Source organism: Juglans microcarpa x Juglans regia, chromosome 5D, assembly GCF_004785595.1.
Source record: "Juglans microcarpa x Juglans regia isolate MS1-56 chromosome 5D, Jm3101_v1.0, whole genome shotgun sequence".
Taxonomy (NCBI): domain Eukaryota; kingdom Viridiplantae; phylum Streptophyta; class Magnoliopsida; order Fagales; family Juglandaceae; genus Juglans; species Juglans microcarpa x Juglans regia.
In genome coordinates, this window is record NC_054602.1 from 8,626,615 (window position 1) to 8,750,792 (window position 124,178).

General features: G+C 35.8%; 17 protein-coding genes, 1 long non-coding RNA gene, 1 other non-coding gene and 1 pseudogene across 28 annotated transcripts; 11 read left to right on the plus strand and 9 right to left on the minus strand.

Annotated features, from left to right (window-relative positions):
- The first annotated feature begins 1,343 nt into the window (after window positions 1–1,343).
- LOC121264209 lies at window positions 1,344–3,340 on the plus strand. 2 transcript variants are annotated; one of them, XM_041167291.1, is made up of 3 exons: window positions 1,344–1,650; window positions 1,789–1,974; window positions 2,175–3,340. In XM_041167291.1, exon 3 carries the CDS (start codon window positions 2,195–2,197, stop codon window positions 2,777–2,779), a length of 585 nt encoding a protein of 194 aa, XP_041023225.1. In that variant the 5' UTR covers window positions 1,344–1,650; window positions 1,789–1,974; window positions 2,175–2,194; the 3' UTR covers window positions 2,780–3,340. The 2 variants fall into 2 exon arrangements, with proteins under 2 accessions (XP_041023225.1, XP_041023226.1); XM_041167292.1 differs by having other exon boundaries at window positions 1,344–1,974.
- Window positions 3,341–9,745: 6,405 nt separating this feature from the next.
- Window positions 9,746–16,868, plus strand: LOC121264207 (probable beta-1,3-galactosyltransferase 4). Of its 2 annotated transcripts, none has more exons than XM_041167287.1 (11): window positions 9,746–10,131; window positions 11,157–11,250; window positions 11,659–11,693; window positions 11,816–12,027; window positions 12,152–12,215; window positions 12,483–12,555; window positions 12,707–12,827; window positions 13,946–14,033; window positions 14,120–14,245; window positions 14,410–14,519; window positions 16,338–16,868. In XM_041167287.1, the coding sequence occupies exons 1-11, from the start codon at window positions 10,013–10,015 to the stop codon at window positions 16,484–16,486; spliced, it is 1,191 nt and encodes a 396-aa protein (XP_041023221.1). In that variant the 5' UTR covers window positions 9,746–10,012; the 3' UTR covers window positions 16,487–16,868. The 2 variants fall into 2 exon arrangements, with proteins under 2 accessions (XP_041023221.1, XP_041023222.1); XM_041167288.1 differs by having other exon boundaries at window positions 15,663–16,480.
- On the minus strand, window positions 14,935–15,268 carry LOC121264210. The gene is made up of 2 exons (XR_005940475.1): window positions 15,215–15,268; window positions 14,935–15,178 (listed from the first exon to the last, which is right to left on the minus strand). It is a non-coding gene; the product is annotated as an uncharacterized LOC121264210 (long non-coding RNA).
- An 8,023-nt stretch (window positions 16,869–24,891) lies between the features above and the next one.
- Window positions 24,892–26,105, plus strand: LOC121265638. Its single transcript, XM_041169329.1, has 2 exons — window positions 24,892–25,234; window positions 26,074–26,105. Exons 1-2 carry the CDS (start codon window positions 24,892–24,894, stop codon window positions 26,103–26,105), a joined length of 375 nt encoding a protein of 124 aa, XP_041025263.1.
- A 7,238-nt stretch (window positions 26,106–33,343) lies between these two features.
- LOC121264213 (autophagy-related protein 8C-like) lies at window positions 33,344–41,008 on the plus strand. Its single transcript, XM_041167295.1, has 6 exons — window positions 33,344–33,552; window positions 33,657–33,719; window positions 38,362–38,417; window positions 38,511–38,563; window positions 40,417–40,535; window positions 40,619–41,008. Exons 2-6 carry the CDS (start codon window positions 33,683–33,685, stop codon window positions 40,753–40,755), a joined length of 402 nt encoding a protein of 133 aa, XP_041023229.1. The 5' UTR covers window positions 33,344–33,552; window positions 33,657–33,682; the 3' UTR covers window positions 40,756–41,008.
- A 908-nt stretch (window positions 41,009–41,916) lies between these two features.
- Window positions 41,917–43,054, minus strand: LOC121264212. The gene is made up of 2 exons (XM_041167294.1): window positions 42,895–43,054; window positions 41,917–42,284 (listed from the first exon to the last, which is right to left on the minus strand). Exons 1-2 carry the CDS (start codon window positions 43,042–43,044, stop codon window positions 42,015–42,017), a joined length of 420 nt encoding a protein of 139 aa, XP_041023228.1. The 5' UTR covers window positions 43,045–43,054; the 3' UTR covers window positions 41,917–42,014.
- A 1,582-nt stretch (window positions 43,055–44,636) lies between these two features.
- LOC121264211 (ankyrin repeat domain-containing protein 13C) lies at window positions 44,637–47,332 on the minus strand. The gene is made up of 2 exons (XM_041167293.1): window positions 45,821–47,332; window positions 44,637–45,296 (listed from the first exon to the last, which is right to left on the minus strand). Exons 1-2 carry the CDS (start codon window positions 47,195–47,197, stop codon window positions 44,910–44,912), a joined length of 1,764 nt encoding a protein of 587 aa, XP_041023227.1. The 5' UTR covers window positions 47,198–47,332; the 3' UTR covers window positions 44,637–44,909.
- An 8,134-nt stretch (window positions 47,333–55,466) lies between these two features.
- LOC121264217 (arogenate dehydratase/prephenate dehydratase 1, chloroplastic) lies at window positions 55,467–64,630 on the plus strand. Of its 2 annotated transcripts, none has more exons than XM_041167298.1 (11): window positions 55,467–56,197; window positions 58,961–59,028; window positions 59,100–59,192; window positions 59,275–59,475; window positions 59,851–59,931; window positions 60,026–60,121; window positions 62,753–62,830; window positions 62,907–62,996; window positions 63,081–63,148; window positions 63,946–64,027; window positions 64,144–64,630. In XM_041167298.1, the coding sequence occupies exons 1-11, from the start codon at window positions 55,906–55,908 to the stop codon at window positions 64,201–64,203; spliced, it is 1,209 nt and encodes a 402-aa protein (XP_041023232.1). In that variant the 5' UTR covers window positions 55,467–55,905; the 3' UTR covers window positions 64,204–64,630. The 2 variants fall into 2 exon arrangements, with proteins under 2 accessions (XP_041023232.1, XP_041023233.1); XM_041167299.1 differs by having other exon boundaries at window positions 55,469–56,197; window positions 64,147–64,630.
- A 1,067-nt stretch (window positions 64,631–65,697) lies between these two features.
- LOC121264218 (lactoylglutathione lyase GLX1-like) lies at window positions 65,698–69,903 on the minus strand. Of its 2 annotated transcripts, none has more exons than XM_041167302.1 (9): window positions 69,814–69,903; window positions 68,809–68,953; window positions 68,586–68,710; window positions 67,885–67,949; window positions 67,586–67,798; window positions 67,177–67,224; window positions 66,956–67,063; window positions 66,699–66,851; window positions 65,698–65,996 (listed from the first exon to the last, which is right to left on the minus strand). In XM_041167302.1, the coding sequence occupies exons 2-9, from the start codon at window positions 68,925–68,927 to the stop codon at window positions 65,952–65,954; spliced, it is 876 nt and encodes a 291-aa protein (XP_041023236.1). In that variant the 5' UTR covers window positions 68,928–68,953; window positions 69,814–69,903; the 3' UTR covers window positions 65,698–65,951. The 2 variants fall into 2 exon arrangements, with proteins under 2 accessions (XP_041023236.1, XP_041023234.1); XM_041167300.1 differs by having other exon boundaries at window positions 69,719–69,856.
- A 4,119-nt stretch (window positions 69,904–74,022) lies between these two features.
- LOC121264214 (5'-adenylylsulfate reductase 3, chloroplastic-like) lies at window positions 74,023–77,115 on the plus strand. Of its 2 annotated transcripts, none has more exons than XM_041167296.1 (5): window positions 74,023–74,211; window positions 74,407–74,568; window positions 74,682–74,817; window positions 75,570–76,383; window positions 76,471–77,115. In XM_041167296.1, the coding sequence occupies exons 1-5, from the start codon at window positions 74,115–74,117 to the stop codon at window positions 76,699–76,701; spliced, it is 1,440 nt and encodes a 479-aa protein (XP_041023230.1). In that variant the 5' UTR covers window positions 74,023–74,114; the 3' UTR covers window positions 76,702–77,115. The 2 variants fall into 2 exon arrangements, with proteins under 2 accessions (XP_041023230.1, XP_041023231.1); XM_041167297.1 differs by having other exon boundaries at window positions 74,024–74,205.
- Window positions 77,116–82,792: 5,677 nt separating this feature from the next.
- On the plus strand, window positions 82,793–85,947 carry LOC121264219 (glucan endo-1,3-beta-glucosidase 1-like). The gene is given in 5 exon segments (XM_041167303.1): window positions 82,793–83,109; window positions 83,182–84,177; window positions 84,180–84,500; window positions 85,309–85,336; window positions 85,508–85,947. Coding segments are annotated over 5 exon segments (1,602 nt in total). The 5' UTR covers window positions 82,793–83,036; the 3' UTR covers window positions 85,692–85,947.
- A 1,569-nt stretch (window positions 85,948–87,516) lies between these two features.
- LOC121264222 (tyrosyl-DNA phosphodiesterase 2) lies at window positions 87,517–90,468 on the plus strand. Its single transcript, XM_041167307.1, has 4 exons — window positions 87,517–88,078; window positions 88,579–88,724; window positions 88,839–88,949; window positions 89,728–90,468. The coding sequence occupies exons 1-4, from the start codon at window positions 87,529–87,531 to the stop codon at window positions 90,310–90,312; spliced, it is 1,392 nt and encodes a 463-aa protein (XP_041023241.1). The 5' UTR covers window positions 87,517–87,528; the 3' UTR covers window positions 90,313–90,468.
- A 317-nt stretch (window positions 90,469–90,785) lies between these two features.
- Window positions 90,786–95,799, minus strand: LOC121265639 (annotated as a pseudogene).
- On the minus strand, window positions 94,496–94,568 carry TRNAF-GAA. The gene has a single exon. It is a non-coding gene; the product is annotated as a tRNA-Phe (tRNA).
- A 2-nt stretch (window positions 95,800–95,801) lies between the features above and the next one.
- On the plus strand, window positions 95,802–110,715 carry LOC121264228 (glycine-rich protein 23-like). Its single transcript, XM_041167316.1, has 2 exons — window positions 95,802–96,264; window positions 110,251–110,715. The coding sequence occupies exons 1-2, from the start codon at window positions 95,832–95,834 to the stop codon at window positions 110,262–110,264; spliced, it is 447 nt and encodes a 148-aa protein (XP_041023250.1). The 5' UTR covers window positions 95,802–95,831; the 3' UTR covers window positions 110,265–110,715.
- Window positions 99,639–104,020, plus strand: LOC121264220 (U3 small nucleolar RNA-associated protein 6 homolog). The gene is made up of 6 exons (XM_041167304.1): window positions 99,639–100,160; window positions 101,007–101,666; window positions 101,864–102,313; window positions 102,823–102,995; window positions 103,170–103,353; window positions 103,807–104,020. Exons 1-6 carry the CDS (start codon window positions 99,756–99,758, stop codon window positions 103,897–103,899), a joined length of 1,965 nt encoding a protein of 654 aa, XP_041023238.1. The 5' UTR covers window positions 99,639–99,755; the 3' UTR covers window positions 103,900–104,020.
- LOC121264227 lies at window positions 104,238–106,945 on the minus strand. Of its 4 annotated transcripts, none has more exons than XM_041167312.1 (7): window positions 106,753–106,945; window positions 106,209–106,450; window positions 105,976–106,098; window positions 105,731–105,892; window positions 105,211–105,383; window positions 104,765–104,870; window positions 104,238–104,461 (listed from the first exon to the last, which is right to left on the minus strand). In XM_041167312.1, the coding sequence occupies exons 2-7, from the start codon at window positions 106,425–106,427 to the stop codon at window positions 104,432–104,434; spliced, it is 813 nt and encodes a 270-aa protein (XP_041023246.1). In that variant the 5' UTR covers window positions 106,428–106,450; window positions 106,753–106,945; the 3' UTR covers window positions 104,238–104,431. The 4 variants fall into 4 exon arrangements, with proteins under 4 accessions (XP_041023246.1, XP_041023245.1, XP_041023249.1 ...); XM_041167311.1 differs by having other exon boundaries at window positions 106,209–106,465; window positions 106,753–106,944; XM_041167315.1 differs by having other exon boundaries at window positions 105,731–105,889; window positions 106,753–106,943.
- LOC121264224 (aminomethyltransferase, mitochondrial) lies at window positions 109,610–112,600 on the plus strand. The gene is given in 5 exon segments (XM_041167309.1): window positions 109,610–109,820; window positions 110,637–110,988; window positions 110,991–111,214; window positions 111,437–111,555; window positions 111,978–112,600. Coding segments are annotated over 4 exon segments (1,224 nt in total). The 5' UTR covers window positions 109,610–109,820; window positions 110,637–110,654; the 3' UTR covers window positions 112,525–112,600.
- A 919-nt stretch (window positions 112,601–113,519) lies between these two features.
- Window positions 113,520–118,448, minus strand: LOC121264221 (dihydrolipoyllysine-residue succinyltransferase component of 2-oxoglutarate dehydrogenase complex 1, mitochondrial-like). Of its 2 annotated transcripts, XM_041167305.1 has the most exons (16): window positions 118,284–118,448; window positions 118,089–118,159; window positions 117,920–117,997; window positions 117,440–117,500; window positions 117,306–117,333; window positions 117,181–117,204; window positions 117,036–117,106; window positions 116,858–116,932; window positions 116,669–116,724; window positions 116,541–116,585; window positions 116,132–116,422; window positions 115,951–116,045; window positions 115,550–115,640; window positions 115,174–115,284; window positions 114,459–114,653; window positions 113,520–113,997 (listed from the first exon to the last, which is right to left on the minus strand). In XM_041167305.1, exons 2-16 carry the CDS (start codon window positions 118,137–118,139, stop codon window positions 113,806–113,808), a joined length of 1,464 nt encoding a protein of 487 aa, XP_041023239.1. In that variant the 5' UTR covers window positions 118,140–118,159; window positions 118,284–118,448; the 3' UTR covers window positions 113,520–113,805. The 2 variants fall into 2 exon arrangements, with proteins under 2 accessions (XP_041023239.1, XP_041023240.1); XM_041167306.1 differs by lacking the exon at window positions 117,181–117,204.
- Window positions 118,449–120,405: 1,957 nt separating this feature from the next.
- On the minus strand, window positions 120,406–121,482 carry LOC121264226 (probable F-box protein At4g22030). Its single transcript, XM_041167310.1, is given in 3 exon segments — window positions 120,406–121,048; window positions 121,050–121,241; window positions 121,243–121,482. Coding segments are annotated over 3 exon segments (981 nt in total). The 3' UTR covers window positions 120,406–120,499.
- Between the last annotated feature and the right edge of the window lie 2,696 nt (window positions 121,483–124,178).

A 124,178-nucleotide genomic window follows, 5' to 3' on the forward strand; every position in this document is an offset into this window, starting at 1 on the left:
ATATTTTGTTTCACTTTTAACAAAATATCTCATCTCATCTTATATTACCTGTGTAATTAAACGTGACCAATTCTCCATCATAATTAAGAATATTTATAAAAAACAATTGGATAATGTCATTTTTCTTGAAAAATTGACATGAAATGAGAATAAAGATAAAATAATAGCGTGTTAAAACTTAACTCGTAACATTTTTTGAGTTGAAATGGTTAAATCTGTTTTACTATGGTAAGAATTGTAAGGAATAATGAGTAAGCTATATATATCTCGAGTTAATCTACACACAGTTCTCATTTGGCTTAGACTGTTCATGTAATTTCATATAGTTATATTTAAAAAAAATTAAAATTATAATACTATTTTTTTAAATGATTTTTTTTCTTTTTATCTTCATTCATAAATGAGATTATATACGCAATCTCTCACTTTGACTATAAATAAAATTTCTCATATATTGCAAAAAAAAATTATATACATGTTTTAACTATTGGATTTTGAAGGCCAAGAGTGTAGAAAACGTTACGATATTGAGATCCGAAAGTTCTAATATTTTAAATAATACTGAAAAAGGAACATTTTTCCCATCCCCCAATTCAAATTAAATAATAAAAATAATAAAAATAATGAAGTAGATAAATACTCAGATGTGGTATGTCATAAGAGCTCTCTGCATGAACCCAAAAGAAGCGTTGACCCACACAGCCCTCTCGGGTCATTGTCCAACAGACGCTCACGATTTGATTTGAGTTCTGAGAAGACTCCTCACCCTCCCACTCCTCCTGACCTATATTTGCTGCACCCGATTCACAACTCTCGCTCTCTCTCTGCGCGCAATAATCCCCAAAACCCAGGAAGCATTGAAGTTAGAAGCAAGAGATATAGAAAAAGTTTCAGTCGCAGTTATATCCTCCTCTCGCCAAAGCAGCCTACCACATTTCTCAAGGCAATATCACCGATTACCCAACCAGGTGCCTTTACTCCTTAAGCACCCCCTCCTAGGCATCCTTAAAAAAAAGTTGCTTCACACTTCCACACACACACTATTACAAGAGAGAGAGAGAGCTTTTTCAGCCTCTCACACACTGCCTTTTCTCTGGTAATCCGGAGGAGAGTGAGTTGGAGATAAGGTTGCGGAAATCAGTTAGACGTTTGTACAGTAAAAATATTTCATCTCATATTACCATTTCATCTTATTATTATAATTTTTTTAAATTATCATATAAAATATAATAAATAATTTAATTTTTTAAAATTTTAAAATAATAATAATATTAAAATAATAATAATATTTTAATAAATTTTTATTTAATTTTTAATTTTTATTTAAAATCATTTGATCTTATGTTATTATCTCAATAGGCTTTGATTTATATATTCACACACGTACTCACTATTCATATCAGAAATATTTTAAAAGAAAAGGGTAAAAGAACAGAGAATATATAGGTATCAAACCATGTCAAGAAGTCTTCTCTCCATTCGACTATTTCTATATGTGGTAAAAGAAAAGCTCTGATTAGACTCGGCTCCTGTGTCTGCTCAATGCCACAACACCCTCCTTTTCCTTCTTCCTTCTGCTTGCTCTTGGCTCCTCTATTCTGTGTGCTTTTGGATTTTTGTAATAAAGCCACCTCACAGAGGCATTTCCAGGTAAGAAGTTAGAAATATGGGGGAACTGAGATTATTATCAACATAAGTCATTTTCTTTTGCTTTTCTTTCCATTTGAGATTTTATGATAGGCATCAGTACATCTGCTTTTGTTGTCTTTTTGCTCTCTGTTACTGCAGGGTACCATTCTGAGTCTGAGACCCTTGATATCTGTGATCTTCTTTGGAGGTATTCAAGCCGGGGAAAAGGGTTTCCACAGCTTCTCTTGCTGTGTCTTAGTTGGTTTTTTGGGTTGCGCACAGTAACAATTTGAGAAATCTGTGAAAAGCCCTGATTCTTTTGGAGGGTATTGAAACGAAGGCAAGGTAGATTCCTGATATTATTCTCTTCCACCTTTCTCCCTTCCTATTCCCAAGGAAAAAAAATATCAGATTTATCTCATTATCAACCAGAAATTGTTTCCTTAATATTAATAATATTGAAAGAGGTGATTCTATTGCCACGCAACTCTCTCTCTCTCTCTCTCTCTCTCGTGCTCATCTTATTAGTTACTTGAGCTTTTCAGGGATCTTAGAGCAACTGGCAATGACAGACTGGAATGGTATCATGGGTAAGACCAGTGGTTTTGGTGGGAGCACAACTAGAGACGAGGATTTTGAAGAGGAAGATGTGTGGGGTTTTATTAAGGAGAGGGAAGATTCTAGTTGCAAGATGATGAGGAAATCCAAAGACTACTCCTCTGGTTCTTCTTCTGCATGGCGCCTCCCTTCTGTCCCAAGGATGATCCCAAGGGTTAACACTCCAACAACCCATGAAGCCAAAGTGGTTCAACAATCCTCAGCTCCCATAGACATTCCTGATTGGTCCAAGATTTATGGGAAAGGTGCCAAAATGGGTTCTAGGGATGCTTCATGGGTGGATGATGGGGATGGTACTGGCAATGGTGTTGCTAATGATGATCATGTTGACTATCATGGTGTTGGTGATTACGAGGCTGATGATAATGATGATGGTGATATGGTCCCTCCACATGAATGGATTGCTAGGAAGCTTGCAAAGAGCCAGATTTCATCTTTCTCTGTGTGTGAAGGTGTTGGAAGGACACTCAAAGGAAGAGATCTTAGCAAAGTGAGGAATGCCATCTTGACAAAAACTGGTTTCCTGGAGTAGCTTGCTCACCACTACTACTACCACACGATCCATCATCATCATCATCATCATCATCATATTGTGCCATTACTTCCATCAAATTATCATCATTCTGAGCCAAGGTTCCCACATAATCTTTGTTTTTCTGTTTCTAAGTTTAATTCTTGCTAGTAATAGAGTGTGTGATGTACTGGGGCGAGTGGAAAATCCCTTGAAAAAAGTCAGATCGAGCTGCCCCTTTTAGAATGTTTTTCAGGAGGGGGGGAAAAAGCATTGGCGGCCTCTGAGATTTTGTCTGCAGGTAGTCGAGTAGAATTTGTGCTTTGGCAAACGAATGCATGATCTGCATCAGGAAAATGAAAAGTGAACGAATTAGGTACTCTTCATACGTTCCTATCTTCTTTTGCTGCTTCTGCAACATCTCTAGCCAATTTTCAATATTTATTAAGGGTTTTATAACAACACTGTCATGCATGCTTATTTGGTCTTCTTGAATTAGACATCCCCTTTTGTTTTACTGGTTGAAAGTTTCAACATTACATCATGGAATGCATCCAGACCTCACCCTCGGCGCTACATTTCTTGACTTGTCTCAGCTTTGATTTCCCAAGGTATCACGAATTTTTTATTCCTCCATTAGATGTTAATGAAGAAATAATATAATACATCACTGATTACCAGTGGGTAGGAGACAGTTTCTTCTATTCCCTCATTTGTCATTTTGGCCAAAGGAGAGGGTGAGGTCCCGACTCCCCATGCCCATTGCTTTCCTTGCAGTACTGATGACGAATCTCTTCTTTAAAAAATGTATATAACAACAACAATAATTATAATGACTACAGTGGGGTATAATCATACAATAATAAGAGACATAAACAGCAAGATTTATGTGCTCTGCAGGAAGGTGGCAAATACAAGAGGTACGTACCTGTACAAACTAAATATATATATATATATATATATATATATATATATATATAAGTTGGCTAACTCCAACCTTACTAATAGCGTCTTCTGAAACTAATGATTCTATTGGATATTGAAAGTGTTTTATTTTATTTTATTATTATAATTTTTTTAAATTATCATATAAAATATAATAAATAATTTAATTTATTTAATTTAAAAAATAATAATAATTTAAAAAATAATATTTTATTCAACTTACATCTTAACTAACTCAATATTTAATCGACACCTAAGTCACTGATCTTACCGGCCCTACAGCCGCAGGATAGTTTCAAGAGGCAATAAAAAGTAGAGGAATGGAGCATTGACATTGGTTTATTATATGCAAATGTAAACACATATTTGCATAACTAGACCATTAAATTGACTATATTAGATTATGCATATGAAAATATTTTCTTAGCTATTAACAATATCAATACATCTTTGGACATGTACTATTCTTCAAATATTATTTTATTAATTTTTTCTCTCTCATCCCCCTCTTTCTTAATCCTTTCCTCTTCTCCTTTCCTCAACAACACAACATAATTTTCACCTTCACTTTCATTTTATTATTATAATATATTATATTTTTTTTATCATTTTATTATATTTTTAATATAATATATAAAAAAAATTATAATTTTTTATTATTATATTTATACTATAATTGCCAAATGTATCTAGTGGGTGCTAATTGCATGCAAAATATATATAAAAAAAACTAATTTTAGGAAAAATAATAATAATAAATAAATATTTTATTATTATTTTTTACTCAAATATGTATAATTCAATGCGAGAGTTTTTCTTGAATGACAAAGATAATCTTCAAAATATGTGATTTTGCATTTACATATAGAGAAGTCAATGCTAATGCTCAGCCCTCGAATGGCACGGTGAGGAAATAATATTACAATCCCCCAACCCAAAAAAAAAAAAAAAAAATGTATTTTATCATTATTTAAATGACAGAATATTTGATGAAATTTAATGGCATCCGAAATTTATAAATGCAATATTCAAATGCATGTGATTCTCTGGTAACAGAAAAACACCTTGCATTCGAGTGGTACTTTGTTGTTTATCTTAAGTTAGTTAGGTCGACGTACGGCAAACAATACACTTGATTTGCTTGGCTTGCATTTGAACATGACCATCCAGCATGGTACGACGTTCTCGATCCCTCTCATGCATGCATCTTCGTTTTCAAGCCTTGTTTAGGTTACTGCATGCATTTGATTCGATGTTTTACATACACAGAGATAAATGATCGATAAAGATGAAGATTTTGTAGTTTTATGTACGTTATTCATACATGGCCCTCGATGATAATCGATCCTAACAACTTAATTAAGGCGTGAGTTCTTTCCAATACAATGAAATTCGAATTTTATTTCTCGAATGAGAGTTCCTTTGTTTAATTAAAATTATGTAGATAGTATTAATTAACATATTCATGTGATTTTTATATCAATTAAGTTAATAAAACATGTTGAAACGTGCAACTTATATATATTAATGCATGTCCAAGCCTTTCTCTGTCACCTAATAATGTACCGATCCAATTCATCTTATGCAATAAATAAACGGATAAACAAATAAGTACTACTACCTATAATATAAATATCAAAATTGATATATATATATATATATACATATTAAAGGTCCTGTATATAAATTGCTTCAAAAACATATATTCAAACGAAAAATGTGTTCGAAAATATAAAAAAAGAAATACTCAGACTTTAGGTTTTCTCTATTGATTTTGTATGTGTTTTTAATTTTTTTAATAAATCACATAACATTACATGGTGGTATATATCATGTCAAAGGGACAATTTGGACGGTAAGTTTCACATAACCAAATAATATTTTTTTTATATATTACTCAATCCATGCGAGATCTTTACACACACATATATATATGCAAGGAACGGACCTAAAAAGTTGCTACGACTGTATTTGGCTATTATTTATAAATAGTTCATTATTATTTATAAATTATTTATTATTTTTTATTATTATTTACAAATCATTTGAGTTTACCATAACGTCCAAACGTAGCCACGAAATGAATCTTCCCCAAACATATTTCGAAGAATAAAAATCTATCTCCTTCGAATAAGATGCTAGGGACCACCAATAATTAGTAAAGTTCCTAAAGAGAATCCTCATGTTGCTCTTCCATGGACAGATTCCTTATTTTTCTAGTATCTATACTATATATATACGCACACAGATTCAAAGATTCTCAGGTCCCCATGTAGCTGCTTATCCCCTTTTGCCGACACGAATATCAATCATTTTTTTTTTCCTTACTTCTTTCAATAACCACCTCTAATGTTCACAAGTTGAGCATCTGCCCTCTCCAATAATTTACAGGACCACCTAATCACTCTTTTAATTTTCTTGTATGTAAGTGATAAAATATAACAAGTCCATGTATTTTTTAGGCCCAATCCAATAGGGAGACTCATTAGGAAGAAAGAAAGAGAGAGAAAATGAGAAAATAAATGGCTGACAGAGTGCAGTGTTAGGAGAAAAAAATAATGATGTGACATAAAACAAAGAGAAATGATATAAAGCAAGGGGGCAAGAGATAAAATGGACGGACACATATGACTTCAGGAACTTTTGGTCAGGCTTCTTCGAGACTTCACATCCTTCAACCTTACCATAAAGACTCCAGGTAAAGGATAGAACTCATATCTCTATTGTACAGTGAGAACAAGAGACCATGAGAGACTGTAAACAAGTATATTATAGTAGATTATTCCCTCCCTGAACTCCCATGGATGTAGGCTCAGTGCCAAACCACATAAATTTATGTGTTTCTTTCTATTTATTTTCTCTGTATTTATTCACTGTTCACCGCCATAAATGTACGTATGGACATTGTATAGCCGTACCGGACCATCGCCAGGGGCTCATCACAACACCAATCGAGACCCAAAACAACCTCAACGGGGCCAAAAATTGATTTTTCCCCCCTTCCGAATTGTTGCACTATGTTTTGGCGTTAACAATTATCATAAGAACTCACAATAATGTCTGCTAATCGGTCATATATAAGTGATATTTAATTAATTTATTGCTTCTTCCATATATATTTAGGGTTGTGCACTCATTTTTTAACCAAACACAGTTCCTAAATTTCAAAGTTTGTTATCCTAATTAATTACTTCCTAGCTAGTTTCATCAGTACTACACATATATAGTCATTAACAAGGACAGAAATAGCTTGGATCTTATGCGTTGGAGACCTGCAATCTAGCCACCTAAACACACACACATATATATGGTATTTTAATTTGCATGTTTATAAAAGATCATATAAACAAATAATTAATTAAATATTACATTAAATTAAATAGTAAGTGGAAGGGGTTTAATTCCCTCCTCTTTTCATAAGTCCACTGGACAGCCTTCTGGGCAAACCTAGGTCAACAAGCCTTGAGTTGAGAACTCAGCCTACTAAGATAATATGATGATAATCACTCTAAAATTTCGAATAAGTTGTCATCTGTTAACCGTTCTGAAAGGCAAGTAAAGTTCATATAACTATCATGTCACTTGAATTTCAAATGAGAGATCAAGCAGTTACTATACTTAAAAGGGGGATACTGTGGGTTCTATTTATACCTGCTCAAGTATGACAATGAGATCATCTTCTACTTTTTAAAGAATCTCTATTATATTTTTTTGACCTAGGCATCAAAATCATTTTTACGCACCCCTAGCCACTTCTCTCTTTGTTTGCATGTGATTGTGTGCGTATAACAGTAAGTTATAACTATTTTCTAAATTCATTTTTTTAAAAGAGTATTTTTTTAACACAAAAACTATTCTAGTTTATAATAGACAAGAAAAAAAAAATTATCATTTTCTTCAAATTATGCTTGACGTACGATAGTTTTTGTTGGAATGATAAAATTCATCCATTATCATCTATATATATATATGTATATATATTAATAGTGAAACTTTCAACAATTATTTCTTATTATAAACAATCAAATGATCTTTCAAAAAATCATCTTCCATTTTGACTTGTCTACTTGTTTTTACAAACTACATATAAAATCTATATATTTTGGAACATAAGTTCATAATGCTATTCTTGAAATCTAATATATATATATATATATATATATATATATATTTTCTTCTTCAGTGAAATTAAATCTCAACCATTTTAATTTGTATATACGATCAATCGTTAAAAAAAAAAATACTAATTATATAATGTCTGTTTGACCCTGGAATCCATATTATAAAGAAGGTTATTATTAAAGTCCATATTACTAAATCCAATATTTTCATATAACAAATATCAAATTATAAGAATGGTGTGTGTATATATAAATTAAATTATAAATTTTATGGGGCCATCTTAATGTGGGTGGATTTCCCAGCCTGGACATTGATGGATGAAAAGGGGAAAGTACACTACACTGAAAACACGATTTTCGGATTTCAAAATGGAAAATGATTTCCCTACGATATTTTATACAATACATTATACAATAATATGTTAAATAATAAGTATTTTTATAAAATATCTTATAAAAGTAATATAATTTTATAAAAATACTCCTCATTTAACACATTGTTATACAATATATTGTATAAAATGTTGTGAATATATCATTACTCTTAAAACTTTAAATTTTAAATTTCATAATTTTTAATATACTAATAATTGACAAGTCGTCCTACTTAATGTTATGCGAGTAAAAATTATAAATATAAATAACACTTTTCATGTACCATATGCCCACTCTCTCGAGGGTATATTACCATGCACGTGAGTAATAGTGCTTCCCTTGGGCATGCACACGCTTTAATTAATTGGTCCAAGGGTCTGAAGTTTGAACTACTGAATAATGTTGCATTTATTTATTTATACGTTGCTTACACGATTTCCATCAAACCTACAAGCCGGATTTAAGAAGTTAAGGAAAAAAACGATTTCAATTATGGATAAATAATAAAATACCGAATAAGATAAGTATCTAAGTAAAATCTAGCAACAAATTTAGAATAAAAACGTTCCTAAAAATAAACATCATCATAAAATAAAAATGACTTAAAATAGAAATAGTAATTTAAAATGATGATTTAGAGGGAAAAATGACTGATTTTAAGGTTGAAACATGGAACACCAAGTATAGCGTGATGAGTCATGACCAAAACGGGCATATCGAAGAGAATTTTTCAAATCAAAATTATATACGCGATTCTAATATTCATGATCAAAATCATGGCCAAAATATTTGTGCGTGTGAGTAATATGCACATTTTGCTGTCCAGTATTTGTAATAAGAATTGGTATGTCTAAAAAGAGAAACATAAAAAAATTATTTTATAAAGAAATATAAAGTTTAGATTTATTTAAATTTATATTAATTCATGAATTATCATGATTTAAGGAGAGAGTCACGAGACTCTCAACCATTATATTTTATATAATATTTATCTTTTGTAATAAGGAGGGTTACATAAATATATTTAACAGTTTTACACCCCACATATATTTTATATATGTCACGTTGTGGTTTGTTTTCACAAAATTTGTCAATTTTTATAATCTCATCGCATTTATTTATTATAATTATTTTAAATTTTTATGTAAAATAAAATAAATAATTTAAATTTTAGAATATAAATAATATTAAAAAATATATTTTAAAAATATTTTATTTAATTTTTAACTCTCATCTCTACTATTTATAAGGCTTCGTTTATTTTTAGAAAATATTTGATCTCGTCTCATTGAATTATTATAACTTTCTCAATTTTCAATATAAAATAAAATAAATAATTTAAAATTTTTAAATCTTAAAATAAAATTAATATTAAAAAATATATTTTAATAATATTTTATTCTAACTTTTTAATTTCAATCTTATTTCATCTCGTATCATTTTATTGCGAAACGAGACCTTAATGAAAACACAGTTACCATCTTTTACATGCAACGGCGGTTGTTTTTCGTTGAACTTGCATATATAAACTATTTATTTCTACACAAAACCGTTTAGTCAAAGGAAGGACGGTTCAATAAATCGGTATCTGAAGTGCAATATAGAGGCGTCTTCCTCACTCGTATGCACCTTTGAGGCCTTTGAAGGTGGGAGAGAGTGTGCAAGGGTGAAAAAAAGACTGAAAGTTTTCACCTTTGTTGTCTGGGTTCGTCGCACTGTCTAGTCTCTACTTGAAATAAAATATAAAAAGAAAGAGAAAAAATCGTTTTGTTGCTGGAGTCGGTGAGCTAAGTGAGTGTAGAGAATCAATAGAATGTCTGTGAAGAGTAGAGGAATGGGTGGAGGAGAGTTAGCTAAGAATGTTATGCCTCGGAACTGGGTTCTTTTGCTGTGCTTAGGCAGCTTCTGTGCTGGAATGCTCTTCACCGACAGGTATTTTTTTCTCAAATGGGTTTCGGTTTCTCACAATTTTCCACTTTTTAGCCACTGAAGCGGTTGCTTTTAGCTGGATTATGAAATTCACCGAGTGGGTATCAGTAAAGGGTGGAAAGCGTGGATTTTGTGAAATAAATACGAAGAATATATCTTGATTGTATGTCTTTAACTTGCTTTAGTGGCCGCTCTTGTGAATCGGGTAATTTTTGCATTTAATTGAGGAGTGACGTTGTAGTGAACTAATGTTATCTGTGTAGTCTAGTATGTGTGGTTTGTGAATGTGGGTGTTTTGGAATCACATAATAACCGATTCTGTCCCTTTGCATTTTTTTCCTTTACACAGTACTTCGTTTTCTTCCCAATTTTCTGTGCTTGTTAAACTGTGACATATCCCGGTATCTATATCATTAGCTGTTGAGAGTGTTGCCTGCATGAAATGTAGCGAAATTGCAAAGAGTTCGAAATATCTGCTTCATATCGTTTTAATTACTGAAAATAAATTCAACTCGTTCAGACCAAGTTGTTGGAGTAGGGTGAACTGATGGAGGTGCTTGTTATTTTAGGTCCATTATGGAAACATCTGATATTAAAAATTCAACTCCTTCAGACCAAGTTGTTGGAGTAGGGTGAACTGATGGAGGTGCTTGTCATTTTAGGTCCATTATGGAAACATCTGATATTCAAAATTCCGTTATTTTCCCCCTTATATCTGGACTAAAAATTATATTTAATACTGCTTCTCAGGCTTATTAATTTATTTCTTCTTCTTTTTTTTATGGGATTAATTTATTTTTTCTTATTGTTACCTTTTTCGGTCCTATAATTGTATGCTTTATGACCAGGTTCCACCTTAATAGATAAAAGTTTATTATTATTTCAAATAGGGGAAAAAAACCTAGTTGCTAAGAGGATCTATCTTTTTATTTCCTTTTTTCAGGTAACTTACATATAAAAAAGGCAGCTGTTTTTTATGCATTTTTTATGCACATGCAAGTGATATTGATCAAAAGGTTTTGCATCAGGATGTGGACGGTGCCTGAGACTAAAGATATGGCAAGGACATCAAGACTTGAAGATGCCCGAATAAACATAAAATCTGATGGTGATCCACAATTTGTGAGTTCATTCAGCAACTTCTAATAATGAACCATGTCATGCATCAATAGAAGTCTTACTATTCCATGGCTTTTATATTGACGAATCACTTTATAACGAGACCATAGTGCTTGGAAATGTTGTTTCTAGTACAGAATGCTTTTGGAAGTCCAGATAACTTCATTTTTAGTTTTGGGAGAAGAGGATTGGGTGGTGGGTTACTGAAAATGCCATTTGATTCCTTATCCTTGAAAATTTGGTTACCAAGACGATTGAAACTCTCTCTAGTTGCTTCTGGGATCATTCTTTCTTACATACTTAGCATTATGTATGATTTGTTTATCTTAAGAGTTAATTTTGCTTCTTAATATTAATCACCTGCATTTGATATTTGTAACAATATTTTCTCTAACTTTCTTGCCTCATCAGAACGTTATACATCGAAGCAGCGATGACAGTATAGGGTAAGTGTTAAGGACACAGCATGTTATTAACAAGCTACTGTGTTGCTTGTTTAGCCTCAATTTCCCTTATATGCGTCTGCATTGACCTACATGGAAACTTTATTGCTGTATTCGAAATGCAGGAAACTGGACAAGACAATTCCAAAATTGGAGCTGAAATCAACAGCTGCTAGGGCAGCACATGGATCTGCAAGGGATGGCTTTTCCATATCAGGAAGCTTGAAAAATATTGAAACAAATTTGAAAAGAAAATACTTTATGGTTATAGGAATCAACACAGCTTTTAGTAGCCGCAAACGAAGAGATTCTATTCGTGCTACTTGGATGCCACAAGGTGCATTAACTTGGCTCCATATCTCTCTTTTTCTCTCTAAATTGAGAACCTGTTATATGCTATTCTATTTTCTTGTCATATCTCATCTGTGATCAATGGGTTTTCATGGATTAAACATTACCAGGTGAGAAGAGAAAGAAGCTGGAGGAAGAGAAGGGCATAGTGATACGCTTTGTCATAGGTCACAGGTGATCTTCATACAGCTTCATACCTATTGCCAGTTAGTGCCACATATACTTGTTCCCATTTATTCATGTTCCCAAAATTCTTTAAGTTACCTACTCATGCTGCTGAGCCTGGCTAGTTCTTTTACAATAATAAGACACAAAGTTTGTGGCCTCAGTAGAGCAGTGCTCTGCATTTTCTTTAATTGGCCAATTTTACTTTAAGGTGGTGCTATGCATGAACTAGAGTAAATTACATGGATTTCTTATTAATTGTCCTTTTTTCATTAGTTTGACCTCTGGTGGTATCCTCGATAAAGCAATCAAGGCAGAGGAGATGTTGCATGCCGACTTCTTGCAGCTGGTGAGCTTATTGTTGTACCTTTTTTAAGCTGTTGGACAAGTTTTAACTGCTACTGAAACTGCCAGTTATTTGAAATTTGGTTAGTATGGTAATAGACCAATCAGAAATATTAATAGGCCTTCAAATTTGTTTGCTAATTATATGAAACCAGGACCATGTAGAGGGCTACATGGAATTATCAGCCAAGACAAAGACTTATTTTTCAACTGCTGTTGCCTTGTGGGATGCAGAATTTTACATTAAAGTTGATGATGATGTACATGTAAATTTAGGTGAGAAAGTTCAGTTTTCCCTTATATTTTCATTCATCTTGGATTTGTGATTTGTAGATACTAAAAACTCCTTTGCTATATATCTTAGTTTTCTATTCAAAATAAGAATTATAGGATCTACGTTTCTTGAGATGAGTATTCTGATTTTTATAGAAGTGGTGTAGCTATCGTTCTTATTTCTTCAAAACACAGCCACAGAAAAATTATTGAGAAAAAAGAAGAAGAAGATAAACCAGTTGAAAATGAAGGATGATTCTTTTTCTGTGAATGAAAGGTGATAAGTCTCATAAACAATGCACTACAAATTTTTTGTTTTCCCTTCAAAAGATGCAGAAAGTGTGACATAGAAACTAGGCTGCTTATTAAACAACTAAAAATAGAAGTCTATTGCTAAAAAAAGGTATAGAAAGTGTATCAACACTTTATTCATAAAAATCACATATAGAAATAGTTGGGTTAACATGTTGTTTTTGGTTTTGCTGCTATCAACGCCGGAGAAGATTTTCATGGTCCTCTAACATTGATGTTTTGATTCCTATGTACTAAGTATTTTATCTGCTGGTAATTGTCATAATTGATTGATAGCAACAATAGTGGCGCTCAAAGTATTTATAATCATGTAAGAATCAATTTCTCCACTAAGTGGGTTGTCGGAGAAACTCACTTCAGATTAATCGAACTGGTTAGATCATCACTAGGGATTACTGGTTTAATGGATAGTTCATTTTGATGAGAATAATGTCCATGTAGCAAAATTGTTTTGTTGATATACCTACTCCTTTCAAATTTATTATCCATATTAAAAACATTTCCAATATTAACCATAAGGGAAACTAGATTCTGATTATTAAGCATTTTTGCATGAACCACACAAAATTTGCTCACAGAGGCTACTATTGAAATACACGATTGACTCTATCTGGAGTTTACTTTTTTTTTTGATACGTAGCTCTATCTGGAGTTTACTAATAAGGAGAAATTTATTTGAGTGCATAATATCACTCTTTTTAATACGTTAGGTCCTTTACCTCATTTGAGTTTATTTACTTTTATTCTATATATATATATATATATATATATATAAACCTCATTTGAGTTTATTTACTTTTATACTGCAGCTACGCTTGGAACGATTCTAGCTAGACACCGTATAAAACCTCGAGTTTATATTGGCTGCATGAAGTCTGGTCCTGTTCTTGCTCGGAAGTAAGCTGATTTTTCTGTTTTTGAACTAGCTGAATATATAGTAAAGGATAAAAATCTGGTTTCTTCATCGTCCTTTTTTGCAACAGGGGAGTGAGATACCATGAACCAGAGTATTGGAAATTTGGCGGGGTGGGAAACCGCTATTTCCGTCATGCGACAGGACAATTATATGGTATCTCAAAAGATTTGGCTACATATATATCAATAAACCAGTAAGCTTTCAGTGTTTTTACTTTTTGTGTTAAAAGAAAATTCGAAGTTGTTATGATTGAATGAGCTGACAGCCAACAGGTGGTTACGATGCCACAGAGCTTGTTATAGTTGAATGAGCTGATCTTTAATCTTCAGATGATAATGTTGTTTGGAATAATCTCAGGAATGTACTGCACAAATATGCCAACGAAGATGTTGCATTAGGATCTTGGTTAATTGGTTTAGATGTGGAGCATGTGGACGATAGGAGACTTTGTTGTGGTACACCTCCAGGTAATGTAAAGTTTCATTTTGTCGCTTAATTACTTTTTCCTTTTCCTTTTTGAGGAATAGCGACCACTTTCTACCATTTGAATAGCATTTCTTTTAATAAAGCAACTTGTCAATATCTTTCCACAAATGAAAAATCTGTCTAAATATGTTAGGGGTGCGCAACCGATCCGGATATCCAGCCATAACCGGATCCGGATTCTAAAAACCGGGCGGTTATCCGCCCGGATTAATCCGGAAATAATCCAGGCAGATAACAAGATTCAATCCGGATATCCAGATTTTTTTTCCCTTTTTGGCTATAAATCCGGATATCCGGATTGTAACTTGATTTAACCCGGTTTTATTAATATTTAAAAAAAAAAACTGTTTAAACTTTAAAAAATACTTTTATAGCACTTTTTTTTAAAAAATAAATAAATAAATAAATAAATAATATTGTTGTTATATCACAATGCAAAATATTAATTTACAAAGAACAAAATAAATAATAATACATCATGACTAATTATACTAATACAATGCTGCTACTCTTCACATCATAACTAATTGGAAGCATGAATTTTTTTTTTTTTTTTTTTTTTTTAAAAAAGGGACCCGGTTACGGATAACCGGGTGATAAAACCGGATCTGTAACCGGATTCGGGTTTCTCTCAACTGCCCTGGTGTAATCCGAGCGGATAACCGCCCGTATACACTTGGATTCCGGGTTTCGGACCGGACTGGGAAAAAATCCGGCCCAGTTCTACACCCTTAAAATATGTGCATACTGGATGTGAAAACTCTTATCTTTTTTTGGCAAAGGAATTTATCACGATGTCAGTGTTCTAAAACCTAGACACACTCGGAATTTTATTTCTAAAACTCATAGCCACTCGGTGTATATAAACTTATGAAGAAATAAAACACTGGTTAGGAAATGGACAACGTTGCATGCATTATAAAAAATCTAAACAGAATTTATTTTATAATTATATATCGTAATTTTATTTAGTCCCGTACCTTATCTATAACTCAAAGTTATTCTAAATATTTATTGAATACATATTAATTTTATTTTGAATAGAAATTTAGATTTTCTGTCAGGTAATCTTACTATATATTTATTGAATACATGTTCATTTGTTCATCTATTGTAATTACTAGGTACCCATTAAGTCTGTGAAATGACAGGCTCCGGGTTAGAAAATTGATTCTCTCTGATTTGTCTAGCTTTTAGTTCTGCTCAACATCCTGAATTGCCAAGTCTAATCTGTGGCTGCTGTGTGGCTTAAAATAGTTTTGTTGCTTTCAATGAAATCTGAGTTACACTTTTTCTTCACAAATATCATGCTTTTCTTTAGTCTCTATTGTCACCAACTGGTACCAATTATGGATCATTTTCTATGCTTTCTTACTGTCTCTCCATTTTAAATAAAAACTTGAGTAGGTTGGAGCAGGTATTAGTTTTCAGTATAAGGAAGAAACAATTATGTGAAGTTTGGCATTTGGCCTACCAGTTCATCAACTCTGTTATAATCTACCAATTCATTGGTCCAAAATTCAAACATGCTCAAGAATTGATCCTGGTTCACTAGAAATCATGGACTCTCGGTCCCTTCCATTATTGCTAATTTTATTCCATAAGGTTAAACTTAAGATTACCTGATTAGTACGCATATGCTCTATGGAATGTTCTTACGATGGAAACACTGCACCAAGCTCTATGGTGCTAAAATTTCAATTTTTTCAGAAGGGCGAAGATAGATTTTAAAAAATGAACTGCTGCTTGCATGGATTTTCCGGTAAGAGTCAGTGTATCCTGATGATGTGTTCCTGCAGACTGTGAGTGGAAGGCGCAGGCCGGAAACATCTGTGCTGCTTCATTTGATTGGAAGTGCAGTGGGATTTGCAAGCCTGTTGAAAGAATCTCGGACATTCACCAGCGGTGTGGTGAGGATGAGAGTGCTCTGTTGACTGCAAGCTTCTGAGAGACAGGTAGCTGTTCCTCCAAACTCAGGAAGGATATACATATACATGAAGAGAAAATCATATAAATGGTCATTATATATCCTAGACAATTTCTTCATATTTTGTAAGTATAGACTACAGTGGAAGTTTTCACTACCAGCATAAGAGATCACAATTAAGGAGAAGAGAGGTCTTGCTGCCTACGAGGCTGCAATTTAGTAGAGGAGGACAACCTCTATAGCGGCAAGAGAGAATGGACAGAATTACAATCTATATTCTTTATATGGTGGGAGGGCTTTATTGTTAGTTTTCCGCCATCACCATTGAGCTCAATAATGTGGTAGTAATATTTGTGAACAACTTTTGCTACTTTTGCTTCATATATAATATAATTTTTGTTAATGTCTAGCTCTTCCCCCTTCAAAGCAACAAGTTCAGCTTCCCTGCTGAGGGCATTTCAATGAGAGAAGATCTTCATCTTTAAATACTCTGCCGCAGCTTCAAAGTTTCCTCTTTCTCTAGCCTCCTCAAGATCTGAAGTTGCTATTGAAATCTCTCGAATCCTGGGAGTTCATTAGTTGCTCTCTGGGTGCTCTGCTAAGACCCCCAGGTTGCATTTATATGACAACATTAATGTCAAAAAAAGGTGCTGAACCTTTCCGTAAAAGTAAACAGAAATGCTTTGGGATCCGAATTTGGGTCATGAAGAAGTGTCTGAATGGTTTTTTTTTTTTTTTTTTTTTTTTTTTTTTTTCTCTTGGTGATTAAGGAAATATTTTTTTAATGATGTTGTGAATTTTTTATTTTTTTAAAAAATGTTTATGATGATTAAAAAAATACATGAAAAAAAGAAAAGAAAAATAAAAAAATGAAATATAACGTTCAGGACATTTTTTGGGGATAAAAATTTGGGATCCGTAGCATTACTCAAAAGTAAACTATACAAAAAGAATTTCCGCTAAACCCAGGCTCACTAAGTACGTACCTAGCTACCAGCCTACGCCACACGTACAACTTAAAACTCACATGCATCAAAGAGTACTACAGATAGTAACCCCTTTTTCTATTATTATTGTTGTTGTTGTTGATGATGATGTTGTTTCTGAGCTTCGATCATCCTTTATTTATACGCAAAAGATAATGGAATTCAAAGAATGACCAATATATTATATACAAAGTTATATGGTGTTACTTAAAACCTAGCAAAAAGACAATGCTGCTAATTAATAAGGTAGAGAGGATGATGTTTTTTCTCTCATCTGTTGGAGCTTCCAAAACCTGCAAGAGAAGCTGAAATCCAGATGAACTACAGTACTTGTTCCTAACCTTACCTTGTCATGAAGCTGTCCACACTGCCGAATCTGGTAAAACGAAATGCCTTGAATGAGAGAGAGAGAGAGAGAGAGAGAGAGAGATTAACAAAACAAGAGAAGCAGTTGTGATGCACAGATCAAGCTAGGATTACATGTGATATTGGCACGGCTCAATCAAATTAACAGAGCTCTAGCCTGAGAGTGCTGTTTTCTGATTGAACCGCGCCAACATCTCACGTTATTTTACTGAGTGATAGCGTAACCAGCTCCTTGAACAGACTCATCATGCAGATTCTGCTGTAATTGTCTAGGAGAAGAATAAACGTAGTTGTGAAAACAAGAGTCAAGAGATGCTCCTGGACGCCCACACACACACACACACACACAAAAATATCCTGCAAGCATATGTACAAAGAGAACTTCAAGAGGCTGAAATGAATAGCTTCAAGGACACAGAAGAAACAAGCTAGAGATCGGCAAAGAAGGTGTGATGTGTTTGTTTGTGGGATGCGTTGCGAGAATCTCATATATTAATGTGGAGAGTGAGAGAGAGAGGCCGGGTCGCATTGAATTTGCCAACAACCCCACAACGTAAGGTGGTGGGTGCATTGAATTCAAACTAAGCTCGCTGAGGGCAAAACCTTGATCATTCAATTTTTGTATTATGGGATTAAAAGAGGGCATGTTGGTATTGTGTCACCAACATTTGAAATTCAAGAGGCTAAGAAAATAGGTCCTTACCTGGTTGGTGAACTTAATGATCTTTAGGTGCCACCAAACCAACTTTTGAATTCCAGTCAAATTAAATTAGTTTTCAAACAAAGATTACCAATTTCTTCCCGGCCCCTACACAAAAATGCATATATTGGGAAATGGAAAAGAAAATTTCTACTCAACTGATATATATGTTAACAAAACCCGTAGAAATCCATGCATATATATATATAGCTAAGAAACTTCGGTCGACAGACAATATATTTTGGGCATCTTCGTTTTGTTTCTCTTGTAACAGCCGACACTGCAGAAAGTAATCCCTTAACCACATGCACTGTTTGGTTTAGTGTTCTGACAGCTTCTGACCATGCCTTTGCCGCGGTAACTAATTATATTCTGACCCATGCATGTCACCAGAAGCTTCGGTCAACAATCAACGCTCAGCAATTACAAAAGTTTTAGGCCTGTTTAAACATTGAGTTTTTTGTAAATAGTAGTGAGTTTAAATGATAAAGTGAGTTTTGTAGATATCATCTAATATGAGTTTATATGTGTTTTAATGTTAAAATGAGTTTAGATCTATATATGAGAAGTTGAAAAATATAGATTCCGCGTATAAAGAGATGTTGAGTTGAAAAGGGTTATGAGTCCCACGTGTAAAGAGATTTTGAGTTGAGATGAGTTTAATAATTTGAGAGTTGAGTATTTTAGATGTTAGACTCAACTTAAAATTAAACTGAAATATTGAATTTATCTTAATTCAATCAAAGTTTCAAATGGGACCCACTTTCAACCTACATCAAGAGAGGCATACATATATATAGTACTAATTATATATATATGTATATATAGTTATATATCTCTTTAACATTAAAAAATGTGAGTGGACTTGCATTTCATCAATAACTTGATCAATTTGTTAGTGCCCCTTAATTAATCTGTTCTTTTTAAGTTGCATTTGAATTGTAGCCCGGCCTAGCTAATGGATGCAACGCGAAGACTGGCCTTGCACGTGACACCACAACCACAGTCTCTAAATTAGTTCGGTCGACTTTCCTAGTTCACCTAAGATATCAAGAGCTAAAAAGCAAAGTTACAGCAAAACCATGTCTTTTTCCTCTACCAAATTAAAGCCAAATTATGGCAAACCGCGCGACCACCTTCTAAGTTAGAAGATTGGTCAAGCCTGAGCCATTCACATGCCCAAATGTGTTTGATCTTCCATGATTTACCATAGCTAATATTTACATGTACGACGCCAGTATAAATTTGACATGCATGCATGTGTATATAATATAATCGGAGTTTCCTCGATCGTTATACGTACAGCTTGTACGCACGTAGATAATTATTCAGTTCCCAGGGATTTATAAACCTTTGTTTGTTTAATTTTGAAGTTCACCTGATCTAGCAATATATATATTAGCTCCTGTAGTTTATCTCATCTTAGGTTACCCCCCGATCAACTATCAATTTTAGATCACAAGCAAGGGCCGGGGCATAAAACTGATGGGTGGAAAAGCTAAAAAGGTATAATAGCTAGCTAGGGTTTCACCTCACATGCATGCGCGCGGCCCCGACGCTGTCTTCATGTTTACTATATATATATATATATATATATATAGTTAGGGAGAATTAATTATCATAAAACAACTGATGCAACATTAATATAAATTGGCTGACATAAAAGTAAGGGAATTAGGAGATCGAAACCAAGTAAAACCACAAATTAACTAATTAATGTTGGAAGCGCGGGGCCTAGAAATTTGAATCATTCATGGGACCCTAGCTAGAATGGCCTCGCCTTATGGCAATGCTTGGACACATTCATTATTGTTGTCAGAATCCACGTCTAACTCATGTTATTGGTTGAAGCGTACTGTTCCTGATCATAAAGGTGTTGTCCATAGACAGAACAAAGATGAATCAAATCTTGGAGTAAATACCAAGTGAAATCAATGTCCTGCGTTTTTGTCTGTGTGTGTGAGAGAGAGAGAGAGATCAGAGCTGGAATTCGAAATCAGCGCATGAATTTATGTGATGGAAGATTCTCTAATAAATATTTGCTCGTCCTTACATTAGTTTTTGTTTCATAAATGATCATATATATAAGAAGTAGTAATATCTAAGGGAGAAAACTTGAAAGAAAGCAATGCTAGCTGTTAGACCTATTGATTTGTATTTACAGTACCAGGCGGATCGAATAAGATCACTATATATCTTGAGACCTGGTTAATGTACTTTAGAGAAAAAGCATATATATATATATATAATCCCATGCATGCATGTTGATTCAAAGAATGGTACCAAGTAATTGGAGGAAATAAAAAAGATCATGAATTAATAAGAAACCTCTTAAGTTTTTTATTGAACCAAAGTCGATCGATCGAGCAACTAATTAATTAATTATAAATTTGTAGAAATCTCTTATATTAATTAAGCTGGAAATTAATCCTAGCCTAAGTAAACTTTGATTTAACGCTAGCGGCCTTGGAATTAGTAACAGATTGAGAAAAGAAGCAAATTAAAGCTGCTAGCTAGCCGTAGTACTACCGTGGATTATCACCTTTCCAAAGAAAATTGACATCTTAACCAATATTTCAATTATTCCAAGTAATTTACTACTGTCACTCGTGCTATTATTTTCTCTTTTTTAGGTTCCATCCATGGATGGCTTAGCTAAATTATATTATGATCTTCTTTTGATTGAAAAGTACGTACAAAATGATCAAATTCTAATTATTAAATTCGGTGAAAAAAATCAGAAAACCACAGTTTGGTCTCAAGTACTATTCAAGGACTGTTTAAATCTTGCTATATATATATATATATGATCAATCAAACTCTTTAATCTTCAAAGAAAATTAATCGATCTACGGTTTAAAGTCGAAGTATATATATATATGATAGATATGGGTACATGCAAGATTTGTGTGGGTTATAGGATTCTTCCTTTTCTTATCATAAAAGAACCATATATCAAAGGAAGAATAATTAGGCAGTCTCGTTTATTTTTACAAATCAGATGAGATAAAATGAATTGAAATTAAAATTAAAAGTTGAATAAAATATTATTAGAATATATTTTTTTAATATTATTTTTATTTTGATATTTGAAAAAGTTAAATTCTTTATTTTATTTTATGTAAAAATTAAAAAAAATATATAATAATTAAATAAAATGATTTGAGCATAGTTACGAGAACAACCCTTCGTACTCTAAGATGACAGAAGCAAGTAATTAGGATATTATTGCCAAACCTTAATTTCGATCCCAAGCCGGCAAGCCCTCCCAAACAATGTATCTTGCTCGCCGTGGTGTCCTTTCCGGCCTCACGTGAATTAAGGCTGGACGTCATGTCTGTTTCCCATCTTCTTTTGAGAACAATTTCACTTTTAATGGCTCTTTTCACGTGTAAACTCTGCAATGCATTAATTACCTCGCAACTCATTCCGCCATCCTTTATATTATCATCGATACCAAACCCTGGTCTCTTGTTATCTTTTCGTTTATTTTTTTTTTGTCTAGCTAGGGTTCTCATTGTTTAGATCCTGTACAGCTGTGCGATATTGATGTCCGATCTAAGGCAACCTTAATTTGGAGAAGTAAATGTAAATCTGAAGTAGTGCAATTAATAAGGTATAACTTCACCGCTAAAGTTGATGATGTTCTCTTGCAGTTTTGACCATAAAGCCATCAAAGCACAAAAAGCAGACTGAAGGGGTCTGCGATTCATAAGTACGGCTGCAAAATGGTTTTTGGTATAAGTTATTTATAACAGCAAAACAGACGGTGAGAATTGAAGCACAAAAATTTAAACACCTCCTTATAAAGATGTAAAACCTGGACCGTTGTTCTTTGGCCTTTGCCAGACATCTTTTCTTGAAGGATGAAATCTCCGCACACGGGCATCCTAGTTCTGTTGGTGGCGCAGAATAACACTGACCCGTCTTCTGATTCTCTAGCTACTATGCTAAGTTGTATCTAGAGACCATGCACAACCAACTACGCGAACTCCAATAAATGAAATCAGTACTAACTACTGAGACTCACTAGTAGAAAGTAACCCTATTGCCTCCCAAAAACAACCGAAGCTAAACTAATTTGCTAAACATTGATTAACTGACCAACAAAGCGAAGTTGGTTGTTCAGGCTAAAAATCTGCATAAATAACGTGACAATTAAGGGAACCACATCTAGCACTTACTTCGCTGATGAATCACCTTCTACAGATCTGCTACCCTAGCCTGCAAATTAACACCAAGACATACATATCACAAACTGCATCCCCTGGGCTCCATCTAAAAACGTTAAAACGATGGTGGATAAACACAATAATTTAAAGAAAGTTTTTTAAAAAGAAAAATACTATAGACATAAAGAAATTTCACAAAAGGGATTCTACACACTAATGTATCACACTACTAGTGTGCCACATCTCTCCCTATTTTTTTCTCTTTCTTTCTCCCCCTCCCCCCTTGCCAGCCACCCCTGCCCTCTCCCGGTGCCCTTTCTCTGTGCTGGCCATAGTGGTCAAGAGCCACCTCAGGGTGGACAGAAGAAGCCGGTGGTCCAAGCGGCACCGTTGGCATGGAGCTCACGACAGCTAGCCATGCACGTTGGTGCACATTTCACACACTGTGTGCGTGGTTGACCGCTACGTGGCCGTCACTAGGTGGTCGGGGTGGTCGATCGGGATCTAAGCCAACGACTTGCATGGTAGACAGTCGTCATCCTTTGGCCGTCTGTGGTGGTCGGGAACCACCTCGAGAGGGAGAAAGAGAGATGGAAAGGGAGAGGAGGGAAGATGGGGGAGAAAGAGAGAGAAAAAAATAAAATAAAGAAAGAATTGAGACGTGGCACACTAGTAGTGTGTCACATCAATATATAGGATCCCTTTGTGTCTCTAGCAACCCTCTTTTAAAAAATCAATCTTTCAATTAAATTGGACCCATCACCACCTTCTGACCCAAATGAATCAAGTGTCTTCGATTTCTTGGGATCCAGAACTGGAAGTATATATCAAATACAAAAGAGCATCAACCCACACTAGTTTAGGAATTACAAAGATAACGAATAAGAGAAAGAGAACAAAATCATATTGAATCACTGAGCTCAAGGCCACCCTTGATAACTTCTCTACCACTCCGTGAAACGACAGTGACCTTCATCTTTGAAAGCAAAAGAGAGAAGACCCACTTCACAAATACCACAAGCCACAACAATTCTTGTGCTCAAAAGGCGTCGTAGCACAAGCTGGAAGGAAGCTAGCTAGTAGCTACCGATTATTGGTGTAGAATAAACACAAAGGGTTGTTGTTTGGTCCTTCAACCAAGCCAACGAAAGGACAATGGCTGGACGGAGAGAGAAAGGGACAACAAAACTGGAAAAAAAAAAAAAAAAAAAAAAAGAAGAAGAAGAAGAAGAAGAAGAAGAAGAAGAGAAACCTATTGTTGGATGAAGCTTTACAAGAGAAAGGGAGAGGAAGTTACCGTCGGGCTCGAGAGAAATAGAGAGAAAAGGTGTCAGGCTCGAGAGGAAGGGAGGGAAAGGGAGAGATCAGAAGAGAAGAAAAAAATAGAGAGAGAGAGAGAAAAAGGAAAGAGAAAAAGTGGGAAATAGTTTTATCGTTGATGATTATTTGTGAATAAAATATGGGTTGATGGATGAACAGTGCCTCTCCATGTTTGGATACGTCTTTGAAATTACTGTAGCTTAAAATCTAAGTTAAATGTTTTTTACCAGTCCAATGTAAGTTCCAAGTGTTGGGGTATATGTGGAGACTGATTTTGGAGCTGAAAAAGTGTTTGTTGAAAGTTGGCTCGACAGTTGGCTCGAGCCAAGTTCGCTCGACGTCGCTCGACAGACCGCTCGAGCAAAGGCAAGTCAGAGAAGTTCGCTCGAGTCGCGCTCGACACTCCGCTCGAGCAAGACGCAAACCCTAGTGTTCGTTTGACCATCGCCTGACACTCCACTCGAGCCAATGTTCATTTGGCTATTCGCTCGAGTCGCGCTCGACACTCCGCTCGAGCGAAGTACGCAGATTTTGCCAGATTAGGTTTCCAGCACCACTCACTATATATTCATCATATTAGACTTGTGTTGGACGACCTTAAGCATATTTTGATAGAGAACAATTGTCTAGTGAGTGTATATTGTGTGAGAGAGCAAAAAACCCTAGAAAGTGTGAGTTGAGATTGAGTGATTGTAATTTCCTCTAGTTAATAAGATTTCTGCAGCTCCTGTGGACGTAGGCAATTTACCGAACCACATATATTGTGTGTCGTGTTCTTGATTGTGTTACTTTTACTTTATTTGCCATCGTTGGTGTGTGTGCTTTGTATAGTATTTCACAACAACTGGTATCAAGAGCCAATGTCAGATCTGAATGAGAATGATGACTGGAGATAAAGTGAATGCACCCGAGATTGAGAAGTTTGACGGCACTGATTTTGGATACTGGAAGATGCAGATTGAGGATTATCTCTATGGGAAGAGGCTCCATCTTCCACTATTGGGAAAGAAGCCGGAGAGCATGACTGATGCTGAGTGGACCCTATTAGATCGACAGGTTCTAGGTCTTGTTCAGCTGACTTTGTCTAGAATAGTGGCACACAATGTCAGTAAGGAGAGAACCACAGTGGATCTCATGGAAACTTTGTCAGGAATGTATGAAAAACCGTCGGCGAACAATAAGGTGCACTTGATGAAGAAATTGTTCAATCTAGAGATGTCTGAAGGTATGTCTATAGCCCAACACTTGAATGAATTCAATAAGATCACAAATCAATTGTCTTCTGTAGAGATTGAGTTTGATGATGAGATTAGAGCATTGATTCTGTTGGCATCGTTGCCAAATAGTTGGGAGGCCATGAGGATGGCTGTGAGTAGTTCAACCGGCAAGGCAAAACTGAACTACGATGACATACGTGACATGGTACTTGCTGAAGAAGTACGTAGAAAAGACTTTGGTGAGTCATCGGGTTCAGGATCTGCCCTGATTGTTGACAATAGAGGCAGAGGACATGGCAGGTCAAGCTCCAAGAGTAGGGGAAATAGTAAGATGAGATCTGGGCAGCAGATCACGTGCTGGAGTTGTGGCAAGCCGGGCCACATCAAGAGAAACTGCAGGAATCAAGAAAGTTCTGATGATGATGCTGTGAATGTAGTGGCAGAAGAAATTCATGATGCCTTACTTCTTGCAGTGCACAGTCCGATTGATGATTAGGTGTTAGATTCAGGGTCTTCATTCTATAGCACTTCACATCGAGAAATCATATAAAATTATGTTGCTGGTGATTTTGGCAAGATGTATGCTGCTGATGGAGAGGCATTGGATGTAGTGGGAGTGGGTGATGTGCATATCACACTTCCAAACAGGAGCGTGTGGACTTTACAACAAGTCAGACATGTTCCAAATCTGAAGAAAAACCTTATCTCTGTGGGACAGCTTGATGACAACGGTTTTGCAGTAGCGTTCTCTGGAGGAGCTTGAAAGATCACTAAGGGTGCGCTGGTCTTAGCGCATGGTAAGCGATCTAATTCTTTGTATTTGACATTAGGATCCAGTGATATGCAGGGAAATACAAGAGTGCAAAAAGGCAGGCTTGATCGCGCGAAACATGTGAGGAAGCCAAAGGGAGTCAGCTTTGTCGTTCCTCATGAAAGCCTGGGAAAGTTGGCTAAAGTTGCCAAGATCGGTTCGAGATCGGATACTCCTAGTGCAGTGGGAGTTGTGAGTAGCCCTAAGGGCAATGTATGTGGAAGACTGAAGTCGGGCTTGACTTTAGTGCGTCTTCTAGCTTGAAGACGGGAGCTGTGAGCTGTAGAGATGATAGGGCTTGGCTGGAAACAGTGGCTGGTATGTGGAGACCCAGTCTCCAAGTGGGAGATTGTTGGGGTATATGTAGAGACTGATTTTGGAGCTGAAAAAGTGTTTGCTGAAAGTTGGCTCGACAATTGGCTCGAGCCAAGTTCGCTCGACGTCGCTCGACATACCGCTCGAGCAAATGCAAGTCAGAGAAGTTCGCTCGAGTCGCGCTCGACACTCCGCTCGAGCGAGACGCAAACCCTAGTGTTCGTTTGACCATCGTCCGACACTCCACTCGAGCCAATCTTCATTTGGCTATTCGCTCGAGTCGTGCTCGACACTCCGCTCGAGCGAAGTACGCAGATTTTGCCAGATTAGGTTTCCAGCGCCATTCACTATATATTCATCATATTAGACTTGTGTTGGATGGCCTTAAGCATATTTTGATAGAGAACAATTGTCTAGTGAGTGCATATTGTGTGAGAGAGCAAAAAGTCCTAGAGAGTGTGAGTTGAGATTGAGTGATTGTAATCTCCTCCAGTTAATAAGATTTCTGCAGCTCTTGTGGACGTAGGCAATTTGCCGAACCACGTATATTGTGTGTTGTGTTCTTGATTGTGTTGCTTTTACTTTATTTGTCATCGTTGGTATGTGTGCTTTGTATAGTATTTCACAACAACAAGTCTAAAATTTATCTATATTTTGGATTTTACTGATGTGTTTTAATTAGTGGTAAATCTTTCAAATAATCATTTAGGATTTTATAAAACATTGTTGGTTCCTAAAAAGAGATTTGTTGTGTATGTTTCTATTAATCATTGAGAGAAAGACGTACAATCTTTAGACCTTTGTTGGAGTTCTTTGTCTCCATTATGTATTTTTTTCCAGGGCCACTACTCATTAGATGAAACAAATCAAATCAACTTTTTATTTGTTGATTCTGAAAAAGTATTTTATTCGTTTTATTTCAATTTGTTAGATAATTGAGGATTTTATTATTCATTGATGTATCATGCACAGTTTTATATAATTGGAAGGGAAGGTAATCAATTGTCTTATTTGATGTGCACATGTTTTAAATATCGTGGCCTTATGATTACATGTGCATTCTAAACTGTGAATGTTCACAATTAAATTTCTGTTGCTTGTCATTGGCATATTTGAGATCAGTTCATGTGGTTGAAAATTTGAGTATTTTAAAGACTTTATGAATTTATCTTGTTGATTTTATTGTTTTGAGTATGGTCTGTTCTACAAAGTTCTGAAATGCAATTCCTATGTAACGTGCTTGTAATGATCCGCTTCTATCAGGTTAACTGGTTGTGCCAATTCCTCGGACTTTTTCTTACTGCTTGTGTTTAATTCTCTCCACTTTCACTCTTTTTGGGCTAATTCCCAACTAAATGTACGTTTTACTTTTCTTTTGTGTGAGTGCATTATGTTTTGTTCGTTTCTCAATGGTGGTGTTGTTGGTTGTGATGATAGTGTTGTTTTGTTGGGGAAAAATTAGGAAATGTTTCAGTGTTGTGTATGTAATGTTGTGTGTGTTCAAGTATTGAAAGAACCACACATTGCAAGGATAGCATAAATTGAGACGGGGTTACTATTGGACAGGTGATCTTCGACTCTTCTTTTTTTTTTAAAAAAAAAAAAGATTGCATAAATTGAACCTATGATAATTTGTCATTATAAAATAAAAAAGAAATACTTTGTATATTCCTTTCTAGCTACATGAATCCATCATTTAATGTTCGATATCCACATAATTATTGAAATTATCAAAAATATTTACACCGATAAAATGGCATTCCATCTATGCATGCATCACACATTCAAACTATGGATTTCTGTCTGATATTTACAACCCATCATTTTAGACATTTTTGACGCCCTTTTAATGATCGAAGTTGAAGATAAAAGCTGTTATAGTTACTCCTTTCTGTACAAATATTATTTATTCTATTCTATAAATTTAATCATATATGATACAAATGGACTACATATATAACAATCCACCAGTACTCATAATTATTTGTGGAAAAAAAAATATTTTTCTGTGTTGATTCAATAATTTTCTCCTTTCTCATCAATCCAACATACGAATCATTTACAAGTTCAAATTCTTTAATCTAAAAATCCCACATTTAGTTATTCAATTGTTTTTTTTTCCTGATCTTATCAAACTTCTTGTGTTTGAATAGTTCCAGCTCATATTAACATTTTTTCTATATTGGAACAATAATTTCTAGTGAAACAATTCGTAAACACATATGTCCAACCATGTGGAGATTTCCTTTTATAAACCTTGCGTCAATCTCTAAACTGGTTTATATTTTGTGTAATTCGTCGTCCCTACTTTTCGAAATTTTTTTCCTTAAGAAAAATCAAAGCGTTGCCAACATGAGAATCATGTATACTAACATATATGTTTACCAAAACTGCACCTTAGCTATTCCGTTTAATTATTTCATACAAAGTTAATTACTTTTTACCAGTTGATGCTCCAAATTCATTTCTTGTAAGACCATCTATCTTATTTCTTAAATATTGCAGAACAAGTTTCAAATGGATCCTCCACCTTGGCGCAGAAGTAGAGTAGATCGACTTTGACAATAACATCATAGGAGATTTAATGTCTTGTCCATCACCTCTGTGAACCAAATATGACTCCCACCAAACTGCAAAGTGTTCTATTTTAATGAATGAATGACACATTGGTATGGTATCTACTGTTGGCTGCAAAGACTGTAATTTAAATTGTCATGGTTGCTTATTCACTAAACTTGCATCAATTTCCGATCTGTTTTAACTTTGTATTCCTCCACTTCGTACTTTATGAACAGGTTTTAACTACTTCGTATATTTACTTTGCCATATCCTATATAATATGTCCAGTTTAAACATCCACATATTCCTTACCCGCATGGTGAATTTGAATAAATCCGTACCATTATTAAGATTGATGTTTCTGTCTATTATACAGTCAATCATATACTATTACCTATTGCTTGTGATATTCATATTTCTTAGTCGATTTTTAGCAATAATTTGCCTTTACAAAGAATATTTAATTCTAGGAAGAACTTTCCTATTCTTCCAATTGGGCAAACGTGCATTGAACGTTGTGCCCTTACTAATATATATACATATATATATATATATATAAAGAAAAACGTATACATACTTCAAAACGTCATCGCTTTGTTTAATGCATAAATCTCTCCCCCTCCTTCTTGACTCTTCCAGTTCCATCTCTCTATCAAATCTCTCATCTTTCTCTCTCACACCCACATACACAGACCTCTATCTCTCACGTTAGCTGTCGCCGAGTCCGTGTGTCTCTTACCTACATTCTATAAGTATCCCGAGAGCTTTAAATTAATTTTGAGTTTTACAATGGATGTTTCAGATTGGATTATGGAGGATAAGATTCGTGAATAGATTTGGAGGATAGGGTTATGATTTGTGTGATGTAGAGAGATTTGTGTGAAAGGGTTTTAATCCATAACCCTTAATTAATTTAGAGGTTTCAATATTGAAACCCCAATCTGTTTTGAGGTTTAAAACTAAAATTCCTAAATTAAATCTGAGGTTTCAAAACTGAAATTCCAAAACTGTTTCAATATTCATGACTATGATTCTTGTTGTTATGTGATTTTTGCATCATACCATCATGTCAGATTTTTGTAATGTCACTGTCACTTGCCCAATCATAATCCAATGATCTCATCTTGATCTCATGATTTGTACTTTTAATTTTTAAACTTTTTCACATATCAATATAATCTTTGTATTTATGATTTTTTTTTTTCTTATTTTGTTTTTCAAATTTTATAGTCTCACTTGGCCACCACCCCCAAATCCCAATCTCAAGACTAATCAAAGTCAATGCCAAAGTCGTCTTTATCTTGCTACAATTTTAGTCTTTAAATGTCACTGAAATATTATTATTCACTTAAACTATTTGATAATTTGTAATAGTTTTAAATTAATTTGTATTATTATAATAGCTTATAATTATTAGTTAAAACTTAGAAGTTAATAGTTAGAAGTTAGATTTTTATGGTTTATGTTTTAACCTTTGTTTCATTTTTTGTAATTTGTATAAGATAGTTTTTATTTTTATTTTTATTTATTTTTTTTTTTTGGCATTTTACTTTAGACAAAATTTTTAATATATGGGCCCAAAATGGCCCATAAAGAAATAGGTTCTTAGCTATTTTTTTAGACCAAAAACAAGTTCTGGACTAGTAGACCATGAGCCTATATGGGTTAGATGGGGTCCAAATCCGTCCCCTGGCACTCGAACAAGGGACTCCACCCCGGAGTATGGGGCTAGCCCCCCACCCCACCCCACCCCACCCCAAATGCGGGGTGCGGGAACGCCCCCTAGGAGGGTTGCGAGTAGCACCCATACTTGTTAGGCTATGGTGGATTTTGATGAACCTTTTGGCGGAAAATTATGAGGACACAATTATTTTATAATTTATATATATAATATTATTATTATCTTTTAATCTCAACCCATTAAAATCAAATAACTTACATGCATATAAATACAAAATATAATAATATTTTTTAAACAATTTATAAAATAATGGAAAATGCTACTATGTTCCCTACTTTATACCACTCATTTTGTCTCTTGATGTGACACCACAATATGGCGTCACGCGACTTTTTAGTCTTTATCATTTTGTATTTTTTGGAGTCGTTTTGTTTTGAATATATATTTTTTTAATTTTTTAAAAAGTCACATGACACCATATTATTGTACCACATCAAAAGAGCAAAATGGGTAGTATAAATTAGGGACATAATAATATTACTCTTAAATAATTGTGTCTAGGTGATTTTTTATCTTTTAACACTAGATGAACTCTGGAGGAGATCTTTTTTTTTTTTTTTTTTTTTCTAAGCAAGCAAACTTCATGAAAATAAAAGATGATACATGCCAGGGGGTAGGGTTCCCCAACAAATACCCCAATACAACAACTAAGTGCAAAGGTGATGATAAAAAAAAAATTAAAACGGGTTTTGAGATCAATTTCTTAGTCACTATCCAAGCCCTACAAAGAGGGTACCGTCTTAAAAGACGTTCAGAAGGTAAGCTACCATTAGAAACGGTGTAAGCAGGTGCACTGTAGTCCGTTGTCTTGAGATATTTTTTGAAGAGATCCTTAGTCCCTTTTACAAGATCACCGATTAGGAAAAGCGGTAACCCGGATAGACCAGCATCGGAAGAGCAAATCTACGATAGGACAGTAAACCCGCACCTCTAGAGTGGTGCGTGAGGGCCACGCACCGGTGGTATGGAAGTGGGGTCGGATCGATCTAAAGGATCGAAGGGTGGGGAATCTGCTAGTACCGCACATGTAGCCATAAGAGCTTTTGGAGTGCGGCGGCACTTGAAGACCACGTGCGGAAACAAGCCACGCGTGAGAGCCACACGTAGATAGGACTGTAAATGAATCAGTCTGTTCGATAACCCGCTCGGTACTCGCTTGGCTAAACTCGAATCGAACTCGAAAAATAAAAAAAACTCGTTCATGAAAGTAGATACCCACTTGATTTGTAAATGACACATACCCAACAAAACTCGACTCGACTCGACTAAGGCTCGTTAAGGCCCGTTTGTTTATGCTCGAGTCAACTCGTTAACTCAACTCGATTAAAACTCATTCATATATTGATAAATATATATACACCTATGTATATATACATATATATATGTATTAGCTAATAATATAAGCATACCACTTTTATAATTAAATATATAATATATAATCTAATTACTTATGTCTATATAGTGAATATACTTCATAGGTATATTTTATAATTTGTATAATAATTAGTCGATAAAATTTAATAATTTCATATACTAGTATGTGGGAACTATATATGAAATAGATATATACTATCATATTAAGTGTATATATTAATAATATATACACGCATATAATATATTATTATTTTGGATAAATATCAACTAGTTAGATATTAGTTATTTATAATTTTTTTAAAATTTTATAATTCAATAGAAGTTCTACTTGTTAGTTGTAAAAATTTAATATTAGATTTTTTATTTTATTTATTTTATTAATTATTAAATCTTATTCAAAAAATAAAAAATAAACAATTTGAGCTCGAGTTCGGCTCGACTCGAACTCGTTTGTGAGAAGAGCTCAAGCTCGAGTTGAGAGTTAAGCTTATCGAGTTGAACTCGAATAAAAAATAAAAAAAAAATCTCAAGCTTTTGAGTCGAGCCGAGCTTGGCAAGTCAAAGCCTGGCTCGATTCGGCTCGGCTCGATTACAACCCTACATATAGATATTTTGGGCGCAATTCTGCGTCATCCCAACAAATCGACAGCAAGATAACTTCATGGTGGGGTGTGTGTTGACTTTCCATGGTCGGAGTGTAGCAAATCTAAGAAAATCTGAACCGGTAGAGAAAAACTAGCATATAAACATATTTACATATAAGTAGTGGAAAAGAATAGAAAAAATAGAAGGAGATGGAGAGGAAGGTAGAGCCGATGCTCTATCCGGCAACACTAAACGAAAAGATGGATTTTTTTTCTAGAGAGAAGTTAGAGAGAGAGAGAAGTAATAGTTTTCTTAACTTTGGAGGAGATCAATGAGTTAAGACTTGTAGTTGGGAGTTACCTGTGCTAGTTTGCCGGCTTGCATGCTCCCTTCCCTCCAAAGTCCAAGCATTCTGTTCCATTATATTTTGGCATTTTTTCTTTAATAAATGTTATAAGTATAGAAAAACTATAGAGTAATCAGTTTGTAAAATTATTTTTATATAATTTTTTTATGATTAAAATATTTTTCTTTTTCTTTTTGGTGTGGTTAAAAAAATAAAAAAAATTGACCCGCCGGTGATTACTCTATAGTCTCTAGGGATTTTAAGCCCAACTATACATTCTCCAAACGACACCGTTCTTTTAGTTGAGAGAGTACAGGACAACGTCGATTTTGCTTGTGATGGAGGTAATCGAATCCATGTACGGGACAGACTGCCAAGGCATATTTGTTTCCCATATGTTTATGTTCCGTGTAGGAATCAGAAACAAACCCTCTGAAGTTTCTTCTCCGAACCAAAAACCCTTATTTTTATTATCATATTCATATTCTCTTTCTCCTTTTTATTTTCGGAGCGTCTTCTCTTTTCCCGTCTTTTTAGTCACTCGATCAATAATTCAATTAGTTTCTGCAACACTGATTGATCCCTTTCGTGTTCGGTATGTTAAAGTCTGGTGCTTTCATAGACGTTATTGTTTTCTCAATTCTTTTTGGATTTTTTGGTATGTGGGGTTTGTAATGTTTCGATATTTGGTTTTTTCAGGGAGCAATCGTACTGCTGGTTTCGCCATGGCCAAAACCTCGTTCAAGCTCGAACATCCATTGGGTTCGTCCGCCCTTTGTTTTTTTCCGCCTTTCTATAGCAAGTTTTGATTTTTGGTGATAGTCTTGTATTTTCTTTCTTAAGTTTTGTGAGTGAATGTTTCGAGTTTTGAGTATGTGAGAAATTGGTGAAAGGGGCGTTAGGATTTGTTCTCTTTTTCCTTTGCTCCTATGAAAAGTTTGGATTTTCAGTGATAACCGTAATTTCTGTGATGGATTCTGTTGGTGATTGTTCGAAGTTCTAAAAATAGGTGATTGATATGAAGAGGTAGTTTCCTGCTTTCTAGTGTTTTGAAGACGAAAAGCGTTCTTCTGAAGATCTTCGTTATTTTTTCTTTTCTACTTTGAGTTTGTGGGCTAGGATTTTGTAAAGGAATGATGATAATGTACTGAATCTGTTTCTGTCGTAGTTTCCTGCATTCTAGTGTGTAGTAGGTATTTCCTTTATATACTTCATGTGTGCCTATTCTTGGTAATAAAATTCTTATTAATTATTAAAAAAGAAAAAAGATATGAAGAGGTGGTTTATTTTTTGAATGGTTTTCATTAATTGAAATTTATACTCCATTCGGTTGTTTGTGTTAGAATCTTTAGGACTTTTCCTATTAGTCAGACGGTAGGCTTGGGATGAGCTGTAGACTCGGACATCTTGGGCTCAATTGGAGTTCCCCTGGATACCTGATATACAGTTCTAACAGATTGGGTGGTGTATCCAATATTTAACTCCCTAGAATGGGCCTGAAGGGCCTTATGTTGGTGAGGTTCCATGTTGTAATAAATAAATAAAGAAATGGATTTTGGGGTGACTTTTATTGAAGCTATTCTTTTAGTTGAACTTAATTAATGTGTCTTTTGTTTAAAGAAGGTGACACACAGTTGAAGCAATTGGGATAAGTTATAGATGTGGGAGTCCACTGAATTTTTTGTATGGGCACATAATAAACCTCTAAATGGTGAGTCTTTATGGTGGTTTGTGGCAACATTTTGGTAACAAATTTTACAACTTTTTGTTTTTGTAGTTAGTTGTAACTCAATCATGCACTTGTCAATAGAAAAGATAAAGTGAGTTGGTAGACAAGCAAAGGGTGAAGAAGTGACTCCCTTTTTGGTGGAATTGCATTTGCAAATTTTTATGAAACCGAATTTTATTAATAGAAAAAGGCATAGCCTAAGTACACATGGAATATACACAGTATATGCCCAAGTACCACTAAGTACTAGTGATGGATACAAGCAAATTACAAAAGCTGTCCTCATTACAATTAATGACTGAAGCCCAAGAAATAATGTATTACAAAAGAATCTCTTCAGCTCATCCAAGGAACGTTCCCGGTTTTTAAAACACCTATTATTTCTCTCCAACCACAAGTTCCACATAATACAATATCATTTTCCACATAGCGGCAATGTGAACATTTCCCCTAATACCAGTCCAGCACTTAAAAATGTCCATAACTCTTCCGGGCATAACCCATGCCACACCAGTCCGGTTAAGGATCTCATTCCACAAAAACCGAGCCACCTCACAATGTAACAATAGATGATCCATGGATTCATCATTTTTCTTACATAAGAAACATCAATCCATGATGAGACCACGTTTTCTCAAAATTTCGGTGCTAAGGATTCTCTCAAGGGATGCAGTCCATATAAAGAAAACAATCTTAGGAGGAACCTTATAATTCCATATACTCTTCCAAGGGAAACAATGATCATTAGATAATCCCAAGAGGGCTTATAATAGGAATGCACCGAGACCACGTTTTATCAAATTGTCAATGGTGAGGATTCTTCCAAGGGATGCAGTCCATATAAAGAAAGCAATCTTAGGGGAAACCTTATAATTCCATATACTCTTCCAAGGAAAACAATGATCATTAGAGAATCCCGAGAGGGCCTTATAATAGGAATGCACCGATAACCTTTTACTCCCACCAGGAGTCCAAATCCCAAGTGGACCTGACATTTTAAGGCCGAACACCAACGTATAACTGACACAATATCAACAAAGATTTGTGACCCCTCTTTTTTTTTTTTTTGGGGGGGGGGGGGGGATTCGTGCTGTTTTCTTCAACTAGGGCTTCAAAGGTGACCTTGTAATTTTGGTTGTCTTATTCCTCCAATAGAAGTTACCAAATCCAAAGGGATGAATTGAATGTGAGAAACCCTAGTCGTTAACGTGCGATAGAAAAATTTACAGAGAGAGAAGAACCGCCGCCTTCGTGCTACCACCTTAGACCGGCGAGTGACCCCTCACCACTGGCACAGACAAGATTGACGGAATCCGGCAACCCCGTTGAGGGTTGTCCGGCGTAGGTCCTAGCGTTGGCGACCTGGTTTTCTTTTTTCGACGACGTTGACCACAGACGAGTGTATCCTAACCACCGTCCCAGACAAGGTCAACGGGCCCCAAAGATAGTGTTGAGGGTCGTCTGGTGTAGGTCCTGGCGTCGGCGACCTGCTTTTTTTTGCTAGACTCTTTCTCGGAGCCGTCCGACGTCGCGCCCCGCGCCCTTGATCACTAGCGAGTGACTTCTCACCACCGGCCCAGACAAGGTCGACGGGCTCCTGTGATTCTTTTGAGGGCCTTCCGACGTCAATTCCCCTCTGGCGACCAGGTTTTTTGAGTTGCATTGAGTCGGCACAGTATTGGTTTTTTGACTTGCATTGAGCCTTTCCCTGCGACCTACTTTTGACTTGATCGACGGAATCCGATTACCGAGAGTCCATTCTGTGGGCACAAATCTATTTTTTACCTTAAGAGGATGAAGCAGGGCCAGTAGGGAGCAGTGGGCACAAATTTGCAGTGGGATTTGACGATGAAGACACGCGAGGTGGTTTCGTCTCAGTTGGAAGATGAGAGGTGGTTGAAAGTGGAATAAAAAACTTTCGTTTTTACGAAAGAGGGATCATGCTAACGCAAGGGACAACTTTCTGCAACTCTTAGAATTCTGGAATGGAAGGAGGAAATGTTTGTTGGTGATTTCTTAAGAGTGCAAATGGCATTGGGTGGAAAGGCTTTCTACAGTCCATTCGAAGTGTTACTGAGTCCAAAACCACTATTCGAAGTAGGGAGTTTGTTGATGGAAAAACCGTGGGAAGACCTTCCTTAATCAAAGGTGCTTCATATGCTGCGGTGTTGATGTCAATGGCGGGTAGTCCAGCTGAGATCAGCTTAGCGGCAGAAGGAAAGAGTAAGGCACTTGTAGGAGATAAAGGCCATCAGGTGACATTGGGAGAGGTGGAGGGGGTCTTGTGGGATGTCAAAGCTCAATTGAAGGGAGTTTTGGAGTATGTGAAAGATCTGATGATTAAAGTGGATAAGGGGTTGGACCTAGTCGTGGGTTTTGGTGGTGGGTTGAGTATGGATGAGGGAGGGCGGGGGTAGATCTTACGGGTTTGAAGGCCACAAGTGTGCCGGCAAAGGGCGTTTCAACGCCGTCACAGATAGGATCATTGGATGCTGGCATCTTTGTCCATGCCAGTGTCACTATGCCTCTTGAGGGAGTTGTAGGGCCTTAGGCACAAGATGCATATGGGGTTGGTACTTCTGTCCAGGGCTCATCTTTAGTTGAAGACGGGGGTCCCTCTAGGGTCTCAAGTACTTTGGAAGAAACAGTCAAGCTTCTTTTAGAAGATGCAAACGGGGTTTCAAAAGATAGTGCTTCTCCTACCTGATCTACGGAGGGAGCAGTAGGGTCAAACAAAGTGACATGGCAAGGATTTTCGGGGGGTGATGCAAAGTCAAGCAATGTTGATGGAGGGGAGGAATCTGTAATGGTGACAGAAGCAATGGACAATAACCATATAGCTATCAAGCAACCATATGGCGGGAAGGAAAGTAGCGGTTTGTCGTTGGTGCCTCGTGTGGGGGAAGGTTTAGAATCGGTAGTGCAATTGGGTACTATGGCTGGGGATAATGTCGTTCCCCTGGTTTCTCTTCCTCCGTTAAACGATATAGAGGTTTCACCATCGGATTGAGTTCTGAACAAAGTTAACGGGCTTCAACAAATCCTGGGGCTTTCATATGGAGAACATGGAGATTATGAAGACCAATTTAAAGCTCTACTCACTGCGATTAAGGTGAGTCACGCGCTTGAAATCAAATCACATTTTAAGAAAAGCAGGGAGTTAAAGCGCCTTTCATGGACAATCAACTACAATACTAAGAGAGGTAGCTCAAGTCGAGGGAAGACTAAAGGAAGGGCATTGTGAAGACAATCTCGTAGTGGGATGTTCGGGTAGAGGATTAGTTTTATGGAAAAAAGGGGTTGGGGTTGGGGAGGTGTGTTACATTCCAATTCGGGCTTGGTGTATTTTGGGTCATTAGGGGCTCTCTTGTATGGGCTAGGTGTTTTCTTGTATACGTCCAGTGTACTTGGTTACTTCTATTGATATATATATATAATATTATTACTTATAAAAAAAAAAAAGGTGACCTTGTACATTTAGGAACGAAGTCATGACTACAAATGTTGCCATTTCCCATTGGAGAGTGCAATTTTTTATTCGTTTTTGGATGCGGAAAAGCAATTTTTATCATCCTCTTATATCATTGATTTGATTTTGGTATCTTCATGCATTTTTTCATCATATGCATGTTTATGACCATTTTTTTCCAAATTTTATGGTTTTTTACATCTCAGAAAGGAGGCTAGCGGAAGCTGCTCGAATCAGAGAAAAATATCCAGATAGAGTACCTGTGAGGACTCACATCAATGACAACCCTTTTCTTTTCATGCATTCCTTCAGTATACTTGCTGGCCTAATCTGAGTATGCTGTGCTGCTGTGTAGGTGATTGTGGAGAAGGCTGAAAGAAGTGACATTCCTGACATTGATAAGAAGAAGTTAGTCGCATCTTCCCGTTTCTTGTTTTTAATGTGCTTACTTTATTGTTCTTGTGATTTATATCCAATTTTGGTGATCATTTTGCAATTCTTGGCTCCTCTTAGATTTTGGGGTTCAATCTGCGGAGTCTCTTTTTTGCTTGTGATTCGCAATTCACCACATGTACGCCAATTATAATGCTGAACTTTCTTCTTGCTTTGTGGTTCATTTGGAGTTTAAATGAAAATAAATGTTCTGATGCGAGACAATAAATGTTGCAAGGATTAGAAGGTATTTATTTTGGTTTTGGTTTCATAAAGGTGGTCTTCATGGTATAATGTGGTTAGGTGGTCTTCATGGTATAGCGTGTGTGTGTGTGTGTTTTTTTTTTTTTTTTTTTTTTTTTTTTTTTTTTTTTTTTTTATAAGTAAGAAAAACTTTATTTAATGAAACTAGGTGAAGCCCATGTACACAAAAAGTATACAAAAGAAGCACCTAATTACATTCTAGAAACTTGAAAAGAAAACAAAAACTCTTGAACATTTCCTCCCTTAAGGACAATAGCCGATAACCACTGCAGCAAAGAAAACACAAAACAATTTCCAGATATCCTCAACAGTTCGCTCCTTGTCGTTGAAGCACTGCTCATTCCTTTCTATCCATAAACACCCCATAATACACAAAGGTATTATCCTCCATGCCGCTGCCAACTGAGAGCTTCTGTGCCGCCTATTCCAACATGCTAGTAGATCCACCACTCTCATTGGCATAACCCAACTCAACCCAGCTCTACTAAGAACCCCAACCCATATCTCCCTGGCCACCTCACAGTGTAATAACGTGTGTTAAGGAAAGGCTGTTTGGCTGAAATGGTGATCTAGGGTGGTGGATTCCATAGACTGGATGATGGAGGTACCGTTGTTTGGATTGTGGAGTTGGTATTATGGAAGGATTGTGATTGTAGTTGCTGCAAACCTGAGATATGGTAAGACTGATCGTGTTTTCACCTTCGCCATATTGTTTGCAACAATGCAGTACTTGCAACAACTAGTGGTGGTGTTACTATATTAAGAGTCTGGAGAGAGGTACATAAGCTAAGTTTCTTCTTTGAAATAAATGCTAGGAGATTTTTATTTGTGGTTATATACTTACTATGGCTGTCTTGCCTAATTTGAAGAGTGTGTGGAATGTTGTTTGAGAGGATGATAAATCTTTTCATGGATATGGTGCGGGGTAGGTGAGTTGGAAGGCCATTACCCGGAGTGGGATCAGAAAAGGCCATTACCCTAGCCACTGATCTTCCTAATGAGTCCAGAATCGTCGCATTTGATTAGTGCATGGGGCTCACATGCTACCCAAGCCAGGTATGAGTTCCACTTGATGCCATGCCATCACAACTTCAACGACCGCACATGTGTTATTGACGACTTCCTCAACTTTAACTCTTCAAGATTTGAGCCTCTCCACCCCTTTCTAACAAGTGCATGAGCCCCATGTGTTGGTATAGCCGCATGTATTCTCTGAGTGCAGCCAAAGTTCTAGACCGCTCAATCTTGACTGTCTTGTTGTCTGGCAGCTTTTCCTGAATGAGGAACCAGAGGTATTGGAAGTGAATATTTTCACCAAGTACATTCAAGAAGCCAATCGGAGTGCTCCTTTTTGGTTCCAACTGCAACTATTTGGTCCCCCATTTGGACCACCACTAGTCACCTCCTTGGTTTTTGCAAAGGAACATGGGCCCTGATCTTTGGTCGCCCACAATTTTTTTTTCTAGCATTACCTTCACTGTAATGGTTCTTTTGTTTGGAGCATTTATCCTCTACTCTTGTATTGCTGATGCTGTATCACACATACTTCTTGTTTGTTGCTGCAGATACCTTGTTCCAGCTGACTTGACTGTTGGGCAGTTTGTTTATGTTGTGCGGAAAAGGATCAAGCTCAGTGCTGAGAAGGCTATATTCGTCTTTGTGAAGAACACTCTACCTCCGACTGGTGACTGTCGATGTGCTAAATTTTAAGTGATTTTGAGTAACATTTTTAAAGTTAAGTTTTCAATCTGTCATTTGTTGTTACAGCTTCCCTGATATCTGCAATTTATGAGGAAAACAAGGATGAAGATGGTTTTCTTTACTTGACTTACAGTGGAGAAAATACTTTTGGATCCCTCTTAGAGCCTGGAGCCTGGAGCCTGGATTCCACTTTGTGTAAATAAAGCTTGGAAGGTGTAAATTCTCAGCGGTGTCTCTCAAGCAGCTTGACTTACCTGCTTGCCTATTGTTTAGCTTGGTCTTGATTTGGATTAATTCATGCTGGAAGTGGTTTGAATACATATAGTATCTTTACCATGTATTTGAAAATAGGGAATCAAATGTATGGTAATTTCCCAGTTGTGTTGGTTGGTGATGTTCCTTTTTTTTTTTTTTTTGAACAAGTTAGAACGGTCCTTGTTAAAGATGCACAGGTTAGCATGCTACGGTTCCACTTGGTATTTACCTTCGTTGTCGCTTGAATATCGCCTGCACTGGTGCTCTCCCCAAATCCAGAGAAACCCTTGGATGATATTATCACTCTCATTTGCAATTATATGAGGCGAATAATACACGAAAACTATGTGCATCAACAGCTTTGGTACAGTGCTCACAACTGTGAATCCTTACAACCAAAGCGTCGACCAACTCCTTAAAAAATAATGATAGGGTTATCACTATACTACTATTTATCTATTACTCTTTTTATATTTAATTTTTAATTTTACTTAATGATTAAGAAAGTGAGTATTAGTAAATGTATATATTTTTTTAATTTTTTCTTAATGATTAAAGATGTTAAAAAAATATATAAAAAAATGATAAAAAAATAAAAAAAACTTAAAATACATTTAGGTTGTAAGCCTATCACTACTCCCTCCTAAAATGCAAACGATGTTGCTGTGGGACTGCATTACCCTTGAGATGTCAAATCTGCAATAGTAGCACAGGCCTTGGACTATTTACGAAAGTAATTTCTGTTTGTTTTGTTCTGAAGTTCAAAGGTCATGAAGAATGGGCATTAACAGTGTCTTTTGTTGCTGAAATGAGCATGGTTTTACCATTTACATGGGTGAATTATGAAATTAACGCAACTATTCATCTCAGTGCATGTACAGCTTGTTCTTGATGATACTTTTTGAACCCTATTCGGTTCAAATAAAGCAATTCAAAAGGCGCCCCTGGTGGGACTCATGGGCAAGAATTAAATTTACTCGATTCATTTCGTGAACTGAACGTTCTATTGTATTTCGATAGTGATAGGGTAAATTAATGGATGTGCCTTTTTCATTAGAAGAGAAAAGGAATAATGATAAAAGAAATCATGAGAAGTCTGTGCATGTGGCTGCATAAAACCATGGGCTTGCATTCAAATTCAAAAGTAATTGCAAACATTCCTTTGATTCTACTTTTTTTCAATACAACGGGAGTTGAGAGAACAATTTCATTTAGGCGAGCCCTTTTTCTGACATTGATTCTTGACCCATTTGATGCCGGCTGATGCTCCGCTCTTGATCTTTAGTGCGCCAACCATGGCGGTTGCTTTGGCTTTATTCAATCCAGCTTTTGCATTCCCCTTCTTGTTGCCGCTGCTTTCTTTCTTGGTATTAGAGCTGTCATCTTCCTCCATGGCACCGATTCCTCCAGCACCCCATTGATCTGCCCAGCTTGGTGCTTCAGTGGCCATATTATCGTCTTGTATGTCTATGCAAATCTATTTCTCAAACGAATATGGCCAATTAATTCAAAGATGCAAGAACATCAAAGAAATAACATTATCAATAAAAATCTTAGAAAATTACAGTTTGTTTTACCCAATTGGGTTATTTCTTTGTGCTTTCTTTGTAACATTCTAAAGTTTTCATTCAAGAAGTAGAAATTCTACAACTGCAACTCCATTTCCAGGAACATGATAAGGTTTTCAAGGGATTCATTTTCACTTACATTTTCATAGGGATTGTCCAGTCTGGGTTTCCGTTTCCACACCTAGCAATGCTAACATGATTTTTCAAGGAAAAATTACCGAAAAAGCAGCTGTAGCAGCCATATCTAAATGGCATGCAGTCTGCAGAGACGAAAATCTTTCTTCTCCTCATTTTTTTTTCGGAGGTGATAAAAAGAAAATGGATCTGATAGGAACATATCAAAGTATTTTCAGTTGTACAAAACCACTTCACCCTCAAAGAAACATGGAGCAAGATCTAAACAATATACAATATAACACTCTTAACCTTTCACAATCTCTTAATCCCCAGAAAACACAAAGATTAAACCTTTCAAAGAACACGAATCGCGTGAGAGAGAGAGAGAGAGAGAGAGTATACCTTGTAAATGGATAAGCAAGGAGGAGTAGAATGAGAAAGTTGGGAGTTAATGGTGGTGGGGGAAGGAAGGAAGGAAGAGTTGAAAGACCTTATACCCAGGCGAGACAAACCAAAGGTCACATGTGGGTGGGGATTATCTTGTACGCACATCTTACACTATAGATAAAAAAAAGGGACTTGACACCTCAGTAGTTATAGTTTCCATCTAACGAAGCAAACTATGTTTGGCATCTTTTCTTTTCTTTTCTTTTCTTTATTAAAAGTCTTTCAATTATAATCCTAATCATATCGGTATGATCTTTTGCATATTAAATTAGTAGGCCAACCATGTTTCTTTCTCATCCTCGAATAATTGGACTAGTTTTTATAGCTGATCATGTCTGTCTCCAGTTTGCTTTGTCCCACCACCCTCTCAAGCACATTGATTTGCCTCCACTACTACTAGATCCATTGTTTCACCGGTGCTCTGCCCAATTATCAAAACGCTTTTGCCTACTGTTTCACATTCAAGTAAATTTCTCGGTATGTGATAGTCATCTTTTGCATTATCTGTATCATTTAAATTTATTCGATGTCCTCATATAGATGACACCGCCATAAATATGTTGGATTTTCAGTTCAAATGAAACAACGTTTTCATCTTGAGGTTAGACTGAATAATGCCGAATTCATACCCCTATATAGGAGAGCATATAGTTGTGAAGTGCGTAAGCGCCACGCAGTCGCTTTGAAAATAGTGAGGTCCACTATTAAAAAAATAATTTCTTTTTTTTTAATGTGAATCTCGTATTTGTTCACATTTTTCAAAGTAATTATACAATATTTACGCACTCACGACTGCAACTATCATTTCTCTGTATAAGAAGGCTTGACCGTCAGGCACATCTCACTCCATACAACTTATTTAAGTGCGACGACCTTTTGGGCATGAGGTATTTTCTATCTCAATGCTTGTTACTATATTAAAAACAAAGGCCCAAAAAAATCTGGCAAGTACTAAATTGAAAGAAGAATGCTAGTCAAAATAAATTTTACAAATTGAGATGTGAGAACATAAAAATAGTTATAAAATATTAGCATCAAACTACAATCATTATATAATTAAATTTATCTTCTATAATTCTCCAAACATTTCTCCTAATATTAGAAGTGAAAACACTTTCTTTTTTTTTTTTTTTTTTTTTTATCTCCTGCTGTGTAGGGAGTATTTTATTGCATGTTTACACCCACCCTTTAGTGAATGAAGTATAAAACATCTACTGCGGTACTGTCAGGTGGTTTGTAGATTGTTTCATAGTTTCCATTAATTGAATGGAAAGAGAGGAAGATTAGTGTTCCACTTATAATAATGCGGCCGGCATCTGAGGACACGCGGTCTTGGAACATCAATAATGTCAGAAAATCTACATTTATTGTGATTTAAGGACATACATCAGGCAACTCGAGTTCTTCATTCTTAAATGCCCTCCTTAAACCTTTGGTTTCCACACTACGTTTCATTCAAGACACAACTTCTACTCAATCTATTTCCTTTGAATCTATTTACAATATTTTATAATTATATGATAATTTTATATGCGCGGGTATCAAAATATACCACAATTTGTTCAATGCATGAACTGATGCCTATTATATATAGTTTCTCTAAAAGGAAAGGGAGGCAAAAACATTACACAATAATTACCTTACCCAACGAGTATCAAAATAGGAGTAACTTAATTCTCCCCCAGCGAAAATATAGATTAAAAACAAAAACAAAGCAAAATTGGGAGCATCTCTTTCGATGAAAACTTCTAATTTGGTTCAAAAGTACTGTTGCCGAGTCTTTCTATAAACATAGCACAACGCCTAAATGGGATGGTTAAAAATCAAGTCACGAATCAAATTCACCAACTAATTAACCAAACATGCCAACCCCATGTATGTAAACCATTTTCTTCTAATGATTTGGGTTTTGTCCTTTTCATTTTTCTCTCCATCTGTCTTTTTGTTTACCATTTCTCAGGAGGACGCAATTACTTGGATTTCCTCGTGGACTTGGATTTCTTCATTTTGCGTGACTTATCGTCCACGCTTGTCCACGTGTATCCACTAGGTATGGCAAAAGGATCCGACTCTTGCGCCCCCGCCGCCGAACTTCTCTGTTGTTGTTGTTGCTGCTTGCTCGCCGATACCGAGTGGCTATTGTTTCGCCGCAACCACGTTGAAGACGACGATGACGACGGTAATGAAGAGTAGTGGGTATCTGATTTATGATCCTCTTCCGAGTGGCCTCCTCGTCCTCCATGAAACAAGTGTCTGGGACTTGAGAACGGCGTGTAGAATTGTTCGGTTGGTTGGAGCTCCACGAACTTTGTGAACGTTATCACCACCCTCACTGTAGGAACTACTGGAATTGCCACCTGTCGCACCAAACAAAACAAAGTCAAACTAAGCAATCACCGTTTGATTAATATTTGACATACCGAACCGCGCCTATTATAAAAACAATTATCCACGATGCATGTCCCACAGTGATCTCGCCACGTCATTACCTGCATTTGGTGGTCCAGATCACGTGGCAAAATCACGGTCAAAACTATTTTATATATTTTAACATGGGGCCCTACGGTGTCGGAAGGGAAAAAAAAACCTCGGATGATATGAGGGTCCCACCCTCTATCACCGTCGGATCAAATTCAAACTATAATCTAAAAGTTCCACGTCAATTCACCGACCACCATTGGCCCCCACAAAAGCTTCTCCACTAATCAGTAATCAGAGGACCTCGCGGTCGAGGTCCGCAAGGAAGACCGTTACTAGTTGTCTTTGCCCCATCAAAAGAACCGAAAACTAAAAACTAAAGCAAAGCGCGAAGGGTCCACGAAAAAAAAAAAAAATAAAATCCGTGGACCCCCGAAATATCCTCTTCCCAGAAAGCCCTTACCTTTACCGGGAACGTTCCCGGAGGAAACTTGGTCGTGAGCAACTCTCTCATCCTCCTCACGGCTTTCACTTTGTTCGCCAAAATGTCTAGTAACGGCAACAACTCCTCCGTTTTCAACGGGAATTGCTCAGTCAACCAGACGGACGGCCGCAAGCTCCGAACGTACTCCTTCTCCTTAGTCTGCGGCGCAGTCACAGCCGAAGCAGCTCTCCTCGACACCAGCGGCGCCGAGGGAAGGACATCAACGCTCTTCCTCGGCATCATCACCCATTCCCTCTCCTCCCTAACAAAGCTACTGTGTCTCCGCTGATCCGGGGCAAATCCGAAATTCGGATTCTCAGCCACCAAAAAACCGTCGTCGTCCTCGTCAAGCTCTAGAGGAAGGACCTGCTCACTCCCAGCCACGTCAGAGTCTCCACCGGCGACCTTACGTGACCGGAAGCTGAAGACCACGTTGTGAATCTCGTAGACCTTGGCTTTCCACTCTCCCACATTCTCCGTTTTCTCCTGACGCCTCCAGTTGGTCCTTCCTACGAGTTCGGCTTTGGTAACGTCCATACCGGGTCGGTACACGCTTGTTTGGGAGCAGAAGCCAGCAATGTCGGACTCGCTCATCGGAGCTCCAGCGTTCTCGAAGGCGTCGAAGATTTTGCGATCGTCGCGATTGAGAACCAAGAGAGCGCCGGAGGGAATGTCGTGGCTCTGATCGCCATCTCCGAGGAAGAGGAAGCTCTGATCGGCGCGCTGTATCTTCAAGCCGTCGAAACCGGCCAAGGATGTGTCGGCACGTAGGTTACCGTCGCGCTTCCAGATTTTATAAGTGTCGGATGGAGCAATTTTACCGACGAAGGGGATGACGGAACTCTCGAAGTGGAAGGAGATCTCCATGTAAAAGTCTCGCATCCTGCGGAGGACGGCGATGACACGCGGCAAGCGGCGACGCCACTTGGCCCAGGCTGAACGGTGGTGCTGGCGGAGGAGGATGAGAGAAATTTCGGAGCAACGGCGAACGAGAGCCTCCTGGAGGGGGTTCCATCCCGCAGAGTTCTGGAGGGACACATCAGCACCGGCAAGGGCGAGAGCGCGAGCGGAGACGGCGTCATTTAGGCGCACGGCGAGGTGGAGAGGGGTCTCGCGGAAGGGCACGTCACGGCGGTCGAGCAAGGCGGATATCTGGTCGCTGAGTCGTTCCTGAGATAGAGAGTCTGACTCGGAGTGGATCTGAGCAGGGTCGGCGAGTTTGGGGAGGGTGGAAACGAGACGAGACAGGGTGGTGTGATCACCGACTGCGACGGCGTAGTGTACAGGGCTATGAGTGTAGTCCTCCGGTTTGATCTGCGGGAACGACGTCGTTGTGGCCGCGGAGTGTTTCGCCATTCTTAGGGAAATGGAGTGAGCGCTCTACTCTGCTCTGGTTGTGGACTATGATGACGAAAGAAAAAGGGAATGTTATGGAAAAACGGGAGGGAGGGGGTAGTATCGTCATACAGCAGGTTCTTTATTGATAAACGTGATGAGAGGAGAGGAGAGAGGAGGCTGAAGACACGCAATCGGCGCGACTTTTGGTAATTCTAGCAGTGATATTAGTTTTTCTTGTTGAGATTTTTTTTTTCCTTTCATGTCAGTAGACTCAGGTACTTTAGCTTCGGTTCTTTTGTCTTTTCCATGTCTGTCCTCTACTTCCTCGTCTTTTTCTTTCTTCTCTTCCCTAATATTTTGACCCTTTAGTGCGAAAATATGCCCTTTCAACATTTATGAACTTTACCATTTCTTATTATCTTAACAAAATTGATGTCATTTTGAGCAAACATTTAAGGATTATTCGATGAATGAACATCAACATCGTCTAGACATCTAAACTATTGGCTTCGACAATATATAGTAGTTAGTACTACCCTACAATCATTACCTTTGTTCAGGAGTTTGAGATCAAATTATAAACTGACCTGATTCATCTCTTAATTATTGCATCGATCCTGTTGATGACTTAATAGTGTTAATGTGGAGAAAGTAGTTTAGGAAGGAAAAAAACAAGAAAATGCAAACAAACTTGAGTACAAAAAAAAGGTACGACAAAATGGGAAATACCGGCCGGTTAAAAATCAACTCCAGTTGATATTAAAAGAAAAATTTGTATTTATAAGTTTTACTTATATAACAAATTATTGATATATTAAAAATTATAACAATTGCTGTTAAATTTTAAATTTTAAATTTATAAAGAAAACTAAGAAAATAGATCTTATATGTAAAATTATAAGTAAAATTATAAATATACATAGCACTACTATTTGTTAAAAATTGTTTGGATAAAATCAACTCTAGGTGATATCTCCTTATACTTAAAAGCGCCTGTCGCTAATGAACAGTATGAATAGTAAATTTCGTTTTACATTTTCTTCTTCTTCTTGCATCCCTCTCTACTTCCTCGCAGCAAATTCGCAGCCACAAAATGGCCACAAAATCACGACACAAGATGTACAAAAATGACAACAAAATAAGAACAGACTATGATTTTTTACATTTTCTTCTTCTCCCTCTACTTCCTCACAGCAAAATCGCAGCCACAAAATCACCAGACAAGATGTACAAAAATGACAACAAAAAAAAAAGAAAAAATAATAAGAACAGGCTACGGGCTTCGGCCTGTTGCGGGGGAGAGAGAGAGAGAGAGAGAGAGAGAGAGAGAGAGGTCTGTGAGGAGGAGATCGGCGTGGAGAAGGTTGCCGGTGACTGGGCTTGGTGGTGGCTCGATAACGGCGGGCAGCGGCGCTGAAATAAGTCGAGGAGAAGAGAGATTGAGAGAGAGAAGAGCGTGCGGCTAGAGTGAGGGAGGGAGGAGAGAGAGGGAAGAGGGAAAAGTAAGAAAAAAGTTAGGGTTTGGGGCCGCCGATGACTGGGCTTGGTGGTGGCCCAGTAACGACGGCCAGCGGTGCTGGGAGGAGCCGAGGAGAAGAGGGATCGAGAAAGGGGGGCGTGCGGCTGGAGAGAGGGAGGAGAAAGAGGGAAGAGAGAAAAGTGAGAGAAAAAGTAAGGATTTGGGATTTAAATCCTGACCTTTCATCTTGAGTCTCCAAATATATATGTTAAATTAAATAACTTAATTAACTAAATTAGGCAAACGCCCTCAGACATTACCTACTACTAGTTAAAAGAAAAATTTGCATTTATAAGTTTTACTTATATAACAAGTTATTGATATATGAAAAATTATAACATTTGCTTTTAAATTTTAAATCTATAGAGAAAACTAAGAAAATAGATCTTATACATAAAATTATAAGTAAAATTATATATTATACATAGCACTACTATTTTTTAAAAATTGTTTGGTTGAAGTGTCGTGAGCATATAATTTCTTGAAAGAATTCTCAAAGTGAAAATGTTTTATAAATAATAATGTTATATACAGTTGTAAAGTGTACAAATATCACATAATTATTTAAAAAAAAGAATATTTTTTTAATATAAATCTTATATTTACTATTTTTTAAAAAAAATACGTTTACTTATTACACATCTATAATGTCAATAGAAAGAAAAAAAACTAACGCATTTATTAAAGTTATTTTTATAGGAAGTTATTTTTAAATAGTCTTTTTTTTTTACGCAGCACCTCTCTAATTAAAAAATATTAAATCCATGAATTCCAATCCAACGATAACATATCAAATTGGCCTACAATGTTCCGGCCGGCGCCAAGCTAACAGTTGGCTGAGAAAAAAAAAAATGTATGGGAATGATTGGAGCGTGGGATTGGTGTACAGTAATCTTGGGGTTGATGATAGAGGATGATTCAGAAGCTGAGTGGTCAGCGTCTCTCTCTCCCTCTCACTCACTCTGTAGTCTGTGGTGACCACATTTGCAACTGAGAGAACAGAGGACATGTCTGCTTTAACACAGACAAAACTCCGTACGGGAATTTCTGAATGGCTGTCCCTCTACCTCTGTCGTTTGAAAAGTAAAAGCAACTATTTCAGAATTCAGAAATGTGTTGTCATGTTGACAAGGCCGCCCAGCCCAGAACCCCTTTTTTCCCTACTACATCTTGGGTCTTCCTTTTAGCCGTTTGGGTCAGGAAGATTAATAGCAGCGTGCATGGGCTCTGGGCTCTGGGCTCGCATTCAAGCAAATTAATAGCGCTGTTCATGGGCTTTCTTCGGGCTCAAGCTACAGATAACATGTCACCTATAAAGAGCAAGCAACAAGAACAGTGAAAATGGTCCGGACCAAAACTACAAAGGTGGTGTTTATCGACAAGGTTTGCTACTTAGAGAGTTCTCAATAGTTCCTTCATCTTATCATTTAAAATATATTACTAAAATTTATTTCTTTTATTTTACATACCGATTTTTACAATATATCATATATCAGTTTATCTATTTTTTCTTTATAATATTTAAATATTATAACTTTTAATATATTTTATTCATTTCAAATAAAATAGAAAGTATAAAGCATAAAGAGAAATGAATAAAAAGTACTTCTTACAGTAAAAAAAAAGTAGAAAGTAGAGAGATAAATGAATTAAATATTTATACAAATGCGTATAGTGTCCCATAGATGTAGAGGTGGTACTTCAACAAATTGGATATTAGTGATAAAATACATAATCCGTTGGATGGGCTATTTTAAGCTATTTTTTTCAAATTTTACAAAAACATGAGTTTTACATAACCTATTGGAAATGCTTTAAAGAGCTAAAACTTTAGAATTGGTGTAGTCAAATATAAATGCAAATCAAAATTTAGCTAATAATCTCATAAAATTGTCTACATTAGAAGAGGCAAAGGCAAATTTTTTTTCTTACAAGCTACAGTAATTCTACATATTTGTATAATTATTGTTTCCAATCCATTAAATAATTTATGTTAATTTACCTCTCCTCCCACTCATCTCTCTCGACAAAGGCAAATTCTTGCTTACAAGTCAAATTTATATTAATTTAATTATAAATTTTTTATTTTATAATTTAATTTGATTATTAATTAACATATAATAAGTAGAATTGCAAAATATAAAAAATTAAATTAGAAAAAATATTATTATTATTAAATTAATAATATTTATTATTATTTTGACTAATCGATAGATAATCCAATGTATGAATCTCTTTTAAAGAGAATAGACAAAAGGAAAAATATGTTATTTTAGCCAAAATATAGGCTATTCCAATACTAATGATCTAAGCCTAGTGTGCCAGTTGTTGTGATACTTATTAGTTATAAAAAAGGTTAAAATATCAATGTTTTTTTTAATCATATTTAATAGTGTGCTGATCAGTGTATCGAAAAGGGTTCTACAAATAAATATTTCTTAAGAAAACATACAACAATGGTTGGCAGAAAAAAAAAAATATATATATATATATATATATCATTTAAAAGAAATAGTCTATTTTTGTTATGTAGCTGAATTTAAAAATATGAGTAAGATAATTAGCCAGGTGAAGTCAAGATCAACGGGACTGGCCGAGTCGTAGGTCTTTGGTTCATTGCAATTCTAAATAATCACGTTTATGGTACGGTCAATGTCATGACACTTGCCGTACTCGATCGATTAAACCCATGACCGTGACAAATTTTGAAAATCGACCGTCCGAAGTAGTTGGCCTTTGTGCTGAGTCAGTGCACAATTTGACTCGGTAAAGAAATGTGACCAATCGTACATGCACAGATTGCGTCGCTTTAAAAAATCCCGTTTCCCCGAAGGCACCTCCAATGCCAGATGTCCCCCGTCCTGTGAGCAGGGGTCCGGACTCCATTAATTTACCCAAAGTTGTCAACATAAATTCAGCTTTCCCAGATACTTCTTGGAACTGCAAGATCAGGATGTTCTCTTTGGCACTCTTTCTATTATATATAGGAGAGGGGGAAGAGGATCGAAGAGATCTAGTATGTTAAAGCTCAACAACACGAACAAATAAGACCACCCGGCCATCTTCTTTAGCTGCTTTTCTGTTTTTGAAGAATTCAATCTGAGTACTCTTATCTGCGGCAACAAAAAAAGAAATCAATGGCTTTCTTGTTGTCAAGCTTCTTTGGTTGCTTTACTGATTCTGACAGCAGCCGCAGGGTTGCATGCAGTGACGATCGAGCAGGAGAGGAAAGGACACATGGGAAAGCGAGCAACGAAACCAAGGTCCTCAAGAGAGCGAAGTCTAAGAACAAGTCCTCCAAGAGATCAAGCCCCACCCCTCCAATTCCCGTGTCTTACTTTCCCGTTGGAACGAGACTTTCTCACTTATGAGTACGTACTCTCGGTCGATCGGAAATAAAAAGGTTCCAAAGTAGCTAGCGAAGCCCAATACAACTGCATGAACAAAAAAGAAATATTTAGTGAATATTTCCATTTGCTCCTAAATATTAATTTGGCAGAGATGTATAATTGTTATAAGTTCATGTACGTTTATTCTTTAAATTAGGAGGAAATATTAAGGATTTAATTAAGCTGGCATAGGATTGCTCAGCTCGTTATTTGGGAATTATATATATATATATATATATATATATATATATATATATTCCATTATTGATGGATGTAGTTATATGATATTGGTTTAATGCATTAATTTATAAGTTAACTTGATTTTGGCATCGATGGATCATGTGTCGCGGCCTTTGCTTGGCGGGCTAAAGAAATTAGATCTTATAACATGGAGGTCGATCGATCAAAAATAGGAAGGAACATATGCATGAGATCCAATGCTTGGATGGTACAAACACCGGCCGGGAATTAAAGCCACGGCTAGGGTTGACATCATGATCATATATGGTTGGTTTGCGACCAAATTCATGTCATAATTAATATATTCACATGAACAATTCATGGTGAAAATTTGGGCGCAGCCGGCGTATGTGAACCCCATCTATTTAATTTCCTTCCTTTGTCACAATCATTTTGGTTTGATCTATTAGTCTTGTGGGGCCTTTCATTTCCAGTACCATCTTATTCTATATATTAATTCTATATATGATAAAAGTTTTAAAAATTAATCTTATATAATTTATATTTACAATTTTAAATTTAAATATTCTTATAAAATATTTAAAATTACTTCTCAACACTCAAACATAAGGTATATCGCTTAAATATTCACAAATCCAATAACATAATAGTTTTGATTTAGCATACTAATTAAAAAGTTTAACTCACATGTGACATTATGTACTTTTAGCTTTCACCATTTGAGAGTATATCACTGACAGAGCCAAACAAATTTGAGAGTAGCACTGACACGACATGCTAATAAACAAAGTGATGATTTAGGTTATTGAGCTTACCAAATTAGTTAGGTGATGGGGAATTTTTTTCTCTCTCTTTTGTTTTCACCAATAAAATAAATCTAGCTCCACCAGACTTTCTATTTTGCTTAGTTTGGATGTCAATGCATTTTCAGATATTCTGATAATACTTCACTTTTATTTATTATTTTATTATTATTTTTTACTTATTTTTTATTACTATTTACTACTATTTAATATTCTATTATTATTTTTTTACTACTATTCTCAAAATACCTGTTCACTCAACTTAAAACGAGTGGATAATTTTTCCTATTTCTATGACATTTGAATTCATTTATGAGATAATTAAGATAACAACAATTATATTTTAAGATGGTCTTTACCCAATTCATTAGGAAGATGCCGATGCCAGTTTTTATTGATATCACTCCAATTAAAGTAATTACAGCCTAACATTTGAATAAACAATTAAGTTGTATGTTGAACTCATACTTGGAATGCTTTTTTTTTTTTTGTAAATTCCTTGTTTTTGGACATTCTAATTTAACGTTGAATATTATTTTAAATTAAATTGTTAGTGGAAGTACGAGATTATGCATGTAAACTAGCCCACATAATGTGACCCAAATGAGTTAGCCGGCCTCCTGAACCAAATGAACCTTGAGCCCACAAGCGAGACCGAATAAAGTCTATGTGACCAAAAAAGGTAGGAGGGACTAATTGTCGTTGAATCATATTAACTCAAAATTCAATAAATTTTTAAGCGTCCAATATCAATAGTTTAAGGTAGATTTATATTCAAATTTGAACCGAAAATCTAGTACATGCCAAGCTACTTGAAAATAACTTGATGACCATTGGACCACCATCCTTGATGGCCATTCTAATCAAAGTCACTATTCTTTCATTTCATAGCTCTCGTTATCGGTCCTTCTATCTTCTCAACTCGATAGCACTATAAGTTAGCATTTCCAAATATCAATTTTGTCATCTTAGAAGATTCCTTAATGTTTTTACTTCATCTATTGTATTTTATTATAGGGTTAATTACAATTTATCCACTTGAACTTTCACTCAATTTATAATATACTTCCGAAACTAATAATTATATCAAAGTAAACCCGCTTACTTTTAAAACAGATCAATTCTCCCCTTCCGTCTACCAGCAGCGTCAAATGTAACGGAAAGTACCTCCATGTACTACTCACGTGCATAACATTCACTGTAAATATATAATTTTCATCTAATTTATTATTATTGATCATATAAAATATAAAATAATATATGTTATCAATTTAATAATAAATCATACATAAATAACCATATATAAAATTATTTAATACTTAAGTTACAAGCAAGTGCAAATAATCTATGTCCACAATGAAATTATTTGATATTCATTAACCATATATAAAATGTATGATATTATTAATAATTATATATACTAAAGAGTAAAGTCTAAGTTAGTAAGTAGTAACTATCTATCATTTTCTCCAGACCGATTTCATTCCGGTCTGATCCGATCAGTTCGTTCTGATCTAATTATTTTATTATTTTTTTCATCTTTTATTTTTCAAATAAATTAATAAATTAAAATTAAGTAAATTATTAATATAAATTATGTAACTAACTCATTAAAAAAATATTTTACTATAATTATATTTATAATGTTGATAGTTACTACTTACTAATTTAGACCTTACTCTTTAGTATGCATAATTATTAATAATATCATACATTTTATGTATGGTTAATTATTATCAAATAATTTCATTATGTACATAGATTATTCATATTTGCTTGCAACTTATGTATAAAAAAAAATTTATATATGGTTATTCATGTATGATGTATTAACTATTTACATATAATGACATAAATTATCACATAAATTATTATTAATTGATAACATATATTATTTTATATTTTATATAGTCGATGATAATAAATTAGATAAAAATTACATATTTGCAGTGAATATTATGCACATAAACAGAACGTGGATGTACTTTCCGTTATATTTGATGCTCTGGTAGACGAAAATGAGAGATTGGTAAGTTTTGAAAGTAAGCGATTTTATTTTGATATAATTATTAGTTTTAAAAATACATTATAAATTTAGTAAAAATCTGAGGAGGTAAAGTGTAATTAAACATTTATTATATATTGAAACGATACAAATTTAAATGATTTCATTTTTCTAAAGTTGGATTTCCAGCTACGTTGTTTCCGTAAATTATAAACATGTACCAAAAGTAGAAAAGTGGAAGTTTTTCATGGTAGGTGGGCCGGAATTGGGAAAGCAGTCTGATTTTATCTCCAAAAATGGCAATGCTTCTAATAAGATAGTACTTTTTTGTCTATAGCAAACTTCTGTTGGTTGGGCAAAGCCGCAAAGGTTTCACTTGTTCAAAGTATTACATAAGTAGAGCGGTTATATGATGCTGATCGCTCTCGTCTATCTGTCTGTCTAATGCAATCCGAGAAAACGCGTGGCCAACATTTTTGCTCACCTACCTCTTTCTCCCCGTCTTTCTTCCTCTAAAAGTCTCCATTCTAATTTCTTTAATAAGTAGGACGCTTTTACTTCTCTCTCTCTCTCTCTCAAATCTATTCATCCAGAAGTTCCATTCTCACTGCAACACAGCGCGAAATACAGACCGAATATAACGTTTTTGTGGGGTCCAAACAAGCCCCACTACCATTCTCGTCCACCTCCTTGACAATGCCGTACTGGGTTTCACCAAAACTCGCCAACAAACCCCTCCTCACCAACCACAACCTTTTGCATTTGGCCGAGACTTCGTGTTCTGGGTTCCAAGATTGGCTTCGTTGTGAATGGCTCTTAAATGTGCATCCCTCTGGATTTGCGCCAGAAATCCTTGTTCTAATCTCGGGGCCTCAGATTGTGGGTCTAGGAATTCTGGGGCCGCTTTGATCAGTTTTAAGCTCGATTTGGAAAAGTTCCGCAAATGGGAATGTTGTCGTTTTGGTGCTTTGACTCAGCAAGCTATCACTCCTGTGGAAGATGAGAAGCCGCATGTGCCTGGGGTTGAGTCTTCTGGGGCCATTGAGCGGACTCGGGGTAATGAGCCCAGGGGGTTTCACAAGGATTTGAATCTTCTTCCCAGTGAGTTAACTCAAAATCTCACATTTGTAACTGTGTTTTTGTGTTAAGATTTATTTATTTCTTCATTCTTTCTAGTTGGAATAATATGTTTTACCTGATACTTATGTTTAATATGTCATAATATGGTATTAAGCAATGTAGGTTGGTATGCCATGTTGCGATAATGCTTGTAGGCAGTGGCGAAGCAGGAATTGATCTTTGGGAGGTCGACTAATTTTTAATAATTAACCTTGCTTTCTTAGATACTATATATTTTGCAATATATAGTTATACAAAAAAATTACAAACGTAATTCGATAAAAAAAAAAAAAAAAAAAAAAAAATCCGCATGTATCAACCTACGTGGCAAACGGAGAGTAAGGTGAGATTGACTGAGCTAAAGAGAGGATTGAGAAAGCTTGTTATGAATTTAAAAAATATATATTTTGTGGCTTTCAAATTTATTTTCAGCCAAAGCTTTAAGGCTAGATATTTTTAAGGCTAAATTTTAAGTTTTGGCAAGAACGTGAGTTAGTTTACCTTTTGGATGTATGAAACATAAATTATGCATTAGTATAAGTGGTTGTTTCAATATTTTAGAGGGGACCGGAGATTTTTCCTTTTTATTATTTTTTTTAGTGGAGAATAAAGAGGGAAGAGTATTTAAAAAAAAAAAAAAAAACTTCGGGGTGTGGTTAGGCTCTCTCCCTCAGCACTGCTTGTAGGTCTTGAGTTTTTGTAGTTATAGATATAGGTCTAATGATATGTCATTTGGTGTGTGTGAGAGAGAAGCACAATATGTGGACCCAACGGTATTAAGGCTGCGTTTGGATGTTGAGATGAATTGTGAATAGTAGTATTTTGTGGGTCCCACTAAGATGAGTTTAACTTTGTTAGGTTGAGATGAGTTTAACTTTTTAGGTTGAAATGTATGAAGTAGGTTTAAAAGAGTTTAACTTTTTTATGAAAAATTGAAAAAGTAGTTGGTCCCATCAATGATTGGTTTGAGATGAGTTGAATTTGCAGTGTAGAGCTCTGCATTAAATATTTGTATCCATCTCTCATTGAATTGTAAAAAGTGTTTAGCATAGATATATAGGGTATCTAGATTCGTTTCCTAAAAGGTTGAGTTGAATTGCTTTAAATAGCAAGGTTGGGAGTATTTAGTTCGATTACTTTTGGCAAACATTTATTCATCGATCACGGATAAGGCATTTTTTGGAATTTGTGAATTCCATACTGGTGCTGTCGAGTTGGAAGGCGGCTCTTTCCATGCATGCAACAAGTCAACAACTTCTAGATGCTTGAGTATGATCACGTTTTGCATGTTTTCAGATTAGGTGGCATATGATTGGGGCAATGCTTGCTCTAATAGAAGTATTATGCAACCTCCCTGGTCACTAGATATCAACACTGAAATTAAAATGGTTTAGTTATTTATTTCTGTGTATACTTCCCAAGTACTTGGGCTATGCCTTTTCCTATTAATAAAGTTTTAATTTTACTCATAAAAAAAGGGTTTTAGTTATTTAAAAGTGTCTTCTTTTTATAAGTTAGAATGCATCTTTTTCCAGTTGACTAATAATAATTATAAAAATTTCTTTCATATTTTGTAAGTTTGCTATACATATTTTTATACGTATACAATTTTGTGTTTGGACTTTAGTGGTATTAAATGTTTCCTGTGGCTGGTGTAGACTTCAGCATTAAATATTGTTTGGGATCCGCATGATATATCTATCTTTTTTTGAATTGTAGAGTGTTTAGGATAGAATTGTCGGGTAGCTTGATTTGTTTCCTAAAACGTTGAGTTGAATTGCTTTAAATAGCAAGGTTGGGAGTATTTAGTTTGATTACTTCTGGTAAACATTTAGTCATCGATCATGGGTAAGGCATTTTTTGGAATTTGTGAATTCCATCGATGCTGTCTAGTTGGAAGGCAGCTCTTTTCATGCATGCAACAAGTCAGCAGCTTCTAGATGTTTGAGTATAATCACGTTTTGCATGTTTTCAGATTAGGTGGCATATGATTGGGGCAATGCTTGTTCTAATACAAGTATTATGCAACCTCCCTAGTTACTAGATATCAACACTGAAATTAAAATGGTTTACTTATTTAGAAGTGTCTTTTTTTTCATAAGTTAGAATGCATTTTTTTTCCAGTTGACTAATAATAATTATAAAGATTTCTTTCATATTTTGTAATTTTGCTGTACATGTTTTTATACGTATACAAGTTTTTTGTTTGGACCCAACGGTATCTTTTTGAATTGTAGTGTGTTTAGTATAGAATTGTAGGGTATCTTGATTCGTTTCCTAAAAGGCTGAGCTGAATTGCTCTAAATACCAAGGTTGTGAGTATATAGTTTGATTACTTCTGGTAAGCAAGTCATCAATCATGGATAAGGCATTTTTTTGGAATTTGTGAATTTTATGTCAATGCTGTCCAGTTGGAAAATGGCTCTTTTCATGCATGCAACAAGTCAATAACCTATAGATGCTCGAGTATGATCACGTTTTGCATGTTTTCAGATTAGGTGGCATATGATCGGGACAACGCTTGTTAGATATCAACTCTGAAATTAAAATGGTTTTAGTTATTTAGAATGAGTCAGTTTTTGTAAGTTAGAATGCATCTTTTTTAAGTTACTAATAATAACTATAAAGATTTCTTTCATATTTAATAATACTTGAGCATTTGGTAAAATGTATAGCTTACATTTTTTTATTTATTTATGTTTTTCGGTTGCAATCTCATGGCTTGAATATATAAATAAATTGCAGAACCATTGACTGCAAATGACCTATCTTCTTCTCCAAGTGATGGTTCAAAAGTACGGGTGGCCTATCAGGTATAGCACTTTATCATTCTTATCCCAATGGAATTTTTAGTATTCTCATATCAGGTGTATTGTAATAATAGGGGTTACCAGGAGCATATAGTGAGGCTGCAGCCCTAAAAGCATACCCTAAATGTGAGACCGTTCCATGTGATCAGTTTGAAGAAGTACTCAAGGTTCAAATAATTGTTATTTACATGCTTTTATTGGTTGTCAATGTATTGTTTTTTATGTGTTTATTGATGTGAAATTTGACAGGCTGTTGAACTGTGGTTAGTGGATAAAGCAGTTCTTCCCATCGAGAATTCTGTTGGTGGGAGTATCCACCGTAATTATGACCTGCTGCTTCGGCATAGGCTCCACATAGTCTGGGAGGTGCAGTTGCAAGTTAACCATTGCCTTTTAGGATTGCCTGGCACTAGAAAAGAGGAGATAAAAAGTGTTTTGAGCCATCCTATGGTCAGTCATCTTGCTTCTCTTTCATTCTTCTGGTCTTGTTGTGAAGGGGAAATCTGATGCATTCTTTGACCTAATTCTGCACAAATGACATGGGCACTTGATATGATTGTCAAAATATTAGTTAATTTTGTTTATCCTAATAGCTTTAGGATGTCCCAATCAGTCAATCTCAACTGTTACAAAACACTGAAACAGTTAAAAGGTTAGTCAACAAGGTCTTGATACAATTCTTTCGCCATCTAATACTTGGGTTTACAAACCCAAAATATTTTTTCGAATAGAGCTGACCGTGTTACTAGTAAATCCTATTTGAGATGAAAGGCACGGGTTCGCTTTGTTCTTAAGTTGCCGTCTCAAAAATATTTTCACTTGCAGGCTCTTGCTCAATGTGACATGATGCTATGTGATTTAGGTGTTCTCAGGATTAGTGCTTATGATACTGCTGGAGCTGCTCAGGTTATATGTTCAACGTTGGTGAACTCAACATGTTTTTTTCCTCTGAATTACATTAGACGCTGTATATATTAATTGTTTTGAGCATTTTGGACAGATGGTGGCATCAACTGGCCTAAGAGAGACCGGGGCCATTGCAAGCGCCAAAGCTGCAGAAATTTATGGGCTTGACATTCTTGCTGAAAAGATCCAGGTAAGACTTCCCTTTCAGTCTCATATGACTTAGGCATATATCACGTGAAATAAAAGGGTTGTTCCAGTAAATACTTTTAGTTAATGTTCATAGCATAGGTTTAAGATAAACCACAGATTTTGCGTTATTTTCCTTTATTCGATATCAATACCGTAGACTGGGAACATTCTGCTTATGGGGATCATTGGGTCAGCCCTAACCAACCAACTTGACTACACTTACTCAAATCATCAATGTTCAGTTGGTGTTTTCTCCTCTCAGTGGTAGGACTCTAACTAAACGGGGGTACCGACATGGTTAACCCAACCCAACCAATTATGATATGCAAAGCTGATCTCTCTCTCTCTCTCTCTAGACACACACACAGATATATATATATATATATTTATATGTTTTTCCCAAGGAGTTTTTGACAAATCTATTCTCCTCAATTCTTTTTCTTGCCATGACAAGATGCAGATAATGAAAATGCAATCAAAGAAGGCTATTAATTATTACAAAATCTCAGGCTTTCTCTACAACAACCTGAAGCCAAGTAGTGGACTCCAAATTCACAAAAAGCAATATCCATCCAAAACCGTTTCCATCTGAAAAGAAAAAACTCACTGTTTTATAAATTTCTTAAACGAAAAATGGCTTGGGAGAATATAAGGAATACTTTTAAGGAATATTTCAGTATGTATTTACAAGGAAGAGGGCTATGATTTTTTTTTTCTTGGGGGGGGGGGGGGGGGGGGGTGTGGTTTGGAGAATTGTGAACTAGAAGGGATCAAATTAAAATGATAGTATTTTTTTGATTGGATCAAATTAAAATTAAAATGATTTCCCAGGAAAGCAGAATGCAGGAAAGGGAAAGAAAGTAATGGAAAGCTTGGGATGTAGAGTGAGAGGAGAGGGGTAGACAGGGCACCAATTCTCTTCTAGTGTAGCTTGTTATGTTATTTTATGCCTTTTTCTTTTCAATATGCTCAGTTTCTTTTCGATGTATTTGTCTCTGGCTCCAAAATCTTTGTTTTTTGTATTTTTAATACATTTTGTACCCAAAATTTCCATTGTTATTTCAATTTGTACCCTAAACCACCAAAGTTTTGCAATTTGTAGAGAGTCCAGATTTGACTGTTTAGACTGATGAAAAATAGGACACCCAGCACGATCATAACAGTCAGATCTGGACCAAGGCTGCAAATTGCCAAACTTTGGTATTTACAGTCTTGCCAAATTCTCCCTTTTTAATTTTGTATGGTTGATGAGTGGGAATCTCATGTATTGTTGGTCAGGGACTCATCATGTAAAATTATTTTTCTTTTTTTTTTGTTTGGGAGGTGATATCTCTCTGTCAATTAGTTTTCCTTGTATGCTTTGTTTCAAAATTTACATTTGTTTTTTTTTTTTGGGTTATGTGATCATTGAACTAGTTTTATGTTTAATTTTATCTTTTATATCAGAATAATAATATTTTTGCAGTATATAGTAATTCATTGCTACGTGGTAAGTGGATAGCATGTTTAGTTCTAGGGGAACATCTGTCTAATCTTCTTTCTTTACATTAAGGACAGAATTGCTAAGATGCGAAAAGTTTTGAATACCATTCTTTCAATATTTTCCCTAGCACAATTAAAGGACTAAAGGATCATATAGTGACATATACAGAGCTATTGAGAGTTGAATAAGACAAACTGATTTAATTGTCTTGCATCATTTTGTATTTGCTTCTATAATTTGGGAAACAAGGGCAGTCTTCAAACAAAATTAGATAGGCATGTCTATATATATATATATATATAGATATATTTACGAGATGACACCATTAAATCTTTCTTCCTAAGATTTTCAGGGAAATACTTTAGATACAAAGGGATTACACAAAAGTAAATCCACAAATTGATATGGTACATCAGATTGTAAAGTTACTTTTATTGTAAAGTAGATCTAACGGATCCCATGAAACCACATCAGTTTGTAGGTTTGTTTTTGTGTAATCTCTGTGTTTGTAACAGTTTTTTATTTTCATGCATTTTTTTGGGTTGGTGATGCATGCAGAGTCTATACGCCATCTTCAATGAAAAATATTAGGTTAAACTCTAACTTTCTATCCCTGAAATTTAGGGAAATTTTCAATTTGTCTGCAAATTTTAAGAGCTCCAATCTCATCCTTAAAATTCTTAATTAAAAGCAATTTATCCATTTCACCCAAAATGAAGATCTTGATGTCGCAAAAATTGATAGTGTCCCATTTCAGTGTTTTCCACATCAATTGGAGCCTAGCATATAATTCAGAGACCCAACAGCATAGTATGACTATAAATCTTACCCAATTTTTAAATGTGCCGATGTCAAATGTAATAGTGAAGCTGCAGAATTGCTCACCCTGTCATACATACACATAATCTTTGTAATGCTGTTCTGTTATTGGAAAACTATTCCTCGACACGTGATACATGCAACTACTTGCTAGTTTGTACATGAATGCTTTTTTACATGTAATAGCTGCAAATATTGACATCTTTGAGGCTTTGTTTAGTATTCTTATTTGATTTGTCTCTTCCATTTTTCTTGTTCATTATCAATAGCTTTATGTCATGAATCATGCAAGTGCAGCTTAACCAGATTGTTCCCACCTTGTAATGACAGGATGATAATGATAATATCACTCGTTTCCTGATACTTGCAAGAGAACCTATAATTCCCGGAACTGATAGGCCATATAAGGTATAATTTTTCCTGGGCATTGTGTCCTTGCTGTCAATATGGTGATGAAATATTTATCTGTTGATTCTGTTCCTAGACAAGCATTGTGTTTACTCTAGAAGAAGGTCCTGGTGTACTATTCAAAGCTTTATCGGTCTTTGCTCTGAGGAGCATTAATTTGTCTAAGGTAATCTCCAATAATAATTAAGTTTTTAAATTTCAATGTATCGATAGGCTTTGATTGTTTTCATCTATTTTGGATAAATTTTAGATTGAGAGTCGACCATGGAAACAGCACCCTTTGAGTGTTGTTGATAATTCCAATGAAGGGAGTGCCAAGTGAGTGCTATTATCTTTTCAATTCAGATTTGCAACAGTAGAATTTAATGTTTGAGCTATCCTGGAGTTAATATGCATATTCACTGGTGTTAAATGTAATGGATGGGGCTTTCTTTTTAGTAATTGTTATGAAAATTAGACCAGGTGGAATTAAATATTTTTTTTTATAAGTAAAAATATTATATATATATATATATATATATATATCAATAGAAGTAACCAAGTACACTGGACGTATACAAAAAAACACCTAGCTCATACTAGAGAGCTCCTAAAGACCCAAAAAGTCCGTGAAAAACTACCCAAAATACACTAAGCCTGAATTGAATAAAAAACACACCTACCCAACCCCAACCCAACCCCTTGTTTCCCATAAGACTAATACTCCCCCGAAACTCCCTCTACAAGAATGTCTTCATGATGCCCTCCCTTTAGTCTTCTCTCGACTTGAGCTACCATCCGTAGCGTCGTAGTTGATTGCCCAAGAAAGACGCTTAAATAATATTTCTCCAGCAAAAGAATTCATAGAAATAGAAAGGAGAACAAATGATAGGACTCAATTCTATCAACTTGATGTATTTGTTGTCACATAAAAGCTATTTAAGAAGTTTATTGTTAAGTTGTAGAGAGATTTCCCAAAAAAATAAAGAAGAGTTTTGCAAATTTTTAGATGAAAAGAGAAGGAAAAAAGGTGATTATACGTGACTTATTGAAAAATGGCCATGGGATTTTAGAATGGTAGTCGTCTCCTGAAATCCTCCATGCTGCAGTTAATACTCAATGTTTTTTGGTGGCAGGCATTTTGACTACCTATTCTTCATCGACTTTGAAGCTTCAATGGCAGAGCCTCGCGCCCAATATGCTTTAGGACATCTGCAGGTCAGTCTATTGTCCTGATTGCAAGAGAAAATCCAGCATTGTTATCCTATTGAGTTGAAAATTTTTCTTATGGATCGATGAGTATATAAGGATATGTTACCTTTTTTCTCTTGTAGCAGGAATTCGCAAGATTTCTTCGTGTCCTTGGCAGCTATCCGATAGATACAGTTCTATAGAAGCAGGTCACTGCAGTGAGTTTGACTTGGATGGCCAAACCTGCAAGCAGAAGCTTGACCTTGTATTGTTGTACATAGATATGATCCTACAGAAGCCAGTGCTGGAAGAGGTTTTACTTGGATTGTGGCCAAGTTTATGCATGGAAGGAGATTTCCATTCACCATTCTATTTTACCTGCAAATGTTCATACCAAAATTACAGGTCTTTGTAATCTTTTGTTCTTTTTGAGCAAGATTGCATTGAGTTCAAAAGAAAGATACAAAAGGAGGGGGTGGAGAGTCCCAATAAATACTATATTATTCTATTTGCATAGAGATTAAAAAAAAAAAGGTAATTGGAGGCAATAAATTTGTTTGGGCTCATGTTTCTTTACCGAGTTAAGGAAATAACCACCATAGAGAAAAGGAATGAAATAACTCGTTATCGGCAATTACATTTGTTTTTTGGGGAAATAATTAGTATTTACATGGAAAATAAGTATTATCACACAAAATTGCCAAAATAAAGTGCCATGTCTACAAACAGAGAACTGACATTCCTTCTATTTTCGTTTGGATCTCGTTCTTCTGTCTAACAAATATTCATCATTGAAAATTGTAAAGATTTTTGAGATAAAAACATTTGTTATAATCCTGAGAGTTAAAAATTTAATCAAATTAATAACTAACAATTTTAAGACTTTTAGATCAATTGTTGGGATTTTAACAATTAGTATCAGAACAAGGATCACTTTATGAGTTTAAGTCATGGAGGGGGTGACATATAGACCGGATTAAAATGTCTTAGTACTTTATATGGGCATAGTGCTAAAGTCATTGAATACTGATAAATGAGTAAAGCTGCCAATAGGAAATGGCTACCATCAAATCAAATTAATTGATCCTGAGGGTTAAATGTTTAATAAAATTAGTATCCAACAGTTCTAAGTATCCAACAGTTCTAAAACTTTTGGATCAATGGTTGGGTCTTTAACATTTTTTTTTTTATAAGTTCTTTAACAACATTTTTCATAGAGTAATACTAAATGCAACCGTTTTAAAAAATAGTAAAATTCACTATTAAAAAATTCATTTTTTATGTGAGTCCCATATATATTCACTTTATTCAAAATAATTACATAACGCTTCTGCACTCACGAGTCCACGACTACAACTATCATTTTTCTTTTCCATATTGTGGCCGAGATTTTTTTTTTTTCCCTACGAGTACGTAGTTTTAAAGCCTTCAAGTTTTCCTCTTCTCATGCTCAAATATATTCTAGACCTTTTACTTCCGTAAATAGGCGTGAAAAGCAAAACAAAATGAAAGGTACCATACCATCCTATAATGAGTCATTTTTACAAACATATATGATGTGACGCATTACGTCGAACCAATAATAAACAGATTTTGACAATTTGATGCACAAGTTTGTAAACTTGTTTTTCATAATTTTCTTTTTGGGCTTAAGATTTTCATAACGCATAATACATACATACATACATAAACTTACATACATACATAAACTTGGCTCCACACTCCATATACCAACAATTGATGCAACATATACAAGTACCTCAAATATGATTCTGAGTCGCACAGAGAACCATACATACTAAACTAACATACTGGTTAAGTGGACAAACACATTCAAAACAAGCATACACTATCGGTATCAATCAATGCTAGACAGCCAATTTATTCTAAGTGGAGTATCAGGACGAAAGTGCTCAATCATTCATAGTCTTCCCCATTAAGCAGTTACTCTTCACTGGTGCAGCTCCTTCAGGAAATCTTCATTGTCGACCAGGACCTACGAGTACGAAGCAAAAGAGCAATATCGTGCAGTTAACAAAGAAAGCAATAGGTTAAATTGAATGATATTGAACAAACACCAATATACACAACAGCATCCGCATCCAATTGGATTTTGATTAGAACATACACCATGAAATCTTTCAGCTATAGAAAACATCATGCATCTACAACTAAAGTCTTTTATCCCAGTTCAAATGAGCCTATTCCATCAAACGTCAGTTCATTTCATTCATTATCAATCCTAAAGAGTATACTGTTAATACAGCCCAAAGAAGCCAATTATACTCTTTTCTCGCTCTTTACTCATTAACCACAAATGAGAGCTTTGATTTTGAAAACCTAGTGTCTTTTGTTGTCTATTTTACATAAATAATTAAAGCTCAAATGCATACAATTTGAATAGATTCGACCACTTCATTCTATATTCCACTTGGATTGAATGCCCATTTCACTTTCTATCAAAATATAGTTATATATACCCAATTACTAACCAGCAAACCCTTTCCGGCCAATATTAAATTCTGTCCACAAAACAATAGTAACATCATATGCATAGCAGTCTCTTGCATTAATTTAGAAAGACCAAATGCCACATCTCAGAGACAATGGAATAACTTCCAACCCTAAAGGCAACACTGCTTATAAAATCGATACAACTAAAAAGGCATCACAGTAATCACTACTAAAAAGCACTTACAGTTTTCCAGCCATCTGGATCTAGGAAAGAGGTAATCTTGGTATTGAGACCTGGAATTGGCCCAGCTGGTCGAGTAATCTTTCCTCCAAGCTCTTGAGTGACCAGGCTGACAACCTCAGCACTTTTGTATACATCATCAGTGCCAATAGCAACCTGGAGAGAATACCAGAGTGACAAAAAAAAAAAAAAATTGGTGGCAGAAGTTTCCATAAGGAAGAAAACTAGTCCAAGAGGAAATAATAATATAATAAATTGACCTGTGCATATGCATTTCCCTTGGTATATTCGGTCACACCATAATTGTAAGTCAATTCTAGAACAGTTGTCTCATGTTCTTCTGCATATCCCAACATGGCTATGGTGTACTGTCACATACATGCAACAAAGATTAAGGAATTCTATAAGCCCTTTGGTGGCTTAAAGAAGACTAATCAGCTTCTGCTAAGATTGCTGTGTAAAATCATATGAGAAAACAAACCTTGTATTCAGGTCTATCAACCTTCTTCACCACCCTCATTCCCAAGGCCTGCATAGAAGGGAAACCAAAAAGATCAGGAAGATCATATTGGAAGAACATAGACGAATTTTATGTATATTATTATATCAATCATGGCAAGCTTTAATGTGCTTATGTGGTACAAGAATCAAAGGCTAATAGCTACAAAAAAGTTCCAGGCTTCCTCCTGTAAACTGAGACCGGTCTTCAATCTCTTCTAATTGATCATACAAGAAAATAATTCTCTGACACTTCAAATGCATAAATTATGCACTTATAAGAATATGCTGCGTGACTTTTGATATACATGCACACTATATATATATGTATATATATTAATCAAACCATCAAATTTATAACATATGCACTTAAAAGTGTCATTGCTTATTACCTTTTCATAGAACTTGATGGATCGATCCAAATCACCAACACGAAGCATTACTTGACAGAGTGGCTCAGGAGTTGGACCTCTTTGGATAAGTTCAAAAACATAACCATCGGGGTCCTTAACAAAGGCAATGACACTTTTCCCACCTTTAACAGGACCAGGCTCTCTAGTGATAACCCCACCCTTAGCCCGGATGTCTTCAACCAATTTGTAAACCTACAAGTTCAGGCGATGCATAACAAGTGTCAGCAGTAAAACAGAAATCAGATCAAAGTCACTCTACAATGGAGAATGATACTTACATCTTGAGATGCAATAGCAAAATGACCAAAACCAGATCCAATATCATATGACGTCACACCATAATCTGTAAACAATATCAAACTAATTTCTCAGAGATCATATATTTTTTTGGGGATAAGTGAATAGCATTTCGTGAGTCGGAGATCATAAAGTTGACAAAAACTTAAGGCATAATCATGCACTCAGTAAGAATCTCACCCACTTAGTAGAAGTATCAACTGTCACAAAATGCTCTCTATACCTTTTCCATTTTTATAATTTGGAATCATTTTATTAAGCTACTTCTACCAACAAATTGAGTATTGAAAAATGATATTCATCCCTAGATATACAAGTGTAGAGGTAACAAAGGGGAACATGACCAAGTATTTGATATAGTACTCTCTTTACCATATCTATAAATCACATCCTAGGCATTGAGCAACATGCCAATAAATTCAAATATCAGGGCCAAAACAATCTTTTTTACTTTTTGATAAGTAGCAACAAAACAATCTTAGTAATAGAAAAACAAACCTTAAAGCATTCTAAACAAGGAATCCCTAAAACAGACCATTATCTTGTTGTGGTTCAAAATAAAGTAATAATGCTTCAACAGAGGGCACTAACAGACCAGATCAAGGCGCCGATAACAAGTTTAACCACTACTCAGTGTACCATGAGAAAAAAAAGTTCGAGGTAACAAGTCTAAGCAACTCACTGTACGTCAATTCCACAACAAAATTAGACTCTTCTGAGCCAAACCCAAGAAAAGCATTAGAGTATTTCTCTTCAGGAATGTCCCTTTTCCTCAGCAGCTTCATCCCAAAACATTCAGTATAAAACCTGAAACACCACCCCCCCGGGGGGAAAAAAAAAATTCTAGCATAGCCAATTCACAAAACTCATTAAAAACTTCAACAGCAATGCCTTTAACAACATACTTGATTGCACGGTCAAGATCACCAACACGATAGACCGCATGGAGGAATCGGCGCTTATCCTTCTTAGGCCATTCAAGCAACTCAGCGTTAGGAACAGTTACAGGTTCAGCCTCAGCCATTACAAAACCGAATCAATGCGATTTATCTGTGTCAATCCATCATGAAATGAATTCAGGAGAAATATTCTTTTGCCCCAAATTATCAAGTTTCATCCATATATTGTATTATAACACACATCAAAAATAAATATTTCATTATAAGTACAAACCACAAGCAGCGAAAAACCCATAATAGTGGTTACTGTTCATTCTTCCCCCACCACAATTACATGGACAAATATTGGGTCAAAATAGCTAAAGTAAGGAGAAATTGCCTCCATTAATAGTTAACTATGATCAGGATCCTCGGTAGCTCTACAGTGGAGCTTCTAAATCCTAGCGGATAACAATATACAATTATTAAATCCTAAGAAACTTGACCTATTTAATTAAAAACACCAGTTCAGAACTCTGCCACAATCCGACCCCCAAATAATGTTCTCTTTCATACGCGTCGCAAACAAAGTTGTAAGGAAAAATAACATAAGATCAAGCCAAACAATCCCATCCCTAGCCCAAGAGAAAAATGGTTGAATAATTTCGTCTTCTTTATCTTTCAATTGAAGAAATAGGAATTTCAAATTAACGGAATGCTTCCAGTTCCATAAGACTTCAATATAATATTTCTATGATTTTTTTTTTTTTAAGAAAATGCCTGCGACTCTAGGAAATCAAAGGCAACATTTTGAACAAACAAGTAACAATCTTTTGACGATTTCGTTCAAATGGTGTTTTTGAAGTCCAGCCAAACACATGAAACAATCATCGTATTCACAAGCATAAACAAAGTTTCTGAAAGAGAAGCACTTTACAGATCAATCAGGAACGTAAACAATCAAAACCGGTACTAATTTACCCTACAATAATCTCCATCCCAAATTCATAGAGAGAGAGAGAGAGAGCTTACAGAGTGTCAGACAGTGAAGAGAAGAGTGAAAGTTTGAAAAGCCCTGACGCGACAGATCACCAACTATATTACAATTTAACTACTATTATATAGTTAAAATATAAATATTTTTTACTTTAATTCAAAATATCTGTATTTGCAACACTTAAAAGTAAATAAAATAATAATTTTTTTATAATTAGTTGTAAATAATATGTTCTTATATGATTTTTGCAAATTTACAGCGTCTCCTAGTCCTTTTGCGCTTGTTGGTTTTTAATATATGACGAGAAGAGTTGAAATGAAAATGAAAATTAAAATAAAATATATTTTTTAATATTATTTTTATATATAAATTAAAAAAATTAAAATTTTTATTTTATTTTATATGAAAATCTAAAAAAATTATAATAATTAAATAAATTAAATTAAAAATTTTATAAAAACAAACGACGCGGATCACAGTACAAGAATGCATACGCGTGATGCATGCTAGTACTAGAAAAGGTGTGGTCACGAGGGAGCCACTTTTCGCTACCATTTTTGCTCGTCTGTTTATGTTTGACCGTTCCGAGAGCATCTTTGTTAGCTTGCTTAAATTTATTTTTAAAATTTAGTTAATATTATTTTTTTTTATATTTATCTATTTTATTTAAATTCAACTTCATATTAGATTATTTATTCATTTTCTATATAATAATAAAATATTATTAATTTAATAATTTTTTAATTTAATTTATATTTACCATATTTTATATCTCTACCAATTAAATGTTAATAATAATTATATTATAATTAAATTAATATTAAAAAAATCATATTTTCAAAAGTCATTTAATGTTAATAATAAAAAATATTTGATTAAACTTATTTAAAATTGTATCTAAATTTCTTAATTACAAACTAAATAGTATTTTTGCTTGGAGTGAGAAACTAATATTTTAATATTTGTTTGGAGTGAGAAATTAGTATTTTAATGTTTGTTGAATCAATTGTGGTTCTCTATATTTGGCCAACCACTATAGCAAAAGTCTAAATTATTTTAGATTTGTCCAATTCAATGTGGGATATTTTTGACATTAATTATGTAAATTTTAGCCAATCTCTTCATTTGGCCAAGCCAATGAGGATGCTCTGACGATGGGTTTGGATTGCATTTGCTTTCTACTTTGGTGAAAAATGCTCACTACGTTTTCTTATGAACAGTTATCTCAAATTCTCGTTTATTTTTAAGAAAAATCGGATTTTCTTTTGGGCTTATTAAATCTATAAATGATTTTAGACTACTATAAACATTTATTTTATGTGAAGAACCCTTTGAGTTGATTGTTAATCTCTTCCTGTTGCATGACACTGTATTCGAATTAAAACTCTTTACTTGAAAGTCTGTAGATGACACAAGCTCATCAGGCACTTTTTGATACCATGGGTTTTTATTAATTGTAAAAGTTTAAGAATTTAACTTTTATTACAAATAAAATCTTTTCGTATAAGCAAATACACCCTTCCCAACAATTTATAAATCTACTTTTTCTTTAAAATTTCGTAATCTTAAACTTCTTAATTATGAATATAAATACCCACACGACACATATAAGGCTAATCTATTTGAAAGGGAAAAAAACTATTTACAATATCTTTTATACCACTCAACACACCATTAAAATAGGTCCTACCAAGATGGAGTGTGAGTAATGGTACAAGTATCCATATCTTCAAGGATCCTTGGATTCCTGGCTTTCCAGAACTAAGTAAAGAAGCATCTGTTAATTGCAATCGGTACAATAATGCTCTAGCTGAATTGGATGATCAAGTTTCTTTTTTAATTGAGTGCAATACACATCGGTGGAATATATCTAAGACTGAGACTCTCTTCAATCCAAAAATTGTCGAGACAGTGTTGAGAATTCATCTCAATTTTTCTAATGAGCCAGACAAGTGAATTTGAGAGCATGAAAGGAGTGGTGTTTTCAGTGTTCGAAGTGCATATAGGTTTTTCAAGGGTTAGTTACCACAAATACAGGGAAGACATCATCTAGGGCCTCTAATAAAATGTTTTTAAAGGCTTTATGGAAACTGAAAATTCCCCACAAAGTCAGAATTTTTGTATGGAGGGCATGCAAAGATATTTTTCCCACAAAGTCTAACCTTCTAAGAAAAAGGATAATGGTGGATGACTCTTGTTGTTTCTATGATCAAACAATGGAAAATTTAGCCCATGCTCTATTTTTTTTGTCCAGCTATACATCAAATTTGGATGAACAAATTTGTTGCTTTACAAAAAGTGGAATCCTTCATATCTTTTATGCTTACTGCTATGGAGATTAATTCTACAGAGTCTGTTGAAAGTTTAACAGATTTCATCCTCATGGCATGGAGGTTCTGGTATAGAAGGAATAAGATGATTCATGAAAGTATTAATCTGCCTTCTAAACAAGTTTTAAGCTATGTTCTTTCCTTGAAGGGTATTCTGCCTACAGGTCTTCAACAGCAAGCTACTGTCAAGAATCTGAAATATAGGTGGAGTCCACCTCTACAAACTGGTTTAAGTTAAATGTAGACGGGGCACTCTTCTTTGATGCAATAAAACTGGAATTGGAGCTATACTTCGTAATGCTTGTGGTGATGTAATAACGACTCTTAACAAAGTAGAAGAGAAATTCTTAAAACCAAAATATGTGGAGGCTATGGCAGTTTTGAGAGATTTGCAATTTTGTCTTCAGTCTAGTATTCAAAATCTACTTATTGAAAGTGATTGCTTTCATTTAGTGGAGGAGATAAATAGTGATGGCGAGTCTTGTTCAACTATGAAAACTGTGATTGTTGAAATTAGAAGATTTATGCTCAGATTCATGCAATGTAAGATCCAACATGGTTTTCGTATAGCTAATGCAGTAGCTCACCACCTAGCAAGGCATGCTTGGTCCATTTCAGATATGCAATTGTGGTGACATGGAGTTCCTTATTTTATTGATAATGTTGTTGACAACATTGATGCTCTTTCTTGTAAGCACTCTTAAGGCCTTTTGTGCCTATTTGCAATGGAGTTATTTTCCTATAAAAAAAATGTCCTACCAAAAAAAATATTAAGGTTTTAACTTTATTTATAACCGTAACAAATCCCACAATAAGTAGTTATTCAATAAATATCACAATAAATAGTGCGTTAATATATCAAATTTATAACTAACACCTTGGTTTCTTGTATGCGGTCGCCATTGCATGTACCTTTCAACATAGCCCGTACGTTGTTCCTCTTTCCCGGCCGCTGCCATGATAAACAAATGGCCTGCCTACTGATGTGTCGTATGTATTAAAAGTTGTATTCTTATATTCTTATTCATCGGGGTCCAGAGATAAAATTGCATCCCTTTAGATGAACCCAATACTCATTGCTCATTACGTACCTCTCCAATTTCAGCCACTCCCATAGGAATTGGCTCTAATTTCACAAGTGCTTTTGTGTCAATTATTGCAACGATCCCTTGCAAGCGAAGTGTGCTGGTGGGAACATCGTCTCGTTTGTTTTTACAAATAATATAAGATAAATTAACAGAAAAGTTAAAAATTAAATAAAATATTATTATAAAATATTTTTTTAATATTATTTTTATTTTGAGATTTAAAAAAGTTACATTATTTATTTTATTTTATATAAAAATTTAAAAAAATTATAATAATTTAATGAGTTGACAAGTTTTGAAAAAAAGACAATTTCAGTGACCAAAACGATTTATTTGCCTATACTTCCTGATCACTCTCCTTTTTTTTTTTTTTTTTTTTTTTTTTTTACTTACCTTATTTAGACTATTTTGTTGGCTATTTTTTTCTCACGTCTCATCCAGACTGATCTTAGTTTAAGTAATTTAATAAATAAAATAATTATTTCAATAAAAAAATAATTAAAATTACCATATATCAAATTATGTAAAGGACGATAAAACTCTGAAAAAACATTTATCATCCACTTTCTCCGGTACACAGCAAAATAAAATGGGAGGCTATAAGAACCAAGTCCAGGGGGAAAAGTGTGAGGATCGTAATTTTCAGGGAAAACTGGAAGGGACCCAGAAGGATCCGCGAAATCGAACATCCACAGAGAGAGCGACGCGATCGGGATTTCACCCAATCAGAGTCGCCCGCGTAAGCAAGGCGACAGAGCTTGCAAGCGGTACAGAATATCGTCCAGATTCAATGAACCTGAGAACGGTGCTCTTTTTATCTTATTTTAGACGACTGGTCTGACGAACAATCGGAACAAGAGACTGAAGAAAACTTCTAATTTATTGGATTGGAGAGACGAGTTCAGAACAATTTCCCCAATGGCGCTCTATGTTGCTTCTTCTTCCTCTCCTTCCACCTCAATTTCTAGTTCTACCTTTCCATTTTCCACTTCTTCGTCTGAGCTTGGCGGTAAATGTAATTTCGTTTTGAGCTACTTCAATTATCCTGAATTTTTAGCCCCTTAGATTTTGTTCAACGAAATTTGTTCTATCTTTAGTAGCAGAATCTTATTCTTGCCCTCCGTTTTCTTCTCAATCGAACGGTGTTTTTTTCTTGCTTATTATGTTGTTCTGATAATGATGACGATGATGTGTGTGTTTGGGTTTTCAGCTCCACAAATCGGTTCGCTTCGGCTATCGGACTGGAACCGGCCTCATGTTCTATCCCAAGGTGTGAATTTTTCTCGAAGAAATTGCTCGGTCAAGCCGGTCAACGCCGAGCCTAAACGGAACGGTTCGATTGTCCCTCTTGCGGCAACTATCGTTGCCCCCGGTAAGTTTGTGCCCCGTCATTGATTATTTCAGGATTAAAGTAATCCCGACGATGATTTGAATGGAAATCTCCAATTCGTTCGATTGCGTTAAATTTATATTTGAATTGTGCTGAAGTTGTAGAAGTGGTGGAGAAAGTAGAGGTGGAGGACTATAATCAATTGGCTAAAGAGCTTGAATGTGCCTCCCCTCTTGAAATCATCGATAAGGCCCTAGAGAAGTTTGGCAACGACATTGCAATTGCTTTTAGGTAGTCTTTCTCTTTATTCGCTTCTTGTGACCAAATTCATTTTATTTATGTACCGGTTTATCGTTTACAGTTGCATTGTTTGATTACTATATCCAGTTGAATTTTTATTGCTGGATAAGCCAGAGTATAACGAATATTTATTTGATGCATAATTTTGAGGTTGAATGTAAGATTTCAAATGAACTACTATCTTAGCAAATATCCCTTGTTTTGAGAATCTGTATACAACGATTAGTATCCTCTGGATCTCAACGATAGAGTTTTAAAATACTAGTAATGATTTTTGCAGAAAAAATATTGATATTTCTTCTGAAACTTTCATTAGTTTATTGTATATCACTGACTTGATACCAAGTGGAACAAAACTATTTCATCCAAAATTCAGGGTAAGATTCTAAGAAATGTACTGTTGAGTTTTGTGGGAAAGAGCTCCAAGATTTTCAACTCTCCCTACAGGTTTATGGGGAACTAGTAAAACGCCGATAAGAAAATGGGATCTAGTAAAAAGGAAATAATCATTATAAATTGGCTAATGAAAGTTTGCTGTTGCGTCCATGTTGAAAAGTGTAGAGATTCTACTAAACTTTTTGCCAATTTGATGGCTTGCCCTTGTTATTTGGACCTGTATCCAGAATCCCTTGTATTTATAAGACCATTTTCTGGGTATAATTTCTGAATTGCACTTTTTGCAAAGCTGTGAGTGTTATCTACCGAGGCAATCTGCTTAGTAACAAATACATATTTTTCTGCAGTGGTGCTGAAGACGTTGCTCTGATTGAGTACGCACATTTAACTGGTCGACCATTTAGGGTCTTCAGCCTGGATACCGGGAGGCTAAATCCAGAAACCTATCGATTATTTGACACAGTGGAGAAGCATTATGGCATCCACATTGAATACACGTTTCCTGATGCTGTTGAAGTTCAGGCATTAGTAAGGAACAAGGGTTTGTTTTCTTTCTATGAAGATGGACACCAGGAGTGCTGCCGTATAAGAAAGGTGAGACCGTTGAGGAGGGCCCTTAAGGGGCTTCGTGCTTGGATCACTGGCCAAAGGAAAGATCAATCTCCGGGTACTAGGTCTGAGATTCCTGTTGTCCAGGTGGACCCAGTTTTTGAAGGAATGGATGGTGGGATTGGCAGCCTGGTGAAGTGGAATCCAGTTTCAAATGTCCAGGGTCAAGACATATGGAACTTCCTCCGCACCATGAATGTGCCTATAAATTCATTGCATTCACAAGGATATATCTCAATTGGTTGTGAGCCATGCACAAGGCCGGTCTTACCAGGGCAGCATGAGAGGGAGGGAAGATGGTGGTGGGAGGATGCCAAGGCCAAGGAGTGCGGCCTCCACAAAGGAAATATCAAGGAGGAAAACACTGGTCAACTGAATGGTAATGGAAATGCGGCAGCCCAAGCAAATGGAACTGCCACTGTTCCTGACATTTTCAACAACCAGAATCTAGTTACTTTGGGCAGGACCGGGATAGAGAATTTGGCAAGATTGGAGAATCGGAAAGAACCATGGATTGTTGTGCTCTATGCACCATGGTGCACCTTCTGCCAGGTAACTATTGTTACATACATTTCTGAATTCTGTTACTCATGTTTTCCGAATGATTGCATGAACGGAGTTTGTTTCAATTTTGAATAGGCAATGGAAGCCTCGTACGTTGAATTGGCGGATAAAATGGAAGGGACGGGGGTGAAGGTGGGAAAGTTCAGGGCAGACGGTGAGCACAAGGAGTATGCGAAGCGAGAACTGCAACTAGGAAGCTTCCCCACAATACTTTGCTTCCCTAAAGGCTCTTGTCGGCCGATAAAGTATCCTTCCGAGAAGAGGGACGCTGAATCCTTAATGGCTTTTGTGAACGCCCTCCGGTGATAGGAAATGAAGAAAATCATTAATAGAAGGTGTTAAAACTCATTCCAGGTGAAAGTCCGAGATTGCAGTTCATTTTGACGGAATACGGTACTTTTAGGGGAAGCTAGATGACGTTGCTGGTTACAGCCCAGCAAAATTATGCACATAAATGTGCCAATGACATTAAGATAGCTTGTTTTTGGTTTTTTTTTTTTTTTTTTTTTTTTGTTCTTCCAATTTTTACGTTGGTGGTATTCTTTTTCACTTTCTATTATTAGTGTTAGAGTGAAAGTTTTCACTTTCGATTTCCTGAATTTATCGTGCCGGAACGGTAACCGGCATGGCTTAGGTGGGTATTAACTATTAATTATTTCGTTCGGGATTAAATTCTGGCCATTTCAGCATATTCCTGTTCATTCCAGCCGGATTTTGGTATTTTCGCCGGAATGTTTGTTTCCGTCAGAAACAATGCTTCAGAAAGATAACTTTATCCTCACCACTTTGATGAGCGCCATCCATCCTTTGTCAACCCAGCAGATAAAAATAACTAAATAAAAGTAAAACAACGAAATAATATTCTGTTTGTTTGTCGAGAAAATGGTGGAAAATAGGAGAAAGAAAACCCAATAGCTTTTAACTTTCATCACGAAAAGCTCCAGCTCAACATATTATAGTAGACCCGATTGACTTTAGTTACAAGTATTTGTTCTTTCAGATAAAAGCAACGGAAAATGAAATCTGCAACTTCTTTTTGGTCTATTTGTTAACTGGGCAAACAATGGACAAGCCAAGAAAGAAAATTGGAGAAAATGAAAAACAACGGAAATCACCCGAAAAAAGAGAGTAAGGAAATACGAAATAGGGTTAGGGTATTTTTATTTTTAGATTAAAAATGATATAATTGTAATTTTGAATAAAAAATTTAATAGATCACTAACGGGTTGAGCATGTTGACCTGTTAGTGACAATTAATGATTCATGTCTTAACGGGATAATCTGTTTTGACCCGAATTCGTTAATATCAAATTAAAATTCGTTAATTTCGTATCGTGTTCGTATTGGATTAACGAGTAGTATCACATATTGCCATCCATAAGAGCAGTTGTAGTGGCCTAGGCATTCTTTGGACAAAATTTGATTAGGAAATTCACTTTTTCAAATTTAGTAAACCATTTTTCAATAACACTAAATAACAAACTCTATAAATCTATGATATCTATAACTATTTTATTAAAATATTGATTTTGAGATTTTCATTTATTTTAATTCTAATGATAATTGAAATATTTATTTGTTATTAAAAAAGTACATATTAATTTTCTAATGATAATATTATTTCAACATATATAATTTTTTAACGGTATTTTTTTACAACGGTCATAAGATGCTTACTGAAAAATATGGACACAATTTCGGAAGGAAGAAATTGAAATGAAGCTAGGACAAAGTACGAACATTGAAAGAGGGAAAAATATTTGTTTATGTGGTCTCTAACACTACCTAGCTAGAGACTTTGCAATAAAACTTGTTATTCAAATACACAGAAGCAACCATTGAAGCAATACACAAACCATTTAACTGTTAATACTATATATAATGATTGATTTAGAAGCTTCAGGGATTACAAAAATAAAAGTTGCCAATAGGGAGTATTTAATGGATGAAAGATTCAAAAGTGTAGATGATGGTCATGTGTTGGCTCTAAAAGCAACAATGGTTGTCACATAAAATAGATTATTTTATTGAGAAAAAAAAAAAAAAAAAAGAGAAGAAGATTATTTTATGGTCAAAAAATAATTTGGCTAAAATAATTTTAGTCAACCAAGAATACGATGGACAAAATTACTGTAGATTTAATGAATTTGATGGAGATGCATTTTAAGCAAATTAGCTAAATCTTAACAAATTTTAACTCTACGTCGCTGACTACTAGTGCTCTAGTGTTGGCCAAGAAAACCAATCAGCAATTTCAAAAACTCCATGAGCTTGGGCCTCTCGAGTTAGCATCAAAAAATTCAATTTATTCGGATACAATCAAGCAATCCAGAACAATTTTTCCTTTTTTTTTTTTTGAAAAATGATGGATACAATCGCCTAATGCAACCGGCTTGAAACCGTTGGACCTCTCCCTCTCCCTCTCTATTTTATTTTCTCCTCCCTCGTATTCTCCATATCGTAACCTTAAATCCTTCCCCCTCCTAACTTTCAACCGTCTCCCCTCCCTCCTTTCGTCTTCAGGTGTTCCACAAAATTGAATCCCCATCATCGTCGTCTTCATCTTCATCATTGTGGTCATCGTCATCATCAAAGAAAAAAGAATAAGAATAATATCATTTAAGACGGTAAGAGAGAGTATCCAAAATTTTTATTGATAGGAGGATCCTGAATTTCAAATCAAATAGTTATTTCTCTGATGCAGCACACGAGATGTCAAGGATGGACCAAAAAATTCAGCCATAAATGGTGGAAGGTTGCAGTAGCTTTCCAAAAGAGTTCAAGATAGCCGAGTCTTCATTTTTTGCAGATTTTATTTCCATTCGAATAAAGTTTTTTTAGCTGTTAATTTTACGGCAAGCTTTTTTCCATTCTGAATAAGTTTCCTTAAATGTTCAGCTATGCCACTCTCTCTCTCAAACCTGCAAGAAAATGAAGAACATGATGACGATTAACTTGGTTCTTTTTTAATCAAAATTCCTCTCTTTCTTTTTGTCCTTAGCTGTGATGTATGGATACCAGTTGCCTACTCAAAAAGGCATAAAAAAAATCGTAATATGATGTATTATTCTCTTGTTTGTCGATAACAAAATCGATCGGTTTGGTGCCCAGTAGTTTACTTTTGCTCGGCAACCCAGATTTTAGAAGCGATTATGCTTTTACTTAACCTGCTTTTGTAGAAGCAAGTATGAAATCTGCGATTATTTCTTAACCTCCAAGTGTGAAATCTACAAAAGTTGCCGGATACCTTTCCAATACTCTTTTTCATTTTCATTTTTTCTTGGGTCGTGAGTGATGGGTTTTCATTGTTGAAAGATTTTCTTTTTTTATAAGTGTGTTGAAACTTGAAAGAAGCTTTTGGAATCTATTACATTTTATTGGGAGTTCAAATTTATTTCCAGTAGAGGGCTGTTTTGAAAAAGGGAAAGAAGAGAGAGACAAAATTTTCAATAGAGGGATGTGTTGAAAGAAGACGAAATTTCTTCCCTTTTTATGTTTCAATCGATTTTTTTTTTAATCACGCTAACGTGGCATAATGCCACATCATCCAATTCTCTCCGAGTTACTCATTCCGATTGTCTATAGTAGAATTGTTTTTTTTAAGAGTAATGTTAGAGAGAAGTTACTGTAGTAGTACACACTTTACACTCATTACATGGCTACTTTTAATTCTCTACATTTTTATTTTAGACTTAAAAAATGTGCAGTCATGATAATACCATATCATATGTGTAAAATGGTTGTTCTTAACAGTAACTTTTATCTATATTTATTTATTTTTAATACATTCTTACGATGGTTTAGCGTTATGAGTAAGCGTAAGGGCCCAACCCAACAAAACCAACAGTATTTTTTTTTATATACCCATAGGCCAGCCCAATTTTAGCTTGGATTTATTTTTACCTGTAATAAATATAGAAGAAAATTAAGTGCTTAAGCAAATTTAGAAGCTAACATTTTAATTTTACGTCTATTTATTTTTTATTTATATGATTTTTTAATGGACGCTGTTGGGAAAGGGAAACCTATTAAGTATTATAGGATCCGGTACCCTGTCAAATCTCTTAAAAGTTTGCAACGGTGTTACAAAGGGAAGCTGCCATTAATGGTGGGTCAACTCTGGTCTTTTTCTATTTTACATTTTTTTAATGAGTACAATTATTGTACCGCCTCATTCTTACTGTTCAATGTGATTGCTGGTTTTTTTTTTTTTTTTTTTTTTTTTTTATCTAATGATTAAGAAAATAATTTTAAATTTATTAATATATATTTTTTTTAAAAAATTTAAATATATTAAAAAAATATGAAAATCTATTAGACAATACACTCAATAATAAGAATGATTGTAAACCCACTCTTTTTTAATTCACCGTATAACTTACTATGTTAAGATTCCGCTCATATGAGAAGAGCCCCCTGTGCAATGATGCCTTCAGCTTGAAAAGTTGCTCATAGCCTTATATGCCTCACATGTGCTATTTCCCTACTTAAATTGCTCAATACATACGTCGGGTCAAAATACTCTGCATTGCATAAAATTTTATAAATTGATATAGCTTAATGTAATTTATTAGATTATAAAATTATTTTTATTATAAAATAAATTTAATATATCACATAAAATCATATCAATTTATAAGATTACTTTTATATAACTTTTTTTGTAACTGTAGCACTCCTTATTCTATTTTTATTTTTGATTAGAGAGTGGGAACTTCGGATATTTAAGTCGAAAAATGACAGATTGGTGGAGTCAACAAGAAGCACAAGTTGTTCAAGTAGAAGATTAATTATGAAAGTGTGACATGAAAATACAAATTTTCGGATGCTAAACATTAACACTGTATTAAAGTAAAGTAAAAGGACCACAATTTCAGATGCTAAAAGACATGATCTTTCTCTCTTTGTTTAAACGACAAAATAAACATGTGCATTTCTTGGGTATCACTCACTGCAGTTGAGCAGCCTAGTGTTTGTTGAACCGCCTATTACACATTCCATTCATACCAGTCATGCACCTACCCTTCTCATTCTCAGTAGAGAGAGCATTTTTTACCCATGGATTCCGGGATCTCATTCCTCGCTCCTGTCTTTTTTCTTTTGGCTGACATATATGCACTATCTAAATTCTTCCCAGCAACCATAACTACTCCTATATTATCTTAAACTACTATCTTATTGAGAAAGATACATGATTGATTATTGTTCCTTTGTCCAAAAACTGTCCTCCAATCAAGTTTCATCTAATTCATGACTGCTGGTTGAGTAATGATGGCAGATAAAGTCATGGAGTATTCAAATATTGTACAATTTTTTTGAAATAAGAGTTACGTCTATTATTAAAAAAATTAATTTTTTAACATAAATTCTGTATAATACCATTTCTTTTTCGAATTTTGGATACTGTGTTTGTGCACTTGACTTCAAATCTCTCTCACAAATTTGTTGTAGTTTACACCATTGCAGGATGGCTTTGAGGCTTGGAGTTTCCTGTATTGTTGCAAAAAAGTGTGGAAAAAGCACCAATGGCCCACTTGAGTAAAGTTTACTTAGAGCAAAGTTATATTAAAAATGTACAGCTTTGCTTTTCAAATTTGTAGCCCTTCAGCCACAGGCAATCTGCAATCATATAATGAGCTGTGCTTAGCATTACTTTTATGCTTGACCACTGTTTCTTCTTGTATTGTCAAAATGGCTACTGTTGAATGGGTTGTGATTGTTTAGCGACTCTAATTATATATATATATTTCCTCGAGCTCATTAGTAATAGAGAGGTACGAGAGAGGCCTTTCCACTCTTTAAAAGAAAAGTTAATTTAGCACAATGTCCAAACCACAACAAAGCAACAATAAAGACGAGACGGCTACAGAAACCTCTCTCTGCAGAAGCCAGGCTGTAGTATAAATTCAAGAACCATCTCAAAGGTTCACAAACAACCACGTGTTATTTTCTTTTACGTTGGTCTATTATACCTGGAGTTGGAGTAAATAAATATAATTATATATATAAGTTTAACTGTCATATTAAACTTATTTAATCATTTAATCATTTTTGTCACACCAGTCAATTTAACTGTCATATATTTTAGATAATTTTATAAGTTAATTACATAAATAAAAATTATTTATTTATTAATTAGTGTTGTTGGAAATAATAAAGTCCAAGACGACAGTTGTTTTCTACTATATATATTAGGACTTTTTTTTTTAAATTTATCATCTTCAAAATTAAAGACAGTGATGTCACCTCATGACAAATATGTAAATTAATAAGAGGAGGAGCTAAATAAAATGACCTTTCCTGACCCAAGTTCATTTGAATTCTTCCCTTCTCCGTGGCTGTCGGCTCAAAGATCACAAGGTTATTTCAGTGAATTCATTAAAAACAAAGTACAGAAACCCCAAACCACACGGGCTCCTTAGTCCTTTGGTTAATGTCTTCTCTTTCCTTTCACAGTAGATCTCTCGGGTTATGTCAGACCCGAACCTAGACATCGAACTCCCACACCCCCACGAAACAAAACCACAAATAAAAGAATCCAAAAAGGAAAAGGAAGGAGAAATCTTGGAAGATAATGCAAGGATCTGTAGCTGAACCAGAAGTAGAGGGTGAGGAAGTAAAGCTCGAGCCCATCTTCGATAATGGCAGCCTCTAAGCTCACTCTTCTTCTCACCCTTTTGTCCTTATTCAATGTACTTTCTTCAGTCTCACAAGGTAAATAAAGCAAAACCGAGAACAACCAATTTTGCTCATTTATCTTCAATTCTTTTTGTTCTCTGTTTGCAGCTAAATCGCCGTCGGTACTATCGCTGGGACTGGCACAAATCAAGCAGCAGCAGAAGGAAGACACCGAACCCTTCGTGGGTGTGAACATTGGTACCGATGTTTCAAGTCTACTATCACCCTCAGCTTTAGTCTCTTTCCTCCAAGTCCAAAAGATTACTCACATCCGCCTCTACGATGCCGACCCTGACCTCCTCAAGGCTCTGGCTCGCACCAAGATCCGCGTCATCATCAGCGTCCCCAACAACCAGCTCATCGCCATTGGCTCCTCCAATTCCACTGCCGCAGCTTGGGTTGGCCGAAATGTCGTCGGTTTCTACCCCGAAACCCTCATCTCCGCCATTGCTGTCGGCGATGAGGTCTTAACCACCGTGCCCTCCTCAGCTCCTCTTCTTCTCTCAGCCATTGAGTCCCTCTATAGCGCTTTAGTCGCAGCAAACCTTCACACCCAGATCAAGATTTCGACCCCACATGCCGCCTCGATAGTTCTCGATCCTTTCCCACCTTCTCAAGCTTTCTTTAATCAAAGCTTGAGTTCTGTTGTACTTCCGTTGCTTCAGTTCCTTTCGAGAACTGGATCCCCTTTAATGATGAACCTTTATCCTTACTACGTATTTATGCAAAACAAAGGTGTGGTTCCTTTGGACAATTCTTTGTTTAAGCCCTTGACACCCTCTAAAGAAATGGTCGATCCAAACACTTTGCTTCACTATACCAACGTACTCGATGCCATGATTGATGCGGCCTATTTCTCGATGAAGAACCTCAATGTCACCGACGTTCCGGTCCTTGTCACCGAGAGTGGTTGGCCTTCAAAGGGCGATTCGAAAGAGCCTTATGCCACAATTGACAATGCGGATACGTATAATTCGAACCTGATCAAGCATATTCTTGACCGTAGCGGAACCCCTTTGCACCCGGAGGTGACGTCCAGTGTGTATATATACGAATTGTTCAACGAGGACCTGAGGTCCCCGCCGGTATCGGAGGCTAATTGGGGTTGTTTTATGGAAATTCGACGGCGGTGTACTTGCTTCACGTCTCGGGAAGTGGGACTTTTCTGGCCAACGACACGACGAACCAGACGTACTGTGTGGCCATGGATGGGGTGGACTCGAAGACGTTGCAGGCTGCGTTGGATTGGGCATGTGGTCCGGGGCGGGCTAATTGCTCGGAGGTTCAGCCAGGGGAGAGTTGTTACCAGCCTAACAACGTGAAGAGCCACGCTTCTTATGCGTTTGATAGCTATTACCAGAAGGAAGGGAGGTCTGCTGGTTCTTGCGACTTCAAGGGTGTGGCCACGATCACCACCAGTGACCCAAGTAAGTTTTTAATTATATTATGAATTTCAAAGAACTTGGGTGTTTGAGATTTTAGTCTTTGAATTCAATGCAATGCAAGCAACTAGTTCTATCTATACCTCTGGATTTGCTGCTACAATTTGGCTGGGAGAATACCCAATGAGAGAACTAGCTGTTTCTTCTGTTCCCTGGTGTCATTTGTGGCTAAATTGCGTCTCATGGCTTTGTTTAGTGAAAAAGAGACTAAAAAACTCTAGTTTTGGTTGCTTTCTAGGCTAATTCCATTCCACTGTGTTAAAGTAAAACAGACAACACACGCTCCGCGGCTTCTGTCACGGAGAACTCATACTCTCATGGGTCACAAGTCATCACTCTGATGACTTAAGAGAGTGAAAAGATTTGTGGCTCCCCACCTGGCAGCACACTATCTCTTATGTGATTGTAATGTGGTCTGAAAGGGCTGGTAATTTGAAATGATACCCACACAACATATTTCACAACACAACACATTTCCTAATTGGAAGTATGATTTTCCTTTTGGAAATTGGTTCCTCTGTGAATCTCGTAATGCCCTGCCACTCCAAAAGATTCTAGAAATTTTGTCCTGGTCAAGGTTGCATTTCTTCAGAGTGAGAATGCTTTCTTACGACATCCCTGCAAGCAAACTTCCATTATATTAAGCATACAATGTTGCCTTGTATCTACTAGAGATTCCCTCCCTTAGGCAAAAGGGCTCCACATTGTTTGTAGTTTGTACGTTTTTCTATGTCCTCCATGGATAAATCTAATCTTTTGATTTCCCACTCCCTTGTGGGGAATTTTTTTGTAGGTTACGGGAGCTGTATATTTCCTGGAAGGTGAGAAAAGCTGGCTTTTTTTAGTACCATACCCTTATTGCTCCTCTCTTCTACGTGTAACATGCAAATTTTAGGCAGCATTTTGCTGTTACCCCTGCAATTATTAAGAGCATTATTTTTATGGAAACTTGCGTTGTATTCTGAGCAAACTGTATTTAAATTTGTGTACAGTAAGAAGGTAACCAACACGACAAAGCAGGCAGTGAACTCGACGCATGCAAGTAGTGCAGCGGACAGTCTAAGATTTGTCACCTTCTGCAGCTGGCGAACGAGTGCAATCAACAAGGGGTTGCACGTTTTGTTGTTTGTAGGTTTCAATATTTTGTTTTTCATTCCTCTAGTAACTCCATTATGAGGTAAAAAAATAAAGCAAAATTTTGAAATGTAGTATTAGCTTGTAATAAGCTCGGCTATGGATCTCGTGCCTTTTGTTTGGGTGGGGGGAGGTGAAGTGTACATGGGCGGGAAAGCAAGATATATGTCGGCGGTAAGGGAAAGAAAATGTGAAGTGTCTTTGAAAGCTTTTCTTTTGCTATTTTGAATAGGAAGTTGAAAAAAAGGAATTCTCCTATGTAATCATTGCGAAGAGGAAAGAGGAAGTTGTGTATTCATTGTTCTTGGTTGCTTGTCTACTGCATCAGGATTGGCTAGACATATAGCCAGCTATCATCTTGTTAATTAGTAGTACGAAGGCAATGCTCTGTTTTTTAAGAGAAGTTGGGGAGATTGACTCAGATTCGCAGCGCCTACTGTTGATTTGGTGTTGAAGTACTACGTATCCAATGCAAGTTACTGATCATAGTCATCCCAGTTTGTCATTAATTAATAGGCGTGGGGTGCTCATGGAAAGAGATTGTGAATGCGTCCTCCTTCATCACACTACCCAGAAAGGAATTTTTGTACTGTCTTTAGCGACTTGAACATTGAACATCTGCATTTTGAACTAGAACTTCGTGTGGGCATGAGCCACCCTCCCTTGTACCAGTACCAGTACCACCATAAGAATAGGGGCTTAAACTGCACTCCATTTTTGTGGTTGACTAATGAGGGGAGGGACCAATGGTCTAACCTCTATCACATCCAATGATGACTCCATGGTTTTGGAAAGTATGTTTTCTTAATGAAGTCATAAGAATTCACATGGTAGCATGAAAACTGTTTGTCAAAGACATGGCCCCTCACCAGCAGCTTGCCTTCAGATCCATTGAATGGTCGGTCCTCTTAATACATATACTACTCAGCCACAACTCCAAAAGAATGAAGAATGTGTTACAATTATTGTTTCTGCTCCGCATCTAAATAATCACAACTATTTTATAATGCATTACAGTGCAGAACAGAACAAACAACATTATGCTCTCTCTCTCTCGCTCTCTGCGCTTTTGTCTCTGTAATGGTTAGCTTGCCTGTTTTTGCCGCTATTCCTCGTCAAGATAATTTCCTCACCGAAAGAAAGAAAACAGGACATGACAGGGTGAGGTAGTTATCATTATTCCAAAAGAGTAATTATATGCAATGCAAAACATGAAAAAGTCCGAGGAATCGTATTAAATAATTGACAGCTGAAAAAGCGGTTGCTAAGAGCATTCATTAGTTGGATTGCTTCGAATCATTTATTCCAAAGTGAACTCCCAATTTTAATACATCTAATTTTTATTTCTATGTATTTTTGAACAACATATGTTAACAAAAGTTACTTCTCGCCAGAAAAAGAAATACCAAAGTGCTCTAAAAAAGTGGAAGAAGAGTTGTCTAAACCAAAAAGTAAAGGATTTTGCAGCAATTAGCTGAACAAGTTTGATTTATTGGAAATGCTTCGCTCCATTTTTGTAGAATTCTCAATTGGATTGCTTGCTAGATATGAAATATGTATTAAGAATCATAAAAAAATAAACCAATTGGTGCTATATGTGCTCAAAAGTTTAAATGAAATCCTAAATGCATTTTAGCAATTGGTGATACATGTGCTCAAAGGTGCTCGCGCCTTGGAAATTTTGCACGAAAAAGAAACACGATTAAAAAAAAATATATATATATATATATATAATGTATAGTTCACGCATTTCTATGTAATAAAAAAATACTAATTAATATTGTTGTCATTTACCATCTCAATATATTTGATATGGAATTCTCTATAAAATCAATGTAAGTCCACCTTTGAGCGTGAACCACATGTCGTGTGTCGTTTAATGACAACGACATGTATAATCAGAGCAAAAGCGGCAAGCAATTTGAAAATGGCATCCTCGTGTTTTGCGTTGATAAAGGGTGTAGCTTTTTCACCTCATTTCCAGAGTCACGGTAGCAGAATAAACCCTAAAAAACCCTCTCGTCTTCTTTCATTTTCAATGTCTTCTTGGACTTGCAAAAAATGCACCTTCATCAACCCACCTTTTCAAAAATCCACCTGCCAAATCTGCTTAACTTCTTTTTCTTCTTCTTCTGCTTCTCCGTCTTCTTCTCCTTCAGCTCCAAAATGGGCATGCAAGGCCTGCACTTTCTTGAACCCATACAGGAACACGAACTGCGAGGTCTGCGGCACGAGGGCCTCAGTGTCGAGATTCGAGGATTTGAACGATACCGATCTTGATGATGATGAGTCTGGGGTGGGCTCCGTTTTCTTGCCATTGCAGCGTTGCAAGAGGAAGCTGCGGGACCCAGTTGCGGATGACGAAGATTGCGTTGAATTGGGTGGATTTAGAGGAGCTAAGGCTTCGAGTAAGGCGGTGGCCGTGTTGGGTGAGTTTTGAGTTTTGGTCAAGTTTGCATTTTTGCATTTTTGGATGTTAGTTTGCTTAGTTTTCCTTCTTATTATTGCTAGCAGGGTCTGCAATTTTTATTAGGGCAGGGTTTTTTTTGGGATAATATATTGCTGGACATCGTAAACGAATGTGAGTGGTCTAATGGTAGTTTCACTTTCTTCTTTGTCTTTTTTCTTCCTACAAGATGATTGATTCTTTAGCAAGCCATGCTTTGTCCCTTTTGTGGCAATGTCTTGATTGGTAATTATGGGAATTGTTAATGGTTGTCTACACAGAGCAATCAGAAAGCATATTGGACCTCAGAAATTATTCTTTGGATATAGTTGGTTTCCAATGCACGATTAGTTTTCCATGACTTGGACTTTAGATCAACTGTGATGGACTTTTCTCTTTCTTATTTTGGTTTTATTGTTTATACAATGGAAGATTAGGTGTTTTTGGTTTCACGTGACTAAAGACAAATTAAATGTGTGACAGAGGACTCAGGTTCGGGCACAGTATCTAGTTCATTGAAGGTTTTAAGCTATAATGTTTGGTTTCGAGAAGACCTGGAAATGCATAATAGGATGAAAGCCCTTGGTGACCTTATCAAACTGCATTCCCCAGAAATTATCTGTTTTCAGGTTCTCTCTCTCTCTCTCTTCTCTCTCTCTCTCTCTCTCTGTGTGTGTGTGTGTGTGTGTGTGGATTAGCTCTATGTATAAATACATCTTGCTTATGGTCACTTTCCTCTGCAGGAAGTTACTCCTAATATATATGACATTTTTCGCCAGTCCAGCTGGTGGAAGGTATATAGTTGCTCAGTTTCATGTGAGGTTGCAAATTCAAGAGCTTACTTTTGCATGCTGGTAAGTTTTGGATCACCTCTAGAGTAAAGCTCATTTTGCTTTTTGATTATTGTGCTATTAGTCGTGTGGGATGGGTTTAAGGAGATCCTTTTTCAGCTTTGTCGTGACAAAATTTAGTGTTGACAAGAGATGTTTATTTGTAAGTCCTCCATGTTATACATTAAAGAACTGTATTCATTCACTATTCTGGGCACTGACATCTGTATTGTAGTTCATTTTTTTCACTTAAGTTGCTGTGTGTGACTTATGAAATTTTGTTATCGTGTCTGATATGAAGGTTCTTAGGGATTAGCTGAGTCAGATGGTACAATTTTTCCTAACTGATATGGTCACGTTGGGAAATGGTAGTAGAAAAGTGGGACAAAGTTGGATTTTGTCCAAGGCTGGGAATATGTTACTCATTCACATTAGGAGTAATCTTTCATATATTGTAGTCATCCCATCATCTGTGCTCACTCAATTTTTCGAATTCCAATGCTTGATTGTGTTTGGCTTTACGCTCCGGATGAGTACATCTTTCTTGATATATTTTCTGCTGCCAGAACCAATGGCATGGTCAACCTCTTTTCTAGGGCTTCTGGTGGCATGCTTTATAGCTATATATGACTTGGCTATGTATGTGCACTCTATTTTATATTTTAATGGTGTGAAATAAAGGATTGTTGATTAACCAAATTGCTCGATTTGTTTAATTGATGATCATGTGGTACTAATATGGGTGTGCTTATTGCATGATCTTGTGGTTCTAATATGGACGTGCCTATTACATGGCATGCAGCTAAGCAAAGTGACTGTGAAATCCTTCAACTGTATACCCTTCAGAAATTCTACAATGGGGAGAGAACTATGTGTTGCTGAGGTTGAAGTTCAGAAGGGCAAGACTCTAGTGGTTGCTACTAGCCATTTTGAGAGCCCCTGCCCAGCACCCCCAAAATGGAATCAGATGTATAGCAAGGAACGTGTTGAGCAAGCAAATGAGGCAGTCAACCTTCTAAAAAAGAATCCGAATGTGGTTTTTGGCGGTGACATGAACTGGGATGACAAATTAGACGGTCAATTTCCTTTACCTGATGGATGGGTTGATGCATGGCGAGAGTTGAGGCCAGGGGAAAATGGATGGACATATGATACCAAATCCAACCCGATGTTGGCCGGTAATCGTACATTGCAAAAGCGACTAGATCGAATTATTTGTAATCTTCGTGATTTCAAAATAAATGAAATTGACATGGTTGGGATGGATGCGATACCAGGTCTATCATATAACAAAGAAAAGAAAGTGAAGAAAGAGAAGAAGCAGCTGGAGCTTCCTGTTCTGCCTAGTGATCATTATGGCTTGCTTTTGACAATCTCTAGCCAGTAATATGTTTCTGGTGACTAGTTGCGGTGCTTCTGTGCGTGCTTTTGCATGCAGTTTTGTATAGGTAGCAGATGGAAGGATGTAAATGAAGGGCATCTTGTTTTGAGTTATGTATGGAACTTGCTTTAAAAAATGATACATTTTCAGATATACTGCTAATTACTGGAGTGTTGATTAACTATTCTATCTTGTCATATTGTGGTTACCTTAAAGAAGTCGAGAGTGAGAGAGAGTCGAACATGATAATAAATAACACTCCAATGAGTCGTATTATGGTTGCTTGCTAACTGGTCACAACATAGCGTTTTGCTATCAAGAAGTGTAGCAGCCATAATATTGTCCCAGTGAATCTTGTGCTAGGCAGGCACTGGAAGAGCAACAAATGGGAAATATTCTCTGTTGAAGTTCTTATGTTGCTTTGGAAGAAAACGCTTATGCATACGGATCATGTTTGCATCAGGCTTTACCTCCTGCTTTTATTGATTCAACCCTTCAGATCTCTCAGAAGCTGCAGGACCTTCTAGTCTAAGATAGTCGTAGAGGATTCCGCAGAGTGCATCTCCTCCCCTGGCCAGCGTCAGAAATATGTTGTTAACTTGTTATCTCCCTTGACCAGCAACGATGAGGAAATGTCGATGCAAAACAGCCGGTACAGTCCACGAGTTCCATGTCTACAAACCGTGTTATCTGTCCCTAAGTTCATAATTTGGAAGACCAGTTGTTCTTTATCCATGTTATTGACATATGGGCCTGCAACACAATATCAAAGGCAAAAACTAGTAGAAGTTTGCTACGAGTTAGGAATGCGTACGAAATAGATCGTTATTAACTTTCACGAGATTTCGAGTGCTTACCAAATATACTCGGGTGCAACACTTCACACAAAAAACCGAGCGATAGACAGGTCATGTTGCTGTACTGGTCTTTTTTGCCCCAAATTACATGTGTAAGTGCTCTAGTAGTTTGAAGGATTTATCACAATTTCCGATGTTTTACTTACCTGAAGATCAGTGCGGGTAGCTGATGCAATGGCCAATCGCAGCTTGTAAATTCCACTCGTTAGGGAATCAAGCTTGAACTGTATTTTCCATGTTGTTTGAAGATACTTGCTGTCTGCTCCTCTCCTGTAAAAGTTCACTCTTCTTGTCAAGGCACAACGTTTTACTTTTGAGAGAGAGAGAGAGAGAGAGAGAGAGAGCTTTGACTCTCATTTTCATATAGGTGAAGGGTTTTTACATTAGCTCCTAAAGAAATAGTAAAAGAGAGAAGGAAACACCTGCCTACATGGGCAAAGAACCAGTCTTTCTTTGGATCACTGATACCTATAGTGAAAACCTGATCAAATTCCGGATGTGTGTCAGTGTATCTGTCCCACAAGCCGTATTGCCTGAACCTATATTTTGGTACACAGGAAGGTTGAGTATAAATCATGTTTAATTCTCTCCACCAACTTAAAGCAATACATAGGACTATCAGAGAGGCAAGTCAACAGCTTCTTACTTCTCAGGGCTATTAAGAAATAACTTGTTGACATACATCAGATTCACATCAGGAACGAAGTAACCAATAGCTATACGATCAGGGAAGCCAAATTCCCATATGGTAGGAACATCTCTGAGGGGAACAAAGGTCAAATTGCCAAGTTGTGTTTGTGACCCTGAGCGAGTGAGAACATTAAATTTCTTCATGTGATTTGTTACATGGTCCTCAATCAGCCAGCGGAAAACCAAACTTTTTTTCAGTAAATTTACAAGTGGATGGGATCAATGAGCTTGAGCAACTTCTCATTCAAGGAAGAACACAGGAGTTATGTGAACAGTACCTGCAGAGATGCTAACCTGTGCTTTATCAAAGTAGTCACCGATGAAACCAGGAACCCAGCCATGGAGTCCATAGACACCAGGGATTACATTCTTGATTATGAAACTTGCATTTGAATCTGTTTGAACCCAAAACTGATAATCCTACACGCAAGAGAAACATTTAACTTTCAAATTTACCATATAAATGTAACCAAATTAGAAATTTATAACAATGAAAGATCAGTCGTGCCAAAAGAAAGAGTTCAGTTAGTTATTTATTACCTTGCTTTGTGTCTGCCAGGCTCCTTCAGTGCTTGCAACCGATAGACCAACGTAAGCGTACTTGGCAGGGATAAGAGAGGTAGAAACGTATCTGGGATGAATGTTTACAATGTGAATGAGCTGCAGTCAGCCTAAGGACCATCGATGCTATGAATTGGATTATCATGCAGCAAGACATTCCCATGGTCAAGAATTCACTACCTGTCTTCAACAAGCAGTCTTCCTGAAGCTGAGCCGCGTTCTTTAGCTTTGAGATAATAAGGTGATGAGACAAAATCATATGGCCAGGCCATCTCTTCACGCAGTCTCTAAGATGACAAAATCATGAGAACAACCCCATTATTAAATGTTCAATTTTGAGGTTTTAGCACACAGAATAACTCCACAGAAAAACCTCGATGTAACACAATATATTTCATGGTCTAGTGAATTTATGCCGTCACAATCTTTTTAGACCATTTAACTAACTAAGGTGGAAGTCTAAGGAAAACAAGGCTGAGTTTAATCACAAGAGGGCCACGATATATTGTTTTGCACTTGAAAGCCAGATATGGACGAATAAAATGTATTGATGATGATGATGATACAATGACAAGGTACCTGCTTTTTTGCGTCCGTTTGGAGATTGATGTCATATTTCAATATATCATGGTACTTCTCTTGTTCGAGGATTTTTGAAAGATATCTATTGGCAACTTGGAGCCATCCCACAAATTCTTAACAATACTGTTTCAAATAATTTGAGATGATCTGCTTCTCCTTTTCCTGAAAAAAAAAAAGAAACAAAAAGATGATCTGTAACTTCTTGCAATTTTAGAGTGACAAATTTACAGCAAGACAAGCTGGACCCGTGTGGACAGCGAGGTTTTGCTTGGTAGGACCGCCGTTTCGAAACTCATGGCTGGGAAAGATGACCCAGAATCCTACATTCATGGGACCAGAACTTATCCATCCATGGACTCCACCATCTTTGTTGTCCATTGAATATTGGTACTTATCATCAACCTGCTGCATGCATCAACACACAAGATAATCTATTTCTATCTATTTCATTTTGGTTATTGGAAACGAGTGCATCCATCCAAGCACAAAAACTCACAACAGACACTTTAGTTATATGCACCTCGCCTTTGAGATCTGGATTAATGGGATTTATCAGCAAAACTGACTCTGGTACAATTAGTTATATGCCTCTACCTGACAGTAGATCTTCTGGCATTGGCATTATCCTTTGCTTCTCATCAGAAATTGCCATATAATGAAACCTACTCCAGTTTCATGAGGGACTCGGTTAACGTATATAAAAACAAGCACCAGACTTAGAAGCCCAAATAGATAAGATGTAAATTGTACTTTTCTCTTCGCAACTAAACACCATCCTTGTCTGAGCAAGATCAATGGCTTGACATCCAGGAGGATGCTCATAAATTGCATAGCAGTGGAAGCCTGAAACGCCACTTTTTAACATGTACCTAAAGAGTGTATTGTATATTAAAAACTTGAAAAACTTTAGTAGAAATCCTGAAGGAATTTTTTTTTTGTATGAATATACAAACCTTGTGTCCACAATTAGCGGCAACTTGGTTCCTGGAGTTGATGGATCATATGTACTCTTGAATGAAACCTCTAAATGGTCATTTCTCATATGGATGACACTATACTCTGCCCCACGTAGTCTGTGTTACAGAAAAGAACAAGCTCACGTTTTTCTTTGCCATAAGAGAAATGGATGCTTCTTCCCTTCTATGTTTGCTCTCTATGCTCTACACTCAATGAAGAGATCAATGCATTGATTGAAGATCTGATGAACTATGGGAATTAGTATATACCTCAAGTATCAGTATCCATAGTTTTAACCTTTTCTTATGTTACAAAAATGGATAGGCATCTTGTTAGTTTCACTTTTATATTAGTTCTTATATTTAGAGAGTTCTATGCCGAAAAAGTTTCTTAAAGAGCATTAGCTGTCAATGATTTCTTGGTCCTTTCTTGGAAGTGACAATGACAAAAAAATAAAAGATCTGCTGAAATGTCGTTTTTTGTTGGAGCGACGGGAGCAGACAAAGCAGTGGAATGGAAAGTTAGAAAGCAATTTAAAAAAATGCGGTGAGCGTGGATCGAACACGCGACCTTCAGATCTTCAGTCTGACGCTCTCCCAACTGAGCTATCCCCGCCTTTTGGAGTCGAATTTTAGGCTACATTTTACTAATCTCAATCTCAAAATATGCTTCCTCCTGAGATTTGATCCAAAAACCACTAAAACCAACGCAACGTTCAACCCTGAAGAAAATATTGTATATAAAATTTCAATCTAAATGGACTCTGCCCATTATGGCCAAAAGAACAAATGTTTTTTCCAATGACTGTAATTCACAGGCCAACCTCTGAATTTTCATAGACAATCAACATAAAAAGGGCTCTACAGTACTGCTTGAATTGGAGAAAATTATGAAGAGCAGTGGGACAAAAAGTTTTTTTTTATTCATTTTTTTTATACCCTTAAAGATTTTTTTTTTAAATTTACAACATTATTAAAAAATACCTCTTTAATCACTAAATAAATAAAAAATTGCCTGAACCAATCGAGACCCAACTATCGGTAAGAGTAGTATTTTTCAATTATGAATGTTTCTTCTCGGAGAATAGTACAAATAATGTGTCAATAAAAGTCATCAAATTAATAATGGATCCACGCCTAATATAATATGTACTAGCATGACAAAAACCGCTGAAAAACTCAAAAAAAAAAAAAAAAAAAAAAAAAAAAAAAAACAAAAACAAAAACAAAAACAAAACAAAGTTACTATGTTCATGTACCCTTACATGACCTACAGACCTTTCGCAGCGATTTTCTTGGTTGAGGGAAGTTTTACATTTTTCTATATAATAAAACTACGATCATGTAATGCATATTTAGAGTTTAGGGCGTGACATGATAGCTATTGCCTAACACGTTTTAGAATTATATGCAAGTTTCGTATATGATCATTATGATAACAGAATTCTCACTTGTCATCCTTTACATCAATTAGGTATAAACATGTAGGAAGTTCCAATCTAACAACAAAAGGACGAGTAAGTTAGGAAAGGGAGGACTAGGAAGGGAGTGAGAAAGAGAGTTGGGCGAGTGAATATCAATTATGTTGAACATGAAAAGGGAACTATTTAGAAAGAAAGAAGGGGTGGAAAAAGGCGAAAGAATATGATCAACAGATCCATCCAGGTTGCTCATCAACATGGGATGGGTCTATTTTTCACTACTGGCAGTTGGCTTCGATCCATTTACTGTAGAAACACGGATTATAGATGACAGACAACAAGTACAAATTTAAGACCTTCACAACCGCCATCTGTCCTCTTTTTCAGTTCTTAATCTTCTATATATTCTCTCCTTCTCAACTTCATTTCTCATTATCTTTGTTAGTATCTCAGAAAAGATGGATTCTAAGCTTCTTTTGGTGGTGCTTCTCGGTGCACTTATTTGCACTCATGCTAGAGAGCTTGTCAGTCAAAAAGCCGGTACATTTAAAGAGGAGAAGACATTCTTCCACCACTTCCCTGGTTGTGGTGGTGGGCTAGGTGGTGGTTCTGGTGGTCAGGGAGGCTTGGGTGGTGGAGTTGGACTTGGTGGAGGTTCTGGCTTGGGTAGTGGAGTTGGGCTTGGCGGGGGTTCTGGCTTGGGTGGAGGTGGAGGTGGAGGTGGAGGGTTTGGTGGTGGTGGTGGCGGGACTGGAGTAGGTGGTGGCTCAGGTTTTGGAGGTGGAGCTGGAGGTGGCTTTGGGTCTGGAGCTGGAGGGCTAGGAGGTGGCAGTGGAGGGTTTGGAGGCGGTGGTGGCAGTGACTCACTTGGTGGTGGGGCTGGTGGTGGAGGTATCGGAGGTGGATTGCCTTGAGTTCAGAATCTGTCACCAATGCCATTACTAGTTACTTAGTGCTAATGTTTGGTTAATGTTCACAATTATTGATGTACGAGTCATTCTCCAGTTTCATTATCTAATATGATGAGGAATAATTAGGAAACAAGCTGATGTTTTTCTTATTTCCCTACTTATTTTCTTTATATTCGATAAATTAACCCAATAAGTTGGTGTTAAATAATATATGATTTGATTGAATGCTTAATTGTATCCCACGTTGTGAAGAAGAAACAACTCGACCTATTTAAATTGGAAATTAACATGGAATTATGATAAGAAACCAAATGGTGATAGGCAGTTTATGCCATGAAGGCATGAAATGGTGAGACAAATGTTAATGGTGTGGCCAAAGTAATGGGAGCAAGCAAACTTCTGAAATTTGGGATTTGATGCCTAATCCAATGCAATTATCAAGCCTCCATGCAATGCCAATGCGGATTTACATTCTGGGTGGCAGAAGACAAAACCAACCCCTACAAGATGTGTAATCAACCAACTCTTATCTTCTGTCTCACACATACTGCATGTATGAACTACTAGTTGTTGATTGGGTCACAAGTATATATGCATGTCTGGTGTAGTTGAAACTTGAAAGCAAAGTTTTAAATACCGTTTTATACTTACTGGTATGATTGAAATTTATCGTGCATGAACAGTACCTGGCACGGTGGAGATGGGTGCTTCGTATTAGGTTAAATATCGGCCATTTTGGTTAATACCGGCCGGTTTTCGGTATTTCGCCCGTATACAAAATCCGTCTGGAATGAAATTAAAAGTGAATGGCAATATTGTAATTAACAGTGAACTCAAAGAACTTTTTGGTAAATAAGTTTTTCCGAAACTCAAATCCCAAAGGGCTTTTTCGGTTTTTCAATTGTTCCTTAAACCCTTTACGTCAACTCTCTCTCCCAGTTCTTCTCAGTCGGTCAGTCCCCCCTTGCATTTCTCTTAAAATTTACGGTGGAGAACTTTTTCTAAAACTGACAAGGCTCGCCAGTGAAGCCCATCAAACTAACTGCGGGTATCTGGAACTAGGCCCATGAAGGTTTGTCATTCCTATCACAGCCGCCATTGCCAATGCTCGGCGGAGCAGGAGCTGCCCTCCCAAGTCTCCAAGATCACCACAATCAGCAATACATAGATGAAGACGTTATGCAATGCCCTCTCTCTCTTCCCCGACTCTCAGGCTCCCCCGAGAAACATTTCACACCCGACCCAACAAGAAACATCCGGTCTCCAATACTCCCTGCGTTGTCCAATCCCTCCTCAGCCTCGCCTCGGAAGGGAACTCGTGTTTGTCACCCTGATACAGATCGAAAAAGTTCTCAATTGTTTCAGTTCTTCTCAAAGCAATGACATTCGATTGATCAAAGTTATTTTTTAAATTTGATAAAAAATATATGTTTTTTATAATTCTAAAATTTCTTTATTTATAATTTTATATTAAATTAGTCATTAGATTCATTAAAATAATAATATCATATTAAATTTTTAATAATAATATTTAATTTTTTTTTCATATTTTATAATTACACTATCCAAAAAAACCCATTAATTAATAATTAAAGATTAAACTAAAGGTATCCCAGATAGTATGGATAACTTTTTTGCTGTTTAGGAATTAGATGGGAACATTGGGTTTTTTAGTTAATAATATTATATTATATTATTATAACAAATAAAAATTATTGTAACTATAACCCTATAGTATTAATCCTATACCAATTTAATTGGGTTATTATTTAAAGAATAAACTATTATATTACTGCACATTGTTTACGCAGGAAAGAAGTTAGTTTTAGTTTTTATACTAAAATATTATTTTTGATGATGAATAGGTACTTAAAATCATTGTAGCTGAAAGTTCAAACTTTTACATTTTGACGAAGCCAATATAGATGATTTTATCTATATTTTTTCAAATTTTGAAGATGTATTGACTTTTGATGAAGCCAATGTCAATACTTTAATATTCTAACTTTTTCCATTTTTCTGATCTACTTTTTCTCCCAATCTTTTGAAAAGTATAATTGAGGTTTTTTTAATATATATACGTTTTCAAGATTTATATTGTTGTAAATTTGGAATATAATTTATATATATAATTAATTTATATATATATATTATTCTGAAACGGTACATCGAAACAATATCGATATTAAAATATTTTGTTTTAGTGTCTCGATTGAAACAGTCACGAGAAAATTTCAAAACTTTGCTCGAAAGCCCTCCTCTCAATGAATTAGAAATTTCAGTGTTGATTGTTTTGGACGAGGATACTTTATGTCACAAACACATGATACGTTCATTAACAAATGGGAGGAAAGGATATCATAAATTGCAATTATTGGTGGTGAAATTGAATTTGGCTCAAACTCAACACTATGTATTACTTGAATATATTAAGAAATTCTTTAAGATTGAGAGGTACACTTGATTAATCAGTTGGCATCTGTTTTTATCTGAGTTTGGTATTCCAAAAATATAATTTAAGACTGCATTTAAATGTTAAATTGAATTGAGTTGAGTGAAGTCGAATTGAGATGATAAATATTGTTAGAATATTATTTTTTAATATTATTATTATTATTTTAAGATTTGAAAAAGTTAAATTGTTTATTATATTTTATATTGAAATTTGAAAAAGTTATAATGATGGGCTGAGATGGATTTAGGAAGCAAACGAAGTAATATTTTTGTGAAATATGAAGTATTTTGTTTTTATCATTTTACTTGTGAATCTCATTTCTTTTAATATGGTAATGTTATTCTTCAATTTAAATTTGTTAAAGTTGTTTTATTATCAAGTCGGTGTGTAGAACACACATTCACATCACTTAAATGGTAAGATTTGATTTGTAAGATTTAAGTTAAATTTATATTTCCAATCAAATTATACTATAAAAGAACTTTACTATGTATGCTCACACATGAGTTTGAGAATATAATTTTTTAATTTATTATTTTTAGTCACATTAATTGATAATACTGTAATAGAATTTATATGATAATCATTTAAATGTATGGTTATATAAAATATAGCATCAAGTTAATATTGAAAAAAATGATAAACTCAGTATGAAAAGAAATTCTTAAAAACATGATGCAAAAAAAAAAAAAATCATATTTTGGACTAAAGTGTTTTTTTTTTTTTTTTAATATTATTTTGGACTAGAGTTTTGTAAGATAATACAGGAGTACACTTCTTTTTGCTATTCTGGTCCTAGCGCATATTGGACCGGAGCCATCTTGGCCCACTAATTACCAAAAACGAAATTGGTCCAAACCAGGCCCATGACAAGCGAAAACAACCTTCTTCTTTCTCAACCGCCCTAGAATGCCGTTTCACATACTCAAGAGCTCTCCTCTCCTCTTCTCCTCTCCTTCCTCTCACACCGTTCCGAAGCCCCCACAGAGTCCACTTACTGAACCCCAGAAGGAAAAATGGCTGACGTGGTGCAGTACCGGCTCGAGCGCATGGTGGACGAGCTCGACGACCTCGAGATACGAGGCCTCTTTTCGCGCCGGGAGATATCCGAGATCGTTAAGCAGCGCCGCAAGTACGAGTACAGGCTCAAGCGCCCTAGCCCGCTCAAGCAGGACTACCTGGCCTACATCGATTACGAGACTCAGCTGGACTCGCTCCGCCGCCTCAGGAAGAAGTCGGTGGCTCGTGAACTCAAGGCCAAAGGCAACAAGAAGATGAAGCAGTCCATTTCGGACTTCGCCGGCGTCTCCAGGATCGTAGATATTTACCGGCTCGCCGTTATGCGCTTCAAGGGCGATATCGATTTGTGGTTTCGGTATCTTGAGTTTTGCAGGCAGCGAAGGAATGGGAGAATGAAGAAGGTACATAAATTTATTCTCAAACTTTGTTTTTGACACTATTTTGTTGCTGAGAAAGTGAAGGAAAGTAATGCTTTTGATTGTAAAATGAGAAGCTTGAGTTAAATTGAGCTGAAATTTTTAAAATTGGGTCTGTTGTAACGAGCTTTTGTACTTGTTAGCATACTTAATGTTTCTTTCGCTGAGAAAATTAGAGGAGAAGGACACAACGGTTTACGTTTTATCTCTTTATTTTGCATTGGTTGTTAGTTATTGGAAGCTCAAGGGTTCAGCTAATTTGGAAAATTAGACTAAGTGATGACCAGATTTTTGCTCTATTGTGTATAAAAAATTCAAACCTTTGATGCCCCTATTTGGTTTCTGATAAATTGGAGTTAGAGAGACTGAATGTGAAACTGTATGCGATATATACGTTAGTAATTTTTTTGATGGGAACCTGAGGGGTAGCTCAGCTGGTCCGGCCTTGGGTTTGCTCTCCAATGGTCACCAATTTGAGTCCCCTTAGGGCCACTGGAAGTTTACCTGATCCTTAACTTCAAGGCCCGTGGGATTAGTTGGGGTGCGTGCAAGCTGGCCTAGACATCCTCGGTTATAAAAAAAAAAAAAAAAAAAAAAAGTAATTTTTCTGATGGGTAAAATCATGGATAAACTAAAAAGAAAAATGGCGGCGATCGTAGTGGCATTCGTATTAATCCCATTGAGTTTATGAATTGATTTACAACCAATCCATTTGGCAGCATTATGTTTAGTCAAGTGTAACTCAGAGTTTGTGCCAATCATAACAGTTGAGGAAGAGTTCTCTTACTCCATGTTCTGACGAAATATTACTCCTCTCGAGAACTTTTGCAGGTCTTGGCCCAGGTAATTAGGTTTCATCCAAAGGTCCCCGGAGTTTGGATTTATGCTGCAGCATGGGAATTTGACCATAACTTAAATGTTGCAGCTGCTCGTGCTCTCATGCAGAGCGGTTTGAGAGTCTGCCCAACTTCAGAAGAACTGTGGGTCGAATATCTTCGGATGGAACTCACTTACCTTAATAAGTTAAAAGCCCGGAAGGTTGCACTTGGAGAGGATAAGGGAACTCTGGTCCATGATGATAGACTTGCTGATGAAAAACAGTGGAGAGACGAAAACAAGGATTTGTTTATGTCCCTTAAAGATGAAGAAATAAATAACGATAAGAATGTTGACGAGGAGGAGTCAAAGATGAAATTAGATTTGTTTCGACAACAAGGTTTGAGTGTTCTAAGAACTATCTATAATGCCGCAGTCAAAGCTCTCCCTTCTAGTTTTAGCCTGAGAAAGCAGTTGTTTGAAATATTGGAAGCAATGGACCTATCACAGTCAGAAGATATATGTAAGGAGATGCTAAATGACCTGAAGAGAGACTTTTCGACAGATCCAGAATATTGGGATTGGCTTGCAAGCCTTAGATTTGCTGATGCTAAAAGTGCACCAGGGATGAACGAAGAAGAAATTGTTCTTTCCCAGGCACAAAAAGCAATTGAGGTACAAAGGCTTGTGAACTGCTGAAATCATGAACCAATAAAATTTTCATATGTTGTATGAATAATAGCTCCTGCTTTATTGATAAATGTACAAACACCTGAGGTACCATACAATGAAATTGAAATGGACATATATACATCTTCTGATTTATTCCTATATAAATTTAATGGTCACCTTTGATGCTTTGCCATGTGCAGGTTTACGAGGAGGCTTTAAAATTCGTACCTTCAGCCAAAATGTTTAATCTGTATGCAAAGTTTTTGATGGGTATAATTGATCCCCAAAAAGAAGAAAACCAACATTCTGAGCTATCCATTCATACTGTAGACTATAGTTCACATCTCTTGATGGTATATGAGAAGGTTGAAACAATGGGTTGTATTACTGAGGATCTTGCTTGCCAACATATTTCATTTTCTTTGCAATTGGGAAGATTGGATGAAGCCAGAAAACTGGCAGAAAAGTATTGCAGTGGAAATTTGTCAGATTCAGTGCAGTTATGGGTATTAAGGGTCTCGATAGAGATTAGATGCGTAACAAAGGATTCTCCTTCTCTAAGTAAAGCTGATCTGCTATCCATTTATGAACTCCTAACAAAAATCTTGAAAAAAGTGCCTGTTTCAAAAGCTGAAAGCTTATGGCTAATGGTATGTATTATTTACCCACGTACTTTGGCCTTATGTTCTGTTGAAATTCAATTATTATAAGTATGAGACAGCATTTGTTTCGTTGTGTGACTTAAATCTTCAGAATTTTGACTTGGTCAGCTCTAAACCTTTGGCACAAAGCTGTTATTAATGAAATTGACATTTGGTCAACTCAATGGCTTAACCAGCTACTGCCTGATATAAATATCTTTGAACTAATTATAAGAAGTGATTTGTCTTAGCTCTTAGTAATTTGTAGCACTGGTTTCATGAGACCTCAAATAAAATATTTTCTGATGTTTTCAGATCAGTATCTTAAATGTGAACAGCTTGGGGCTTGAGTCCTAGTTGTAAACAATTGTGTTAATTGTTCATGTTGTACCAAATCAACTTGGACTGGATCTTTTATATATACTAATTCATATAATTTTGATTGGAAGATACTTACCAAAAAAATCATTTTGATTGGAAGATGTAATATGTTTCTCTCACATCATCTCATATTGCAGGCCCTGAAGTTCTTTGCGAATCACAAGCATATTTTTGACAAGCTGGTAGAGATGTCTCTTGTTTCATTAGCTAGAGATGGTGGCAGCGAAGATGGATTTTCCCTCTCCGCTGCTATTGTAAATTATGTTCTTCCTAAGGATGGGATTCAGTGTGCAAGAGAGATGTATAAGCAGTATGTCGAGAGATCATGAGCTCCCTAGCTTTTATTTTAAGAATTAAATCGAAATATAAATTATCTGACTGTGCTAAATTACACTCCATGTATTGGTGCATCCTTTTAGTAATCTTACTTCATGCAGTTGCTATAAATTTAAAGTTTCTGAACTTTACTCTGTTTCAACTGCAGATTTCTTGCTTTACGGCGTCCTGGTCTTGCTTTATACAGAAACTGCATCGAATTAGAATCAAATCTTGCATCTGTCGGCGATAAAGATGGCCTTGTAAATGCCCGGAAATTATATGAATCCGCACTTGCAACTTTCGACCAAAATGCGAGCTTGTGGCAAGGTTACTATTCACTGGAGACTAAGGTAAACTTTTCTCTACTATCTTTGATGGGTGGGGAGTGCAATTTATTTATTCTAGAAGCTGAGCTATATGCCATACAATGAGCTTGAGAAGTACAACAGCATCCTTAATTGCGGCTCACTAGCTTAGCATAACAATCTTACATTTCGACCTCTGCAATTTTCACTTTCAAATATCAAAGCTCGAGAATTACCTTTTAAAAAGTCTTTTGGTCGAGTGAATTATTGCTTGAAAATTCAGATAGGTGCACCCTCCAGTACTGAGCTCATCAGTAAAGTTTCTGCGGTACTTGTATCCCAATGGGAAGAGAGTTTCTAGTTTATTTATATATTGTTATAGGCACCATTCAAATTTATCGATATTTAAATGATTTTTTTTTTTTTTACAAGAAAGAACTGTTTTATGTCGTAGAATATAGTCACGAGTTTGTTCTTTGTTTCCCTACTTCTAAACAGATGGGAACATCAGAAACAGCAAGTGCTGTTCATTGGCGTGCACTGAAGACTCTAAAAGACACAACTGCACTCGTTACATCTGCGGACTTATGATAATTTCTCAATTTTGATCTCTTTTCTATTATTTGATTGTATTTTCAGACGCAGATAAATGAGACTAATGGCCGGTTTACACCCTCTAGCATCAAAAGTGAGCAAATTATATTTTCTTTTCCATCTGTGAGTTATGTACGCGTGTGCATTGGCCCTCTTGCCCCCATGTCTGTCGACAGAAAGAAGGGGAGGCGAGTGTATTTTTCTTGGCTCAAAACCAGCTGTTCAGCAAGTGTCGCATAACACATGCAATATAAAACCCAAGCACGTATAATTGCTTTCTTCCAAAACCATGGCGTCATCACAATAACACCCAAGAAAAGATATATCATACATCATAAGAAAATCAGCAGTACATGCAATATTTTCAGGGAAAAAGTATACATGGAGAATTTATTTCAACTTGTGAAAGCAATGCTGCACTTTTCTTTTTGGACAGACCATTACGATTCGCTAACTTATAATTTCAAATCGAATTAGAAGCATGACTTCGGCTCCAAGGAAAATGGGAAATTTCGCAAATTATGTTGAACTATACTCTAGGCCACTGTGGACTCACCACCTGCACAAGTCGACAAGTTAATCAAATGCACATTCACTATATTCAATCAGAAACAACAGAAATGGTTTTACAAGCACCATAGAAAAACTTGAGTAGAAATGAAAGTAAAGGTCCGCCATCCTCCACAAAGCAACTTCTAACATCAAGATTCAAGAACCAATTGATTGCCTGGAGATAGACCAATAACACATAGGGCCAAGGTCTTTATGCTTCTCAGTTCTAGATCATCAAAGACAGTAGACCTAATATCATCATTGATCCTCTTCTACCATTCATTGGAAAAACCAGTTCTCAATAGCTAACCTCAAGTGTGCTAAACACTAATCGCATTCGGCTAGCAACGACCGATGGCTCCTCAGCTCGCCCAACTACTGCCATTTGTTCTAGTTGAAGAGTCTTTACCGGAAGCCTTCATCAAACATAAGTAATGATTAGCTAAAAAGGGTTCTGAGGCCATGCTGAATGCAGGATTTAATTCTCCAAAAGCAATTAAATAATCAATGATTCAGGTGCCAGGGGCATGAGCAGAGAGTTACAATCTACACACGTGAAAAATATCAAAGAGGCAGGTTTTAAGTGCAAAGTTGCCATATCCTGAGAAGAAGAGTTACTTTAAATTTCATAGATAAAAAGATGGCAGGCTTCATCCATTTCCGGGGAAGCTGCCTGCCTGGTTACCATAATACAAACACACTTGATAATGCTCAAGCAAGTTAGAGATGATATTAAATATGCTGAAAGCACCTCACCATGCCATTCCTCTCATAAAGTATGCATTTGCTATAACAGCACAAAAGCCTTTCCACTGAAGCCTCACTTCATCTGACACTGGAGGCGTAGATGACCATCTAACAATAGTTGGTTGTGGTGTACACAAGATGGTGATGAATATGATACTTAGCCACAGAATGCACTCATCAACCTGCATTGTGAAATAGAATTAAAAAAATATACGAGATTACAATCCCCAAATCATTCAACAGATCTAGTGACCACCTAAAAATCATAACAAGTGTAACTTCTCCATCACAGAGGGTGTACTGTAGTTTGCATCTTGAACACAAATCCATGATCAAGTTTATTAACAAAAAATGTTTCTTTGGTCTGCAATCGACTAAGATGAGCCTCTTTGTTTCAGACAACCTGATTAAAATCTATTACAATGATGAAAACCATAATCCTTGGGAAAAAATATAAATTGTGAAAGTATATGCTCAAGAGTCACGCCATGAAAAATAGTTCTTGCTGAAGTATGGAGAAGTAACTTACCTCTTCCGAGATAATCTTGGATTTCAAACTAGTGATTCCACCATAACTTTGCATCGATTCAATTTCGACACCAGATTCCTTCATATCATTAAGTTCCTTCCTTAATCCTTCATCAGTACAGCCCAGTGCATACGCATTCACTCCAGCACTGATGAACTCCTGCTATAATTTACCAAACGCATTTTTTGGAAAAAAGGCATTAAAATATTGCCTAAAGAACAGAACAAGCAAACTAATGAATATACTTTTAGGTTGTCACCGCCTCCCCGGTCAACAGCATTCTTGTATCGCTTAAACAGACTGATTGCTATGTTGCGTGATGATCGGTATTCATCATCATCGGCTGAAATTGATTCGTGCAACCGGCACTATGATACATAATAAGGCACTAAATATATCAAGCACTTAAATAGAACCTCAAAACTTCGAGAGATGAAAGGAAAAAAATAAGTTCAGCAAGTAGTTTTTGCTCAATTACCAGCCATCTCTTTGGAGCTACATGGTGTAATAAATGATGGGTCTTAAGTTGATCACGGTGTTTCCAGGAAAATGAGGAATTATGAATGACATTATTACATGGGTTTCTTAATACGCTGGGACAGACTGAAGTGATATTAACCAAGGGATTCACATGGCTAATCTTGCACGGAGATGCTTCATGCGATGTTATGGCTCCCGAAGCGTACAGCATCACCATGATTGGACCATGATAATTAACACCTTCGATAAGCAAAGCTGAATCACGTACACCAAACTATAAGGCGAAAAAGGAAGAGTAAACACCAAGCAAATACCAGAAGAGGGAAACCCAACAAAGACTTAATTTTTCTACTTGCCCAATTCGCCAAAATTTAGCAAATCAACTGGGTCCATCCAATCTTATGAAAAAATCTCCTATAAAAGGTAGCATGTTTGTTCGGGTGAAAAAAACCCAACAAGTTGCATACCAAAAATATAAACCCAGCAAATTAAGATTTAGGACTACAAAAACAAGAATGAAAGCAAAGGTGGATATGACTTACCCTTTTAGGGTCCAAATGACCTCGTTTGGAAAGAAAATAACTGAAAAAAGAAGCAGTCAAGAACCAGCAAGTACCAAAGAGAAAGGTTCACAGAGAGAGAGAGAGAGAGAATAAACAGCAGTAAGGGATTGAAAAAGAATCAGTTGTAAGGTTGTGGAAGTTGCTGAAGCAAAGCCACCAATTTTTTGAATGGCTGCGGAGATTCTCTGCTCTAGAATCTAATATAAGCCCGACAAAAACCTGAATTGCCTTGCGAAATTATTTTTGCTTATTTCTGCTTGCTTAGGCAGACGAGCCAGCCCTCGGATTGGTCCATAGCCCCCAATCAGTGACAAACAAAACAAAACATTGGTGGATGTCAATTTATCATATTTTACTCGTCAAAAATAGCTACTATATAATCTTTCCACAAATGTTTAATATTAGAAAAATGTTATTTTATCCGCTCAATTTATCCTCTGATTTTAATATCTCATATATTTTAATTTTTTTACTTAATAGTTAAAGAAGTAACTATTAGTATATTGATATTTTTTAAAAATATTTTAAAATAATAAAAAAAATATGAAAAAAAATTGAAAAAGAAGAAGAAGATGATTTTGGCATAGCGTTCACTTGGAGCCAGCTACTTTGAGCGATAGAGTAGCACTGCTCTTAATATTAATATATGATTTTTAAAACTTTATTTAGCTTAGATAGGTAATAATTAAAAAAGGAATTTCTTTTATTAAAAATCGTATAAAAATTATGCAATAGATGTGTTATATTTAAATAACGAGTAATGCTAAATATAAGTCTTAAATATATAAGTTTTGTACAAAATTTTTGTAAAAATGTAAGTTTCATCGAGAAAAAGTGAAATTTTCACACTTTTCTACAATGAAGTCAATTTTTTTTAATAAAGAATTTATACGAGACTTGTGCAATTAAGACTTGTATATATCATAACTTATGCCAAATATGCCTGCAAGATTTTGTCAGCATTGCCTTTTGTTCATCACCATATTTTTAAATTTTATTTTACAATTTTTATGAGATGATGGCAATTGTTTAGATTTAACTCTGTTGACCTTTTGTCAAGTTCCTTTAGACAGATGGTATAAAATTTGATCTCCAAATAAGGGAAGCATGCTCGAACTCCCACCTCCATTATAAAAAAAAAAAAAAATGCCAATCTTTTCATCGAAATAGATTTTATATTTGAAACTAATTCTAACCATATTCATCATGTGAGGAAGAGATCTATTACATTTTTAAAATTCTTACGATATCCTATCACCTTCTTAATTAATATTATATTACAGTAAGTAATTTTACAATTTTATATCAATCGAGTCAAACTTACACGACTTCAAATTTGTTTAATAAATGAGCTTTTGCTCATGCTCAATCCGTTTTTTGCTGAACAAATTTTGAAGCTTTGCTCTCTCTCAATTCGTTTGTAAACAAATTGAATTCAAATTGATATTATATTATTAATGAAGAACTCGACCTATTTATAATAACTCTGATTTATTTATAATTACTCTTAATTATATAGAGTTGGTATGCCATTATGCATTTGGTGCGCACACACACACACCTGTGGAAAAAGAAAGAGACCTTCAAGCTCAAATGCTATTACCATGTCTTTTTTTGACTGCATATTCTCTTCCAAAAAAAAAAAGTAAGATTTATTATTAAAAAAATGATATTTTTATGTGAATTTTAGATTGAGAAATGATATTTAGAGTCAAGGAGTATCTCTTTAAAATAAATAAATAAATAAATATGAGATCCACATTAAAAAAAAAACTTTTTTTAATAACAGACCTCATTTTTTTTAAAAGGATTACACAATGCATACATATTCTATAACTATATCTAATATTACTCTTTAACTGCTCACGTATGACCACCTACTACAATCTCACTTGCCCAGTTTTTTGTCCCAAATAACACAAAAAAGAAAGCCAAATATTAACATGCCAATACCTCTTTTCACCAACTTGATTAGTTAAAGCAATACCTCCCAATTCAAAACTGAAGTATTTTGTTTCCTTCCCTTCCCTCCACAGCGATCTCTCAACAAACTTATAGGTGTTCTGTCACTTATTTTGATTTTTTGAATTTGACTCCTCTAAGATACAACAAATACTCCTTATTTAACCTCCCACTTCAAAATCTATGTAATCTTATATACTAATTATTCATAAGAGTTATAGGCTTTACAATACCAAATACACACCACCTAAATGTGGAACCCAATATAGTAATAAAACAAAGCATTTTTTATATTAACTGATGCGAAAGTTTTCTAATTGGGCTATAAAAATATTTTGCCATTCACATGAAAGACTAGAAATCTCAATTACTATTTATAGTTAAATCAATCAAGTTTTAGCGTTTAACTTGTAATCTAAGTTTGTTTTTATGTCTCTAATTAAATCTCCTATGCTCTTTTAATTTTTAATATTGTATAATGTTAAATACAATTTCAGATTATGCAAATCATGTGTATTTTTTTTTTTTAAAAAGTAACATCTATTATTAAAAAATAATTTTTTTAAAATAAATTTTAGATTTATTTTTTATTTTTTTAAAATGTACAATACCTACCCACCCTGTATCTACGAATATCATTTCTGTTTAATTATTAGTTTTGTTCGAAAAAAAAAAAAAACCCCTGTAAACTCGTCTTGTGGAGTACCAAAATGGGAGTCCCAAATAATCGAGGTACGGCGAGTTGACATCCGAACGCGAAGAGAGAGAGAGAGAGAGAGAGAGAGAGAGAGATGAGGTGTGGTCGTCTGGTAGTGATACTACCACTCGCTAACGATGGGGTTTTGTTGGATGTCTCCATGTGGAAGAGAAACCCTTTCCTGATTTTCCTCCACCCACTAGGCCATTACCCACCAAACCCTTCTAATATTTTTCCCTTTTATTTTTAACCTGGCTTATCGGTATATATGTGTATATCCATGCATATATAAAAGAAACGTCCTTATTTAGTGCAAGAGATGCTCTTTCGGGCTCTCAGATTTGCTCGTTCTTGAGATAGCAGAGGCGGAAGAAGAGAACCCGTATTTGTAAGTGTTTTTCCCTTCAATGTTTTCTGGTTTTGTTCAGTAATGATCTTTGCTCTTGAGGCGTACCCTTTTTTTCTTATATGAGATTAGAAGATCTGTGTGATTGGTTGCTTACTCAAATGAGGTTGTGGAGAAACAGTATTGAGATCCAGATGACTGGTTGCACTGTCTATTGTTTGAAAGACTGTCATTGATTCGTTTGCTATATGTATCTGTATTGGATTATACGGTTTTTTCAATGGCACTTTTTGGTGGTTTTCATTTCATCCGAGCGAACTTCCCAATGACGATTATATGAGATTTTATTGAGCGATGGTCGGGGGAGATTTTATTGATGTTTTTCTTGTACACGGCGTTTGAATGTTCTTTGGGAGCTGATTCGATAAAATGATGCATTCATGTTGTTTGAAATGAGGCCACTGTATTCCAGATGGCAGAGGATGATAATATGACAATTTGCATCTATGACTTTCATAACTTATATCACTTCTATATCGTCGTGGTGATTATGGTCATGTTCTCAACGTAATGCTACCAACTAGTCCCTGCAAAATGCGGTATATAGAGGCTGTGGATTTAGTTTCCACCAAACATCAAACATAATAATAATAATTATGATAATAATTACCATTAATCAAAATATTGCACTAAGTTTTGCACATCCTTTGAAAACAGAGTAGTCTGATCTTGGGTTATTGAGACCTTGAGACATATACGTGATTGTTTGGTTTCTGTTTTGAAGCCATTGGCATTTTATTAGTGACGATTTTGATGATTTAATCTGTCTCTAAAACTTCCTCCAATTTTATTCATTAGGTAATTTTTGCTAAGAAGATGAGAGGCGGGGGTTTGTGGCAACTTGGGCAATCATTAACCCGTCGGCTTGCTCAGGCTGATAAGAAGACTGTCGCTCGTCGATACTTTTCTGCAGAATCAGATCTGAAAAAGACAGTTCTTCATGACTTCCATGTTGCTAATGGCGGGAAGATGGTGCCCTTTGCTGGATGGAGCATGCCCATCCAATACAAGGACTCAATCATGGATTCTACTCTGAATTGTAGGCAGAATGGCAGCCTTTTTGATGTCTCTCATATGTGCGGGTTGAGCCTCAAGGGAAAGGACTGCATACCTTTCCTCGAAAAGCTTGTCATTGCTGATGTTGCTGGGCTACCCCAGGAACTGGGTCGCTAACTGTCTTTACAAATGAGAAGGGAGGAGCAATTGATGATTCAGTGATTACCAAGGTGCAGGACGACCACATATACCTGGTTGTCAATGCAGGGTGTAGGGATAAGGATCTGGCTCACATTGAGGAGCATATGAAAATATTCAAGGCCAAAGGTGGGGATGTCTCTTGGCACATCCATGACGAGAGGTCTCTTCTAGCTCTCCAGGTTAATCCTAGATTTCTTTTATCACGTTTTCCTATATCTTAGCTTGGCTGAAAAACTTGGATTATATCTGCCTATAAGTCATTCAAACCCTATGATTTTTTGAAATGAAGTGTGCTAATGCTTGCATTTTGATTAAAAGATTGTGCTTCTTTAGCTATTTGAAAATTCCATTAAGTGACATGTATACTTTGTAAATAGTTTTATTTGATTTATCTGGTGCAGGGTCCTCTGGCTGGCCCGGTTCTTCAGCACCTGACAAAAGAGAACTTGAGCAAGGTATTCTTTGGGGAGTTCCGTATCTTGGATATCAATGGAGTGCAGTGCTTTCTAACTAGGACAGGGTATGCTTCTTTTTGGCTTATCTTTTCTCTAGTTTAGAAATAGCAATTCACCTTGCATGGTGTGAGCCTTGATACTAAGTTCCTTTCTGTATTTTTAGCTAGTGACAGTTTATTTTATATCAACTTAGTGCTTTGGTAGATGATAGGGTATGCATGCATACTTCTTTGTTGAATGGGAGCATGAGTGAAGCATGATTAAGTGCCCCTTTGTACCAATCCATGTGACATCACAATAAAGCATTGTTATGTCCAAGCTAATGAGAGAACAGGGGACAAATGTCAAAGGTTCCTATCGCCCCGCTTTCCAACCCAAAAAAAAAAAAAAAAACCACAAGAAAAGGAATATACCTTAAATTATTCTCATTTAGGAGAGAGCCACAAAGGAAAGTTTATTAGCCTTGCTTCTTTCCTAAGATTTTCAGGTACACTGGTGAAGATGGTTTTGAAATCTCAGTTCCTTCAGAGCATGCAGTGGATCTTGCCAAAGCAATCTTGGAGAAATCTGAAGGGAAGGTAAGATTGACAGGTCTGGGTGCTAGAGACAGTCTCCGACTTGAAGCTGGCCTCTGTTTATATGGTAACGACATGGAACAACATGTAACTCCTGTTGAGGCAGGACTCACATGGGCCATAGGGAAGAGAAGAAGAGCTGAAGGTGGTTTTCTTGGTGCTGAGGTGATACTTAAGCAACTTGAAGAGGGTCCACCAGTCAGGCGTGTCGGGTTTTTCTCTTCAGGACCACCTCCCAGAAGCCACAGTGAGATTCAGGATGATAAAGGAAAAGGAATTGGGGAAGTCACCAGTGGAGGATTTAGCCCCTGCCTTAAGAAGAATATAGCCATGGGGTATGTGAAATCTGGGTCACACAAGGCAGGCACCAAAGTTAAGATTGTGATTCGAGGAAAGGCATACGATGGGGTTGTCACCAAAATGCCATTTGTACCAACAAAATACTACAAGCCATCCTAATTCATGTTTGGTATATCAACTCAGAATTTTCATTTGGACATATTTTTTTATAAACTTGACTGTTTGTCCATTTCAATTTCCGTTTTCTATTTGCAAGAAGTCGGAGGTGGAATGTACCATTATTTTTTATGAAAGTTCCACAGTTACCACAATCATTTGCAGGGTACATAAGTGGTGGAATGGATTAATATGATGGATTATGATGTTCGTTACTAAATGTATGGGTTCATGATTCATCCAATAAGAGTTCCCCGAGAAATGTTGAAAACAATCATAATCGGAGAGAGGAGCCAAACGGGTCTCTCCTCAAAGGCTACCCGCTACTGATTCAAGTGATTTTCTTGCACCTGTTATACATTCTTCCCTTGCACACAAGAAGCTTTAAGAACCCCCCCACCACTTGATATGCTTCATTCATTTGCTGAAGTCAGTTTTCGTGCTTTTGGATTGAAGATTTGGGGTTTATTCCTGACTTTGTTTTTAGAATTAGGTACTAGGATTGAAAAAAAAAAAAAAATAGAAATATATGAATTGAGTTAATTTTAGTAGCTTCTCGTCGTTCCAACCTTGCCAGCAATCTCCCGTGATTATTCTACGTCAAGTATTGGCGTCTGAATTCCGGGCCCGATTTAGCTCATGCATTCACTGGCTCGCATACCCCTACTAGTAGAACCAATCCCCATAATACCGTTTATCAACCATCTACTGCTTTTTATTTTTTATTATTGGTACCAGACTACCAGATGAAATAAAATCCCGACTAATCTGGAATACAGAAGCCCTTGGCAATGAGCTTTTTCTGCTAGTACATCTCACGAAAATATTCTCCCAATCTGATGCCATCTCAAACTAATCCACTGCTTTCTACTTACCTTGGCACACTGATCAGTGCTATCATGAATCAAACTCACCTCAAAACCAAACAAATATACAAGAAAAATCGCCTTTTTTGGCTTACATACACTTTTGTTAACATATACTGTGATAGCTAGCACTGCTGCAAAAAAACGTTTTGACTTTATTCTTCTATGAGATTTTCAAAGATAAATAGAGGTTATAACCACTGTCTCTTCTTTTGTTTTGGGTGGGGGGGAGGAAGGGAAGGGTTTGCCGGGCCATAATAAAAAAACTTAAACTCAACCGGAATTTAATGTAAGTTATATAACGAGTCTCGCATATGTAAACAGGCCGCTATTGAAGAACTTGCTGACGGTGTAAACTGAGGAGCCAACTACAGTGCCACACCAGAAGGGATGGTCTAGCATGTGGCCTACACTGTCCTCATATATCAAGAAGCAACCTCCGAGGGTCCTCCACAACATCTTTGATACGACGCAGGAAGAAGACTGCCTCTCTTCCATCAATTAGTCGATGATCATATGTTAGAGCAATGTACATCATCGGCCTTGAAACGATCTCCCCACCAACAAACATCGGCCGGTTCACAATTGAGTGCATGCCCAAGATGGCCGACTGCCAAAAGAAGCATATAAACAAATATACAAATACATTAGATAATAGTAAAAGGCAAAACCAGCTCCCCCAACAAAAAAATCCCTCCCTCAAATGGAAGGCATTTTTGGGATTATGTGGAAATGCCCACACTAGTGGAAAAACATCTTATGAAGCATTTTCCAATCATATCTAGTAAGCATTTACGAGCATGAGTAGTTAAGTTGCTGAGGGCCTTGCAAAACTAAATTCCTATTCCCCAAATATGACTCTAGTCTAAGATTTTTAGGACCCATATCTGGTATTTTTGTTGTCCCTCATATCCAATCAAGCCAACACTTGGAAATGACTGAGAGTAGCAACTTCCCAAAAACAGTACGCAGAATTAGGTTGCCTACAAGAAGCTAGCGTGTTCATGCATGCAGGTGCCAAAGGAGAATCCAGAGCAAATGTAAGTGGAATGGATATGTGCACCATCATACCTGTGGGGGATTAATGATCGGAGTACTTAACAGGCTTCCATAAACACCACCATTAGATATAGTGAATGAGCCTCCAGCCATCTCATCAATCGATATAGAGCCATCATTTGCCTTCTTTGCAAGGGTGTTGATCTCCTTCTCAATCTCAGCAAAGTTCATTTTATCGGCATTGCGGATGACAGGAACAACCAGACCCTAGAGAACAACAGCAACCATAAAGCCAAATAATCAAAAAATATTTGGAGATCAAATCTACATCACTTGGATGAGCCTTTTTTCTTTTCTGGAAATTCTAATTTAAAGATTGGGCATACAAATGATCTCACTCCTATTTCACATCGTGCGCATCATGTTGAGTCCACATTACACCACCAATCAGTGTGGTAATATACCAATCTTTTTGTCAATTTATAACTATGCATCTGAATAATTGACAAACATCCTTTCTAGATACATAAGCCTTGAATTTATTAGTGTTATAATTTTATGACTTTATCAAGGCGTTATGTCTATATATAGCTGATTTGAAGTTCACCCTGCTCTCTGCATTCCCCCCCCCCCCCCCCCCCCCCCCCCCCCCCCCCCCCCCCCCCCCCCCCCCTTAAAAAAAAAAAAAGCACTGTATATGTCCAATGTCCATTGACTGATAAAATTATCAGAACACTTTCAAACACCCCATTCACAAATCAACTTAAAACAAGTTAACAGAGACTACCTTTGGAGTACCAACAGCAATACTGATGTCAATATAATCTCTATAAATGATGTCATCCCCATCAATGACAGCATTGATGATTGGCTGATTTTGCAGCCCACTTACAGCAGCCTGGAACAAGACAAGCAACATTGGAAATCAATGTTTGTGAACATGCATGAAGACTTGTATTTCTACATGAGAAGGTACTGAATAATCACACATGAGTGTATTGAATGGAGATGATTTTCTTGATTTTCTGTAGTCTTTTTTAGTTTTTAGAGTGTACGCAGGTATTTCCTCTTGTATACTTCCTGTGTACTTGGGCTATGCCTATTCTTAGTAAAAAATCTCTTATTAGTTATAAAAAAAAATAATCACACATGAGAAAACGCACCTTAACAAATCCCGACATAAGTCCTAACTTCACCCCGTGCTTCTCAACAAAGGCATCTTTATAATCAGAACGGAGCTTCATCAGACCAGTCCTGGAATATGTTGCACATCAATGTGGGGAATTATAAGGCAAGGTGTAGTAATTATTTCAAATATTATATCAGAAGTATTAAGTGCCAAAACTAAAGCCAGGAATTTATTTTAAATCTGCAAAGCATGTAGACAAAAATTTACCATCATATCCAGACTATACACAAATACAGCAGAAATCTTCGCTTCAAGGACTAATTCAGTTGAAATGCATGTACTTTCTTTTTTTATCAGTAGTTGAAATACGTGGACTTGTATCAATGAAGTCCCAGAATAAGTTACATTGGTTACAAGTAGGGACGAAAAGCTTACATATCAACTTCATTGAATGTAGTCAGCATTGCAAAAGTGTTCTGAGAGTCCTTCAAACGTGTTGCAACACGTTTCCTCAGTCTTGTCATTGGAACCTGCAGTTATATAAATTGCAAAATTCTGAACAACTAATTTGAGTAACGGAAAGACCTACCAAAGTAGAGTGGATCCCAAGACTTACTCTTCTTTCCCTTTCCTTGGGAGGAAGTTGAGGTTCTGTTGCTGAAGGTTTACTGGGTGGTGGAGAAGGAGCTTTAGGCCTAGGAGGAGAAGTTTCAGCTTTAGGCTTAGGAAGAGAGGTTTCTTCTTTAGGTTTTTCCTTGACTGCATTTTTCTTGTCAGCAGACGCCTTAGAATCAGCCTTGCTAGGTGGTTGCTCTGATGGAGCGACATGTGCAACGCCTTCGCCAGACTTTGAGATAATAGCAATCTTGGTACCTGGCTCCACTGTATCACCTTCATTGGCAACAAACTAAGGAAAAAAAAAGAGTCAAATACAAATTCAAAATTCCTATTCATACTAAAAGGAGAGTCAAATATATAGTTTATTCTAGCTTCCAATCATTACATGTTGCATCGCATCTGATTACCTTTTGGAGAACGCCAGCTTCAGGACTAGCCACATCAATTGTTACCTATTTGCATCACATGTAAAATAATAAGAACAGAATGGTTCAAAGTAGGAAAACTTATATTAGTGTTACTTCACAGGATGTACCTTATCAGTTTCTATTTGGGCAATAGGTTCATCAACTTCTACACGGTCGCCAGGTTCTGCTCCCAATTTATCAACAATGAGTCAGACAAAAGATTTGAGGTATATGTGTACACAAAATCTATTATCATACAGGCACGAGACAAAGTTAAAAACAGATGCATTCAAGTATATAATATCAGAATGGCGTACGCTTTAAAAAATTTGCTAGAGTCCCATCAGTGATTGATTCACCCATGAAGGGCACTACAGCATCAACCAGATCACCTTCATACACATATAGCACGCAAGTGTTAATGATTATTTGATAACATACACAACATATGTCAAATTCGGGAGAATCCCCCAGAAGACCACAAAGATATCATACCATTATCAGAAGAAAATGACCTATACTGCATGTAGTTAGGAGAATCTGTTTGAAGAAATGGCAGAACTTCCCTATACAACAAGAAAATGTCAGGGAAATACTACATCAAAGATAATTGAAAAGGAGAAGCCAAACTTGCTCCTACCATGGCACATTTTGTTTCCTTTCTCTTTCAATTTTAAGACATGTATGGGAAAAAGGAAAAAAAGGACATCTTATAGTTGCTGACAAAATGTATAAGGGGCAGCAAGTAACGAATATGTTGCTGACCTGACCGTCTTTGAACTAATGGGACAACCTGAACACAGACACAATTCAAAAGAATCAATAAAACACTCACTCGGTTATCCAAAATATTTTTCATCCCCAACATGTGCCTAAAAAGTTCTGAAACGTTTGATTACCTAGACAGCCATGAAGACCAGCACTGCCTACAATTTTCGAGCCTCTTCCAAGCAGCAATCTCTGCAAAGATGTGGGTAAAGTAAAACCAAGGTAAGTAGTTCTGATCCTGAACATCAGCAAAGCATGCCGTACTATTAAATTAAACCCAATCCCAAGAACAAAGTGTGCATAAGAGCTTTCGTGCTGAATAAAAACTTCAGATGTTATCGGATATAATACAAACCAACAAACCTAGCTGGTGAGTATAAAGTCAAATACCAGTTAAAGCTCCTAACTAGTCCATGTTAAAAGTAGAAGCTCAGGTGGAAATTCAGTTCAAACATTCACAAAACCACAGAGCGGCAAAGCGCAAGCATCTGAATTTGGCAAATAAATGGTTTTTATTTCCAAGTAATCATCTAATCTTATATTTTCGCTAATGGAAAGAAAGAACCAGCAGGTATGAGATTCTTGGAAACAAATCGACTTTCAGGGCTTACCTCTTTGACGTTGGTAGAGTAACTTCGCGTTGCTGGCGCCGTTACAAGCCGAGTCTCCCGCAATGGTCGTCCGAAAACCTAGAAAAAGAAAAAAAAAATGCCGTCACAATGTGGGAGGCAATACCGAAAGCTCTGAAAGAAAACCAGAACACGATAGAAGAAATTTTACCGAAGCCGTGGAGCTTCCGTTGACAACTTTTCGCCTTATGATCGCCCACATAGTTGCTCCAATCAAACTCCCTACCACATTTTCGTAACAAATCAAATAATAATACAAGAACTATCGGGGATTTCGCAAAGCCAAACTATACAGATCTGAGATGACTGTGATTTATAGACAGAGCAAGAGAGAAACTGGACCTACCAATTGAAGAAGACGACGAAGACGAAGGTGACGTTGATGAGTTCAGGCTTTGACGTTTGAACACTTTACCGTAGGAAGAAAAGAAAGGGAGACATATATAGAAAGAAAGTTTCAGAGAAGGGAGAGGGCCGACGCGAAGAGCCGCCTGTTTATGGTAACTTTTTTTGCTACTACCATGTCAGATTTCCTTTCTTATTTTTCTTTTTTCTTTCAATTTTTTTAATAGGATATAACTTTATTTCCAGTTATCCATTTGAGCAAAAATAAAAATTAAAAAAAAAAAACCTAAATTTGTTGAGATCTGAAAAATAATAACTAAACCGTGTTTGATTAATGAGATAAGATGAAATAGTTTTAAATGAACGTTAATAATTAAATTATTTATTATATTTTGTATAAAAATTTAAAAAAATTATAATGATGAGATGAGATGAAACTGTTTCTATATCTAAGATTCTAAACGGAGCCTAAGTCTTTTATAAAAAAAAATTATTATTATTACATGCAGACTTAATTAGTCTTAGCTCATCAAAAAATATTTTTTATAAAATTTTTAAGTAGGTAAATTATATTTTATAGAAAAAAGATTTATAAAAGAAGTTGAATACAGGACAAAAATATAATTAAAAAGGTTACATTTTATTGATAAATAATTTTTGAAAAAGTTGCTTTGCTCTAAGGCTGTTGCTCATAAAATTAAAAATAAGTTCTTTTTCAATATACAGAATAGCTATTTTACATTGAAAGTCCTGGTAAATTAATCATATAAACATGGATCACATGAAGAAATTACTTTTTGCAACTTCATACTATCACTTTTCCATAATTTTCACAAATAAATAATTTTTATAAAAAATAAAATTCCACTAAAGAATAATAGTTTTTTATTTTATTTTTTAAGATAGAATTTACTTTCTAATAAAATAACTATGCGGTTTGTAGAAATCATTTCTTGTAAACTTTACGGTCAGATTGCGGTGGAAGCGCATATTTTCGTAATAAGGAAAGAAAAAGTCAACCCGAAAATGATGTTTTCAACGTAGAAAAGGCAAAGTTATTAATTAACGTACAGAACATTAACAAATAGATGTTAATAAGGTGTACAAACTTGCATGCTTCAATACTTTTTAATCGCATGGATATAAAAACGTAAACTTTTGAAGTTTCAAAGTTATAATAATCAATTGATTAGAAATTTGGACACAATAGTTAAAGACTTTTCCCCTAACGACATGCGTGCAATAGTTGTGAATAAAAGTTCAGTGAGACGACTACTTGGATTATAAAAACGACAGTTTATTGTCATAATACAGTCAAATTTGTAAAAGCTTTGTGTTAAAATATGAAAATTCTTAAAGATAAATACTTTTTTAACCACAAAGATATTAATTTTATAAAAATAATTTCACAAACTAACGTAATTTGATATAGTATGTTAATTTGTAAAACTAATTTTATTATAAAGTAAATCTAATCTATTATATGAAAACCATGTTAATTTGTAGATTTTCTTTTCGTAGAATTTTTTTATAATTGTACAACTTCTATTTTCTTAAAATTCAAAAGGTGAACTAATGCAGTTTAATTAAAATTTTGAAATAATTAGTGATTTAACAAATTAAGTGATTATTATTATTATTAATTATTGTTTAATTGTTAAATCTTAAATAATTGGCATTTAATTTGAAAATGCCGTGGTGCGGTTATGGCTTAGGTGTACATGAGTGACTATAATTGAGCTGCGAATGGTTGACATTAATTCAATAGAGCTGACCTTCAATCCAGGGCCAATTCCATCCGTGTATTAAAGTTAAAAAGAAACACTTAACCCTAACGTATCATATAATCTAAGCCGTCCAGTCCCCACCACATCTCTTGAATATTCAGTATTCAACTAATCAATATAAAATTTCGTGTTCTACAAATGGGAATATATATATATATATATATATATATATATTATTGCATGCAGGAGTTCTCTCTATCGATCATCTCAGCCAGTCGTAAAGTTATATATATATGATCTCTGCATGCTTGCAACTTGACTAATATTCAATTAATAATTCGTAAAAATAAATTCAAGTAATTATATGAAGAAACTAAGAAAATAGATGAATTGAGATTATAAATTAAAATTGTTTCTGCGTTGGTGATTGTACAAAAGATCGAATTAGTTATATGAACAATCAAAGAATCAAAGAATAACTGTGCATGAACTAAAAAAGCTTGCTAGCAAATTCGTCTATGGCAGTTCCGTCTAGACGATAAGAAGCTGACTTTCTAGCAAGTTCTCTAAGCTGTGACAAGCTTTGCGAAGCCACTTTCATTTCAAACAACTCTCCGTTCTCTCTTTTCTCCAAGTCTCCTTCCTCGAGTGTGGCTTTGATTGTTTCTTGTAATAGCTCGAAAAATCCACCGTTGTTTCGATACATCTCGAACACCATTCCAACTTGCCCACCATGCTGGAAGGCATTCGCACCGATAGCCAAAGCCCCCGACGCCACAGCTACGATTGCAGCCCATGACCCATTACCAACACAAGCAGAGCCGACAGCTGCAATCCCTGTTAGTAATGGACCTGAGATGGCTAAAATCTTGTTAATCTTCAACACCAGGTTGCCCAGCCTTTCGTAGTCCTTACTGTCCTTTCTCTTCACCACTTTAATGATGTCCCGCATTTCCACTTCAAGTTCCTCACTCCACCCGGCACCCATTATTCTCTCGTTGTTTTCTTTCATGTGACTTATTTTTCTTTCGGAGTAATTGGTGTGAAGGCCACCAAGTAGCAGGCTCAAACTTTGCAGGGAATTTGTCAAGCATTGCTCCTAGCAAGGGAAGGGGGTAGGCTCGGTCAAGGGCCAAAACCCTTTCCATCACATCCTTCACATCTTCTTCCGTTGTTGCCCCAGAAGCAAGCATAGTTTCTATTTGGCTCCGGAGTTGCTTGAACAATCTGGTAGGTAGCATTGCGTTGTTCTTCTGCAAGTTGTGATGGCTGAATTTTGTTCATTACAAGGAGCATCCCTATGGCTGCAAAATACAAGAGAGTGGACGACAACTTGAGAGCCAGATGGGGCATTCCAGTGCCACCAATCGCAGCAACACCAGCCATGGTTGCGGCGGTGAGAGTAATCATGTTGATGGAGTTCAGAAGAAGGGTATTCCAGTTGTCACGTTGCTTTCCAATGTTGGCGTGCATCAACATAATTTTATATGTTGATGGAGTAAACATATATATACTAGGACGGTGGCAACGGTTTGAAATTTTTTTTTTTTTTTTTTACTCGTCCTTTTACATCAGGAATTTTTTTTTGGTGTAACAAAACAGAGAAAGGTTAGAAAATTTTTCTTATACCTAAAGAAAAGGAGAAAAATGAAAGAATTTTAAATAAAATTATGGATTCTGATTTATTTATATTTATTCAACTGGATTATAAAAACAAAAGGTTGCAGATTTGAATAATTTTTTTTTTTAATCCATTTGGACAAAATTATAAAGTAAATTTTTAAATGCTTCAAACAGAAGGAAAAAAAATTAAATGTTAAAGTTGTTAAAGAATTTTTTCAATTGAATTCTTGTTATTAAAATCACTTCTAGTAAATATAAAAGAGTTAAAACCAGCATTATACCGTTCGTCCATTACTTTATGAAAAATTTTCTCATTTGTCTGCTCTTTTGTTAGGACAAGCAATATCCTAAGCATTTTTTGTTTTGCTATTACATTATGTCCACTTTTTTTTTTTTTTTTTTAATAATGCAATAGTTTAAGGTAAGTAGAGTAACATTTGATTTTATAATTAGAATGATATGTTTTCTTGGATAAATACCTCAGAATTCTTCATCAATTTTCCCAAACAAAATAGTATAAACCAATTTAGTCATGTTTGGTTACGTCTAATTCTTAAGTTTTTTTAAGTAGAATTAAAATATACTTTTTTTAAAGACATATACTTTTTTCAGGAAATAAAATGCACTGACGAAAAAAAGCCAAAGAGAAACACGCTGAATTCTTTTTTCATTTTTTTTTTTAAACTTTAAACATTTTGAACAGATAAATAAACATTCGGTTTAGTCAAATGTTGTTAACTTGAGTTTTTAAAATAGCAACTGTACAATTTCACTTATTTTTCCCGACAACATTAAACATGTTTTGTTTTTTACTTAATAAGAAGCATGCCTCTATTTTTAATAAAATGCTTGAGTTCTAATGAAAACACAAAAAACTAAAACCCTAAACAAATGAACCAAAAAAAATATAAAACCCAATATCATACAAACCCAATGAGAATCATGTCACTATTTTTAATCAAACCTTGAGTTTTAATTGAAAAAAAAAAACTTACAAAAGCCTAAAAAAATGAACCAAAAAAATATAAAACCCAATACCATACAAACGGAACCAAATATATAATACAAAGATACTAACTATTTAAAAAACAGAAGAACATCTACTAACCTATTAATAACAAAATATACAAATCAACAATATATACAAAAAACAAAATATACTCACCATTCCAAAAATATTAATTTTGAACCCACTTGTTCAAAAAAATACCAACCAAAATATACAAGCCGAAGAAAATAAAACTGAAAGACATATACAAACTCTAAAGCAGCTTGAACTCCAAATAAAAACCGCAAACCAAAATGTACAATTAAACTGGGAAAAAAACTGAAAGACATACATTCTAAAAATATAAATTTTGAACCCAATTGCTCATAAAAACGGCAAAAACTCTGTTGCTCATAAAATTAAAAGTTCAATATATATAATAGCTATTTTAAATTGAAAGTCTTGGTTAATTAATCATATAAACTTGGATCACATGAAGAAATTACTTTTTGCAACTTCATACTATCAGTTTTCCATAATTGTCACAAATAGATAATCTTGATGAAAAAGTAAATTCCACTAAAAAATAATAGATTTTTTTACACTTTTTAAGATGTAGTTGATTTTTTTACAAAATAACTATGCAGCTTGACAATTTAAAATTGAGAAAACCTTAGCACCGGTCCATCCAACCACTCCCAATTAACAAGTCCGCCAATAGTTAAGTGACACGTAGACTTCCCACCACAACTATCATGTGGATGCACAACATCAGATTCCCATCACCATTTAAGAAAAACATGAGAGAGAGAGAGAGAGAGAGAGAGAGAGAGAGAGAGAGAGAGAGATTCAGGCAGCTGCTCACCGAGGAGGAGTTGGGCACAACAGTGGGTCTAGGTGGAGATTGATGGAGGCGTAGCTAGGGTCGACAGCGATAGAGCCTGAGAGAGTGACCAGCGATGGAGTCGACGACGACAACTGAGTTAGAGGAAAGAGAAGTACAATGTGCGTTGGAGTTGAGCTGAGCATTGTTTTGGCTTCATGGCAGTGAAATCTGTGGTGTGTAAGGATCCTTTGGTGTGGTTTTCATAGGGTGCTCACTACTCTGTTTTTTCTTTTTTGGGTATAAAAAACAGAAGATATTTGTGTGTTACGGTGGTGCTGGATGCTATCGGTGGTGGTGTTAGGAGGTGTTGTGGTTCAACTATGGTAGTTTAATCATTCGACAAGGTACTAAGGGGCTGTGGGGTTTTTGGTTTCCTATGGGCTGTAGGTAGCAATGGCGTTGTGGCGGAGGAAGCTTGTGGAATTGTCGTGCATGGGAAGAAATTGTGGCTGTACAACTTCTGAGATGGTGGGCAACACCAAGGTAAGAAACAGATGGTCGGCATTGGATTGGTGGTGGTGAAATTGAATTTGCTATTGTGCAGCGGTGCAAAGAGACAGAAACAGAGAGGGGCAGATGAAAGTGCTATCGGCCTGGGCTATATTCATTTTCTGTTTTGGGAGTTATACCGTGTGAATGAGGCTATTGTGAGTTTGGTGAAAATTTTGATGT

Bases quoted from the DNA above. Each gene is read 5' to 3' on its own strand.
- LOC121265638 (XM_041169329.1), top strand. From the start codon at position 24,892: ATGACTGGAGATAAAGTGAATGCACCCGAGATTGAGAAGTTTGACGGC. The intron at 25,235-26,073 runs GTATGTCTATAG...AGTGATATGCAG, and splicing joins CAATCTAGAGATGTCTGAAG to GGAAATACAAGAGTGCAAAA.
- LOC121264227 (XM_041167312.1), bottom strand. From the start codon at position 106,427: ATGGTGATGCTGTACGCTTCGGGAGCCATAACATCGCATGAAGCATCT. The intron at 106,099-106,208 runs GTAATTGAGCAA...TATGTATCATAG, and splicing joins TAGCTCCAAAGAGATGGCTG to TGCCGGTTGCACGAATCAAT. The intron at 104,871-105,210 runs GTGAGGTGCTTT...TGTTTGATGAAG, and splicing joins TTTATGAGAGGAATGGCATG to GCTTCCGGTAAAGACTCTTC.
- LOC121264222 (XM_041167307.1), top strand. From the start codon at position 87,529: ATGACAACGACATGTATAATCAGAGCAAAAGCGGCAAGCAATTTGAAA. The intron at 88,079-88,578 runs GTGAGTTTTGAG...AATGTGTGACAG, and splicing joins TAAGGCGGTGGCCGTGTTGG to AGGACTCAGGTTCGGGCACA. The intron at 88,950-89,727 runs GTAAGTTTTGGA...CATGGCATGCAG, and splicing joins GAGCTTACTTTTGCATGCTG to CTAAGCAAAGTGACTGTGAA.
- LOC121264214 (XM_041167296.1), top strand. From the start codon at position 74,115: ATGGCGCTCTATGTTGCTTCTTCTTCCTCTCCTTCCACCTCAATTTCT. The intron at 74,569-74,681 runs GTAAGTTTGTGC...TGAATTGTGCTG, and splicing joins GGCAACTATCGTTGCCCCCG to AAGTTGTAGAAGTGGTGGAG. The intron at 74,818-75,569 runs GTAGTCTTTCTC...ATTTTTCTGCAG, and splicing joins GACATTGCAATTGCTTTTAG to TGGTGCTGAAGACGTTGCTC.
- LOC121264209 (XM_041167292.1), top strand. From the start codon at position 2,195: ATGACAGACTGGAATGGTATCATGGGTAAGACCAGTGGTTTTGGTGGG.
- LOC121264217 (XM_041167298.1), top strand. From the start codon at position 55,906: ATGGCTCTTAAATGTGCATCCCTCTGGATTTGCGCCAGAAATCCTTGT. The intron at 59,029-59,099 runs GTATAGCACTTT...TTGTAATAATAG, and splicing joins AAGTACGGGTGGCCTATCAG to GGGTTACCAGGAGCATATAG. The intron at 60,122-62,752 runs GTAAGACTTCCC...TTGTAATGACAG, and splicing joins TTCTTGCTGAAAAGATCCAG to GATGATAATGATAATATCAC.
- LOC121264220 (XM_041167304.1), top strand. From the start codon at position 99,756: ATGGCTGACGTGGTGCAGTACCGGCTCGAGCGCATGGTGGACGAGCTC. The intron at 100,161-101,006 runs GTACATAAATTT...GAACTTTTGCAG, and splicing joins GGAATGGGAGAATGAAGAAG to GTCTTGGCCCAGGTAATTAG. The intron at 101,667-101,863 runs GTACAAAGGCTT...TGCCATGTGCAG, and splicing joins AGGCACAAAAAGCAATTGAG to GTTTACGAGGAGGCTTTAAA.
- LOC121264213 (XM_041167295.1), top strand. From the start codon at position 33,683: ATGGCCAAAACCTCGTTCAAGCTCGAACATCCATTGG. The intron at 38,418-38,510 runs GTGAGGACTCAC...GCTGCTGTGTAG, and splicing joins AATATCCAGATAGAGTACCT to GTGATTGTGGAGAAGGCTGA. The intron at 38,564-40,416 runs GTTAGTCGCATC...TTGTTGCTGCAG, and splicing joins CCTGACATTGATAAGAAGAA to ATACCTTGTTCCAGCTGACT.
- LOC121264212 (XM_041167294.1), bottom strand. From the start codon at position 43,044: ATGTGCGTACAAGATAATCCCCACCCACATGTGACCTTTGGTTTGTCT. The intron at 42,285-42,894 runs GTATACTCTCTC...TTTGAGAAATAG, and splicing joins CTTGCTTATCCATTTACAAG to ATTTGCATAGACATACAAGA.
- LOC121264207 (XM_041167287.1), top strand. From the start codon at position 10,013: ATGTCTGTGAAGAGTAGAGGAATGGGTGGAGGAGAGTTAGCTAAGAAT. The intron at 12,028-12,151 runs GTGCATTAACTT...AAACATTACCAG, and splicing joins TGCTACTTGGATGCCACAAG to GTGAGAAGAGAAAGAAGCTG. The intron at 14,034-14,119 runs GTAAGCTGATTT...TTTTTGCAACAG, and splicing joins GGTCCTGTTCTTGCTCGGAA to GGGAGTGAGATACCATGAAC.
- LOC121264221 (XM_041167305.1), bottom strand. From the start codon at position 118,139: ATGTGGGCGATCATAAGGCGAAAAGTTGTCAACGGAAGCTCCACGGCT. The intron at 116,725-116,857 runs GTACGCCATTCT...AATTGGGAGCAG, and splicing joins TCTAGCAAATTTTTTAAAGC to AACCTGGCGACCGTGTAGAA. The intron at 115,285-115,549 runs GTGCGTTTTCTC...GTCTTGTTCCAG, and splicing joins TTATGTCGGGATTTGTTAAG to GCTGCTGTAAGTGGGCTGCA.
- LOC121264218 (XM_041167302.1), bottom strand. From the start codon at position 68,927: ATGGCTGAGGCTGAACCTGTAACTGTTCCTAACGCTGAGTTGCTTGAA. The intron at 68,711-68,808 runs GTATGTTGTTAA...GTGGTGTTTCAG, and splicing joins GATCTTGACCGTGCAATCAA to GTTTTATACTGAATGTTTTG. The intron at 67,064-67,176 runs GTTTGTTTTCTC...TGTATGTGACAG, and splicing joins TTGATAGACCTGAATACAAG to TACACCATAGCCATGTTGGG.
- LOC121264228 (XM_041167316.1), top strand. From the start codon at position 95,832: ATGGATTCTAAGCTTCTTTTGGTGGTGCTTCTCGGTGCACTTATTTGC.
- LOC121264211 (XM_041167293.1), bottom strand. From the start codon at position 47,197: ATGGCGAAACACTCCGCGGCCACAACGACGTCGTTCCCGCAGATCAAA. The intron at 45,297-45,820 runs GTAAGGGCTTTC...TTGGTGCGACAG, and splicing joins CGGGAACGTTCCCGGTAAAG to GTGGCAATTCCAGTAGTTCC.